Source organism: Ochotona princeps, chromosome 16 (genome assembly GCF_030435755.1).
Source record: "Ochotona princeps isolate mOchPri1 chromosome 16, mOchPri1.hap1, whole genome shotgun sequence".
Lineage (NCBI taxonomy): Eukaryota > Metazoa > Chordata > Mammalia > Lagomorpha > Ochotonidae > Ochotona > Ochotona princeps.
In genome coordinates, this window is record NC_080847.1 from 15571523 (window position 1) to 15712775 (window position 141253).

At 52.6% G+C, this 141253-nt stretch overlaps 2 protein-coding genes across 2 annotated transcripts; both read right to left on the reverse strand.

Annotated features, from left to right (window-relative positions):
* Nucleotides 1-871: 871 nt before the first annotated feature.
* BEAN1 (brain expressed associated with NEDD4 1) lies at nucleotides 872-44298 on the reverse strand. Its single transcript, XM_058674838.1, has 6 exons — nucleotides 44192-44298; nucleotides 40437-40552; nucleotides 33027-33662; nucleotides 7568-7813; nucleotides 4010-4160; nucleotides 872-2764 (listed from the first exon to the last, which is right to left on the reverse strand). Exons 1-6 carry the CDS (start codon nucleotides 44296-44298, stop codon nucleotides 2437-2439), a joined length of 1584 nt encoding a protein of 527 aa, XP_058530821.1. The 3' UTR covers nucleotides 872-2436.
* Nucleotides 44299-44883: 585 nt separating this feature from the next.
* Nucleotides 44884-62670, reverse strand: CDH5 (cadherin 5). Its single transcript, XM_004584142.2, has 11 exons — nucleotides 62450-62670; nucleotides 56714-57002; nucleotides 56077-56193; nucleotides 55126-55290; nucleotides 54385-54572; nucleotides 53011-53261; nucleotides 49271-49413; nucleotides 48082-48206; nucleotides 47706-47814; nucleotides 46528-46773; nucleotides 44884-45499 (listed from the first exon to the last, which is right to left on the reverse strand). Exons 1-11 carry the CDS (start codon nucleotides 62654-62656, stop codon nucleotides 44982-44984), a joined length of 2358 nt encoding a protein of 785 aa, XP_004584199.2. The 5' UTR covers nucleotides 62657-62670; the 3' UTR covers nucleotides 44884-44981.
* Between the last annotated feature and the right edge of the window lie 78583 nt (nucleotides 62671-141253).

Sequence of the window (141253 nt, forward strand, 5' to 3'; positions counted from 1 at the left end):
GAGAATGATTCTTTAAGATCCAGAGGGGGGCATGGGCCCAAGGCTGTTTCCAGAGGGAGGGAGGAAGTGGGGGCAGAGAGAGAGAGATGCTGGAGTGGGGCAGGTTTAGTCCTGAACATGAGACGTGGATGGGTTGAACCCCTCAAATGGAAGACAAGCCCAGAATCAAAGTGACAATTGCCTGTAGAGGCTCAGGGATTGTTTACTAGGAGCAGTGGCAGCAGGGAACCAGCAGGTGGCAGTGTGGGCCGGTGGCACCTCCAGCTGGGACTGGAACTCAGGCTGGGAGCCCTGGAAGGAGCTGTGGTCCCTATCTCTGGGTATCCTTAACGTGGCTGCACCCTCCGTCAGGATCACTCCCATGACAGGACACTTGTGTGTGGGGGGTCCCGGATGATGCTGGTGGGCCCCTAGTGGGAGGGGAGCTAGCAGAGGAAGGGAACTGGGCTGTGTCTGCCACAAGATTTACCTCCAAAGCCAGTACCTTACAGATGGCACAGAATGGAAAAAAAATTGTGCAGAAGGGGTACCATTTTGATCTCATTGCAATCCTCCCCTATTCCCTTTCCCAACAGCCAATGCTATTGTGGTGCTAAAAGCCTGTGCCATTAGAGGGCAGTGTGCAGTCCCCATGCTCCCGGCATCGGTGGCCCTAAGCAGGGACATTCACACCAGCCAAGCCCTAGGGATGGGAGCTATGTTTGGGTGAGGTTAGACAAGCCAAGAACTCCTACGGGTCACCGCAACAGTGACAAGGCTCCAGAAGAAAAGGGTGGCAGGCGGCCAGCTGGGGACATATTTTCAACTGGTTACTGTGAAGTTTCAGATCTGCATGAATCCCAGGGCTGGTGTTTAAAGTGTTACTCCTGGCTATGTTTTGTTGATAGGATATATTTATTTTGAACACAGAAAAGATACATCGTTGCTTATTCAGCGCCTCAGCCAGCAACAAGAGAAGCAGTTTGGCTCTGTCTCTGGCACCCATCAGGAGGAGGCAGGGATCTTTATCTTTCTCTCCCCTCCCCTGCCCTCTCCTCCAGCACGCTCAGCAGTTGCAGATGCGTCTTCAGAGCTGCCTTGTCCCAGGGGCGCATGTTAAAGGCGTTAAGCACAGCAGGCAGGCACTTCTGCCTAGGAAACAGCACACCGCACAGGTGCACGGAACTTGTAAACAAGGTCCCTCCCCGCCCCCAGGTGGAGTCAGGGGCTCCGGGAGGCCAGTGGGTGAGTTCCTTTCCACTCTGCACTGGAACTCAAGCTCTGGACTGAAAGTCAAGTTCAGGGCTGCCACCTTTGCTGCCCCTCTGCTTTGGAAAGGGATTTAAAGAAGTGTCTTAGCCCTTCACTAGAGAAGTTGAGGTGTGGGGAAGAGGATGAGCAGAGGGCAGGTGACAAGTGGGGGTGGCAGAGCAACTGGGCCCCTTGACTGGCCGAGTCTTCTTCAGGAACCACCTGTTGCCCACGTGGCTTCAGATGGAAGTCACTGGGCTTCCCAGGAGGTGACCTGTTGGCGTTCCCTGTTGCAGCCGCCATCAGCTGCAACTGCTTCTGAGGTGGCACAGTGGCCTTTAGGGGGCCCAGGTCACTCTCTGCAAGAACTGCGTAAGGGCAAGGCCAAAAGTGGGGGACTCCCAGTCCCCAGCCACCTGCTGCCAGCCAGGGAAACAGCACCAGCTCTTTGAGGTCAGGCCACAGTGGCTAAGCGGGCACGTGCTGGGTGAGGGGGGCCACATCTCTGCCTTGGAGCAGCGACCTGGCAGAGTTATAAATGAGACCCCCTGGGGGCAGGGCCATGGCCTCATCTGTTCTGTAGACCTCTGTGTCAGGCAGGGGTCAGCATCCTGGTGGGAACATAGCCCCATCCTTTCACACCCACCACCAACCCATGCAGGGCCCTGCACAGCTGGGAGCCAAGAGCTCCACTAGCAGCACCAGATGGAAGGGCCTGTGTCAGTGGGGGCTCAGTGGGCTGCGAGGGTCGCCAGGCCCCTCAGCCTCATAAGTGGCAGGGTGGTGGTGTTGTGGCTCTTCTGCCCTGGAGGTGAGAGACAGGCACAACACATAGCCCGACCTCATTGGGATCCTGGTGTCGGGGGCTGACCTGGGGTGGCCAAGAAGTTTCCAGAGGTGGAATCAGGATATTGGCACAGCCTGCTGGGCATGGCAGGGGCAAACAGGCCTGGGGAGATGGCCAAAAAAGACCCTTTCCAACTTGGCGCCCCTTTCCCCCCAGTGCCATTCACAGAGGCACTCCTAGCCTGGGCAAAGGATACCTGTGCAGGTAGGTTTATCTGCACACGAGACTTCCGTGTCTAGATTGTGTGCACATGGGGTGTGTCAGTGTCTGTACCTGGGTGGGTGAGTTGTATGCTTGTGTGTGCCTGCAGGGTACGGCTCAGCCCAGAGGGACCAGCAGGAGCTGGTCAGCTGGGTCACTCACACGATCCTCTCTGGGCCCTGGCTGGGGTCGGGTGAGCTCTGAGAACTTCTTGGCCCTGGTCCTGGTCCCGGCAGCGGCAGCAGGCTGGATGGAGGACCAGCCCCACACACAGCCTCGTATGGGGGCAGCATGTCCATGGAGGTGGTATGGAGACCACTCCGCTCCTCGGGCCTGTGCACCTGCTGGGGTTGGCTGGGATCCTGGCCACTGCTGGCATCCAGGGCGCTGTCCAGTGTGGGGCAGGAGCCGGTCAGCGAGTAGGGCGGTGGTGCATCTGTGGGGACGTACAGCTCTGTGGCCCCCGGCCCCACACACTCTTCGTAGCTACAAGAGAAGGAGCTCCTTCAGGGCCCTGTGTAAGCCAGGCCCTAGGGATGGGTGAGGAGGTCTCTCCTGAGGGCTGGAGGACCTGACCATGACCATAACCATGACTCCTGACCCACTAGCCAGTGTCTGTTTCAGTGGCTGTAGCTGAGACCATGATGCCCTGGGCTCCCCCACACTCCTGTCACCTATGAGGCTTGGTGGTCAAGTGTGTCTGACCTGCCTTTTCCTGCCTAGCCTGGCCAGACTCTGAGCCCAGACATCCTGGGCAGAGTGTTGAACCTTGCCAGACCCAACTTGGGCCCGGCTCAGGGAGAACTCTGCCCCCAGGGTCTCCAGACTCATTCCACATGCGCATGGATGCAGCTCAGCAGCTGCCCACGTGGTCAGTCCACACTGGGTGGAGGCATCCTCCTTGGGCCCAGGTTTTTCTTGTCTAGGGCATAACTCCCCACTCCTGCCCCCCAAATGGCTGGAAGCACTGCGCTCCAGGGCCAGGGGAGGCATCATGTCCCCAGATACCCACAGTGTCTTCCGCCTGCCCTGGACAGCCCAGCACAGAGGAGTTGCTCATACCTGGTTCACAGACAAAGCAGCAGAGACCCTGAGAGGGGCAGTGGTGTAGCCGGGGTCAGGGCTAAATCCCCCGGAAGCCAGGAAGAGTAAGGAGAGGAGAGGTGGAGCCAGCTTAGAGCAGCACAGTTGGTTTGCTCCCCCACTGCTGGGCCTTTGCTCATGCCACCCCTCTGCCTGCGGCCCCCTCCTCCACAGCCCCAAGGCCCAGCTCCATCCCGGCGTCCAGTCATTGCTGAAGGCCAGGTTCCCATACTAGTCTGCTCTCACTGCTCCCTCCCCAGCCCAGACTGGCACCTTCTCTCCTTCAGTCTTGAGACTGGAATGATGCTGGGGGGAGGAGCCCCCGTGTGTTCAGAGCTGAGCATGTACCTGCATGTTCCACGCTGCTGTTGTCGCCCTTTGATGTGGCAGCTGCTGCTGTGACTGGGGCAGCCATAGGCATGGTGAGACTAAGGAATTCACTTAAGATTGTGCAAGCAGGAATCTCCAGGTGCCGGCCTCTGGGCTCGTCCTCTCTGTTCCCCATCTGCTGAGCCTTACCTTACCATGATGGGACCAGCTGGTTCCAGGGGAGGGTGTGCAGGGACAGCATGCCCACTGAGCAAGTGTGGGGAGGGGTGTCTGTCCAGAACCCTGTCCTCCGTACCCCTCCCTGCCACAGCTCCTTACCCGGGTGGGGAATCTGGGTACAGCTCCCTGAGCACTGTGGCATCCGCGTCCCCATCAGAGCTGACATCCAAGGGCGGGGGCCAGTCCTCGACGGGGCTGCAGGCGTAGCGCATCCTGCGGCTTGAGCGGCTGTATGCGTGTTCTTCTGACACTGCGGGAGACACACCCTCAGCTTGGACCTTAGGCTGCAGCTGATGGACGGTCCCTATGGGTCCACCTGAGATCTCCAGGGGCCCGAGCACAGCGGCTCACCTTCCCTCACAGACAGTCCCAGGAAGTGAGTTGGGCACAGGTCCCAGAGAAAGCCGGGAGAGCTGTCCTGACTGGGGCAGGGCGGGGGCAAGCAGGTGGGAGCCCAGGGACAGGCCTGTTCTGAGCAGTGATCCAAGCTTAAAGCTTGTACTAGGGCTGAGGGTGCACCTAGGCTGACAGGTGGAAGGTCAGAGAGGGCTCCCCAAAGGAGGGTCTTTCAGAGCTGTCTTGAGTTCAGCCAGTGGGGAGATGGGCAGGAGGGAAGGCAGGGACCGAACAGTTTGAGCCATGGAGGGAGAGCAGAAAAGTGTGGCCTGCAGGGGGCGCTGTGAGCTGTGGCATTGGCCTGGGGCATAAAGTGAGGGGAAAGAGAAAGATTGGGAACTAAGCCTGCAGGGTCTCTGGTCTCCAGGAACAGGCACCTCCTCCAACCCCTACTCCAAGCACACACAACTAAGGTGGGCATGGTGACCCCCCTGGCCACTGCATTCTTCTCTGCATCACAGACTAAGCAGTCCTGCAGCTAAGAAGGGCAGCTAGTGTGCAGGTCCAGCATGCCTGGCCCCAGAATCTTATCTTAGACCTTGGAAATTGCTGGAGCACTGCGCTCTGCTGGTGTTCAGAGAGGCTGAGGGCCTTCCTGGAGAACACACAGTAAGCAGTAAGGGCTGAAGGCCCGCTGGGGGTCTTGGCTCCTCATTTTCTGAACTCCACCACCCAGGGTGTCACCCTAGAGATGGTTTCTGCCTTCCGCAGTCTCTGTTTCTCATGCCTGCTTCAACAGCGAAGGGAAAAATCTGAATACAAAACTGCTAGGACTGCATAGGGACACCTGGGGCTCTTGGGAGAAGAGTCTTCCTAATCAGCACATGGCCAGTGGCTGTGTCCAGAGGGCAGGGTCATGGCCTGACTCCTCGTTTTGCCTGTATGTGTAAGGTTCTCTATGATGCACACACTATGTTTTTCAATAGGAAAAAAAGTCTGTAACATGGGTGGTAAAGAAAAGGCGCTGAAATGGGATTTATGTCAGCTCGGGGCACTGCATGCAAGAGGCTGATTGTGGAAGGATCCCAGGAAGAAAGCACGGACGGGCAGAGGTTGAAAACGGAAGCTGCTGCAGGTCCCCTGGGCTCCCGTGCCCAGCCAGTCCCTGCAGGTGCATCGGGGAGGGGGGTGGTGGCTGTCACCTGGATCCTGGCAGGGGTAGGAGAGGGGTAGGCAGACTCAGGGCTGTTTCCCAGGCTTGTGTGGGGACGGCCAGAGTTGCCCTCTCCTCTCTGCCAGCCTTCTCTTTGGCCTCCCAAATCTGAACCTGTCAGGGAGGCTGAGGCTGCTTGCCTGGCTTGGATCCCACTCCAGACATGACCAAGTTCACTGCCAGCCTGCTGCTGGGCAGAGCTGCGCCCTGTGTAAATGCCACAGGTCTCTGCCTTAGCCCCTAGACTCTCCCACCTCCCAGGTCTGCGCAGACACTAGCAATCCAGCCCGCTTGCCACCCTGTGGGAATGACCTATCCCTATCCCTCACCTGACCCAGACCAAGAAATGCCTGAGGTCACAGTTATGGTCACTGTCCTTGGCAGGAGGAGGAGGGACCTGCCCTGTGAGTACCTGCTGAGCTCCTCCCCAAGGCTCTGCAGCACCTGAGGGTGGGGGGGACGCAGCCCTCTCCCTGCCCTGAGACTGGCTCAGTCCTGAAGTCACCAGGGAAGCCACTTGCTATAGAAGCTTTCTAGTCCAGGCGCTGGGGCGGCCTGTGCAGGTTTTGGGGGTGCCAGGCAGGCAGAGGACACAGCTGGGTCTGGAGAAGCAGCCAGGAGCAGGCTTTCTGTTAACATATGGGGGGGTGGCCTCCTCAGCTGGGTACTGGGCTGCTCTGCCCTTCGTGGTGGCTCCCTGTGGTAAGTCTCTGCTTTGAGATTGAGGCTCAGAGAGGTTGGGCAGCCCTACTGAGGTTGAACAGTGAGAAGTGGGCGATGAGGCTGCAATGGCCCTCCCGAGTGGGCAGTGCCCCCTGCCGTGGGTGCACACAGGGTGATGTTCATGGGGCTGTAGGCTACAGCTGGCCGGTAGAGGAGCCAGAACAGAGTGGGTACAGTGAGGGGGCTCGGGACCAAGGCTGGGGCTCCGTGTGCACAAGGCAGAGGAGTTTCCTGAAGTCTGAGGAGGCCCAGCTGGAGGGGTGGACGGGAGCCCGGGAGCCAGGGCAGGGCGTCTGGGAGGAGGCAGGGCTCCCCATCCCCAGAGGCCCCGGCTTGCTGGTGCTCTGCACTCCGGCACTGCCCTGCATCTTCCACTGCCCAAGGCTGGAGGGAGGGGTGAGAACAGCAGTGCTTCCAGGCTCCCTGCTGAGACCCAGGAAGGAGCCAAGGCCACAGCTGGGAGCAGAGATGGAGTGGGGAGGAAGGCACCGCACCTAGGTGTCCTCATGCCAACTCCCCTCCCCTGCAGGGCACAGGGCTGCGCAGAGTCAGAGCCCAGACTCAGGCCTGGCCCTCAGGCATCCCCAGCTAAGGAGGGGCTGCCCACATACCACTTCTGTGCCCCACAGCCCAGGCTGGCCTCTCCCTGCTCTCAGCTTGAGAACTCCGGCAGCCCCTGCCCTCTGTGCCTCGTCCCAGGTTCAGGCTTGGGCCCTTCTTTGTGGCTCCTTATAAGCCCTGTCACCTAGTGCAGCAGTATCCTTAAGATCCAGAAGTCTGTCTGCTGCCCTCTCATCGGTGGGCAGAGTCTGCGTTCTCCCTCCTGCACCCCCAAAGCTTGTCATCATTCTGATTTGGCACCAGGGACAAGGTCTAAGCTTTCACTAACCCACTCGCCCATCCATCCCTCTTTCCATGCATCCTCCCACCGACCCATCCATCCCTCCACTCTCCCCACTATCTCTCCTTCCCTCTCGCCATCCCTCCTCCCTTCACCCTCCCTCTATCCTTCTCTCCACCCCTCCATTTATTCCTCCCTATATTCCTCCTTCCTTCCCTCCACTAATCCCTCCCTCCCTCCTCTCCATCCATCTTTCCCTCCAGGCACCAACTGGACCAGTGATTGGTCAGGGCTGGAGAGCAGTGACATTCACTCTTCCTCAGCCTTTAGCTTCTCTCTGAGGTCCCTCTCCTTTTGGCAGGCACAGGGGTTGGGGGGCTCCTAGGGTATGGAGAACATTCATTGTGGTGGGCATCTGGGAGCTCTTCCCGATGCTCCAAGACCTCTGTGATGCCTTCCCTGAGCACTACCTCCCCAGTGTGTCCTGGATAGCAGTCACCGTTGGGCAGGATGCAGGTGCAGGGTTCCCGAGGGGGCAGCTCACCGTAGCCGTGCTCATACTCCTGGTGTCGGTGCCGGCGGTGGTGATGATGGTGGCGGTGGCGGTGCCGCTGCAGCCGGGCCTGCCTGTCCCTGCGGATACTGCCCACGATGATGGTGATGCAGGAGAGGATGATGACCACGCCAATGACGGCGCTGGCTACCAGCACGGGGGACACGAGCAGGTGGCTGTGCTCCGAGCTCTCTGAGAAGGTGGGGTAGAAGTAGCTGGTGCGGTTGTATCGTGCTACTGCAGACAGAGAGAGGGGAGCCTGCGCTGGGCCCGGGCTTCTGCATGCCTCCCTCCTCCCCCATGTGGTACTAATCCCTGAATCCATGGTAGGCTCTGCCTTGGCTGCCCCTACCATGGAAGAGGGGGCCGTGCTCACCCACTGCCTGCAGGAGCCCCTGGCGCTGGGGGCTGCCCAGCCTACCTCTCCTCCAAAGCTCCCCTCTCTGGACTAGGCACTCAGCAAACTCACAGGGCAGGAGGAAGGGAACTTGGAGGGCTGTGAATTTGTCCAGCAAATAGTAGCAGAGCTGCAGCCTGGATGCCAAGACTCTTGGGGATAGGCAGGGACTCTACTGCCCCAAGACAATGGGTAGAAGGTCAATGTGATGTTACCAAGGCCTCTGGGAGGGCGAGGGACTCCTGGGGGCCAGTCACTGATTCAGACAGGTCAGGGGGTTGGAGCCAATCAAGGAAGGCTTCCTGGAGGTGTTCTTGCAAGGCAAGAAGGAAGGGGGAGACATCCCATGCCGGACAGAGGAACACAGAGTTGGAGGGGTCTTGAAAGAAGGGGCATGGTGTAGTAGAGCAAAGGGAGGTGCAGGAACTGCAGGGTGGACAGCTGTGTCCCTGAACACCCCGGGAACTGTGGAGACTTTATCTGCTCTCACAGATAAGATGACTGGGTCTGGGGGTCAGAGCAAGCCAGGGGTAGAGACGCCAGTCTTGTTAGTGAGTGCCACACCACACAGCTGGGAATGCGGTTTCCCCTTCAATGAATGGGTGGACTGAGGCTTAGCACTGTTGTGTGTCAGACCTGGAGCCAACCAGGTTACTCTGGAAAAGCCAGGCTGGGACCCAGGACTGCCAGGTCTGCCCTCCAGACACATGGCTCACTCTCTTGCACCCCATACCCCAGGTACAAGCCTGTCCTCAGGCTGCCAGCCCAATTCTGGGCAGCAGAAGGACCTCCTCCTGGCTTTGGCTGGCCATGCCTGGTGTCTGAATGCTGGGGAAACGCTGGGGGTAAATTCTGGAATTCCCTGAAGGCCCAGCACAGGCCAGAACCTTCTTCATAACCCCACTGTGTGGGGCTGCAGGCTGAAAGCTCACTTTGCTCTTGGAGCTGTGTTCATCCAGTTCTCCCCATTATGGGTGAGGATACCGGAGTCCTAAGATATTTAGTGACTCACCTGCAGTCAGTGTACATCCTAGCCAAGCCCACTCTAGGCCATACAGAGCTGAATGAAGAGCTCTGTAGTGTATAGTAGTAACAGCACAAGAGGGAAGAGCAATCCAGTTCAATAGGAATAGCCAGAGTGGCTTGATTCTCACTGGGATGAAGTTAGTATAAATGTGAAGTTGATTCTGAGAAGATACATATGATAAACCTTAGGACAACCACTAAAGATGTAATCAAAAAACATCTAGTGAAAGATGAATTGAATTAAAATATGATTCTAGAAAATACTCAAAACAAAAAGGAGAAATGGAGAATCCCCCTCCTCCCACTGTGAGACAAAAGGCAAAATGACAGAGGCAAGTCTGACTCCATTGATGTAATGTTAAATATGAACAGACTCAACAACAACAGCAACAAAAGGCAGAAACTCAGGCTGGGTGAGAAATAAGACCCAGTTCCACACCATTTGTCAGAGACTCACTGGAGAATCAAAAGACAAGGAAGGATTGAGAAAAGATACACCTTGTAAATGGCAATCCTGAGAAAGCTGGAGGAATTTTAATAATGTCAGACAAAAATAGCCTTTAAAAGCGTAAAACGTTATCAGAGATGATTTTTTAATGATAAAACTAGAGGGACATATCATGACAAAAGGGCAATCTATCAGGAAGTTATAACAATGGTAGACACTTAGGTACTTAGCAACAAAGTCTCAAAATACATGACACAATGGATAATTGATGAAGGGGAGACAGATAGTTCAACAAAAACAGGTGGAGCCTTGAACACTGCACTCCCAACAACGTATAGAAAAACAAAGCAGAAGACCAACAAGAAATCTATGCCTTGAACAACACTAACACACATTAGACCTAGCAGGTGTCCACAGAGCATGTCAGCAGAATAGACCTCCTCAAGCACACATGGAATGTCTTCCCCATAGATTTAAGAAGACTGAAATGAAACAAAGTGTGTCCTCCAATCACAATGAATGCAGAAATAAATAGCAGAAATTAACTTTTGAAATTCACAAATAAGTGGAAATAATATACTCATAGATAAAGTAGGAATCAAAGGGAAAAATAATGAAATCACTATGCCCATACCATGTGAGATACTGCCAAAGCAACATTTAGGGGGAAAGTTATAGCCGTAAATGTCTATGTAAAAAAAAAAAAAAAAAAAAAACCCAAAAAACAAAAAAAGAAAAATGGGGACCAATTCTTTATTGAACATATATGCAAAACAAAAACAATAAAATACTAGCTCCTTGAAGCCAGCCCTATGTAAAAAAGGATTCTAAACTATGATCAGGTGAGATTTATTCCAGGGGTGAGAGAGTTGTTTGACATTTAAAAACTAATCAATGTAATACACCGCATCAATAGACTAGAAGACAAAAACCACAGTGCCATAACAGATATTGAAAAAGCATTTGACAAAACTAAACACTCCATGGTAAAAAAAAAAAAAACACTCAAAAATCAGGAACAGGAGTGAATTTCCTCAGTCTGATAAGGAACACCTATGAAAAACTCACTGACAGCATCATGCTTAATAATAAGAGACTGAAACCATTCTCCTAAGATCAGGTATAAGACGAGACTGTCCACGCTTTCATTCACAATTATGCTGGAGATTCTAGCCAGGGAAATTGGTCAGAAAATGAAATCAAAGCCATTCAGATTGGAAAATTGTATTCCATAATCAGAAGGAAAATTGTATTTACAGATGACATGATTTTAAAAAAAAATCTGAAGGATTTCATGGAAAAGAAAACCACTATAGAATAGGGGCCAGGTGTTGTAGCACAGCTGGTAAAACCAACTGCTTGTAACACCAGCATCCCATAAGGATATCCATTCCTGTCCCAGTTGATCCCCTCCCAATCTGGTGCCCTGCTAATGGCCTGGGAAAGGCAATGGAAGACAGTTCAAGTACTTGGGCCTCTGCACCCACATGGGAGGCCTGGCTCCTGGCTTCAGATCTGCTCAGCTCTGGCCACTGTGGTTATTTGGGGAGTGAACAAATACATGGTAAACCTTTCTTTCTCTCTCCTTTTCTCTGTAAATCTGCCTTTCAAGTAAAAATAAATAGCTTTTTTAAAAAAAAAGCATAAAGATGTGTGGTGGTGAGGTGACTGGATACTCCGGCACCAAAAAAAAAAAAAAAAAAAAAAAAAAAGTTGGGACCTGTGCAATGGCTCAACAGCTAAAATCCTCACCTTGCATGCGCCAGAATCCCTTATGTGTGCCAGTTCATGTCCTGGCTACTCCACTTCCCATCCAGCTCCCTGCTTGTGGCCTGGGAAAGCAGTCGAGGACGGCCCAAAGCCTTGGGACCCTGCACCGCATGGGAGACTCAGAATAATCTCCTGGCTCTTGATCAGCTCAGCTCCAGCCACTGTGGCCATTTGGGGGAGTGAACCAGGGGATGAAAGATCTTTCTCTGTTTTTCCTTATCTCTGTAGATCTGATCTGCCTTTTCAATAAAAATAAAATCTTTCAGGCCTGGTGTGGTAGCCTAGCGGCTAAAGTCCTCATCTTGCATGTGGGATCCCACATGGTGCCGATTTGTATCCCAGTGGGCCCTGCGTAGGAGACCCAGTAAACGCTCCTGGCACCTGGCTTCAGATGGGCTCAGCTCCGGCCATTGCGTCCACCTGGGGAGTGAATTAGTGGGCAGAAGCTCTTCCTTTCTGTCCCTCCTTTGTATATCTGACTTTCCAATAAAAAAAAAAATGAGAAAAAGCTTAAAAAAAGTCAGATTTTCTGTTCATGGTAACACAGCTCCGCTGTTGCCACCTTTTCCCTGTGTCCAGGGGTTCTCCTGGTACCCCTGTGTTGACTGCCTGACCCTGTCTTTTCCTGTAATCTGCTCTCTGTGCACCCTGTCTAATGATTCTCCGTCATCCCGAATGTGTCTGCACGCTATGCTGTCACCTTGATTCCATCTTTCTAATAACAATCTTTAAAAAAAAAAAAAGAAAGAATAAAATCTTTCAAAAGAAAAAAATCAGGTTGGGTTCCCCATCTCATACCAATAGTGAAAGTAACGGAAGGAATCAGAGAACTAAATCTATGATGTAAATTAATCACACAATTCTTAGGTGAGAGGCAAGGGAGTAGGTCTTCGTGGCCTTGGATCTTGCACATGATGCTCAGACATGACACAAAAGCATGAGAAGCACAGAGATGAACAGGTGAGTGTGGAAACAATCGTGTGCATCAGAAGACACCATAAAAAAATGAAAAAGCAATCTAGAGAATAGGAAAATCCCCTTTGAATCAAGTACAAATAACTCACATCGAAATTATGTAAAGCACTATAACAAGTCCATAATGAAACAATAAAAAAAATGGGCAAGAGAGTTGAATAGATGTTTCTGCTAAGAAGATACAATTGGCTAATAAGCACATAAAAAACTTGAAATCGTTAACTAGCAGAGAAATGTGAATCAAAATCAAAGGCAATGAGAGACCATTTCACACCAGGATGACTAGAATCAAAAAGACAAAGACTGAGAGCTGAAAGGAAAAAGCAAAGTTCTTCACACACTGCTCAGGCAAGGCCAACTGGAGCAGCTGCTTTGGAAACAGAGTCTGGCAGTTTGCAAGTGGTTAAGCATCATTACTGTCTGCACAGCAAATGCATTCCTAGCTGTAAACCCAAGAAAAATGGAAAGCAGGGCCAGCATTGTGACTCAGAGGGTTAAGCCAGCACTTGGGATGCCAACATCCCATGTCAGAATGCCAGTTTGCGTCTTGGCTGCTCTTCTGATCCAGCTGCCTGCTCCTGCCACCCGTGTGGGAGACCCGGAAAGAGCTCCTGGCTCCTGGCTCCTGACTCCATCCTCGCCCGTCATGGCTGCTGCAGCTATGTGAGGAGTGAGCCAGTGTGTAAAGAGATCTTTATCTGTCTCTCCCCGTTTAACATTCTTTCAAATACAAGTATCTTAAAAAAATACATCCACATAAACATGTGTTCATTAATATTCTGAAGAGTATTATTCATCATAACCTCTCAAAGTGCCTGATACCCAGTTGCCTCTCCTCCTCCTCCAGTTCTTTCCTTACCCATCACCTCCTTGTGGAGGCCACCCTGATTGAACCTATGCCATTGTGTCATATCACTTCACGTGCCTTCCTCAAATAGAACGCCTCACATTCACGGAACATCCTGCTTATTTATTTGTTTGCTTATGTTTTGTCTCTGGATACCCTGCCCAGCTCATTAGAGTATTTTCTCCTTGAACACAGATGTGCCATCTGCCCTGACTTAATCACTGTTTAAGCTGCCGCACTTAGCCAAGAATCAGGGGCACATAGTAGACACTCAGTAAATAGTTGTAGTACAATTGAGTGAAAAGCAATGGGCTTAGGTGGCTGTGTCTAACTGTATATTAGGCTAGAATGTCAATTTCTTGGCTTTTGACTGCTTATGACAGCTTGAGTTTCAGATGAAGAGCTGACTTGTTTATTCCCTTGGCTGTCATTACTGTAGGCTGAAGTTTTCCATTATCCTAGGTGTGCGCATGTGTGTGTATGCAGGTGTAATTCCATGGGGTCACCTTGGAGATACCCTCCCCCCAACTGCCTCAGCAGCAGATGCGAGCCTTGCACCAGGCTGGTTGCCAGCCGGGCAGGTGGTGGCACTACCCACACCTGTAGGTATAGCCAGTTGGCATGGGCACCCACCTGCAGGGGCATCTGCGAAATTAATCTCCCAGTCACCAGGATGGGCAAGGGTGGCCAATGCTTTAAATGATGAGGGAAATGCTTCCAATTTCCAAGTCCAAGGCCTAATCTCAGTCATGTGACTGGTAAGAATGAACGCGGTGGCCATCCTGCTTCTCGTCCCCATCCTCCTGCCCCAGTGTGGGTAAGGACAGAGAGTGAAGCCCACTTTGGCTCTTCCCCACACCCTCCTCCCAAACTGTTCCTATAAAGGTACCCATTGTCAAGTAGAAGTTATAATGAAGCTCTTCCTCACGTGGCCTCCCCACACACCAGCAGGAACACTTCCTCCTCGTGGACACCTGCTGTGCGTGCTCTATGACCTGATTTAATCCTCCTAGTGGCCTCAGATGAGACACCCCCGCAACATGAACAGAGAAGCAAACAGCCTCAGAGAGCTTGAATGACTTCGTCCTGGTCACACAGGCCACTGGACCAGTTGGAAGCACCACGGTCTCGCAAATACAGTGACATTCAGCACAGCAGGTACTGTGCACTGGGAACACAGTGCCTGGTTCTTCTGGGCTACAGTGGATGCAATCAGAGCAACCATAACTAAGGGTCCTTATCTGCAGCTGACTCGTGTTGATAAAACACCAAGACTGCAGAGACCAGAGCTGGAGCATCTCAGGGCATGATGGCCTTGCTGGGCAGGTTATATAGAGAAGAGTGCAAACCCAGGGATGGGGTGGGGGACCATCTCCAGATATGCCCTGCAAAAGTTCTAGACTGCAGTGTGGGGTCCCCTGGGGAGACTTCCCAGAAGACAAGTGATGTGTTGATAAGAGACCTCTCAGCTACTGGGCCCTTGCTATGCATCCAATGGGCTCTACCTGCTCGAAGCACATGATGAGCCTATTTAATCTTCAAAGAAGTCCTGGAAGGGAAGCACTGCCTTTCTCCCCATTTCCCAGAGGCATGGAGCCAGGAATTAAATCCAGGCTGTTCTTTACTGTACAAGGCCAAACACATGGTTGGCCTCTGATGATAGTGCTCAATGCCCCAGAAAGCCCTTGCAGAGCCCCCCACCCACCAACCCTGTGTCCTCCCCATTTTGCAGGTGCAGTCCTAAGGCTCCCTGTGGGGCTAGGCTAGATCCTGGGTCCCAGCTGGGCCTGGCAGAAGGCTGCCTCAAGGCTTCTGTTAGTCTCAAATGACTTGCCCTGAGGATGCACCTGCACTCACACTTACTTCCTATCTGTGCAGATGCCACAGTCACCCCCCCCTCCACCCCTGGATGAGGACACGGAGCCTTGGGGAGCCTGAAGTCATGTGTTCAAGTCTGCTAGCTCATTTTGAGGCACTTTGGGGATTTGTACCCAGACTTGCCTGATGATTCATCCAACAAAGGCATGGAGCAGGGGCTGGGAAGAAGGGGCTGGGGGATAGGGGCAGGAAAATGGATCTATTTCCTGTTCTCATCCTCACTGTGTGACCCTGGGTCCATGTCTAGACTCACTGGACCACTGGCTGGCTGGCTGGCTGAAGAGGCTTTGATTCTTGAACTATTTTCCTTCCTGAGCGGATGAAGGGTTCTGGGGTGAGTTGGGTGTGAGAGGAAGGTGTGGGAACTAAGAGATCAGGCCTGAGTTGGGGCTGACTCTGCTCTGGGAGGTGCTGAGGGACAGGCAGGGAAATGGAGGCAGCCATGGCTACCTACTGAGTTCCTGCTGAGGGTGGCGGATGGGCAGGGATGTGCTCTTGGCGGCCCAAAGCCATCTGAGCCACAGTGACAAAGGGAAGGCAGGCGGTGCTGAGTCTGCACCTTCTGCAGCCGCTGCCGCTGCTTCCCAGGAGATGCTGTGGAGAGGGAGAAGGGGCCCCAGCACATGGACCTCACTGATGGTTTCTGTCACAAAAATTCCAGAGACATTTGTCACAAGCCCACTGCCCTGGCAAGTATGACCTCGGCAGGGCACTTCTGAGTCCCGCCCTCCCCTACTCTTTCTGGGTGACCTCAGCCATTGGCTGGCTCTCAGCCTCTGGCCACTGGGGAACTGACAGCAGGCTGCGAGCAGTCAGGGACATCTCAGAGAGAGGCTGTGTCTTGAAGAGTGTGGGAGGGAGTGAGGGGCACAGTCAGGAACACGGAGGGGTGGGGGCCCAGTGGAACTCAGGGAAATGGGTTGTTTTGGGATGCCACCTCGACTGTTGCTGGCTGGTGGGGACATGAGCTTCTGGGCAAGGGATTCAGAGTTCTTCCTTCAGTGCAGACACATCTCCATGCAGTAGTAGATTGCCATGCTGGGACATGTACATGGTTGTTAGTGGCAATAGGGGAAGGACGTTTATGGTAGAAAGGAGAAAAGCAACGTGGTCACCCATTGATTCACCAGCCCCCCACCAATTTGCTCAACCCCAAATCATTCACCCTTTTGGGGATTTTCCTATCTATGCTTCTACTCAACATTCGCTCAGTCATCCATCCACACATCCTCATCAATCCATCTCCCATCTCTCCATCCCCCACTCATCCATTACTCATGCATGCATCCACTCACCTCCCATTCCCACCCACCTCCCACCTACCCATCCATCCATTTACCCACCCACCAACACCAAGTGATTCCTAGACAAGTGCTAGCCACTGAGAAATCAGATAAGAATTGGATTAAAATGAGCCCTTTAAACTGTGGACAGCAAAGGATCCCACCCAGGCCCTTAATCATCCCATAAATATAAACGAGAGTAATTTCTTTCACTATGAAGATTCATCCTGATACTTAAACTCACTAACGTTAACTCATCCATGCCTCTGGGTGGCCACATCCCCTGAGCTCAATGCCTTGTCATAGTCCACTCAGGTTTCACTCTGGCTTGAAGCAGGATTTATGTGTTGGCTAGAAAACCCAGGGAGGCCATTTCACAGACCATGCTATTCCCACTTTTGCAGAAGTGGTAAACTGGCTGACATCACACACCTGAGTCAAGGTCAAATGAGGCAGTTCAACTGAATGAAGCCACACCAAGCTTTCCCTTTCCTGGCAGAATCATCCCTGGCCTTGATCCACCAATTTTCTCTTCTCTCATTGCTACACAGAGTTGGCCCCTGGGACAGGGGAAGGACTTGGGAGGGGGTTGTGGAGAGACAGAGAGAAATCCAGCCTACCTGCTGGTTCCCTCCTCAAATGCCTGCCACAGCCAAAGGCTGGAAACTGTCCAGCCTCTCGCTGGGTTGCAGGGCCCAAACTTAGCGAGCCAGCACCACTGCTTCCCAGGGTCTGCACGGGCAGGAGGTCAGCCTGGGAACCAGACACTCCCATATGGAGCATGGCATCTTAACCCCTCTTGCCAGAACCCAGATGTTTATGATGCCAGCAAAGTCGCTGTTCAGGAGGCAATGGAACTGGGTAGAGAAGTTGGAAGGCTGGGGCCTGGCCCACCCATCATGGTGAGACTCAAGGTCATGGGCCATATTTACTGTGACATGAACAGGAGTGCCTGAATAATGGGTAGGTAAAACATCAATTTCATGAAGGCTGCAAATTACACTCTGCTATGGGAGAGAATATTTGTAGAGGATTGTATGAACACCGATGTCAGCTATCCATTCTACACAGTAGAGGTTTTAGTTCCCAGAGCTAAGTGGACCAGCCCAGAGCTGTGTTCTTGGGTTACAGTGGCTTAGCCTCCTTCCCTGGAACTGTCTTCCTGAAGTAGTACTCTGGTGGGGGCTGAAAGAACAGCTTAGGCAAAAGCGTGTTTCCCCGGGGGGTTGTCCACTGTACTCTCAGAACACAGGTGAAGTTCCACATGAGACATGGCTCCCAGACATAAGGGCTGTGAAGAGCCCGGCTTTCCTACTGGCCCCACTTTAGACCAACACACGCTTGCTGCCTTTTTGCTTTGGCCCCTAGGGAGCCTGCAGACAACGTTGGCAGCTCAACTTCAAGCTTCTCTTGGCTCTTTTGCTAGTTAGCACCATTCAGCCCAGCCAATCCACAGACTCCCTATATGAGTCCTGAAGTCGGGAGGAGAAACCCGACTTCAGAGACTGCCTAGGTCGGTCACCGATACAGCTGCCACTGCTGAAGCTGAGAACACCCATCCTGATTTGGGGTTGTTTCCTGCATTGCTCCCAGAAGCTAGAAAGAGAAAGAGGGGAGAGAGAGGAGAAAGAAAGAGGAGAGGAAAGGAGAGAGAGAGAAATATCTTCCACTTGTCAGGCCGAAGCCAGGGGCCCAGAATTCAATGTGGATCTCCTACGTGGCTGGCAGGATCTCAACTACTTGAGCCACCACCTGCTGCTTTTAGCAAGTGTGCGTCACCTGGAAGCTGGATTGGAAGCATTGCCAGGAATGGCCCACCCAGGTACTTTGATATGGGACATGGCTGCCACCGCTAGGCCAAATGGCTGCTCCAAACCTGAAATCTCAACAATATGCCACAAACAGAGATCTATATGTCAAAAACTAAACAATAAAGCTCGAGAAGGAAGACAACAGAGGACAGGGTCATGACCTTGAGCGCAGAAATGACTGCAGGAAGAGACCTTGGGGTGAAGGGGTTCAGGCTGTGAACTGGCCCAAGGATTAAGACACGAATAGGGTCAAGGCCATGATCAAATCCAGCAAGAGATTTCTGGAACAGGACTTTATGAACATATCTCCCTGGGTCCCAGAGAATGTTTCTGGCAAAGGTCTGAACAATCTCCATCAAGTTCACGACCAATGTCATTGTGAATAAAGCTATGGCTCTCAGACACTTTTATACCCAAGTCAACTCAGCTTTGCATCCCACTTCCCGTGATATTTTGTTGAAACATGCTCGGATTTCTCAGTATAAATGCCTGGATGCTGGTGAATAGACCCCAGCACGCACAGTGGTCCTTCCTCCCATGTTTATGGAATCATCCATTTTTTTCATGATTAGCTTTTTCCTCTAATTGGCTTGTTCTTTGCTGAATTCACAGGAGAGGCAGTTGCGCCATCCGTCCTAGCAGCATAGAGTCTAATCTGTCTTGTGATGATGCAGGGAGCCGAATGCTGAAATCTAGGACTTGCTATTCAACGGGGCCACTGAAATGGGGCCTTGCTCAAATAAACGAGAAGCGAAAAGCCCCTTCCGATCCCCGGTCTGTTCGGACGGTACAGGTCTTAGCAGCAGCTGACGGGAAACAGGCACTGTTTACTCGGGCTACCTTTAACCATGAGTCGCATTCCCTGGGCCTTTGCTATCCCTCCTTACATCTGTCTCCGCACTTGTGTCACTTGACCACTTCCCACCTTGCACAGATTTTTGCAATGCAAGTATAGTTCTTGGTGATTGGATAAAATTCAGGAGCAGAGCCTTGTTCTGTTTTTATTAATATGCTTTCTTTTTGCTTTCCGCTCTAAGTAGAAGCCAATGTTAAGTAAAGGAAGCTTGCACCTGCACCTCACCTTTGTTCTACATACATTTCTTCAACCACTCTCCCCTTCCGCCCCCCCCAATCCCTGTGTGGCTCTGAAGTAAGGCCGTCTGTGTAGCTGAGCTTTTCCATTTGCACACTGACAAACAAATTCCCCCAGCACGGTGTGCTGAGATTGAGCAAAAAATTGCTTTCAGGAATGACAGGCCTGTGTTTGTCAAGCCAAATGCTGAATTTGTGGTAGTCAGACTGTTTGGCTCAGTGTTTTTATTTAACACTCAGCATAAATTTATATTTGAAAAGGATTTCAAGCACACTCCACAGGTTTCTGAATAGACAGACTTGGTCTAAATGACACACTGCCCAGGAATCTGGTAGTCATGTTGTTGTAGAGAATTGGATTTTCCGCTTGGCAGACATGCCAGCACCCTCGCTTGGCAGGTGTAACTGATCGCCCCCTCCCTCCTGGAAGTAATGTGCCAGTGATGCCACTGGGTGGCTCTTCTCACTGTTAACGGCCTGCTGGTGACATGCTGCATGCCCACGACAGCCACGTGTACTGTCCTGCTCCTTAAACTACTGGGAGCACTGTGGAATTCTCAAGCATCAGAGGTGCTTCCACATCTTGAAAAAAAACAAAATAGGAGATCTCTGAAAATGCTCAACTTACTTTACAAGCCATTCGTTAAGTTGCGTTTAACCTAAAACTTGAAATCTCAATAGTAAGAGGGAACCTCCGCTATCCAACTTAAAGTGTGTTCAAAGTGGCTTTCACACTTATATATGGTTATTCTTCAAGCTGCAGCAGTCTAATCTGGCCCTAGGAGCCCTGGGGGTACTGTGAGCTGTATGATTTTACTTTCTGTCAACTGTGAGGTTAAACGTGCATAGAATAAATAATTGTACAAGAATCCACTCTCCAGACTGTCCATTTATCCCAAGAGGCAATTAGGAGAGTCCCAACGCAGTTCACAGAAAAGATTTTTGCAATGATATATCGAACAGAGAATTCACATTTACAATGTATAAAGAACTCCTAGAAGTCAGTTATAAAAGAAGCCAACAGAAAAAACAGGCAAGGGGGAGGGCACTTAGCACTATGGTTAAGATGCAGTTTGGACGTCCATATCCCACGCTGGAGGGTCTGGGTTTGAGTCTCGGCTTCATTTCTGATCCCAGCCACCTGCTGATGTGTGCACCCTGGGAGCCAGCAGGTGGTAGCTCAGTTACCTTGGTCCTTGTCACTCACATGACAGACCTGGATGGAGTTTCTGCTTCTCACCTGGAGCCTGGCCCAGTCTCTGGCTGTTGTGATCATGTGGGGGAGTAGACAGAAGACCTCTGTCTGTTTTTCAAGTAAATAACTAAAAATGGGCAAAAGACTTGAACAGTCGATTCACAAGAGGACTTCTAAGGTGTTAAACTACTTAGCAAAAAACTCAACTGAAAAACACAATTTATAATTTCTGCTGCCTACTAGAATGATGAAAACGAAAACTTCAGGCATCACCCAGGGCTGGTTCAAGAACCGTCATGCATTGCAGTAGATGCACAATTGGCGCACATGTGTTTGAGGACTGTTTTGCTCTAGTGATTCATGCCTAATTCTAGTGATTACAGGATTACCCTGCAATCCAGAGATGCCACTCCCAGAGGGGGGCATTTTCCAACAGAAAGGTATCTATCTGTTAGCCAGCTGCTACAGCTGTATTTCCCCTGGAAATGGTCATTAGCCACATGCAGCTACTGAAATCCAACTGAATTAAAATGATTTTAAATGAAAAATTAAGTTACACTGGTCACACTCCAAGGGCTTGAAAGCGGCATATGGCTAGTGGCCATGATACTGGATGGTAAAGACAGGGAACAGCTTCAGTGTCACACACTTCTTCTGGACCACAGTGGGCCAGAATGTTCACAGCAGCACAGGCCATTCATCGCTCAAGACAGAAGAGTATGCGAATGCCCACTAAAGCAGACTAGATAAGCTCCTGGTGGTCCATCTGCACCTAGAGCATTACGTAGTGAGGAGAATACCCGATCTACAGGTGATGCTTGGGAACACGGTAGAATACTGCCACATGAAGTAGGCCAAAGGAGTCAGGCACCGAAGAGAACAGACCACATAATTCCCTGCAAAATGAACACAGTGGTGGAACTGCTTCCAGTGATGCTGTCAAATAAGGGTGGTGATGAGAGGGGCACGCAAGGAGAATGTTGGGGTGCAGGTCATCAGGTGTTCCTTGACGTGAGTTTGTGGAAATGTATTGAGCTGGACACTTCTGCATGTTGGACTGCATGGTGTATGAGTAAATCTGCCTTCAAAGAAGGAGGAAGGGAGAGAGTGATGGAGGGAGGAAGGGTGAAGCAGAGAGAAGGAAGCAGGCGGACTTCATGTGTCCCATCTGTCAAGGTGATGGTTTATGACATACATTCTCATCACCGTGTGCTTCCAGTTACCAAAGGCATAACAAGTGTTTCATGATGAAACCTCTGTACTCACTCCCTGGTTTGGCTATTTCTTCTTAAAAAGTACATTCCCCTGAGACTCTCCCCAGGCAAGGATATCCCCAGTTCTCGCTCCAGAAGGGCAGAGATGCTCCCGGGGTCTGGGGTCTGTCTGCTACCTTGTACAAGAGTCTGAAGGGGCCTGGCTGCATTTACCCTTGCCCCTTAGAGAAATAGCCAGGGCCAATCATGGCTTTACTCTCAAGGGAGGCCTGTGCTGTCCCTGGGTCCTAGCAGGCTCCTTCCCGGGGCATCTGCTCATTTTTGCACAAAATGAGCCCTTCGTGGGTGTCTAGGGGTGAAGTGTCAGCTACTCCCACGCTGCTTGGCACAGCCTAGGCTCCTCTCTGCACTCAGTTTCCACACCTGGGGTTTAAAGCTGCGGGGGTCGTGGAGGATTTCTTACAAATATTCTGCAAGGTGGGAGGGCCTGCCTGCTGGACTTAGCCCAGCCCCGTGGGGGAGGTGGAGTCTGGACAGGCTGGTCCCTGACCTGCCTCCTGAGAAGGGCTTGACTGACACCCAGTGTGCCAGACAGCACCCCGCACTGGGAGAGGAGACAGCCAGCTCATCCCCCACCACAGCAGTCCTGGAGACCCCGCGGGAGGCTGACTCGGGGAGGAAAGCACACGGGCTCCAGCTGTTCTCAAACTTGGTCTTCCAGCTCCCACTGCTGCTACTGCATGAGGCCCCATCTGTTCCCTCTCCCCTAAGGCCCACCCTGGGCCCCATTCCTGGGGCACACAGGTGCCATGCAGGGGTTGAAAGGGCCCTGGGGTAGGGGCAGAGGAAAACTCTGGAATGGTTTTCCCTAGCAAGACTGGGGTTGTGGAGGGAGGTGACATCGAGACGTGGAGTCAGTGTGAGGTCAAGGGTACAGGGGAACATCCCTTAGGAGTTGGCACACAGAATCAACTAGAGGGACCAGCACAGGAGCTCAACAGGCTAATCTTCCACCTTACAGTGTCAGCATCCCATTTGAATGCCAGTTAAGCCCCTTTGCTCTACTTCCTGATCTAGCTCCCTGTTTATGACCTGGGAGAGCAGCAGAGACTGGTTCAAATCCTTGGTTCTCTGCACCAGCATGGGAGACTCTTCTGGGAGATTCTTCTGAATCTCCTGGCTCATGGCTTTGGATCAGCTCAGCTCTGGCCATTGCAGCCATGTGGGGAGTGAACCAATGGATGGAAGACCTCTCTCTCTAGCTCGTTTATTTCTCTGTAAATTTTCACTTTCAAGTAAAAAAAAAAAAAAAACAAAAAACCAAAAAATATTGGAAAAAGAAACCTAGAGACAAGTCTGAGCAGCAGATTCCAGCACCCAAAGGGAGGGCATGGTGTCAGGGTGCCCTGGGCCAGGACCAGAGGTTCTGCTTTGGAATCCTGCTTGCTTCTGGCGGTGCGTCCCTGGCCATGTGCCTGCCCTCCAGGGTCCCTCTGTCTTCTTTTTTTTTTTTTAAAGATTTTATTATTATTGGAAAGCCGGATATACAGAGAGGAGGAAAGACAGAGAGGAAGATCTTCCATCCGATGTTTCACTCCCCAAGTGAGCCGCAACGGGCCGGTACGTGCCAATCCGATGCCAGGAACCAGGAACCTCCTCCGGGTCTCCCACACGGGTGCAGGGTCCCAATGCATTGGGCCATCCCCGATTGCTTTCCCAGGCCACAAGCAGGGAGCCGGATGGGAAGTGGAGCTGCCGGGATTAGAACCGGCGCCCACATGGGATCCTGGGGCGTTCAAAGCGAGGACTTTAGCCACTAGGCCACACCGCCGGGCCCCCCCGTCTTCTCTTGAAGCATGTAGCTGCTCTCTTCTACAGCCTTACCCCAACCCTCTGGGCATAGTGCCAGGGGCAGGCAGGTGCTGGATGTCAAACCTAGGGTAGCTCAAGGCACAGAAAAGGTAGTATCCTCATTACCTCCTACTCCCCTCATGTATTTGGCCTTGGGATGCTGTGGGCAACAACCCTGGGAACCAGGCTTCCCTTGGCAAGACTTCCATACCCAGAAGTCATCTGCCTGCCATGGCCCGAGGCTCCAGCATGGAACATCCCTCAGTTCCCACAGTCCTGCACTCTCTCGCTGGGCAACCTCACCCAGCTTCCCAGCATTGAGTCACAGACATGCTCTGACAGACCCTAAATTTACAACTGCAGCTCCAGGCTGGCCTCTGCTGGCCCTGCATCTGTGCCCTGCTGTGAGGCATCAGACACAACAAGTCAAACCTTAAATCCTGACTCACCAATATCAGAGTTCAGCCAACAGCAGACAGAGTTTTGGTGCACAGGCTAACGACCACTGAGTTGTGCCTGATGCGTTTATGGTATGAGGTTGTATCTAGGCTCAGTGGGGAAGAGTGCTGCAATTGACTAGTGATGCCTGCCGTGGGCACAGAAACAATGCAATGTGGACTGTGCCCCATCATCGGTCCTTCTTGCCCCCAAGTCCTTCCTCCTATTGGCTCAGTCTCTGCAAAGGTAACTGATTGCAATGAGCAGGGCAGGAAAGATTAGCACCTGGGGCTGAACCCCAAATTTCACCTCCCAAAGTCCCCATTTTCCACTCTCCATTACTGAAGACCTGGGAAATGCTGAGCTGTGTAGGAGGGAGGTGGACGAAAGGACAGGACTCTGCCTGTAGCTCACAAGGTGGTGCTGTGATTGTCGTCCTCGTGGAGCAGCAAATCAAGGCTTCTGGCAGGTGTTTGCTCCCGGCCAACTAAAACAGCTGCTGTCAATGCTGCCCCTGATAACTCTGGTACAGCTACAGATAACTTGGCTCATGTGAGAATTTGATTTTAGGCAGCATCTTGTCCCACACCTGAACCACCCATCAGGACCCTTGTCTAGACCTTGGGGAGTTCTTTGGCCAAATATCCTAGCACCACCGTCTGTAATTCCAGTTCTAGGCTCTGCCCCACCCAGGCCCCAAGAGAGCTCATGAGTGAGACAGCGTGTGGTAGAGGCTTCAGAGAGACTTACAGGGGCAGGGGAGCTTGAAGGACATGTAATCCTTGGAGCCAAACAGCGGAGCCAGCCTGCCCACCACACAGCTCTGATTCCTGCAGGTAAAGCCCCTCCACTTCAAACAAGCAGATGAGGGGGTGCCCACGTGCCCTGAGCTGCTGCCCACTGGAGGTGAGGATGGCGAAGTAGAGAGTGGGTACCCAGCCAGGGCAAGGACTGTGGGCCCTCAGACCTGCAGAATGAGGTGTGTAGGCTAGGATGTGGGGCCCAGTGGCAGGTGGTAGGGGGACATGGCTCCAAGACAGGGCACTGAGTGGGGATTAGAGGACTCATGGGGCCAAAAGAGCCAGTCAGCCATCCTGGATCACTTCAATGGACCCTTGCATCCCAAACCTCTGAGAATGGCTGGGGCTGGAATGTCCCCATTTCACAGAAAGGAAAACTGAGACCCAGAGAGGGTGAGCTAGTTCTGAAAGCACGTTCATCAATACCTCACTCATTAGTCTGGTCACTCCAACAACTCTAAGGGGACTTTTCTCATTCTCACTTCACAAATAAGAAAGCTGAGGCTGAGAGAGGTTAGGGAGTTGTCCAAAGTCATAGAGCTTTCAACTACAGTGCAGGCCTGTTTGACGCCAAAGCACAATGTTGCCACTTGGCCTTTTGGCCAAGATCAAGTGGGTTCCAGTTGCCGGGTCCACAAAGAGAAAACATCTCTGCCCTTCCTGTGAACTTGGGAGATATCTGGGTGCCTTGCCAAGTTCCCTGAACCTCTATTTACAAGGAGGAACCTTTTCATTTTCTAAAAGGAACCTGATTGGTTCAGTCTTTCCCACATGGACCCTGGTAACATGAGGCTGTGGGAGTGGAGTGGGGTTGCGGAGAGGGGGAAAACAAGGCTTTCCTATCTTAGGGAGCAGCAAGGATGACTGCTGGGCACCACACTGTGCCTATGGTTGGCTGGGCAGGGACCGCCGCTCACAGTGCAGCAGCAGGTGGGCGGAGGGCCCGGCCTGGCCAGATCAGGGGCCGGCAGCTCCCTGGCCCCGGGGTGGATGGGACACTTTCCATGGCAGGTGCAGAGGAGGACCTCCCCTGCAGTAAAGCATCATTTCCCTCTAAGTGGGGTCCCATGTTTGGACAGAGACCATGGACCAAGCAAACATCAATGAGTGACAAGTTTCTACGGAACAGGTGAATTCTCCCTGCCTGCCACTTCCTGCAGTCACTTTGGGCCAGACATTTGTTCTCTTTGCATTTCAGCATTCTTAGCAGCAAAGAGAGAGAAGCACCTTTAGCCTGTGTCAGGGATATAAGGTCTCACAGGTAGCCCTGGCCTGGGGAGAGTGACCTGGAGAGTCCCTCTCTCCAGCGACACTGCCCCTCCTTCCCTGGTATGAAGTCCCTCCTCTCTCCCCCTCCCCAACACATACATCCACTCCTGGTCTCCATAGTAACTGATGGATGAATTCTGACCTGTGGATGTGAGGGTGGGAGATGATCTCTCCCAGGCCTGCTAGGGAGGGCTGCTTGGGGAACAGTGATTTCATACTAGCAAATTTCAGAAACATCTTGGGGCCTGCCATGCACACATTCTCAAAATACATGTGTGCATGTCCCTGCATTGGTGTTGGTGGGGGTGTTGGCATGTCTTGTGTCTTGTGTCTTGTGTGTACATGTGTGTGCCTAGGGTGCCAGCCTCTCCAGAGAGATCTTCCTTATAGGGAAAGTGGATCCTGCCCCTTCCTTCCTGTACCCCTTTTGTCACTCTGCAGTGCCTCCATGAATCTGTGATGAAAGCTGTGGCTCCCCTGGGGGCCCAGGGAGGAGGCCTCCTGCGACAGGGGCGCAGAAGCACCTGCATGACACATGGTTTGCCACGGTGAGCCTGGGAGTTTGCTGGAGGTTGCTGAGGGGCTTGTGTTTTGGCATCAGTCATGCTTCTCTATGCAGAGGCCACCTGGGTACTCAGGCCACACATGTGGGTGTGCCTGGGCTGTCACCAACATTTCTGCCACAGGTCCTTTGGCTCTGTAGATAAGAACACTGTGGCTCAGGGTGAGGGTTGGATCAAGGTCACAGAGAAGAGGCAGGGGATGCGCTGTGTGAGAGGGCCTCCCTCTGTCATCCAGCACCCCTCCACAATTGCCAGGGACACCCTGTGCAGACCTGCTGGCCTGCTTCCTGGACATGCAGCTGCTTCCTCCCAGCTGGCGAGCTCCCATTGAGCTGTCAATGCCCTAATCACAAATCCTCCCCAGCGAGGTCCTCCCTGGCTGCTGCAGACAGTACGGCACTCTGGCTGCTTCTGCAGCACGGGACAGGCTATGGTCCAAACCTCTCCCAACTCGGGGGGCTTGTGGGAGCCTGGAGTGCGGTGTGGGTTCTGCAGACCTGTGCAGGGGTGGGACTGAGGAGTACACTGGGCACGTCGGAGCCCTGCAGCAAGCTGGCCTCAGCCTGACGCGAGACATGGGACATGATGGTAAGGGCGAGGAGGCCCATGGAAGAAGCTGAGCTTCTCCGAGACACTTGTCACCCTTGGTGACAACCAGGCCGACCAGCCAGGTTCCCTGAATCATGTGGCAAACTCAGCATTGCCCAGCACCCCTATATCCCTCACCAAGCACCCCAAGTGTGTCCTGGGGACCTCACCATAGACTGAAGAGGTCTCTGAATCCCTTCCCCTCACATCATCACAATCTGTTCAGCCCTCAGCAGATGTTCTGCTTGCATGCAGCTTCGCTGGGACCAGCAACACTTGGATGGAAGTCACCCCCATATGCGCAAGGTATCCTTGCTCGTGACCGCAGCTACTGCCAGGACACAGTGGATGAGGTCCAGCACAAATGGGCCCAGGCTGTGGTTTGCTGGGAGTCAGGGCACTCCAGCTGTGGGGCCCTGGAGTGCTCACCCCTCCCAAGGTCACTTGTGCCCAGCCTGCCTCTCTGAGTCCAGCATCTGCTGGTAACTCAACCTTCCTGCCAGTGACTCCCCTCCCATCTGGACTGGCTGGCTGGGAACCTGAGGGTAGTTGGTGGCACTCCAGGCTTGAATGCCCAAGGTAGCTCACTGCCCTTCATGGCTACTCTGTGTCCCGTGGGGCTGTGCAGAGCAGCATGGCTCCACACAGCCCAGCTAACAATGCCAGGGGATGCAGGGCCTAGGACCTCTTGTAGGTACAGAAGGACCCAGGAGTAGTCAGCTTCGCCTTGAAGCATGGCAGACTGGGAGGAGCTGTGGGAGTGGCTAGCCTTGTGAATGATGCCAGGTGGCATTCCCTGGGGCATGCAGCTCCTGCTCCACTGTTGTCACTTGCTGCCAGCTCACCGGATCCTCCACAAAGACCCATTCTACAGACGACAACTCTGAGACTTAGGGTTTGGAGACAGGGAGTGATGTGGTCAGTGTGTGCATTTTTAGGATGCTCTCCCTAGGCTCGGCATGGCGGCAACAGGCAGTGGGGCCTGGGAACCAGTGTGTCAGAGGTGATGGGGTCCAGAGGGACAGCACTGATGCTGTAAAAGTGGGGGTTGGGGTGGGGAAAGGCTGTGCTTACTGGGCCAGGTGTCCCTGGTAGGCCAGATCTGGGATACAGGGAAGATGGCAATGAACCTGACCATGAAACACCTGAGCTCACAGAGTTTCCTGCCAGAGCTGCGCATATGGGGTGTGCAGTGGGGACTTCACATTCAGCCAGGGCACTGCGGAAGGCCTTGGGCGAGGGGGTGACAGGTCAGCAGGGACCAGAGCTAGCCAGGTGGGCAGATCCCCGAGGAAGAGAATTCTAGCAGAGGCAGCAGAGAGAGCCAAGGACCTGTGGCATACTGGGCAGGTTTGGGGGGAGAGCTGGATCAGATGCAGAGGGTGAGGGTGACTTCCTGTGTCTGCCTTGGTGACTTGGAGATGGGAAGAGAGTCAACTTCAGTTTAGACAGGCCAAACAATTACAACGCCCTTGGCACCTGCCTCAGTGCCTGGCACACAGGATGTCATCTCACCAGGGCACCACAGACTATTGGGTGTGCAGAGCCAGAAAGAAGGCACAAATGCCAGGTCCTTCAGGGGGCTGCACCCAGCTGGCAAGAGCCATACCAGCCTCCCTGAGGCCCAGGCTAGGTCCAGGAGTGACAACAAGCTCTTGTCCTGTTACAGGAACAATTACTGAGGCTGGAACTTGGCTGGGGACTTGCTTCCAAATGCCCTGTGATGGAACGGAGGGACGAAGGAACTCAGCTGTGGTGGAGGAAGAGAGAAACAGCAGCAAAGCAAGGGGCACGAGGTGCTTAGGTTTGTAAGCCGGTGATTCGGCTCTGCTGTTAGCAAAGGCCTCCTGCATGTCAGACAGCCTGGGCCAGTAGGTCTGCTGATTCTGCATAGCCTGTGGCCACCTGCGGCTCTCTTGGGCACGGCAGGGCAGTTCAGGAGCAAGCCAGGGCTCCATGGTGCTTCAATTCGCCAGGAACAGCCCTCTCTGGAATCAGCAGCATCCTCTCCCCAACTCCCCTGCAGAAGGCTGGATTTCCTGGCTGTATGAATGAGCCATCTGCATAACACCTGCCACAGGTCATGACTAGGGGTGTAGTGAGGCCCGAGTGAGGGTTCAGCAAATGCCAGAGGAGACACACATGAGCGCTGCACCCCAGTCATGGAGAACAGGCTGCGCAACGATGGTATCCACTTAGAGTGGACTATGGGCCAGCTGTGAAACCCCACACTTAGAGAAGTCTAACAACATGCCTTTGCTATAATACAAAGAAGAAAAATCCCAAACCATTAAAACAATAGCCAGGTTACAGAACTGTGCCTAATAGCACAATCTGTGCTTTGTAAAAGGAAAAAAAAAATTCCCACAGGATGTATTCATATCTAGCAGGAGATTAGGAGGAAAACAGAATGTTTAGCTACTGTGTATCATGGATGGTGGGGGAGATTAACAAGTTTTGTGTCCTTCATGTTGTTTTTAACAAGTTTACCAAATTTTCTACAATGAACACATATCGCTTTTATAATTTGAAAATGAAATCACTACAATGAAGATATGCAAAACACCTTTGGTGCCAGCAAAAATAAAGTGATTAGGTGACTAAGTCAGTGATATTTAACTCACTGAAAGTTTTTAAAGCTAATTTTATTGCCTTCTGAAAAAAAAATTTAAAAAACAAACATTTCTTTGCACTTTCTGACAGGAAACTTCATTAAAGTCCTAGACAAATAATCTCCATTGTCCTTGACCCTCATAATCATTCCTGGTGCTGGAGCAAGCTGGATCTGCCTAACGTTTGAGGAAACGGTTTCTGCGTGAACCTTAAGGTTTTATTTTCAGTCAATTGCTACACCCCTGGCCATGATAATCCTGGATCTCACATTTGTTTTTATTTTATTTTATTTATTTTTTAAGATTTATTTTATTTTTATTACAAAGTCAGATGTACTGAGAGGAGGAGAGACAGAGAGGAAGTGGAGCTGCCGGGATTAGAACTAGCGGCCACATGGGATCAAGGCGAGGACCTTAGCCACTAGGCCACACTGCCGAGTCCTGGATCTCACATTTGTAAAAACACTTCACAACATTGCAGAGCGCAGGAAATGCTAGACATCATTCTAAGTCCCGGGGATGGGAGAGCAACAAATAGAATGGCCAAACATCCCCACATGTGGGAAGCTTGCTTCTATGGGTGACAACAGACCAGGTGTAGAAGCCGTGTGGGCAGTGAGCACGGCACAGCAGCCTGCAGAGGGCTGGGCCACGAGCAAGAAGGGCTGCTCTTTGAATCAGCCTGATAAAATTCAGCTGGATGATTGGACAGACTGAAGGCACTTTTAACAGCCCTGCCCCTTGCTGACCACCAGCACTCGTGTTCTTTCCTGAGACATAATATGTCACCCGAGTAACATGGGGCCATCAATTCTACCAACACATCTCCAACCCCCATGAGTGACAGTGATGTAGGAGCTGGTCTGCCCCTTGCGGAGTTCCGTGGGCCTCACCCCTGGGAACCTCAGTGCAGTCACTCTTACAACGGGGACATCGGATGGCACAGCTGGCCGATGGCTGACCGGGAGCTGCCAGCGGGATTCAGAGAGAGAACGCTCATGTGTGTGATGTGTGTTCATGAAACCCAGACACAACAGGGCCATGGCAGAGGCCCCTGGCTCCTGCCTTCTGGGTCCCACAACTGTCTGTGAGGCACGTTAACTGTTAGTCCTGTGTTTGAGCATAAACAAAGGCTTTGAAAGGTAAAAAACCATCTTGCAAAGGCAGGGATCTGCTCAGGACCACCTGCAGTCACCCAGGCATCCTATTCCGCCCCCAACTGCGACCCTCCTCTGTCCTCACTTCCCACCCAAAGTGCCAACAACCCTTGGGAGGCCAACAACTTCCTGCCCTGCACCCTATGCACGTAGCAGGGGCAAGAGGCAAGAACTGCCCCCACACCCTGGCTCCAGGCCCAACATCTGCTGACAGCAACTCCCAAGGGCCGTGCCCACATCGCAGGGTATTCCCTCTGGGCTGCTGTAGGCATGCAATGTGACCTGGTAGACACAAAGCTGGTCATCCTTGACGCATTCCTTTGGGAAGATGTGGGACTGGGATTACCTGATGTAGGACCGTGACACACTGATGGGTCACTGGGGCTTCCTCCCACTACAGAGTGAGAGCAAGAGGAACAGCAGGCGCTGCAAGAGGCAGCCCATTCTGCTGCCTCACTAGCTCCCCTTGGAGCCACATGACCATGGTTCCCCCTTGGAAACTACTCACCCATGCCCTTTGGTGCTAAGCTGGGCCACAGGTAGACAGGGACCAACACGAGCGCCCACAAGCTGGACTTTGCTTTCCTCCCACCAGTGCTCCTGTTGCCCACACCTTCCCTGCCATCCCAAGGATTGCACATGCTCCCCAGACACTGGGCCATGCTCCACTCTGTAGTCTTCCTCTCCCAGGCAGTCACAAGCTCCAAGCCCTCCTCCCAAACATTATCACTTCAGATGCCTCCTGGCTTGTAACTTGCATGAGCAAGTCCCGGTCAACCAGGACTCCAGGCTGGGATCCTCGTGGCTGCTGTCCCTGCAGCCTGCCTGAACCCCTCAGCACTGGCACATCCAGTCCAACAGTGACAGCAAGACATCCTGGCAATGCCCTTAAAGCCCAGACAGGAGCAAGGTGTGTGGGTTCCCTTATACAGATCCAGAATAGTGTGTGGGGTAATCCTGCTGGGGCCCCAAGGCTCCCCCCCCCAACTCCCTGCCTGGCACCAGGAGGCCAAATGTCCCTGATCCACAGGCAGAGGAGTCCAGCCTGGAGGGAGAAGGTGTGAGATAGGCAGCTTGGCAGGGGTTGGGCCTCAAAAGGGAGTGAGTGTGACTTTGGAATTCAATGTAGCCAGCCGCCCTGGGTGAGTCGCAGATATCCTTGGGGGTTGGAGTGGGGGCAGTGTGACCCCTCACTACTTCAGAGGAAGTCACTCTGCCCCTAGCATCTGTTGGTGCTGGACACCTAACACAAGACCACCTGTTGCCAACCACAGTTGAGGACACCCAAGGACAGATGCTTGTAGATCAAGACCGAGTCCCTGGAACCCTCGCCTTTCACATCGTCACTCGTGCCCTCAGCTTCCCAGTCTGGCCACTTAATGCTGGAGTGGGGGGGGGGGTGGAAATGGGAGGGGCGGCCTCCAGGCCGGTCAGCTAGGCTCCAGGTTGAGAGGAAGGGTCGGGCCGCGCGGGTCGGCCGCGGTGGAGCGCGCACTGCTCGGCTTCGGCCTGGCAGAGGGACTGCCGCTCGGCGCGCGCGGGCAACAGCCCTCCGCCACCTTCTCGGTGGGACTCCGCCTCAGGCTCCTGATAAAGTCGGCCCCAAAGCGGGAGAAGGCGCACTGGGGATGCTCCCGCTCCCACTCCCACCTTGGGCGCTACGAAGCGGACGCAGCGGCCATGGAAGCCGGGATGCGGCCCGCGAGAGCCGCCCGTCGGAGGTCAAACTTCCTGACTTAGGGGTTCAGAACCCCAAACTTCGCCTTGCCACCCCCGGCCCTTGCCTCTCCTACTCCAGCCATAAGCGCGCTCTGGGCTCCCTTCCTGGCTGGGACACTCCAGGGTCCCCCAAACCTAGGGCGGGAAGACGGTCTCGAATCTCCCACCCTCTCCCCCACCCCACCGCTGGATGGATGAATGCGCGTCGGAGCCGCGAAGCCGGCAGGGGCAGCTCCCGTTCTCCGAGGCCCAGGTGCAGGCTCTGGGGCAGTGTCTACCCCGCCGGGTCCCGGTGGACCTCCTGGCAGGGGTGGGAGCAGGAACAGGGCCGGGGGTCCGTCAGGAGTCCCGGGATCCCGCTTCACTCCAAGCGCGCTGCGGTGCCGCTCGGGACCGCGCATCCACCCGCCGCGCCGCGCGCCGCCCCCGACTGTGCGACAGCCGCTGCCGCCGCTGAGCGCGGGGAAGGCAGCCGGCCCCCCTCCCCAGTGCTGCCCCCGGCCCCCACACCCCTTACTCGGCTGGGCTGCCGCGCTCCGCTCCGTGCGCCGCAGTGCCGGCTCCAGCTTCGGCCCCCGCTGCGGCCCCCGCTTCGGCTCCGGCTCCGGCTCCGGCTCCAGCTCCAGGTCCGGGTCCCGCTCGGATGCCGCCGCGCTCGCGCTCGAGCTCGGGCGTCGCGGGGGGCGCGCCGCTCCGCCTCGGCCTGCTCGGCGCGCAGGGGCGGGGCGGGGCGGAGAGGCGAGGCGAGGCGGGGCCGAGCGCACCGGCCGCCCGCGAGCCCGGGACCAAGCGGCGGCGGTGGAGGTTTTCCGGGCACCCGGGCCCGGCCCGACCCTGCCCTGCGGCAGCCCTGCCCGGGCGCCTGTTGTCCCCGAGCCACTGCTCACGCCACCGTCACCAGGCTCGGGCTCCCTCGGCGGCGGCGGTGGCCGTTTGGCTCCTGGGTTCAGCGCTGCTGCGCCACGGCTGGGGTCATCGGCGAACCCGGGGCCGCGGGCGAGGGGGAGGGTCGAGCCGCGCCCCTCTGCGCACAGCCAGCCTGACACCCACACGGCGGCAGGCGGGGCGGGCAGGCGGTGAGCTACAGCCCGCGCCAGCCAGCCAGCCAGACAGGAGCGGGGAGGACAGACAGGCGTGTACAGAGAGCGACACACTGACAGACGGGGACAGGGAAGGGCTGCCACCCAGACACATGTTAAGAAGGATGGGCACACACTCGGTGTCAGGAAGGGGCAGTTAGACGGTCGGACGCACTTGGGCAGGGGACCCCTGGCCAGGGCAGAAACCCAAGGCAAAGTGGAGACCGGACGGCAGGTAGAGGGCAGGTACTGCATACCCAGGGCCACTGGCAGGGACTCCCGTGCCCAGTTGCTGGCAGGTAAGTTCTGGGGCACTAGGGTTTCAAATGGGCCCTGGAGCAACCAGCAAGCTTGCTTTCATCACCCTGTGTGGCCCCAGTCTGCGCCTTCAGCCTCCTTTCCTGGGGACAGTGCAGGCAGGTGTTTGTGTGGGGGGAGGGGTTGCTGCAGGAGGTGTGCACCTGGTCAGTTTGATGCATGGCTTGATGACACATCCTGTGGCCAACCCACTCCTAACCCCAATTTATTGATGAGGACAGTGGGATTTAAAGAGGTGAAGGGGACTGGCAGGTCAAACTTGCACCTGCCTGGGAAGAACTTGAAAACAAAGCATGGCAGGAAAAGCTGAAAGTGTGGATGGGTAAGCTCGGGGAAGGAGAGGGACAGGGAGGATGGTGTGGGAGGGCAGTGACCGGGTCACGGACGCTGCAGGGTGTGTCTTCCAGGAGCCACAGCCTGTTAGGAGGTTAGAGCTCATGCCCAGTGGTCACAGAACAGGCTACTTCCTGGGTCAGACCTGTGTGCCAAGAAAGGGCGCTCAATCTGGTCTGCTGTGCTTCTTGCATGGAGCTTCAAGTTCAGTGGAGATTTCGCTGGCTGGACGGGGTAAAGTGAGATGTTCCAGGAGAGGGAATAGCTAGTGTGTACAGTGAGGGCGGAGCATTGAGAGGCCACAGTGAACCCAGGGCTGTAGGTGGTTTGGGATATTGGGAGTGAAGCTGAGTGTGAATTAGTGGTGTGTGATAAGCAACATGTGGAAAGCTGGGTCATCAAAGCCTTGAGTGACAGGATGAAGGCCTTGGCAGCCGTGGGAGGGCTTGAGGAGGGATGGTGTGGTCAGGTTGTGCTGTCCTGTGGATGACCGGAGGGGACATGTGTGTACAGAAGGGCTCAGTGGTGGGCTAGCCTCTGCAGAAGACTCGGGCCAGCCCGGAGATCAGGATCCAAAATCACTTCTCACCCCACAATGCAGCCACACTGAAGCTTGTGGGTGAGGAGGATTTAGGTTTCTTGCTTGCTGGTGTAGCACACACTGTGAGAACTGTAGTCACAGGTGGCTTCTCTCTCGCTTCAGGGCTGCCAAAGACTTTTGCCTCCTGCTTCTGTCCACCTTGGGCACCAGGGCTTCCTCGGCAGTTTCATGTCCCACTTTCTGCCTCTGCAGTTTATAACCTCAGAACCGTTTCATTTCCTTTAGTCGTGCCAATGATGTTGCCTCTGGTTTCCGTGGAATCTCCATCTGGTTGTTCTCCAAGGGTCTGTGGTAGTTTCAGTCCACATGGATCTGCTACAGGGGGTCAGATAGGGGCTCAGCACCCAAGAGTTTTGCAGCAGTGAGAAGATAGATGTCCACTAATGTATGCATGCGGAAACAGCTCAGGTGGTAGAGTTAGAAGGGCTTGGGCTCAAGTCTTTGCCAGTCTCTGGATAGGTGATCTTGGGCAAGTCATATTCTTCTCATCAGCCTCAGTAACTTACCTAAGCAATGGGAAAATAATATTTACCTATTGTACATTAGTTATTCTTTTAGAATAAATGAATATTTATGTGAAAGGATGAGTTATGAGTGGAAGAGAGAGAATGAGATGAATGAGAATGAACTATTTGCTAGTTCACTACCCAAATGACTACAGCAGCTATGGATAGGCCAGGCAGGAGCCAGGGCCGTCTTCCATGGGGGTTCAGAGGCCCAAAGTGCTTGAGCTGTCCTTTGCTACTTTCCCCAGGCCCATTAACTGAGAACTGACTTGGAAGTGAGAGAGCTGGGACTTGAACTCTGGCCCATATAGGGTGCCTAAGTTGCAGGTGGTGGCTTTACTCACTGTGCCACAATGCTGGTCCTGGTTAGGGTTTTTTTTTTTTTTTTTTGGTAGTAACCCACTTGAACCATTTTAATCAACAAAAGAGGGTTTGCTAGAACCCATGTGTTGGCTTTTTGAGGACTTAAATGAGAAAAGGAGAAACATTCAGGAACCCAGGCCAAGCTCTTCTCTCTGCTTCTCTGCTCGGCCACTTCATTTCTCTTCCTGTCAACCCTCTGCTTCCATTTATTCCACAGAAAAATCCCCACTAGGAAGTCAGTGCATAGAATTTTGCTTCTAGTTCTAAGTAGCAGTATCTGGCTATCTGCAGTCATAATTCCAAATTCTCAAGGCAGGACAAAATTGGCAGAGCTGCACTGGCTGTCCACCCCTGGCCCAACCAACTGTGATCAAGGGGGTGGGGCCATTCTGCACAAACATGGCAGCTGGCACACGTGTATGGCTGAGCAGAGAGTAGCTCTTAAAGGCAGTGGAGCTTGGAAGTGCCTTGTATGTCACCTTCCAGGTTTGTTATGAAGATTAAATACTGTAATGATGTGGGTGTTGGCATAGTGCTTGGGATATACTAAGGGCCCAGTACTCTTCAATGGTAGTTGTTGTTTTCCATTCACTCATTATCATGTTTAATGAGCACTTATAGAGGTCCTGGTTAGTACTGGCTACTGTGCTAATTATTGAGGATGAAGGAATTGAAAAATGAGAAATAAACATCAATTAATCTCACATGGTCATTACTGGGATTAACTGAAAGAGTATAGTCAAAGTGTGCAATTGACACACTGTACATTTGCCATCAATGTTGCCTCCAAATGCTGAATATCTACTTATTACAAGAGCAAAAGAAAAAACATATAACTTTCTTTTTAAAAACATTTATTTATTTTTATTGGAAAGAGATTTTACAGAGAGGAGAGACAAAAAGAAATGTCTTCTATTTGCTGGTTCACTCCACAAATTACTGCAGCAGCTGGAGCTGAGCTGATCCCAAGTCAGGAGATTCTTCCAGGTCTCCCATGTGAGTGCAGGGTTCCAAGGCTTTGGGCCATCTCTCACTGCTTTCCCAGGGTACAAACAGGGAGCTGAATGAGAAGTGGAGCAGCTGGGACATGAACCAGCATTCTGGGATCCTGGCAATAGGAGGTGAAGGATTAGCCCGTTGAGCCATCACACTGGGCCCCTTACAACTGTTCTATTTGCTTTTGCTCCCCACCGCCAGCCCACAGGACTAAGGCATCTCTGGTTATAAAAATAGACCCCAGTGTTCAAAAATCATGTCAGCTGCCAGATGGACAGTTTCAGATGCTGCCAGGAGTCTCATTGAAAAGTTGAGAGAATTCACGTTGGCATGTCATGAAGCCAAGCACTTAAGCGCTGATAAACAGAGGTAGCACCAAAGCACATATCCACCTGCCACCTGCAATTGCTTTTGCATTGTCCTGTCCAGGGAAGAAGGGATCTGCTCATTGCAGGAGAGGGAATGGTGGCAGAGTCATGTGATGGCAACATTACAGCAATGAGCTTGTACTTTTACAACTGCGGGCAATGACACACATGACTCGCAAACACAGGTGGCCCGAGGGGAGCCAGAGGGCCACATGATTGCGAGCACACTATTCGCAGAAGCAGGAAAAGCAGGTCTCGGAGCTGGAGGTCCTGGCTGTGCTGAACCCTGGGGTGATGACATGGGGACTGCATGGAGGCTGCAAGGCTGTTGCTTGTTTGGGGTGCTGGGGGCACAGTTGCATGGTCTTTGTGCTAACATTTTAGTTTGTTAAAGGATGTCCCATTTTCATGTATTATCCACCCAAGTCAACAGCATCAACAACTGGAAGATGCAATAGAAGAAACAGATACTTTCTACAGTCTGTGAAAGAGGTTTTTCTCCAGTTTCACTTCTTCTTAATGAGTTTTTTGAAATTTCACATTATTGTCATTGTTGAGTTTTGTGACTGGCAACAGATGATGCTTCCCTTTGTGGTGACTCCCACATAAAGTCAGTTTTGGGGGTGGGGATGGGGAGAGGTCAACCCAGGGCCAAGTGCAGGAATTGTGTCTGTTGGTGCCATCCTAGGCTTGCTGTTGTTTCCTATTTTTTCTTTAGTTTCAACTCACTGCCTTGTTTTAAGAGGTTGTTACACCGATGTTTCTTTTGTCCTCATGTGCTCCCTGAGGTTTAAAGAAGTGGAGATGCTCTTTATTCATTAGAGGAAACATTATACCATGTGTGTGTTTTTGAGTAGCTTTGGTTCTTTCTAGAAGATGATGCATGAATAAACTAAACTGCAGAAGCCAGCCATAGAACGTGTGTGTGTGTGTCTATGTGGTGTTTCCACTGTTCATTTCAGAGGACAGAGGGGCAGGAGGCTGACCAGGTGTGTAGTGGGTACATGGTACCCTTGTGAAGCCTTGACTGGCAGGGGGCATAGGGAAGGGAGCAACTAGGGGACCCCAGAACCTTTTTTTTTTAAAAGATTTTTATTATTATTGGAAAGCCAGGATATACAGAGAGGAGGAGAGACAGAGAGGAAGATCTTCCATCCAATGTTTCACTCCCCAAGTGAGCTGCAACGGGCCAATGCGCGCCGATCCGGTGCCGGGAACCAGGAACCTCTTCCGGGTCTCCCACGCGGGTGCAGGGTCCCAAAGCTTTGGGCTGTCCTCGACTGCTTTCCCAGGCCACAAGCAGAGAGCCGGATGGGAAGTGGAGCTGCCGGGATTAGAACCGGCGCCCATATGGGATCCCGGGGCGTTCAAGGCGAGGACTTAAGCCGCTAGGCCACGCCGCCAGGCCCAGACCCCAGAACCTTGCTTTGTCAAAGTTCCAGAAACTGCAGGGTGCTCAAGGGAGCTGGTAGAAGGCAGAGTGTTGGGTTTCAAGCCTCCTTCTGCCATTTACCCCCACCCCATGTCCCAGGGCCAACCTTGTCTTTCAGGACCTCGGTCCCACAGTAGGGTCTGTTCGGGGGCAACCCTTAGGGCTCGAGTCTCTTCAGCATCTTCAGTCTGTGGCCCACACTGGAAGGATCAGTTGGAGGTCGCCCCTACTCCTTGTGCCCTGGTCCTCCCTCTAGAGAGCCTAGTGACTTTCAGATCTGGAGATGGCCCCCACATTGCTTATACACTCCACCCCCAACTGGGAGGAATGAGGAATCCCAGAACGCAACACTAAAGCCAGGGTGGGGCTTGGCTTGCCCCTGTGTCCGCCCTTGGGAGAACTCGCCTGTGTCTGTTGGTACTGAGCTGAGTGGGATGAACTTAAAAAGCTTCTGGGAGAAGTCGTGCCCAGGAAAAGTTAGCTGTGCTGTTGTGAGCCACCCCCTACCTCACCCTAAGCAGCCGTGCTTGGTACTTGGGGAAAGTCTGGGTAACCATTCAGGGCAGTGGGGAGTGATGGCTTCAGCTCTGTGGGGAAGAAGCGGTTACCTCGGCCTCCTGGATCATTTGTTTCCCAACTGGGTACAAGGGCTCCAACACTTGGGCCGTCACCTGCTGCCTTTTCCAGATGCATCAGCAGGGAGCTGGATTGGAAGCAGAGCAGCTGGGATTTGAACTTGTGCCCCAATGGGATGTGGGGGTTGCACCTTAACTATTTCTTAACTGACTGTGCTACATGCTTGTCTCTTAAGGAGCTAATGTGGTCCCTGTTCACTTCTGGGTTCTATTCCTACTCAGCACTTCCTTTAGCCACCTGTAGTATCCAAACACCCCTTTGGTGGCTTCGCCAATCTTGTCTCCCCAGCTGGACAGATCTTTCATCCAGGATCCTGTAACACACCGTGTGTGCTTTTCAGTTCCTTGCTGCCCTGTTGGGGGAGACTTCAGTGGGGAGGACCTGAGTGTTGTCTGATGCTCTGTCCTCATCTTGGGGCTGCGCATAACCAGATTCACAGAGGAACTCAGAAAGATACCAGTGACTGTGCTGGGCTGTCTGGGTTTGGAGGCTCATCTGTCCTGGCATCCAGCGGCTTCGAACTGCCTAATGCTTGTCCTCTGGCTCTCCCTGCTGCTTCCCAAGATGTCATGCCTAGCTTTTCTCTTCCTTCCGACTAAGCCTCCTAGGCTCTATGGAAGAGCTGTAGGTTTCTTGAGAACAATATCCCTGATTGCTAATTAAAGAAGCCACATTCATGGGCCATTCAGCAAAACTAGGTTTTGTGGAAAAGACTTCATTCATACCAGGATCTCGCTGGCTGCATAGAAGTCCTTAACAGTTTTTAAGATAATTTTGAACTTGGAGGAAAAAAAAAAAAAAAAACTGTATAGAGAGTGGCTGTATAGGAAGTGGCTCCCCCTAATGTTAGCAACTGAAGTAACCACAACACAATGGTTAACAGGAAGTTCACACTGGAACAATGTTACAGTGGGAGAACCAGGAGATTGACACTGCTATAATGTTATTGGCCCCGGGGCTGGCTCTGTTCAACTAGAAGACAATCTTCTCTGGTTCCCTGAATCCAAAGGTAGAAGTTACTTTGCTTTCTTTGATGTGAAGATTCACTTCCTGCCCAGAGTCCTCACCTGAAATGTAACCCCCTATGCTCAGCATTAAAACTTCCTGTGTAACATTAAACCTCCCCCTACAGCAACCAATACCCTGGCGTGTCCCAGGTTAACACAGCTTCCTACACCCTGCACTAGAAAAACACAATGCAGAGTCCTGTGGGGATCCCTAGGTCTTACTGCACACACAGATTTCCTGAAAGCCTCTATCTGGGCTGAGAAACAGGCCCCAGCTGCTTCCCTCACAGCTGTGAAAAAGAAAGTTGTCAGTGGTCTGAGTGTGGAAGGTGCCTCCGAGGCCCATGCAGCCGTAAACGTGGTGTCTTCCGCCCCATGGATTGTGGTGGTTCGAGTCTCGAAAGCTGCGGGAGAGGTGGGGCTCAAGAACGCTGGAGGCTCTGAGGTGTGACCAGGGTCAGAGAGCCGGGAAGGTAAGGAATCCCCCACAACAACATTTCTGGGTTCAAGGACCATGACTTCACAAGCAATGTAACTAATTTAAAAGTTGTTTATTTTATTAAAAAAACAAAACCTTTTGATCCTAAGTAATAGTTGGGGATGGAATTGACCTAGAGTTGGTGTTTTTCAGTTACAAGAAAGTGTTTACAGATGAAACTGAAGTTTTTTCTTACTTTCAAGTTAATACATGCTGATCATGGGAAACACAGAATACAGAAGAAAAAGGATAATCCCATAGCCCAGAGATGGTGATATTCTTGCAGGAGGGGGGAATGGATAAGCCACGGATTGAGTTCTGCTTTCTTGCTCAGCCTTGAGTTCAGCCCCAGGTCCCCTTGGCACAAGGTGACTTGGATGGTGATCTGCCATCCACCTGGCTTTGTTTACCCCAGCTGGCTGTTAGGTTGTTTTGGTTCCTTTGGTCTGTTAGCAGATACACCTGTGTGCGCCTCACAGGCCAGTCCTTAGGGTAGGATTGCTGGATTGGTGTGGTTCCCACCTGGAGCACATAGGCCTGACCGTTAAGGATCTAGGATAAGCGAGGCACCTGGGATCTGGGCCCTCAGGAAGGTGGGCCCAGCATCATCTGGAGGGCAGAGAAGGTCTGGGTTTGGGGTTGAGGTTGGGGTGGCACCTGAGGCAGAAAGCCCCAGCACAGGCCATGTGGGGATGCATCACAGCCCTCTGAAGTCCCAGGATCTGCCCATTGTGCCTACTGCCCTGGTGGGTCAGGCTCTCCCTATTTCATCGGAACCTGGTGCAAAGGAGTGGAATGGGAACCAGCCTGGCTGCTTGGCCTGGCCCATGGCCACCTCTCTGACCTAAGTTCTTGATCAAGGTGCGGGACCCCCAGAACCCCAGGACGAGTTGAAGGACAGCACTGGCGCCCCAGCCCCGATCGGGCATCTCTTGATCCAGCGCGCCCCCTAGTGTTCGTGTTCAGCCACCCCCCCCCCCCCCCCCCCCCCCCCGTAACAGGCTCTGCAGTGTTTTTGCATCTTGGCATGGTGTGGGCCCTCAGGTGTGGGCCACCTGAGTTCCCTTCTTCTGGGCCTCCCCTTGGTCGTCTGTGAAATAAGAAGGGCCTCAAAGGTTTGGCCTGGAGGGGGGCAGTAAGGGCTCCCAGCCTCTCTCTTGCCCACTTGGGTGAAGCAAGCCGGTAGAGATTCTGGAGATTCTGGAGTCACTGGGTTTGGGTCCCACCTTTGTGTCCACTGAAGCTTCCAGATTCAGAGGCAGATCCTGGGCCTTTAGGAGGATCATCACTCCCCCACCTGGTCATGCGGGAGCCAGAGAGGGCAGGTGGAGCTGAGAGCCAAACCCCACTGGAGGGAGGGAGCGACAGGGAGTTCCTCATTGGAGGTGCCTGTGACCTGGGGTAGGATCTAGTGGACAGAGCACATGGGCAGCTGTGGATTTGGGAAACAGGAGCCTCAGGCAGGTGGAGTTGCTGAGCTTAAAATCCCGCCTGAGGAGGTGACAGCAGGAGTGGCAGAGCCTATAGAACTCCTCTCTTGCACGCACACAGTCCTGGCAGAAGTGATCAAAACCAAGTGTTTCCATTTTGGGATTTTGAAACTAATCAAAAATGTGCAACAATCTGGTTTGAGGGCCAAGTCCATGAACACAAGTGAGTTTTTGGTAGTGATGTGAACTTGGTGACAGTTTAACTTGTCCCAGCCCCACCCTCCTTGCCCCAGACCTGTGGTCGCCTTGTATCTCAATAGCTGATTCCCAGATAGACCCCCCTCCCCTTGAAGGCTGTGTTGACCTGGCCTGGAGTTCTCTGGCTCCAGCCTTTTCCCCTGGGGCTGGGGAGTGTTGGTTGAAAACAATCAGCAGCAACTGTCTGACATTGAAGATGACATCTGGGGCAAGCCAGAAGCTGGCCCCACATTTTACTTTTTTTTTTTTTTAGATTTATTTTTATTACAAAGTCAGATATACAGAGAGAGGAGGAGAGATAGAGAGGAAGATCTTCCGCCCGATGATTCACTCCCCAAGTGAGCTGCAACGGGTCGGTGCGCGCCGATCTGATGCCGGGAACCAGGAACCTCTTCCGGGTCTCCCACGTAGGTGCAGTGTCCCAAATCTTTGGGCCGTCCTTGACTGCTTTCCCAGGCCACAAGCAGGGAGCTGGATGGGAAGTGGAGCTGCCGGGATTAGAACCGGCGCCCACATGGGATCCCGGGGCGTTCAAGGCGAGGACTTAAGCCGCTAGGCCACGCCGCCGGGCCCCACATTTTACTTTTTATCCCCAAATTTTAAAAGGAAAAGTTGGAGTATAAGCTGTCTATAGCACGCTTTGGAAAGCTCTGGCATATTCCCGGGAATCTAGATGCCTACACACACATAGAGTGGCTTCCAAACTTTGCTGGAAATTTTGCATTATCTTTTAATTCCTCTTTCCTCATGAACTGCTTGGGGCTCCTTCAGTGTGCTGGGCTGTGCCCCTGCCCAGAGAAAACCCTGGCTTCTTATTGGCAAAATGCAAACAATGTTGCAGCCTCTAGTCCCAGCAGCCCTGACTTGCTTTGTAGAGTTGGAGTGTGTGGGGGGGGGCATGCTCTGGGCCTGGGTGAAGGCTCTGGGTGGGGAGGCATTTTCTTCTGCTTCAATCTCTATGGTGGCTGCCAGTGCCTTTTTCCTTTGGATTCCTTTGATGCTAGTGGTGAGGTGCGTGTGTCTGTGTGTGTGCTTTGAGATGCAGGTGTATGACTGCATGCATTGCATACATGTGTGTTTCATATATGCACATTCAGCTCCAGAACTGTAAGAATCCAAGATTTCAAAAATGTATTTAGGTATAAAAAAATACAGTACGTCTTATGCACCAGTGTGGCCAACAGATACAGTCAGTCCCTGTAGGGCATCTATTATAATGATAGGAAGCAAAAGGTTACAGCACTTGTTCCTCCCACTAAAAATCCTGAATTGTTAACCTAAATAACAACATCATGCAAGCAGTCTTATTCTATACGTTTGTGAGAGCTAGAAACTCGTGAGTACTATTAGTAAAAAATAATAATAACAAAAAAGTTATTGATTAAAACAAGTTGGAGATATCTACAACCCCCTGGAGAGCAAGGGCCTGCGCCAGGGTCAGTCCACAAAGAAGGAAGAGCAGAAGTCAGCCCTTTGCTGCCTTCTCTGGGCTTGATGGTATCAGGCTGGCAGTAGGATGTTCCTTACATGGGTGACAGTGGGAGACACGCAGGTGCCATGGAGCTGGGGTAGGGCCTTGCCTTCTGCAAGGGTAGGCTTGAGGGGTTGGTTCCCTGAGATGTGGCCACCCCAAGATGTAAAGGCAAGTGGCATGACTATGTCACCTAGTCACATTTAGCATTGTGTATGGAGGTGGGGGGGGAGCATTGGCCTGCTGTGCTCAAGGCTACATGGCAGCAGGGGTGAGGTGAGGGTGGGAGGCAGGGAGGGGATGGACTTAGTTCTAAGAGAAGGCAGGGACAGGGAGAGGCGAGACAAAGGGTGAAGTCAGAGCCAGGTAGGAGAAACCAGGAGCGACCTCTTCAAAGACACCTCACACACGCCCAGGCTGAGCTGGAGGGGTGTGGATGAGTGTGAAGTCGGGTCTCAGCTTCTCCATGCCCCTCTGGCCATGCTGGGCGTAGAGGTGCCCCCCTTTGCCCATGATCTATCACATGTGGTCACCACTATCTCTCCAGGATGAATTCACAGTTGCTTCAGGTTCCACAAGCCGCTTCCTTGTATCTGGCTGAATGGGTGGATGCTCAGAACAGCGCAGGGACTGGGACAGCCGGTCTGTGAGAACATATCAGGACCCAAGCGAGGAGCTGCCACGTAGTGCCTTCCTTGTTCTTGACAGGCGTGGGAGAGGCTTAGCAGGGGTGGGTGTGACAGGGTTCTGTGAGTGGGGGAGACAGGTGGATGCATAGGAGCAGTGCCCCTTGGAGCTCTGCCGAAGTGGCTCAACCCCTTGGATCTTTCCAAGGGTCCTGCTATCCATCCCCCTGCCTCCAGGCAGACAGGAGCCAGGAACTCAGCAACTGAACACAAGCTACTTTACTCTGCAGCTTTGCAGAGCCTTAGTTCTGTGTTCCATGTGTGTGCGCACACACGTGTGTTCATGTGAGGGCCATGTGGGCTGTCCCAGCCCAGACAGGACAGTAGGCTGGCTACAGCTGAAGCACATTCCTGAGACCTGGACTGTGCTACTAGGAGATGGTCAGGTTTCTGGTGCCCCTCCCCTCCGGGGTTTTGGGAGGGTGCCAGGCTGGGGAGTCAGGGTTACTCTTGAAGGACCCGCGAGGCTTAAGAGTCCGATCGGCCTGGGTGGTGCCCCTTCCCTGCCTCCTAATACCACTGTTCCTCCGGGGGATCTGAGTATAGCTCAGCCAGCATTTTGAACCTGGGGCCCCAGTCATTGAGGAAGTCGTAGTCGACGTCGGAGTCCGACGAGCCGGTGCCCAGGGAGCTGAGGGACTCGGCGATGGACTCGGAGCCCTCGTAGCCGTAGATGTGCAGCGTGTCGTAGGGTGGTCCGCCACCATCCTGGTCCGCTTCGTCCTTCTTCACTTCGATCATGGCGGCCATCTCGCCGGGCCCGCCGCTGTGTGCCCCCAGCAGATGGCGCGGTGGCTTCTGCACCTGTGCGTACTGGGAGGGTCGCGCATCCAGCGCTGTGCGCGGGGGCTTGGCGCCACCATGGCGCACCGAGTTGAGCACCGACACGTCATAGCTGGTGGTGTCCATCTCTCCGCCGCCCTCCTCATCGTAGGTGACCAGCTGCTCGTGGATCTCAGGCACGTTCTTGCCGTGGGCGCGCGCCTGCTTCCGCAGCCGCCGCCTCAGGATGATGAGCAGGGTGATCACTGCCGGAGGTCAGCGGGGGCGACAGACAGGGTCAGCTGAGGACATCTGGCAGGGCCCATGCCCTCCCTGTGGAATAGAGCCCTCTGCCTCCCACACCTACCCCCGGAACACTCTGTCTCTTGGCTGGGCCATGGATTCAGGTGGGGGAGGGGGCCTCTTCAAGTTCACCCTCCCCTCAGCTCTCCTTTTCTCCCTGCTCTAAAAACTGTGGTACGTTTTTTGGGAGCCATCTCCCAAAGGCCAGCAGACCAGAGGTAGGGGCATCTCCCAGGAGCTCCCTATGTGTGCTGTTGCCTCCCCTGGGCCTGGGGGATCTGACCACTGCGGGCCTCCCCTGTAGGGACAGCCTTTGTCCCGTCTCCTCAGGGGGCAGTGTGCAATCTACCCTCTGGGAGCAGTGGGTGGGTGGGGGCAGGTTATTCTTTGGGTGGGGAATGCTGCCCCGTGGCTTCTCCCTGCCTCCTGGCTCCCTGGATGGGATGAAGCTCTGGCCACTTCAGGTACCAGCTTCCTGCCGCGGTGTACTGTGGGAGGCAGCAGGTGGTGGCTTAAATACTTGGGGCCTTGCACCCACACAGGAGACTCAGACTGAGTTGGCAGTTCCTGGCTTCAGCCTGACCCGGCTCCAGCTATTGTAGACATTTGGAGAGTAAACCAGTGGATGAGATCTAAGGCTTTCTTATAGAATTCCAGGCAAAATTTTAAAGAAGGCAAAAGAAAAAATAATCCCTGCAAAATCTATAGGAGAAGCTTGAAAACTGGGTACCTTGTAGGTAAAGTCTGATGGACCTAGAAATGACACTACAGAAGCTTCAAGGTGAAGGTCAAATACTGGTTATTTGGAAGTGGCGTTGGTCACCCCCACACCATCCCTGGCCCATGCCTAGCCTGACACACCCAGGTTGGCAGAGCCCCTGGCCCTGTGTCCGAGTCTCTGAGGCCCAGGGCTGGAGGCATGGACCTAGATCCCTGGCCTTATGACTGTCTCCTCCCTGCCTTGCCCCACCCCCACATCCTGGACACTGACCTGTGATGGTGAGGATGCACAGGAAGATGGCTACCAGCGCCTGGATGCTGACGCCCGTCTGGCCAGCCGCCTCCTCACAGAATGTGAACTCGCCGTACTCATTGCACTTGCACACAGTCACCGCCAGAGTGCTGGTGCCCGTGAGGCTTGGCCTCCCGTTGTCCGAGATGACCACCGGCAGGAAGTGAACCTTGGCTTGCTCACGGTCAAACTGCCCATACTTGACAGTGACATTGGCTGTGTTATCTGAAAACACCAAAGCTGCAGAGTCAGATCTGCGGGATGTTTCTTCTGTCTCGCACACAGAGGAACCTGCCTTCTCTGGGAAGCCTACCATGCCTTCGCCAGCCCACATGCTGCCTGGGCCACTTCTCTGCCCCAGGATTCAACTGTTCAGCAGAGATAGGCTCACACTTCCACCTTTTGAAAGGCTACATGGGCTATTTCAACATGGGATCCCTATAGCCCATGGTGTTGCCAATCAGGGACAGGCAGTGGGAAACTCTGATTCCACCCAAGGAGCCCCCTCTCCATTTCTCAGAGGAAGTTGCAGAGTCCACAGACACCTGTGTGTGCTTCACCTGGAATGTGGCTAACTGAGTCATTATTCTAGTAAGCACATATCTGTCGGAAGCTCTGATTGGCTGCTACTGACATTGAAGGATTGTGTGATTGCTGGAGCCCATGTGCCATGCTGTGCTGTGGGTAGTGGACCAGGTCCTGTTCAGGGGGCCACCTGGTGGTCAGCTAGGAGCTACTGAAGTGAAGCCCTCTGCCTCTTCCGGGCTCATGATTTCCCATTGCCAGCTTTGATCCTAGAAGGCACTTGAAGGTCTTTGTGAAGCGCTATGGAGACATGGTCCCTTGTGGCCAGAGCTGGCTGCCCGCATGCCCACCTGTCTGCTGCACCCCTCACTGACCTGCACTTCCCACTAGGGGAGTGGCAGGCCACAGGGACCTGGTTTGGTCAGAGTGGGGGGCATTGTGATTTTTCTACCAAGCAAATCAAGGGTATGATGTATGTGGTGTGGGAGCTATGCAAAATGTTTTGTCACTTGCCAGTCTGAGAGGCAGCCTGCCCTGGCTGGGTGGGCTGGTCCTTGGTCCCAGGCACTCGTAGGCATAGCCTCCCCCTCTGGCCCTGCTGCTGCTGGCTGGCCAATCATTTTTCTGCTCACCATAGTTATCCGTGAGGGTGAAGTTGCTGTCTTGGGTGCTCAGGGCGAATTTGAATTTGACATTTTGTGGTGTTATATCCTTGTCGATTGCGGAGATCTGCACCACCAGCTAGAGTGGAAAATAGGGCATGGTCAGTGGTGGTGATGGGGTGGCCTGGGATTCAGCCATGGTGATTTTGGGCTTACACCTGACTGTGGCTGCCCCTCACCACAGCATAAACCTAAAGCAGCCTTCATAAAGTCACTAGCAGTGTTTGAACCCCAGATTCTCTCCACGGATCCCAGTCCCTCCAGCATTCTCTCTGAGCCCCAGTCCCGTCCCCCCACCCCCGGGAGTGCTACCTCCCTTTCCCACCCCAGCCTCAGTCTTGCTCACCTTGCCTGGGGCTGTGTTCTCACATACTTTGGGCTCATAGGGCTGGGCAAACTCAGGGGCATTATCATTCTCGTCCAGAACCTCAACATGCACCCGCACGATGGACTCTTTGCCTGTGGGGTTCCCTGTAGGATAAAGGACTCGTTACCTGCTCTGGGTTCTGCTGATGCTGGCCCTGGCAGCTGGAAGGTATGGGGGTGGGTGGTCCCAGAGGGGAAGAGGGTGCTGTTGCCTCTCCAGAAAAGAGGCTGAAGACAGTGTTAGGTAGGAGAGGAGTGAGGAAGAGGAGGCAGCCAATCTCATGCGAAAGGAAGTATGAGCAAGTCCGTGAGAAGTCTATCTGATGCAAAAAGCCCATGAATTTCAAAACTGCTTTACATCAAACAAACTTGTCCTTGAATGCCATTTTCTAGGAACTTATGGAGGTAGCCTTGTCTTACTTGTAAGAATCAAAAAGGTGAACAACCTAAGAGCATTTGGAAGGGCTTGAACTCAATGAATACTAAATTGTCATAATTCATTAAGCAAATGGATGTGAGTTATGAAGGTGAGGTCATCATGTAGTAATAACTCCATAGTGGTTGAATTATTTAAGGCAGACCCCACCCTCTCTCTGGACCTCTATGACTCCCCAGTGCAATGGCAACACCAATCTCCTGCTAGGGTTTTCTCGTGCAGTCAGAGGATGCAGAACCTCAGCCCTTGCCCTTCCCTCTGCCAGGAGCTCCACAGTTTCTGCAGAAGCTGCTGCTGACATTGGACTCTGTGCACGTACTACTGCAGTAACAGCCCTCCAAGGAGCATCTCCCAGCCACCCACCATCAGAAGATCCATGGGGGGTGAAATGAACATTTCCCGGCCCCTTCCTTGAGCCAGCACTTCCAGGGAGGAGGTGTCTGAGGTGCTGTCTGCTCTGGGCACAGAGCAGCACAGAGCTCAGGGAGCTTCTGCTCTGGTCTGGGGATGGGGCCTGAGATTCTAAGCCTCCAGTAAGGACCCAGATGATGCAGGTGTGGTGGTCCAAGCACCACACCTGGGCACGGAAACTCCATTGTATCCCAGCTGTGTGGGGGCATTGACAGGTGCTTGCTACCTTTCTAGAGACCCCAAAAGACTGATGATGCCAGCTTAGAAAGGAAGAAGGCAGAGGAGCAGAGCCCGGGGTTCCACGGCAGGCAGACCCACTCACCGCGAGAATCCAGTTCTTTGGCCTCCACAGTCAGGTTATACCAGGGATGAGTTTCTCGGTCTAATTCTTTCTCGTTGTAGATGTTCCCCTGCTTGGTGATTCGGAAGAACTGGCCCTTGTCACTGGTCCTGCGGATGGAGTATCTGCGGGAGAGAGGGTTTCATGGCTTGTTGCTGGTCTGCTAAGTACCAGCCGCTCATCATGGCAGACAGGTCCTCTGCACCCTGCCTCCTCTTCTCATTGCTTGTTGCCTTCTGGGCCCCTTAGCATAGAGCAGACTCAAACGCCAGCATACAGGGACCAGGGAGCAAGGTGAGGTCTTTGATCTTGGCAATGCTGCTATGCTGGGACTGGAGGGGGAACCTGAGATGCTATCAGTGACACCCATAGCTGTGCAGGTGACCCTGTAACCAACTGCACCACACTAGGGCTTGATTTTTGTGGTGAATAAAAGGATATGGTGGGTGCCAGTGGTATGGGCACCTGTTCACTGGGAAAAAGCAGCAGAAGATGGGCTCCTGTTGTCCATGTAGGGGACCTGGATGAAGGTCCTGGCTTCAGCCTGGAACATCTCTCTCTGACTTTCAAAATAAATAAATATGTATTTCAAAAGAAATGGATGTTGTGGGCAAGAACCAGGAAGAAATAAAATGAGCTGGAAGGGATAAGAAGTAGTTACAAAGAAATCTGTGGAGTAAACATTTGCAAAGTTATTCCAGAAATCAAAGATGAAAGCATGAAAAATACTTGACATATATGTATGAAAAATAGCTAATAGAGATTGAAGAAATGTTCAGAACAAAGAGAAAAGATACAAAAATGAAATGGAAGAATACTTTCTTGAACTGACAACAACCTGGGTCTATAGTTAAAAAGATACCAATTATTAGGCATATATATTTGAAAGACTTAATTATTTATCTGAAAGAGAGAGAGAGGAAGAGATAGAGTGAGAGTATTCATCTGCTGGTTAATTCCCCAAATAGTTGCAACAGCTGGGGCTGGGCCACTATGAAGCCAGGACCCAGGAGCTTATTTCCGGGTATCTCACATGGATACAGGTATTTAAACACCTGAGCCACCCTCTGCTACATTGCCAGGACATTAGCAAGGAGGTGGATTGAAAATGGAGCAGCCTGAACTTGAACCTGTGCCCAGATGGGATGCCAATGTTGCAGGTGGCAGCTTTACCAGCTATACCACAGTGCTAGCCCCCAGGCATATTTTTTTTTAAGACAATTTTTAGGTGGGGCAAGACTATGTGAAGAAAGTGAAAAGAACCCAGGCAGAAAAAAAAAATTCCCCACGAAGAATGAGAAACTGGATTTGCTTGAGATATGTCCATGCACTTCCATGCTGGAACATGGTGCTAGCCATTTAGAGGACAGGCGGCTATCCTCTGATGACTATTAAAATCTGAGGCAAGGAACTCAGCTCTGTCAGCGCATGAGCGCTCAGATGGGTATCTCCCACAAAGGTGGGGCCTTCCTGGAAAACTGGTTTTGAAAATTTACTCCATCTAACAAATGTCTCAATATAAAGTAAAAACATGATATGGAAAGAATGGAAATAAAACCGTTAATTTCTCTATCATACATAGAAAACCAGTGGGGTGTGGGTATGTATGTGTGTGTGTGTTGTCCAGAAAAACATTGAAATTTTACAGACAGAAAGACTACTTATTGATAGAAATGATGAAAATGGATGTAGTTCATAAAATATCTAGGAGGAAAAAAAGTTAAAAAAATTATAAAGCAAATATGGGGGAAGGGAAAAAACCTATTAAGTTAAATGGGGAAATGTGAAACTAGATAAAGGAACTAAGATCAAACATATCGTTTATTATGAAAAATGTAAACTGCAGGACATCCCGGCTTAGATTAAAAAGCAAAGACAAATATGTTCTGTTCTCAAGAGACAACTCAATGCCAAATGACCTAGAAAAGTTAAAAGTAAAGGTTGGAAAATTTATATCAGGCACACATGGATAACGTGGAAACAGGACTGGCACACTTAGCAGGAGGCAGCGTGCAACTGAAAGCAAAATGTTTAAGCAGGACAAATTGGGTGATTTTGTATAGATAAAAGGCATAAGCCATCATGAAGGTAAAATCGTTATAAAGCTTTGTTAGCTGAATATAAAAATTAGGATGCATAAAGGAAAAACAGATATTCTAGGAAAAGTGTGGACACAAACACAATCGTTTTATTTCAGAGAACTAGCAAAAGCAAAACCAACAAATCCCCACCATTTGTAAAGTAAAAGATGAAGTGAATCTTCTAAATAAAAAGCAAGAATCATCTTTACAAACTATTTAGTGAGAGGGACCTGTTTTCCTTTAAGAAGGAGGTCTAACCAGTTTAGGAAATAAGCGTGGGAAACTTAGCTCTTCCAAAGGTGATCCATAAATATAGTACTCATCAGAGCTATTTTTCCCCCTAAATGTTGGCTAAAATAATTTTGTTTCTAAAAACTTTTTATTTATGTGTTATACCTATTTGAATGGCAGACAGAGTGATAGCTGTCCTATGCAGATGTCCTTTATTTAGAGTCAAGCTGCTACACTACAGCAGAGTGCCACGGAACAGAAGAGGCAATTCAGAAGTAGGCTGGGTACGTGCATGAAGTTGGTCTACAAAACAAAGGCAGGAAGATGATGACTTGGTTAATAAGCCCATCCCAGCACAAATGGCTACCCATCTGGAAAGCAGTAAAACTGGAGGGGATTCCTACTAGCCAGTAATCTGGCACTGAGAGAGTGGGAGCTAAAACTGTACCTTGTGCTATAGAACAGAGGGTAAGCTCAAGACACAAGAGCAAGTGCTGTGGTTTGAATGCATCCCAGCTTGTGTTGTCAAGCATAGCCAAATGTTTTTGGAGGTGGGGCTTTTGGGAAGTAGTTAGAACTGATGAAGGTCATGAGGGTGAGGCTTGTGTGATGGCGTCAGTACATCACCATGCTTTGCCCTTGCCAGGTCATGACCCACGGAGGCCCTCCCAAGCTGCCATCCTGGCACTGACACCATGGTCCGGAACCATGAGCTAACAAGACCTCAATGCTTTCTAAATTACTCAGCCTGTGGCATTCAGTTAACAGGAATTGGCAATGGAATCAGACCCTAAGTGCTGACGAATGGGCATGGCTTGATGCCTGCCAAAACTGAAAGCAATCCAACACCTCAAAGATCAGCAAGAGCAAATGCAGCATAAAGCGCCTCTACTTTCATATGATCATGAAGAAAAGTAGAGGAGGACCCCATTATGCTAACACTGCCAACTACCTGGAAACATGGTCATCAGGGTCTTCTTTTTAGGTGTTTGTATTGCATCTCTGTGCCAACTGAATGTGCCTGACTTTTGTGACTTGGGGAAGACCCACATTGGGCACATTTTTAGTGAAGGGGTTTCAGGTATGTCATCTGATGGGTTCCACTCTGGAATACTGGGGTCCTTGATCCAACACAAACCCTCAAAGTGAGACAGAGAGCCGGCATCTGCAGATGGCTGGGACAAAACAGGATATAATCCCAGGAGTGCAAGGATAGATTACAGAGAGAGCTTAGGGGCCTGGTCCTGCCTCTACTATGTTCTCTGTGGGTGCTGGGAGAGGCCATTTTCCCACTCTGGGTCCTGGTCTCAGCCCCACAGGTGCAAGAACATCAATTCAAGGGTAGTGGTAGTTATTGTTGTGGTCACCACCACCACCACCACCGTCAACACATCACCGACCATCTCTTACCCAATGTTGCGCTGGGGCCTGTCAGGGTCCATGGCCAATACAGAACCAACCAGAGGTTTCTTCTGGTTCTCCTGCAGCATGAAGTGGTAGAAGGGCTGCTGGAAGACAGGAGGCTCATCCACGTCCGTGATGTTGATGATGACTTGGGCTTTGTTTTTGCTTGAGATGCCACTCAGGTACCGGAGGTTGATGGTGGGGTCTGTGGCCTCGATGGTGAAACGATATTGTCGGATGAGTTCATAGTCCAGGGGCTGCATAAAGGAAGAGGATGAGAGGTACCTGCTCTGAGTCGAGTGTGTCACTACAGCCTTGCAAGGTAGGACCAGGACAGCAGCCGCCTTACAGATAGGGAGTCTGTAGCCTGTACACATTGCATTTCCAAGGTTACCAAGAGACTCTCCCCTACTGTCCCCATCACATCTCAGTGGCTTTATGGCCACATGCTCAACCATGGCTCTCTACCTGGCCTGGGCCAAGCATTGAGGATGTACAATGCGACGGCTCTGGTCCTGCTCACCAGGGAGTCATAAATGCATGGCTCTGTCTGTGGGTCCCGATGGACATGCTTTTCCTTTCTGTTTTTGCTTGACCTGCTTTGTCAGCTCTGTCTGCCTCACAAACACTTGCTCATCCTTCAAGAAGCTGACTGAAGGTAATCAGACACCTCTCAGTAGCCTTACCAATACAGGTGCTTGCTCCCTGCCTGACCATGCACCTGTCTGCCCCTATTTCAGTGACTCCCAAGGGTCTGACTGCCTCCCCTTGGTGTCTCCAGGCCCCAGCGTGGAGCCAGGCTGAAGAACTCAGGCCCAAGACGTCTTAGTTCTATGCTCCTAACTGAACCTCCCCTTCTCCCACCAGACTCTGGTCTGTCTGTTCTGTCAGCAGCTGGCACTGCCCATGCCCACTTGAATCTCCTGTCACTCACTGTTCCCTTATATGCTGGTGACATTTCCTGGCTGGGACCAGGGAGCTAAAACTGCCCCCAGGAACAGCCCTTAGTCAACACTGTAGGAGCAGGTGCACAAATTCCTCAGCTCCCTGACCCTGACCTCTGGCTGTTCCATGTTCCCTGCTATTGCTAGATATCCACTGTGGGACTGGGCACCAACTTCACCCCTGCTCAGAGCCCAATAGGCACTTCCTTCTCTTCACCCAGTCTTGCTCCTGGGACTTCCTGGCATCATCTCCCAAATAAGTGAGTTACACCCAAACCTTTGCCTCAGGGCTGGCTTCTATTGTATTTGGGGGCACAGCATTCATGTGCACGAGCAGCTCTGAACTGACTCAGACCATTGTCCTTTGGTGGCCTCTGGGCAGGTCCTGTGGGTGCCAGGATCCCTGAACTCCATGTCTGATGCCCTGGCCACAAACCTTCATGAGCTTGATGATGCCTTCATTGCGAGTGGGGTCGGCCTCGATGGTGAAGGTGTCCCTGTATTCGCCCTGCACGATGCTGTACTTGGTCATCCGGTTCTGGGGCTCATCCGGGTCATCGACAGACAGAGAGCCCACGGGACTGCCCACACGGACATCTTCAGGCACAGTAAAGGTGTACTTGGCTGATGCAAAGAGGACACCCCAGAGGGCATTAAATTAGTGAGACAGACAAGGCAATTGCCCATTCATGCTATCCTAATGTATTTTGACCTAGAAAATGGACATGCTAAAATAAATGATAGTATGGTAAGAATATCCCTGGGATTATATGTCCCAAATCAGAGAGTCTTTTTCTTTGACTGTCCGCCCTTCCACCTCCCACCCACCCATCTACTCATCCATCCATTCCCTCCAGTTATCTGCCCCTCCTTCCTTACCTTCTTCTTTCCAACAAGCAGCTATTGAGCACCTCCTGTGTGCCAGACACTTTGCTAGGGGACTTGTCAATTCTCAAGATGGACAAGTCCTGTCTTCCAGAGTTTACATGACATACAACTAGGCCACCTCAAGAGAACTGGCCTGTTTTTGGGGTGGCTGACCCCCCATATGACACCCTCAGCACTGGAAGTGAGCCCATTTCTACATCTGACTCTCCTTCACTCCATCCCATCATGGGAAAGGCTGTGTCTGCGCCACCCACTACTGCCCTCCTGGGGTCCTGGGAGAGAGGCTCACCCTGGCTGAAGATAGGGAAGTTGTCATTGACATCCTGTAGGTTGATCAGCACGGTGGCCGTTCCCGACTCGCCCCGGAGGCCCTGGCCATCCCGTGCCTCCACCACGACCTCATACTTGGCCTGTGTCTCTCGATCCAAGTTTTTGGTTGTTGTATAAATGAGTCCTGGAAAAGAGTCCTGTGTCATCTGGGGTGGGAGTGGCTTTGGGGAAATGCTGATGCCTGAGTCTGACCCAGAGATAATCTAGGGAACCCCTCATTCCAGAGCTGAGAACCTGCAGCCTCTGACCCTCCATGCCCTGCCCTGAAAGGCCACAGCATGGGCCAGAAACCCCTGGGACATGATGCTGGGAGAGATCCTGAGGCTTCAGCCAGGTCCAGAGTAAGGGATTGCTGGGATGGATTAGCGATGCCTGCCTTGGTGCAGTATTGGACAATGTCTTTGACAATCACTCCAGCCTGACCCATGGGACTTGTCTGGCTACCAGGCTTCAGTCCTTATAGTTTTTTGATAAGTCACACACTATTTTCTCTTTGCATATTACCTAACTGTCAGTGCTGGCATACAGGAGGCATAAATCACGCCCATTCTGCCGGTAGGCAAACTAAGGCTTGCAGAGGCAAGTTGGCTTCTTCAAGGGCTCTAGAGGGAATGGGCTTGGAAACCAGACTTGCCTGAACCCATGCTCAGAGCTGCTAGCTGTTGTCTCTCGCTCTTTCCTTGGGGTACAGACAGGGTCCTGCTTTTGTTTCCGGATCCATGTTTGTAAGTCCATGTCTTGGGCCCCTGTCTTGCCTTTGCGCTGGCAATACATCCCCATGGGACAGTGTAGTGCTGTGGCTGGTGACACCTGGCAGCCTGGGTTCCCCCAGCACCTGAACCTGATGTGGCTGCCTCCCTCCCCTCTTCCCTCCATGTTGGTCCTTCCCAGAGGGGTTAGTTCCACAGACCAGAATTGTCGATGCCGAAGTACTCATCCCCCTTCAGCACTTGGTACAGGACAGAGGCGTGGTCTGCCACGGTGGGGTCATCCGCATCCACTGCTGTCACACGGGTGACCGAGGTCCCTGCCGAGAAAGGATCCTAAGGCGGCTGCTGCCTTGTGACTGTGGCCCTGGCTCGGGATCCTAGACTATGGGGGTAGGGGTAGAAGGGAAACTTTCTCATAGCACCTCCCCACAGGGGGAGGACTGAGGCAGGAGCTGGAACCTCCTGGTGACACAGGTCTCTGGGCCCTGGTCCCTCCTGGCCTCTGGAGATAACTGGCTCCTGGGGTAGCAGGCATGGCATTCTTGTGCAAGAGCTGTGCTCTTGATGTGCCAGTCCTGGGAGTCAGAGACAGTGGATGGAGTTTGTTCCCAAGAATAACGAGTGTGTGTGTCATGGTCAGGGCTTATTTAGCCACAGTCATTAGGGTGGAGGCTCAGTTCACGATTAGGACCAGGGATCAGTCTATGACAAGCTCAGTTTGTGGGAGTTAGGGTTTGCTTCACCTTATATAAGGTGGCAACACACACCATAGTCCTGAGGCCACAGACTCCTGAGCTGAGGCCGTGGAGTGCTGGCATGAGAGGGCAACACACATACCCACAGCTGACATCTCGGGCACGGAGGCATTGAACAGCCGGCGTGAGAACACAGGCCAGTTGTCATTCACATCGTCGACCTTGATGGTGAAGCTGGAAGGAGACTCCAGGTCCTTGTTGGTGTCCTTGTCCACGATGAGGGCCACGAGGTGGTACTCAGAGACCTTCTCCCGGTCCAGCCTCTCAAAGGCAGACACAGTCCCTGATTCTGAGTCGACCTGGAAGACCTTGCCCACGGAATCCCCTTGGAGCACGTATTTGGCCTTCTTGCTGTTCACGCTTGACTTGATCTGGGGGAAGAAGAGGAAGTGGGAGCTGGATGTGGGAAGTGATGGCTGTGTGTGCGTGCATGTGTGTGTGCCCATGAGGGTGCATGTGCCTGTGTGTGCATGTACGCTGGCATGCCTGTGTGCATGTGACAATGTGTAGGTGCCTGCTTGTGTGTGGTGCTGGCTGGAGATCCTTTTTTTTTTCTTTTTGAGCAGCCAAAAAAGTCATGGTTTATTATATCTGAAGAAACTTCATAATTCAAACACAGCCAAACTGTACATTTTACAATCACATTCTATTTGTAAACAGTTAAAAGCCACTGACTTCTTTTGCATGTTAGGACACAGACAGAATCAAGGCAATGAAATGATGGCAAATTGTGTACTGTTAAAATTTTTACCCTTGTTTAGTCTCTCTTCTTTGACTAAGCAAGCATTATAATACCATTTGTGGGCGAAAAAAAAAGGGGGCGGGAGGGAAATTTAAAAATGGTGTAACTCGTTAGTTTTGCAACAACATTTAAAATTTTCTTTGTACAACAAACAACTCTGTAAGCCCAATACCTTGGTTACAGTATGCATAGTTACTGATTTCGGCTTTAAGGAACAACAGTTAGACAGGAACACAGTCACGAGAGAGTAGAAACAGAGAGCCACTTGATGGGGTTACAAAAATGATCATCTACCGATTATTAGCAAGCCATCATCACTCACTAATAAAAAGACAGCATCGGAAAACAGAATGTCAAACTCCTGGCTGGAGATCCTAAAAGTGACACTGACTTTATTTTTTAAAGTGACTTTATTTTTTAAAGACTTCAGAGGTTAGTGTTGTACATTGCTGTCTGTGATACCAGCACCCCATTTGGGTGCTAGTTCAGGTCATGTTTGCTCCATTTCTGATTCAGCTCCTCATGAGTGTGCCTGGGAAAGCAGCAGAGGATGGTCCAAGGCTGTGGACCCCTGGCACCCATGTGGGAAACCCAGCAGAAGCTCATGACTTCAGACTGGCCCAACTGTTGATGTTGCAGCCATTTGGTGAGCGAACCAGTAGATTGACAATCTCTTCTCATCTGTCTATTCCTCTCTCTAACACTGACTTTCTAATAAATAAGTAAACATTTTTTTTTAAATTGAATGTTTATTTAAGAGAGAGAAAGAGAGAGAGAGAATGCATGTGCGAGAGAGAATGCACACACATATGCTTCCATCTATTGTCACGTCCTCAGTACCCTCTGGAAGCTCTGTTCAGGTCTCCCATGTGGGTGGCAGGAACTCAGGTAACTGGAGCCATTGTGTCTGCCTCCCATGGTCTGTACTAGCAAGAAGCTGGAGTTGGCAGCCAGAGCTGAATAGTGAACCAGGGGACCAGGATGTGGGACGTGGGTGGCCTGTCATCTTAACTATTAGGCCAAGTGTCCACCTCACATGCTGAGACTTCAGCAAGAATTTCTGACTGATCACCTGTGAACCGTTCACAGTCAGCTCACTGCGAGCTCCACCTGGGTGCAGCTCATGTGCTTAGAACAGTGCCTACCACCTCGCAGGTTCTTAGAAAACTTTTCTTTGGATGGCAGAATATACTTGGTACCATTGAAAAGTGAATGTTTGCCTGTTGAATGTCTTAACCTTTTTGGCTTACAGTTACCTCCTCTGAAAAAGGAAGTAGTGCTGCTTCCATTGTAACACCACTCTAATTGAGCAAACAGCACTTCCAGGAAGGAACTCCCAGACACACAGGCCTCTTCCTGTTTCAGGCACAACTGGGCACTTTGTCCTGGTGTGCTGCAGCTGGCTTGCGTCAGCTTGGTTTCTGAGAGCACCAACTTAAATTTCCAGGAGTATTTGTGAGGTGGTTATTAAACACATCCATTATCCAACATTAAATTCTATAAATTCAGTATGCAGAAAATATCTTTAAAACAAAGGTATGAGCTACTTAGCACCTAATACTTCCCAGGTGCCTTACTGTGTTATTGGGGCAATGCACAAATCCTGTGTCTGTAAAAGGGAACGACAAATAAATGCAACCTTCTGTACTTGATCCACTCCAGTAGAAGGGAGCCACCTGGAAGCTTTGCTTGACTCTGGATCTTCGATCTTTGCTACACCACCAAACCAGTTTTCTGGGATAATACTTCCTATGAGAGTCCCTGATGAATAACAGTACAGAGGAAATAAAGAGAAGTAACCTGCATAGAACAGGGCTCTCAATCAAAAGTCACCAGGTGGAGGTGTTAGGAGTTAGAACTGCTGAACATTCCCTTTAGAGATTCTGATCAACAGAAGCTAACAGGAATATGAGACAACAGTATTTCATGTCCACACAGTGGTGATCTCCAAGAAGGGTACAATGCCCAGGCAATAGGAATCCAGTTAGAAGAACTGCTTGGGATGCCCATGTCCCATCTATGAGTGCCTGGATTTGAGCTTGTGACCCCAGCTTCCAGCTGATGTGCACAGTGGGAGCCAGTGGCAATGGCTCAAGCACTCGGTTCCTGCCATCCTCCTCACAAGCAAGACCTGGATTGGGTCCTGGGCTCCTGGGAATCTGGGAAGTGAGTCAGCAGAAGGGAACTCCCTGTCTGTGATTGCTCTTGCCATTCTGCTTTTCAAATAAGTAAAATAAATAAAAATAGAGAAAGAGCGGGAGTGAGGACAGGAAGTGGGGCCCCTCCCCTCCTTGGGGCTCAGCCGCTGGCAGCAGGAGATGCCCTGGAGCGGGGACTGTGGTGTGCAGGAGGCTGGGCCCCTGAGGATATCCCAGGGCTGGGGCGGGGATCTCTGATGAACAGCTGGACAGCAGGTTCTGTAACCTGTGGGGGCACTGGGGACTAGGGAGAAGAGACAGCCTGCAGGGACCCTGTGGGTGTTGCTTAGGGCCAGGATTAGAGCCCAACTTTCAAACTCTGTCTTGAGGGAGGAGGAGATGGAGTGGAGTGGGATATGCCTCAGGGGCTGAGGGCAGAGATGATGAAGGGCGTGTGTCGGCTTTCTGTCTGCTTTACAGGGGTTGTGCTTCCGGTTTTGTGCAGATATGTACCTATCCCTCCAAGCGTCCTTAAATTGTCTTCCTGTTTCAGAACAGTGTAAGATGGACAGAAATATGGGGCTGCTGGGGAGGAGTTCTCATCCCCTGCTGCCCTCACCCCTAGGTGGGCCTCTCAGGCTCGCTGAGCCATTGCTATAAGCAATGGATTGGTACTGATTCGTCATGCTCTAAGCCCTTAGCCAGGCAGATTTCCTTAGTCTTTACCTACTGTTCTTGGCTTCCAGGATCCCACTTAGTCATTGTGTTCCTTTAAGCTCCTTTTGGCTGTGACAGTTTCCTGGACTTCCATTGTTCTTGTCTGGGGAGTGTTAGTGGGGAGTCTGTAGGGAGTTTGGTAGGATGTCCCACTACTGGAGGGGAGGGGAGCTGTATGCTTCAGGTCACTCATCCCTCTCTGACATCCCTGTGTTTGGACACAAGTCCTGAGTAGCACATGTGAGGCCGAGCCATATTTGGGGATGCAGAAGGGTGTGCAGGGTGTGATCCCATTGTCTGATGCTGGGGTCTATAAACAAAGTCTCTAGACCATGACCTTGATAAGCAGGGACTTCCTGCCATCAGATTCCAGCCTGGGGAGCTGAGGGGTGATGCTTGCAGCCTGTCCCTGCCCGAGCTGGGGACAGCCTGTGGCTCACCTGTCCCCTGGTCCCCTGCTTTGTCTGTGGACAGATGACGTAGGCCTGACGCATGCTTGGCTGCCTGAAATCCTCGGGCAAGCCTTCCGAGGGCGGCGGCACCCGTTTCCCTCTGAGTCACCCCACACACTTCCCTTGGGGTCGGCCATTCTCTTCAAGGCTGACTCAGGGCACATGTATCCCACTGGGAGGGACACAGGTGGGTGGACGTCATTCTCATGTGACATGGGGCTTGCATTTGTGACAGCAGTCAGGAACTCCAGTGTCTGCCCCTCCACCATGCAGCTATTGCTGGGAGCAAGAAGTGCTGGCTGTGGCCAGGGCTGGCCCTTCTCCATGGGTGTTCACAGGCCTGGTGACCCCAGAGCTCCCCTAGCATGGCTGCTGGTGTGGTTCTTTTGCTAATGCTGCCCCCTGTTGTCAATGAGTAAGCCATTCCTACAAAGAGTCTGAAAACTTTTGACTGTGGGCCTTAGGGGTCTTTGCCAGAATTGTTCACTGCTGCCATGGTGACTGGATCCCAATAAAACTTTATTTATAAAACCAAGCAGTGGGCCAAGTAAGTCCTACAGGTAGAAGCTTATGGGGGGGGGGGGTCCTTTCCTTGACTGCCACCTCTAAGGGTGGGGACCCTGCTGCTGTCTTTTCAGTCCCCAGCTCTGGGCTTGGATCGGCCCCACCTTTTCCAGCACATGATCTTGGTCTGTTTTCAGGCTGATGTTTAGATTCCCAGAAGCTGACATAGTGGGATTATAATGCACTCAGAAACTTTTTTCCTTGTAGAAAATTCTCAAAATACCAAGCCCTCTGCTGGTAATCATGCATGAAACTCTGCCTTCAGGGCTAGTCCTTTGAAGTAGGGTAGATGGTCCTGACCTCCATGACAGTTTGACATGATGAGACTGTTGAGTATCACTCAGGTTCATTCTAGACTCTCAGAAGAGGGGTTTGTGATGGACATGTATTCTTGGAGGATGAAGTGGCAGGTCAGAACTCCAGGCACTGCTCTGAAGTTGGGTCAGGTACTTCCTTGTGGATATTGGGGAGTTTGGAGGAGCTCTGTGGGGTCACGGGGAACCAAAGAAGGGAAGTTTGAGAGAAAGGAGCCTAGAGGCTTAGACCAGGGTTGGCAAACTGTGGCCTAGATGGCTAACTCTACCCCCAGAGCAGCTTTATGGAAGGTGTTCTGGACTTTTCCTGGTCTCTTAGATGGGAAAATGTAAGGGCTATGCCTTGAGCCTTGAACCCACAAGGCAAGTCCATCTGGACAGATATCTCGTCCACAGACCAAGGGCTGGGGAAAAAGGAACTATAGTGTTCGCCACCATTACAGTGGCCACCACTGGCATCACCTCCACCACCATTACACCATCTCACCTTCGCCTTTTCCACTTACACCTCCTTATTACCACCATCACCACCTTCTCTATCCTCACCCCTTATTATCACCATCATGACACCACCTTGGCATCCTCACTCCCTTATCACTACCATCTACCATCACTCCCTTCTCCATTTCCACCCCATCAACATTCCTCCTTCACTACCAATATCATCACCACCTCAGTCACTACCACCATCCGAACTACCACCACAATGATCGTTGCTACTTTCTTCATCACCGCCACCATTACTGCCGACAGCCACCGCCACTACCATCACTGTTGTTATCACCATCATCACTGCCTCTATTGCTACCCCCTTCAGGAGCATCATCTTCCTCCCACAGGTGCCACTACTTGTGTCACCATCTTTTGGTCATCCCAGGGGCTGTGTCTTACCTTGCCCACATAATGGGGCAGGGAGGCGTTTTGCTCTTCTTGGATGTGCATCTGGTTCCAAATCCAGGCTCTTTTCTGGCGCCGGTGACTGAGCAGCAGGCTGGGGGTGTCCAGTTGTGCAGGGTCAGCACCTGTCATGGCCGCAGCCACCGTCAGCAGGCTCAGGCATGCGCCCAATGCGCTAAGCAGCATCATAAGCCACTGCATCTTCCCAGGAGGGGTGAATCTGCAGAGAGAGGAGGGCTTCCATGAGGCAGGGTGGCCCCTGAGCAAGGGGCTAGGCCATCTCTGTGGGAACTGAGCTGCCTCTGGCTGGGTGTGCTTCCATCCTTCTCTCTGCTGACAGCAGCAGGATCAGGCTTTGGGCCCGCCCCCAAGGAGCTCCCAGTCTGGGACAGGGGAGGACAGACCCAACTACAGTTCCATGTGGACTAGGATGCATGCAAAGGCAGGGGATGTGGGAACCTGCAGGCAGGAATGCCGGGAAGCGCTGGAGGAGGGGGCGGCCAGGGGACTGTTCCTGATAACAGTGCTCAGGTCCTCCTGCAGGGGACACTTAGGGTATCCTCTGATACCTTGCAAATGAGGAAACTGAGGCACAGAGAGACAAAGTTCGCACTGGAGCAAGTCATGGTGGCTGAGAGCAGAAGTGTGGTGTTGGACCTCCACTGCTATCCTGCACCTGAATCTTCCTAGCACTGTTGCCTTGGTCATGGGTTAACTTTGAGGACCAGGCCCTCACCCCAGAACTCATGGGGACAGAGTGGTCAGCCTAGATGCCGTCCCCAAAGCAAGATGGTGGTGTGTGTTTGTTAGGGGGCAGGGTGTGGGTATTGTTGAGAGAAACGACTTCATTGTGCCAGGGATCCCTGAAAAATCCATGAAAGCACACATTGAGAGCTGCTCATGTGTTTCAGAATGTTTTTGTGCCAAAAGAAACTAATTTTTGTAATCCTGTTCTCCCCCATAAGCTTTCTGAAACACCCCCGTCCCCTGCAGGGCCAGTGTACAGCAGTGGGTGGGGCCTCTTATTCACGCGTCTTGAACGGCCAGATGCCCCAGGCAGCCACAAGTGGCCTCTCTGGCTCCTGGGCCTTGGGTCCCCTGTCACTGGGGTTTGGTCCAGCTTCCCAGGGCCAGGAGTGACACAAAGTGTTGTGGCACAGCCCTGGAAAGCTGGGATGCCCAAAGCTGTTACATGCTGTTACACACACTCAGGTACATCTTACAGGGCTGTGCCAAACCACAGCTTGTTTGTTTGTTTGTTTGTTTATTTATTTATTTATATTGGAAAGGCAGATTTTACAGATAGGAGAGACAGAAAGATCTTCCATCTGCTGGTTCATTCCCCAAGTGACTACAATGGCTGGAGCCAACCAGAAGCCAAGAGCTTCTTCTAGGTCTCCCATGTGGATGCAAGGTCCCAAGGTTTTAGGCCATCTTTCATTGCCTTCCCAGGCAACAAGCAGGGAACTGGATGGGAAGTGGAGCAGCAGGGATACCAACTGGTGCTTATATGGGATACCAGTGCATGCAATGTGATGATTTTAATCACTAAGCCATTGTGCTGGGTTCAAGTGATTTGTCTCAGTACCCACCTGCAGGGTGAAGCCACACTCCCAAGAGTTGGGGGAGGAAGAAAATACACACAAAGGTCACCCCCCTTCCCTGCCCTGTATCTGCATAGCTCCCAGTTGAAAGCAGGACTTGAGTAACTTGACTGATAAGCTTGCCAAGTTCAGGGCTTATCACCAAGCCAAGCCCTAAAGTCTTGAACCCCAAGGAATTAAACCTGAATGAGAATGCGATGACTTGAGAGAGAGGAACAAGCCTGGAGCCAGGACACTAATGCTAAGCGATTAGCACAGTTACAAAGCACTGGATGGAGACACGCTGCTCTGGGGACTTTTTAGGGGCAGGACCTGGGAGGCTGCACAGGTGGCACACTCCGGAAGGCCAACATGGGCACCTGGAGATCTAGGTCTGCCTTTGCCTTGAATCCTGAGACCAGAGTGGGTGAAGGCCATGACCTTGACAGTCACTAAGGTCCCTCAGTCCTGAGCTCAGATGGCCACCTGCTCTGGGTCCCTGTTGTTATTGACCTGCAAACCCCTAGATGGAACAGGTGTAGGCAGGAGGGACCTACAGCCATCCCTTTGTGCAGGTGGGAGGGGCAGAAGGCAGGAGGTCAGTGGGAGCAGGAACCAGTACTCATGGCCTGGAGAGAAACGGAGACGCAGTGGGTGCTGGGTGGACTGAACCCCTCCTTTCGGTGCCCCTGTGTCACCCAGAGGGAGAGGCGGACTCTGTGGCTCCCAGGGTTTCAAAACTCTGCTGATATTTCCAGGGCAGCTGGCGCCAAGTTGGCCTTGCTGGGGACCACGGGTGTCTGCTCAGGACTGGCTGACCTTAGCATCCTAGTACCCTCCCTCCAGCCCAGGAGGAAGCAGATGCCCTGGGCAGGGGTTGGGGAGGGGGAGGGCGCCAGAAGGCAGGTGCCACGCATGTCTTGGGAAAGAGCCCGGGGGTCCTCACATACAAAGGAGGCTTTCCTGGAAGGGGCCAGGTGCCCTCAGAGGAAGGTGGTGGTCAAAGGCTTGGAGGTGGGGTAGGGGTGGGTGGCTGGGAGGCTGGCAGGCCTCCAGGAAGCAGGTCCTGACTCAGGGGAGGCAGTGGCAGCTATGACCCCTGCCCCAGCCCTGCTGGGCCCAGGCCCCTGGGCTCATTTCCTTCTCTTCGGGGAAAGGAACTGCAAGTCGTAGTTCCGCCTCCATCAAGTGACTTGGGAGCAGAAAAGTAAGACAAAAGGAAGTGAAATCAAGAAACGGGATGGAGGGATGGTGGGCAGGTGGAGGGTGGGAGTGGGTCTTGGGTCTCTGGACGTAACAGGGCGAAAGCCCAAGCACAAAGCTGAGCCGTACTGAGCACCTACTATATGCTAGACTATTCTAGCTGCAGTGAATTAGACAGGCTGGCCCTTGGAGTGTGAAGGCTGCTGCAGGAATAACAGAAAGACAAGTCAACATGAGCTGCTGATGGCAGATGGTCAGGGCCTCCCAATAGTGGACAGCATGCAGAGGGAGGGGTGGCTGGACCCAGGCTGAAAAAACCGCTACAGCCCCTCTGCGAATGCTGGGTGCCCCAGAACGCAGGGAGATGCAAAGGCCCCGAGGTAGAGCAACCTGAGGACATCTCCAGGAAGTCACAAAGCCACAAGTTAACAACCCAAACACTGCACCTGAGCTGCTTCCACACCCACAACTGAGCTGGTGGGACTTCTAATCATATGCTCCCGATCCAGTGCAGAGCACACATATTTGAGGGACCGCAGGAAGTAGAGAGCTCCAGGGCTGTTCAAGTGGAGCCAGGCATGTTGGGAGCTTGAGTGAGTCCCCCAACTGTAATTTCTGCACCCACACCAACCACCCGGTGGGGGCTGTCCCACCCGTCTCTTCCACTTGCTTCTTGCCCTCTTGCCTCAGCCTGTGTCATCCATCTTCAAGGTCCATATTCAGGCCGTGGTGTGACCCAAGGCCCTGTACTTTGCCTTTTTTGGACATCAGTGTTACTATCTGCACAACGGGTCAGCAAGGTGTTTCCCCAACCCTCCCCACCCACTTAGGGCTATTTTCAAGCTGGAATCAAATGGTCCCCTTGTTCCCTTGTCCCCAAGCCAGGACCTGACACGTGCATGGGACTTGGAGGCCTTTCAAATTTCAGGTTTTTCAAACTACAGATGCTCAACTGGCAAAGTCCCTGCAAATATTCCCAAATCCAAGAGAGCAGAAAAGCTGACATATCTGGTTTTGAGTTTTTGGGATTGGGGTGGGATGGGGCGGTGGGACTTGTGTTCACAGTTGTCAGCCATCCCCTTGAGTATATGGGAAAATGGACTTGGCTCAGAGAAGCTGAGAGAGACACCCGGGTGACAGAGCAGCGAGACAGAACCGGGATTTGAACTTGGGCCACCTCTGACCCCAAAAGTGGGTGTTCTTTACCACCTTTCTGGGTCTGTGGTGACATGCTATGTAACATCAGGGGCTGCTGTCCCTGCCCAGCTGCCCTGAAAGCTATGCCACTTCCTTGTCCCTCGCTGCCTGGGAGGTAGGAATCTTTATTCCCACTGCACAGATACAGACCCTTCTCTGTGCCCCTGGTCAACCTGGGAAGCTCTGGGATATCTCAGAGACAGAGATCGAGTGTGTGGCCCAAGTGCCCCTGGGTCTGAGCCTGGAGTTGGGGCAGGGACTAGGGAGTGGAAGGTCGGGACCTTGGATGCTGCTGGGATCCAGGCCTGCACCTGCAATGGCTCAGAGTCCAGACACCTAGGCCACCTGGAACCTGGGCACCTTGGCAGGGCTGTAAGACCATGCTGCCCAGAGCCTGCATGCATGGTCACAGGGTGAGCTCCCACGGCTCCATCCTTCTCCTCAGTTCCCTGCCTGGGTCTCCAGGTGCTTGGTGGCGCCTCCAGGTGCAACTCCTGCTTTATTTCACCCTGGACAGCACCCCGACCTCTTTGGGCTTATTTCCACACTTCTGGCTTCCCCCACTGCTATTCTCTGTGGCAGCACATGGGGGCACCTGGCACCACCCCATGGAACTCCCCATCTAGCCACTCGGGGTTCTGTGGGTGCCAGACAAACATGGGTGGAACACCTACCATGCTCCAGGTGCTGCACACCCTAGGGCAGCAGAGTCAGGCTGCCCTTTTGAGGGGAGAGGAACCTGAGTCAGGGGATTTAAGAACTGTTTCCCACTGAGATGCGCACTTGGCTGTGGCACATAGGCAGCCTGGGAGAGCCCAGAGGATGGCTAGGCGGTGGTGGCCCCAGGCCACTGACCTCTTACTCTGCCTCATGAGTACATCAGCCAACGTCCCCTCTCATCTCTTTCTCACTATGGCCCCTTCTGTCTTTGGGCTTGGCCTTGAGGGGCTGCAAGGTGGGCTCAGTGCTGTCAATGATGGGCTCCACAGATGGGCAAGGAACACAGTGGTAGTGGAAGAGGAAGGAGGGGGTGGGGCTGCCACTGCTCCTTGTGGGGTCCCCGGAGCCCCAACTAAATAGATGCCAGGGGATCAGGATACAGCCTGGAGCCCCCTGGAAGGGTCCTGACCTTGATTAGGGTAGACCCCTGCCCCTCCACTTGTCCTGAGTCCTACTGCAGCCTTGGATTCCAGGCCCAAGGGTGGGGGGATGAGCATGGGTTATTGAACAGGTTGGGAGAGCCTGGGGAGTGGGGAAGAGGGAGGCTCCAGGTTGGGACACACCTGGGTCAAAAGATGTCCACACTCCTGCCTACCCATGCCAGCTCCCATCCTGCATACTGGCACCCAGGGCCAGTTCTGGCAGCCAAGCCTGATCCGGGGAAAGCTGTGAGGGAGGACGGGTCCTCTGTCCTAGCCGGGCCTCCCGCAGGCTCTGGATTGCAGCCCAGAGGCTGAGGTCAGGGAGGAGGGGCAGGGTAATGCGAGGCATGCCTGCTGGGGGTGGAGTGGAGTGGGGGAGGCCCTGCAGCCGCCCCCCCCTCGCTGTGTGGCCCTAGGCAGCTCTCCCCATTGCCCTCCCACTTGCACCCCAAGTCTCAGCCTAGACTGGGGTAGGGCCCAGCGATTTCCAGTCTTCTCCTGGGATCCCTGCGTCACCACGGCATCTGGCAGCTATAGGCATGGGGAGGGTGAGGCCCAGGGAGTCTTGGGCTGGGAAGAGGCCAGCTCTGTGTGTCTCTGTAGGATCTTAGACCTGTCCTCCTCCCCCTCGGGCTCTGCAAACACAACCAGCCTTTTCCCCCACTCCTGCAGGATAACATCCACCTCCCGGGCCAGCCTTCGAAGCTACAGTTCTCCTCTCCTCCCTCCCCCATGGGGAGAACTAGAAGTTTCTGGAATGCCCAACACTCCCCCTCACCAGCAGGCTTTTTGCACAGCCTGTTCTCCCTGCCTGTGTGAAAACTTAACTCTGTTCCAGCCCCCGGGAACACCTCCTCCATGAGGGTTTCCTTTTTGTCACCTGTCCACCTGCAGCACAGCCTCTGTCTAGGCCGGGTCTGAGTCTCCACTCCACTCCACACCCAGGAACATGCACACAAGCATGGCCCCAGATGCGACGTGTACAAGTCCCTATGCCTGCCCATCAACCTGGCTTAGTCTCCAGTTCCAACCTTGCCATTGGTTCCCTCCCCATGCGTGGGACTTGAAAACCAAATCTGCATGCTTGTAGACGGCAGCTAGCTGGAAGGATCTGAGCAGGTGCCTCTCAAGAGGGTAGGGCTGTCATACAGAACTCACAAGTTGTCATTCTCTCCCATACCTGTGGCAGGCATCACTAATCAACCACAGTGTTCCTTCCTCTGAACTTGAGCTCAACCCGATTCTCACTATAGTCCTTGATTTGGAGGCAGCCCAACTCACCAGACCTAGTTTATGATTTGAAACAAATTTGTACAGGGAGTGCTGGACCCCTGGCCATGTCGCCTGTGCCCAGAACTCCTAAAGGGACCAGCTCCCAGCTTCGGGGGGGGGATCACTGGTCCCACAGGGGACCCCCAGCCTCCACTGGGCTTCCTTTGGCCCTGGATGGCTGAAGATGGGTTGGCACTGACTGGGGGCTACAGCGGGAGCCCCACGTATCTGCCCAGCTGCTGTGAGCCCTGTGGCCCCGGCCAGCATCTTTCTCTCTGAGCCTCAATGCTGGCATCGCAGTGAAGGCAGTAAGACAGAGGTTATGAGGTGTGAGGCCCAGTGCTCAGCATGGGCTCTGTGAATGTGCAAGCACTGGATATGTTGTACTCCTTCCCTCCCCCAACCAGCCTGGTGGCTGGGATTTCCACCGGTCCAATCACACCTGACTTCATTTCCTGGCTCCACCCTGGGCCCCACCTCCTGCTCCCCTCTGTCCCTTTCCAGAAGGAAATCTCATTCACTGTCCGCCTGGCCCATCCCTGAGCCCTGCTTCTTTCTTCTTCCAGTACCCAAGTCAGCCAGGGTCTGACTCTTAGCCCCATGGCCTGGAGGTCCGTGGACGAGTTTAGGGAATTCCCTTGCCCTAGCAAGATGAGAAGACCCAGCCCCAGGTTGCAGAGAGGCTGTCCAAAGCCTCCCAGTATCTAGAGTGCTGTTCTTCCTCCAGGAAACCTGTGATTTCTCCACCCAATACCAGCTTGGATCTGCGTCATGATGGCAGTGAGCTTCATTACGGAGTGCCCTGTGGGCTGTGGGGTTGGGAGGGTCTGGTCTCACTCATGTCCTGCCACCTGTACTTGCCACCCAGTCTCTCTCAGTTCATCCAGAGAGCCCACCCATCAAATTGGAATGTTTGCAGTGGTGATATTGGAAGTGGGTCTACATAGGCAAGGCATCCAGCATGTCTCCTGGGACAGTGACTGCTGTGTCCAGTGCGTGTCCCCAAGGCGGCCATGGAGCCATGAGTCATCCAACTTTGGAAGAAAATAAGCGTGGTCCTCTCTGGCTTCCTGCCCTCATGTCCGGCCCTTGTTTAGCTGCACAATGGTTCAGGTTGAGCCTTGGAGGGGGCAGCTTAACCCCTTCAAGGCCAGCAGGCAGCTCCCTTATTCTGGCTGGAAGTAGCTGGGCTCCCTGGGGAGGGTTGCTAGGAGCCCCAGAGGCCCCTTGCGGGGTGGGGATGGGGTGTCACAAGCTGTCCTCCAGGCTGTGGGCAGCAAGCAGGTGGCTGGATTGAGAGCAGACTTGCTGCCCACCCTCCTAAGGATGAGCAGGGCTCGAGGACCTGAAGTCCACTACCCGCGCTGAGGACCCCCTGTGCCCCACCTACCTGCCAGGTCCTCCAAGCTGCCTGAATGTCCCTGTCTCCCCATAAAGCCCTTTGCCTTCAGCCTGAATCCTTGCCTTCCCACCATCCTTAGCAGAACTACACAGGGCGAGGCTATGACACAGTGCCTGGCATGGACAGGCACCCAGGAGGGTTTGCCTTCTGGCTTGTACCTGTTTCTGCCACCTGCTGGGTGTGGACCCCCCTCGCCAACAGAGCAGGCCATGTCCAGGGGTCCAAATCTGTGCCAGGTTTTGATCTGGCCTGGGGCAACATTTTTTAAGGGTCCCACCCCCAACTCTCTCTCCCAGTTCACACCCTCCCTGGCAACATGAAGCATACACATGATCTCCATGAACTGATGAAGGAAGACGGCTCGCTGCACTTCGCACAAGACAGACCCAACATGCAGAGAAACAAGCTTTGGCTTTGTAGGGTACCAAATCCCAGTTGGAATCCCATTGAACCCCGGCCTCCAGCCATCACATGACTTTCCCAGACCTCAGCTGCCTCCACTGAGAAAGGAAGAACGAACGAAATTTGCAGGGCTGCTGATGGAAACTCAGGATCCCCAGGGTCTGAGAGCCACCTGTGTGTGTGTGTGTGGTGTGTGTGGCCCTTTGAGACAGCACATTGCCAAAGCACTGCTGTCCCCATTGTGGAGCTAGGCTGACCAAGGGGTGGGGAGAGGAAAGCTCAAGAGCTGAGCCTCAATTTACCAGTTCTGAAAGTAGAGTGCCACTGGCTGACAGATACAGTCCAAGGCTCACCCCTAAGTCCCAATCCAACCTTTTGGGGCAGGGACTGTGGGTACAAGTTTGGGACAGTGTCAGCTCTCGACCCATCTGTCTCCTCCCACCACAAGAGGGGCACCAGGGGAAGCCAAGGCCTGGGGCCAGGTCTCTGCCATCTGGCTGGGCGGTGGCTCACACAGGATCTTGCCCTCTTTATGGCGTTGACAGAAGTCAGGGTATGCAGCCCCTCAGTTGGGGGCAGTGGGTCTGCTGTTCTCCCTCATCCCAGGGATGCCAGAATGGGGCAGTAGCCCCATTGTTGGCTGCCCCTCGCCCAGACATACCCTGAGCGGGGAAGAAAGCCCATTTGCCCTCTGCTGGCGAGGGGGTGGGGAGTTGCTCTCCCAGGACCCCCTTTAGGGAGGGGACTGCCAGGGACCCCTGTCTTAAGGATTGGGGTGATGGGTGCGGGGTTTGGAGTGTGCGAGCTCCACTCACCGTGTCGTGGGCCCAGGGAGTCTCTGTCCAGGCAGGCTGCCGTCCAGGGCTGAGCGAGGTTGCAGCTGCGTGCAGCTTGGCCGAACAGCAGCCTCTCACTCCGAGCCACACCCGGCGGCCAGGGAGGCCGGCCGCCGCCCCTTCAGGTTTTCCAGCTGGCCCTGGCCCACTTCCCCCCGGGATGGCTTCCTGTTATTGTTCCTTTGTAAGGGCCGGGCTGGCTGCCGATAGGGCAAGGCCCCACGGTGGGCGGCCTGGCTGCTCTGTCCCCATGGAGCCCTTAACCCTGGACCCAAGCAGGGCCCTCAGCTCTAACCCCCCTCCCACCACTCCCCACAACTGCAGGCCCCTGCCCTGGGATGCTGAGCCCAGCCCTGCTCTGGACCTGGCTGTGGGGATCTTGAGCCTATACCTGGACTCCTGGGAACCCCAGTGGCAGGTGTCATACTCCCATTTCACAGCCCGGGAAGCTGAGGCTCAGTGAGTAGAAAGGGCTTGTCCATCCTGTGGTGGTGGAGTGAGCTCAGCCTGGCCCTAGAGCATCTGTGACGTGAGCCTTAGAGGAGGCCTTATGGGTCCCAAGGGAGGGGGATGAGCAGTTGGTGGTCAGCTCCTGTTCGGTGGGTGCCTGTGGGGACCACTTGTGTTTAAGACTATTGAGTGGAATCCAGGCACCTGGATCTGCTCCTGATGTTGATCAAGGGCCCATGGGAGTCTCTGGGCCTCAGTTTCTTAATCTGTAAGATGAGGACCACCCAGCTCTTGAGATAAACAAGAGGGGTGTGAAGGACAGAGAGCTGGGACCTGGGCCTGAGCCGGCTGGACCAAGGGGTTGGGAGAGGGAGGGGTTGAGAGCCAGCTTTGGGGAGAGTCAGACCACCACTGCACCCCTTCTCCCCAGCCTGGCTCATTTGGAATATTCCAGGTCCTGGACCTTCAATTCCCCCACGGGTGAGTGGTCGGGAAGTCCCAACTGCCCCCATTACACAGTGCGGGCAAGTATGAACCCTCAAGAAGTCAGTGAGTGAGGCGGGGAAGCGGGGGAGCCACGTCTGGGGATGGATGGGAGGAGTGGAGATTTCTCCATCTTGGGCAGAATGACCTTAGATGCAGGGGAGGGTCAGGTTGGTCCTGTGTGCGCACACAGGGTACGGCCTGTTCCCGGAGGCCCAGTGCTTCTGGCAGGCCCCTGGGGCTGTTGGAGGCGGTGAGCTTATGAAGATTTTTGTGGATCTGTGGGCAGGACGCCCAGGGAGAAAAGGGACATGGTCAGCTGGGTCAGCCTGGGGTGGGGGGATGTGACGTGATGGCTGGATTTGGGAGATGGAGGTGGCTGACGACTTGGACCAGAGCAGGACAGATGGAAAGGAGATGAGAGCCACTGGAGGGCTGGTGAAGTCAGGGGCCATCCGAGCTCCTTCCCCACAGCACACGCAGAAGACAGAGGGTGCCAGATGGGGCTGGGGCAAAAGGAGTGACCTGCTGGGTGACCAGTCCTGGGGCGGGGCTCAGAGTGGGTCCAGCCAGGTCACTTGCTGCTTGTGGAACAACCAAACAACAGCTCAGCGATTCCTCCTACAGCGGGATTAACTCTGCCCTCTCCTGCCTGCAGCGTGCAGCCCAGCCAGGCCAATGCTTTGGTCCCCGTGGGGTCCGTCTCCCTGGATCTACATGTCCCTTGCCAGGACCTGCCGGCCTGGCCATCACTTCCTGCTGGGGCTCCGAGTCATGTCCTAGCGCTGTCTGCCAATTCCCTTTGTGTGCTTGGCCCGTGAGGAAGTTGACTCTACCCTGAGAACCGCTGTTTCTGTCATGTATAAACAAAGGGGTGGCAGCGGGGCACGTGCTGGAGGGCCCCCTGGGGGTGGGGGTCACCAGTACCACGGTGTTCGGAATGGGAGGAGGGGTGCAAGAAGTTCTGACTATGAAAGGGACCCCCAGACCCTTGTGGGTTCTCATGCCCCCTTTCTGCCAAGCCCCTGCCCCAACTCCTCTGCAAGCTACAGCGGGACCAGGAGGGCAGGAAGTGCCAATGTGAGGCCGCTGTGGGCTGGCAGGAAACAGGACCGTCTGGGGGGCCAGATTAGCAGCCAGAGGAGGAAGCACGAATGGTGGCCAGGGGGTGCGACAATGGGGTCCAGGTCCAGGACACCCACCCAGCCCTGGGCAGGAGGGAGGCGATGAGGAGAAGCTCTGCTTAGAAGGGTGCAAGCCTGGGGTCTGAGTGGGCTTTCTCCCCCTACTTGTGCACTGGGTGCTCAGCTGGCCTTTGGCAGGGGCACCCAGGAGGCCGTGGGAATAACAACCCCATGGGAACAGCTGGTTTCTCGGAACAGTCTTTCCTAGAGGGTGGCCCTTGGGCCATCTGCTTAAGACCCATCCCACACCATATAAGAAAAGAAGAAGAGGAGGAGGAAGTGGAGGAGGAAATGGAGGAGAAGTAGAAAAGAAATACAGATTCCTGGGCCGCATGGAGTGAGAAGGGCTATACAACATCCTATACAACATCCACTTGTGTGAGCTTGCAAACCATAGCCTCTGCAAGGCAGGGGGGTGGGGGCAGGGGTGGGGTGAGGTAGGCTCCTCATTTGCCACTTGGGGTGACGCTGAGACAGGTCCTGCTGTGGACCCATTGTACAGACTGGAAATGGAGGCTCTCCGAGATCTCAGAGCCTGTGGGTGCCAAGATAGAGCTGCTGAACCATAGACTGCAAAGCGGAGCCCACTCTGGCCTCCCCCACTTTTCTGCCCTGAGCTGGGCTGTGCCTGGCACCCTGCAGGCTCTGCTTTGTCCACAGGGTGTAGGATACCCAATGAGGGTCCACAGTGTGGCTTCGCCGGAGTCTTTGCTGGGACAGGACAGCCAGCTGCCTGGCTTCCGAGGTGTTGGGTCCTGCACCTGGGCTCTCAGTTTCCCAGGTCACTCCCCACAACTCACCTGCTTCTGCCCTTGCCTTGCCGTGTGACTTCTGGTCTCGCTTGGAGGTCTGGAGCCCCTTGGTGCGTGGCCAGCATCATTACCACCTTCTTTCTTCCTTACGGCTTTTCGCTGGGTGTGAGTGAATACCACATGTGCGTGCTTATTTTTAATTAACAATGTATTTATTTCTTTAATAGAGAAAGAGAGGGAGAGAAACTAAGAGAGAGAGAGAATGGGAGAAAGAGAGGGAGGGAGAGAGAGGGAGAAAGCTTGTTCCCTCTTGCCACCCTGTCCCCAACACTCACCCTGGCCACTGCTGGGTGAAGGCAAAGCTGAGTGATGATGGACTTGATCTGGTTCTCTGTCTCACACAGCAGCCCTTGCGTTCGATCCACCTCTCCTGCTTGCCCTGGAGTCTGTGTCTCAGTCTCCAGACCAGATGCCTGGCCCTATATGTGGGCCAGCAGAACAGAATAATATGCAGGGTCCCCCACGAGAATGCAGTGTTGACTTGGTGGAGCTGTCTGTGACTCCTTGGTGTGCTGGAGAAAGCTTCTTTCCTTCCTTCGTTCTCCGATGATGGTTCTGGTGGCAGGTGGCTGGGGCAAGGTGACTCCTTCCTCTCCCAGCGAGGATTGTGGATTCCCAGGCTGCCCACAGTGGGAGAAGGAAGAGAGGGCCTGAGACCGGGGTCTTGGTGAATCAGCCTGTCCGTTGTGGATGGAGAACAAACCTTTAGCCCAGTGGACAGGGGGAAAAATGGACCAGAGTCAGCCTCGGGCAGTGTGGAGGGGCTTGGATGAGCAGGGAGGAGGGGCCAGGAAGGGGTCTTGCCTGCAGCTGTTGGTTCTTCAATGGACAGGGATGTGATGTGAGCCACAATCCCTGTTGAGAGATTCCCTGAACAGGTTTTGAGCAGGACTCTGGAGTGCCCAGATCTGATGTCAGGGTGGGTGTGGAATAGCAGAGGGATGAATGTGTGGATGTAGCCAGCTACCCTGGTGTGTTGAGGCAGACATGAGGCAGGGGCTGGATGGGGAATGTATTCTGTGGAATGGTTTGGTGCACAGCGTGTTCCAGGAGGGCTTGGACCAGGTACCCCAGCCCCACTCCAAGCCTCCCGGGGTGGGGAGCCAGTCAAGGACAAGAGGCTGTCCCTCGGCGAGCTGGGGGACAGAGAGGGGCAAAGGAGAGCCCTGCCATCCCTGTGCCAAACCCTGAGAGGGGGCCTAGAGCAGCGAGGAGCCAGTGTGGCTGCCCCATTCCTTCCAGGCTCAGGTGGCTGCCCAGCCATACCCACCACTCCAGATCCCATCCTGGGTTGAGCAGCTCCAACTTCCAGTCCTGGAACCCTTGTCTGACATCCTGGGGTGCTCTGTCCTTCCTCTCCCCAGTCAGACCCAACCCTCCCAGCCCTTCATATCTCTGCTCTCAAAAGCACCTCGCCCCTGGAGAAGCTTCTGCCACACCCTGTCCTTGTACCCCGCTGGCTGTACTCTGTTGGTTCGACTTCAAACCCTGTTTAGTTCTCCCCCCATTTTCCCCTTGTGGGTGGGAATGGGGGGATGATTCCTCACAACAGTCCCAGGGTGTATAAACTCAATCTGTAATAGTTTCATTTCCCGGGGAGGGAGCGGAGGCGCAGAGAGGCTGAGTAACCTGCCCCAGGTCACACAGCAGAGCTGGGACTCCAACCCTTGCCTTCATGCTTCCTGTTCAACGTCAGCTGTAAGGTGTTATCCTCGAGAGCCTATCATTGTTTGCTAACATTGCATTTCACTTGTTTTTTGAAAAAACAAACAAACAAAGAAACAAACAAAAAACTATAATGGTTTCCAGTCTTTGGCTAGCCCTGAGCTGGGGCCTGCCCTTGCAGGTTGGGGACAAGATGTACGCTGCTGGGAGTACCCAGAGGAAGTCGCCTAGGGGATCCCAAGCTACTCCCCAAGAGCTCAGCAAATACACCGTGTGGAAGGTCAAGATCAAAGGCACATGGCCTGGATGAAAAGACTTCCCATAGGGGAAGCAGCGAGGTGTTGGGGCAGGCTCCGGCAGGGGTCGAGGTTAGCTGGCCCTGGGCCTTTCAGGTGGCACCGAGGAGCTTGAGCTGGGTATGCTCCAGGACCTCATGCCCCACAGGGGCCCAGGGATCCTTGGATCGTGGGAGGAGTTCTTGGCTGCCTGCTGTCCTGGGGCACCTCCTGGGCTGGGGTTATTGGCTGCAGCAGGGCCAGGGAGAGAGGCCCTGGGGTTGCTGGAGCTGCATGTGGAAGAGAGGAAGTGGTAGCCCCTCCATGACCAGGAAGGGATCTCACAGGCAGGGCTGGAGAACAATGCCGCCTCCAGGGGAGGAGGTGGGGGGAGGCAGGTGGGAGCACTTTCCCAGATGTCTCTCACTTTCCTCTGCGACACCCAAGCAAGGAAGGGAGGATGAAGTGGGGAACCGGCAGGTGTCTGGGCTCAGGGCGGTGCCTGTGGGTATGCGCTGGGTGTTAGGAACTGGCTGATGCTGAGGCAACTACACAGCCTGGGGTGCCTCAACTTTCCCGTCTATAGAAAGGAGGTGATGTTGCAGTCATGGGCTTGATGAGATCCCGTGTGGCCTGAAGGAGTAGGGTCAAGTTTTCCTCAGGACGGCAACAAGAAGTGACAGTTATGCTTGAAACGCACTGTGCAGAGCGGGAAGACAGGAGCTCGGGGCCTCAAGCCCACGGAGCTGCTGATTGCCTGGAACGTGGACAAACCTCACGTGTGACCCAACAGGTTAAGTAAAACAAAGGAGAGGATGCATGGGAAACGCATAGCACAACTTCTGGTATGCAGTAGGGGCGCCATAGTTTGTCATGACAGTCATGATGCCTCAGAGAGGCTAACAGTGGGTGGATGTGCCCGGGAGTCGGGGCCATGGTGTGCGTGGGAGCACAGGCATGGTGTGGGCGGGCATGGCATGGGCAGGTGGGTGACTGCCTGCTATTGTGGGAGTACTCACATCCCCAAGTGAGGCATCCACATGCTGTGTGCCATGTTCGTGGGGCATGAGTGGGCTGTGGGGTGCAGCTGGGCCCTGGAAGGCCTCTGAGTCTTCCCCTCAGCCACACCCTGCTGCACCCTGTCTCCTGCAGAGGACCGGAGAGGGCAAGGGCTCATGTGGAGGCAGCCCAGCAAGCTGAGTGGTGGGGTGGCGGAGCAAGCTGGAACCAAGGGCCTTGCCTCCTTGCCTGCCTGGAGGGGCCTTGCCTGCGTCAGGCAGACCTTGCCCGGCGGACAGACGGAAGGCAGGACTTCCTGTCTCCAGGCCCGGCATTCCTCCGCCAAAACGTCCAGGAGAACAATGGGTGGGAGTTTTTGCCATCTGCGGGGTCAGGAAGGTGGGTCAGGGACTGGTCCCTCCCACCTCTTGATGGGACAAACAGATGTGGCTGCAGAGTGGGCTGCAGGCCTGGGAAGATCGCCTTCCCCGGGGGCCCTTCTCTGGGCCATCTGTAGGCTCCTGTCCTCAGGGCCTGGGGCAGGTCTTCTGGGCAAAGTCCAGCGGGCGTGGGAGTCCATGCTGGTCCTGGGGAGGCCCTCAGAAGGCCACGGCCAGGAGACGCCCCAGCGGCAGGGCCAGGTGTGGCTGATTCCTCCCTCCCTCCGGCTGGTGGTCTTGGGCATTACCAGTCTGTGCCGCGTGCTGGGAACCCACAGGGAAACTATGTGCAGCTGGAAGAACAGCCCTCGCAGCCTCTGAGCTAATGTCCTCCTCGCCCTGGGGCTTTCCCAGCTGACGTGCACACGCTGAGCAGCCTGGGTCACCAGGGCACAAGGGCACCTGCCTCTGTGGGTCTCAGTCTGCCTGTTTGGGAAATGGGGGTGGCCTGTCTGGTTTGGCCGGTCCAAAGGGTCATGTGAGTGCCTTGTATTTCCCTCAGCTGCCGTGGAGAGCCCAGAGTGGTGAGAACATGGCCCCGGTGGGAACACGGGCAGGTGGGGGCTGGTTCTGCACCCCTCCCCTGCTCTGGGAGTCTGGCTGCCTTCACACTTCCCCCACCTCTGTCTGGGCCTTCCTTTCTCCCCCTTTTGAGCACACTCACCTCTCAGGCCGATTGTGCTTTTCTTTCGACAAGCACAGGACACAGTGGTCTTTGGAGTGTGGAGGCCCTGGGACATGCAGGGCCATGGCCAGGGGGGTGGGTCCGGCCAGAGAGTTCCTTGACTTAGTTCTGGGCATGGCAGGGGTAGGAAGTTAAATAGGGGTGGCTTACCCCTCTCCACCCCGTGGACCAGCCCTGTCCTGGGATCCCCACTCTGGCCTCTCTGCCTCTCACTCCATGTCCCTGGGAGTCTGGGCACCTGCCGTTTGTGTATTGGCTGGGATGTGAGGACCGCCATCTCTCACTTCCCACTGTCTGCTGCCCACGGCTCCCAGCTCCAGCCATACAGGAGGGGGGGATATCCCTATGAGTGCCCAGCTGTGTGGGCCACGGGGCCCTTGCTTGTGCTCTCCTCAGCACTGGGAAGTCACTTCCCTGGAGCCCCGACTCCCCCACTGCAAGACTTCTAGCTTCTCCATCGCCCTGGAATTCAATCCAAATATCTTCTCTGTAACACACATCAACAATAAATACCACAGCAGACATTTGCTTGTTTTCACATGTTTCTCATTTATTATTTATTTTCATTTAATTTAAAGGCAGAAAAATGTACATTCAGAGACAGGCAGACAGGAACAGAGACGCACAGAGAGCAAGCTCGCAGCTGCTGACTCACTCCCCAGAGGCCGGCAAGAGCTGGGACTGGGCCAGGCTGAAAGCTGGAGCCTGCAACTCAGCCCATGGGGACCAGCACCTGCTGCCTCCTCCGCCTAAGTGGTGTGCAGTGTGCGGATGGACCACTCGATATTGATGTGGATGGACGGCAGACACTTCGGCTGTTAGGGGTAGGGTGCCTGCAGGCGTGTGAGTACAGGTGTTCATGTGAACGCTGTTCTAATTCTCTTGGGGGTCTACACCTAAGGAGAGGGTCTCTGAGTCATGTGGTGACGGCAAAGAGCTGTCAGATAGTTTTCTGAAATAGCTGTATTATTAGCACTGTGAGAGGGTCATGTCTCCCGTGGCTTCCTGGGCACGCGGGATCTCATCTTTCAGATCAGATTGTGCGTGTGGGGGTGCAGGGGAGTCTCCCTGTATTCTTGATGGGATTTTTTGGGAAAGATTTGTTTTTTTGTTTTTTATTTGTGAGACAAGAGTCACATAGAGAAGGGGAGGCAGACAGAAAGATCTTCCATCTGCTGGTTCACTCCCCAAGTGGCCACGATGGCTGGAGCTGAGCGGGTCCAAAGCCAGGAGCCAGGAGCTTCTACCAGGTCTCCATGCGGGTACAGGGGCCCAAGGTTTTGGGTCATCCTCCTCTGCTTTCCCAGGCCACAAGCAAGGAGCTGGATGGGAAGTGGAGCAGCTAAGGCTGGACCGGCACCCCATGGGATCCCGGTGCTTGCCAGTGCTTGTGGGGGAGGATTAGTTAATTGAACCTTGTGCCAGACCCCCGCCCCACAGTTCACAGGATGTTTCCTCCCATTCTGTATGTATTGCCTTTTATTCTCTTGATCAGTGAAGTCCAATTTATCTATTTTTTAAAAACTATTTTGCTCTTGGCATTGTATGGGAAAAGAAAATCTTTTTCTTCTCCTGTTAGGCTCCTGGATGAGCTCTGTAGAACACAAGACAGAATCACAAGAAGAAATGAAGACCGGAAGAAACAGGGAGAGCTGTGTGTTCTGACACTGGTGGGATGTGGGAAGATCAGGCAGGACCAATGGCATGTGTTCGCTGGTTGTAACTTGGGGGGCTCTGCAAGGGCTGCCTGCTCGACCTCTTGGCTCTGCATGGTCCCAGGAGGTGAGGCATTCCTTTCCCTGGAGCACAGGCAGGAAAGTCCTAGAATGAGGGCCTTAGAAAGTTCTAGAATGGTTCTGCAGGGCAGAGAAAGGTCAGAGAGTGACCTGGGAGTAGTGATTTGCTGGTAGCCTGCCCTGCGCACTTCATCCGTGTCAGACCTGCAGGTGCCATGGTCAGCCCGAGAGAAGTGCCCCTCCACTTCCCCTCTTCCTATGTCTGAAGTGGGAGCTGTCTCATGAGCGTGGGCCCCTCACTAGTGCAGTCTGCACTTGGCCTGGGCAGTTGGTGCTAGAGTGAACTTGAAGTGCAGGAGACTTTGCAGTGGTTAGGAAAATTATTGCACGGCTTCCTCTGGGCTGGGTGAGGCTGGGGGTCTTCTGTGCAATCTGCCCCCCTCTCTCTCTAAGGCAGAGGTGCTCCGAGAATGGCGGCAACATGCGCGGAGTGCCTGGCTAACTTCTACCCTTCTCCCCCTGCCTCCCAGAGACTTGGGCAATCAGAAACTTTGGGTGAAATCTGGCAGTATTCAAGGGACTGGAGACCCTGACTTCCTGGGTCTGGCTGGGGCTGGACCACACCAGCACTGAAAGCTCCTTGGGGCACTCCGTGGGACTCCCTGGCTCTCTGCTTCGGTACCTAACAGCTCTGGTTGCTGAAAGCTCATGTCCAGATCGTGTTGTCACTGTGAAAAGAGGCAAGTCCTAACTCCCTGCCATCTCACTGCCCGTCCTTCCTCTCCTTTCTGGTTTTTCACCTAATATAGAATGCTGGTAAGTCCCGGAGCTGCTCTCCTGGGGAAAAGAAATGATTCCCGATGCTGCCATCTAGTGGTCATTGTTGAGAACTGACGGGATCTTACGGACACAGCTGGGTGACTTTCCAGGGGACTTGGACAGCGGAAAGATGGCACAAATGTTCACTGTAGCTCCGGCGGATGCTTGTGGGATGCTCAGTTCCACTTCTTCAAAGGCATTTCTCCTTGGATAAGGCAAGAGGAGTAATGGCTGCTTTACGTTTAGGAGTTGTTGATAAGTCACTCATGGAGTTGAGAGGGCTGTGTGAGATTCTGGGACCAGGTGGGGTTGAGGGAGGTGGAGAAGGATGGGACGTTAGAGTCCTCCAAGTAGCAGGACTGGGCCCATCCTCAGAGGCCGCCAGGTCTGTTTATTTAATAAGCTGTGTTTAGTTTCAGGTGGGAAGAGGAGAGGAGAGGAGATCTCCCATTACCTGGTTCACTTTCCAAATGCCTGCAACAGCTGGAAAGCCAATCTGGGGTCCCACATGAGTGGCAGGCACTGACCACTTGAGCCATTGCTTGCTGCCTCCTAGGGCGCACATCAATAGGAAACTGGATCAGAAGTCGAAGTTGGGAGTAGGGGACGGTGACACAGCAAGCTAACCCTCTGTCTGCAGTGCTGGCATCCCATATGGGCATTGATTCATGTTCAGGCGGCAACATGTCTTCTCCTCTCCCCACCTCCTCCTCCTCTTCCTCCTTTGTTTTCCTCCTCGTCTCCTTCCTCCTCCTCTGCTTCTTTAAAGATCTATTTTACTTTCACTTGCAAGACAGATCCACAGAAAGAAAAAGAGACAGAAAGATCCTCTGTGTACTGGTTCACTCCCCTAAGTGGCTACAGTGCTTGGAGCTGAGCTGATCTTAAACCAGGAGCCAGGAGCTTCTTCTGGGTCTCCCACATGGGTGCAGGGTCCCAAGGCTTTGGGCCGTCCTTGACTGCTTTCCCAGATCATGAGCAGGGAGCTGGATGGGAAGTGGGGCTGCGGGGATACAAACTGGCCTCCATATGGGATCCTGGCACACATAAGGCAAAGACTTTAGTCACTAGGCTACTGCACCAGGCTCCTTCTTAATTATTTAAAAGAAATTATTTATCTATTTGGCTGTAATGATCAGGACTGGGTCAGGCTGAAGCCAGGAGCCAGAAGCTTCGTCCAGGTCTCCCACATGGGTGCAGGGACCCAAGCACTTGGGCCGTCTTCCACTGCTTTCCCAGGCACATTAAACAGGGAGCTGGATCAGAAGTGGAAGAGCCAGGACTTAAACCAGTACTCACATGGGATGCTGGCGTTACAGGCGGTGGGTTAGTCCACTGCACCATGACAGGCTGTGCATCTTCAGACTGGACTGCGTGCTGGACCATTGGTCAGGAATCCAGGTCAGTCACAAAGTTCCTTTGAAAAAGCTGGTTCTGCTTTAAGACAGTTGATTTTGTGAGTTTCAGAAACTCAACAATTTACTCTGGGGGGAACCCTCCATGGCCACTGGATCCAGGAGAATGTCCGGTATTTAAAGGAAGATCTGCCCAAGTTAGCTGTATCCCTGCCTGACGTTGCTGAGACTCAACCTTTTTCCCCAAATATTTATTTTTGTTCAATCTGAAAGGCAGACAGAAAAAGACAGCTAACCAGCCAGCCAGCTAGGAACCTTTATTTTCTGAATCAGCCAGGGCTGGCCCAGGCTGAAGCCAGGAGCTTGGAGCTCCGCCTGAGTCTCTCTCACAGGGGACAGGGCCTCAAGCACTTGACCCGTGATCACCTGCTGCCTCCAAGGATGTGCCTGAACAGGGAGCCGAATCAGAGCAGACTAGCCGGACTCAAACCAGGAGCTCTGATAAAGGAGCTGCCCCAGGCAGTGAATTCAGTAATGCCTCATATCAACAGTGGGCCAGGCCCTGTGCCTTGTTCTGCCCACAGGAGCACCTCAGTGATCTGTCTTCCTCCTGCCTCATCTCCTTTGGCCTTGACTGTGCTGCCTTGGGAGCGAGGAGCCTGCAAGGGGCTGCTGTGGCCTGCCAAGTCTGTTGCCAGGCAGCATCCTTCTAGCACGCCTCAGAATTCTGCTCTGGGCCTTCGGACTCAACTCCATTTCACCTTAAATAAAATCAATCCTCGCAGCTGGGCTGTTGCTGCGACATTGATTTGGCATAAATTTCGAGATCGTCTGGCTAATAAATAAAAGGAAAGGCTGTGAGCATTAGCGAAGATCATCTGCCTGGGCTTTGGGGCTTGGAGCCGGGGCTGGGGGTGTGGAAGGCAGGTGGGAGTGGTGCTGTTGCCTGGCTGCCTCATCTGCCCCAGCTCCCAGCTCCAGGCCCTGGTCCGTTGCGGGCTTGGCAGAAGGCCCATAGAGCCAGGCGGGACTGTCAGATGCATGGTGGATTTGGGGAAGTGGGGGAGGGGCTGGAGGTCTTCCTGTAACCCTTGGCAGCCTGGCAGAGCAAGGGGAGGCCTGCCCCTCTTCAGACTTTGGCATACCTTCCAGACCCTAAGCTGTGTGATCATGGGCTCCATGTTTTGGTTTCCTGGCTCGGAAAACGGGGACCCCCACTGGGGGTGAGAGGTAGGGGTCAGCACAAGGCAGCTATGGCCACTGCATGGTGAAGATCTGGGGTGGCTGTCTGCCAGTCCACCCGGGAGGTGCACTGTCAGCTGTAGGGGTGGCTGCTCCAAGGTGGGCATGGCCCGGGACAGGTGTACTGTCTGGGACTCTGTCCTTACTTCTCAGACCCTTCCTCATCATGCATGTGTTCTGCTTCCAGTCCTGGCAGATCCATGGTCACCTTCCCAGGTGACTCTTAAGTCCTTTGAATTTCACCCTGATTCCCTGCCAGGGAGTTCAGGGCCCCTTCCTGTGCCTTCCCCAGCACTATTGGCCTCTTTGGACTTTCATGTGGTAGGGGCAGCCTGCCCCCATCCTGAAGGGGGTGCTCTGTCTTGGCTATGCATTACCCGTGGAACACCTGGCTTACAGAAACCTCTTACAAATCACTCGGACTGCACCTGCTTACTCGTGGGTGATAAGGAAGAGATGAACGTGAGTTTGAAAAGTAATTCATTTCTCCCAGGGTGATTTCTGTCTGTGGTCCTAAATGTCAGGGATAAATGAGTCTGTTTTATGAAGAGTCAGCGATTTGGCTCCGAGCCACCTGCCGTGATCCCAGAGCCCCTGGAGCCCACCTGTCCTGCTCCTTCAGGGTCCTGCCACCACTGCCTTCCTGCTTGGGCAGCCACCTTAGAACATGTGTTCTGGCTCAGCTCCTGCCCTCACCCCTCCCCACCAGACTGAGCAGCGCTGTACCCGTGGGTGAGTATGGCATTGGTGCTCCAGGACCCTGACCACAGCCATGAATGGAGCTACTGGGTTCTGCTTGCTCTCCCTTCAGCTTTGGATTGGGCGTGATTGCCTTAACTAGGAACAGGTTTTTTTTTCCCTTAAGTGCTGAGGGTGTCCCGAGATGAAACTCGTAGTTCAATCTCAGGACTTGCAGCTTTCTCCTCCTGCCCCAGGAGAGGCCAGGAGGCACTGGGGAGAGGGTTCTGGCCTGTGCTGTGACCTAACAGCACAGCCACAGCAGGTCTCCGGTGGGGTTGGGGGAGTAAATGGAGGAATGGGGTGTGTGGGAGACTGGGAGTTTCTCCTGGCTGGGGTGGAGTCCTGCCCAACCTCATATGGTTCTTCTTCTTCTTTTTTAAGATTTATTTATTCTTATTGGAAAGGCAGATTTACACAGAGGAGGAGAGACCGACAGAAATATCTTCCTTCTGCTGGTTCACGCCCCAAGTGGCTGCAACAGCCAGAGCTGAACTGATCTGAAGCCAAGAGCTTCTTCCATGTCTCCCATGCACGTGCAGGGTTCCTATACTGCTTTCCCAGGCCACAAGCAGGGAGCTGGATGGGAAGCGGGGCTGCCGGGACATGAACTGGTGCCCATATGGGATCCTGGTACATGCAAGGTGAGGAGTTTAGCTGTTAGGCTACTGAGCTGGGCCCATGATTCTTTTTTTTTTTAATATTTATTTGAAAGTTACACACACACACACACACACACACACACACACGGAGAGGGAGGGAGAGAGAGAGAATGAATCTTCCATCTGCTGGTTCACTCCCCAAATGGTTGCAATAGACAGCTATGGGCCAGGCTGAATCTAGGAGCCAGAAACTCTTGCCAGACCTCCCGTGAGGGTGGCAGGAGTCCCAGTACCTGGGCTGCCTTCTGCTGCATTCATGGGCGTGTTAGTGGGAAAGAGAACTGGAAGCGGAACAGTTGGTACTTGAACTGGTGATCTAATGTGCGAATCAGGTATTGCAAACCTCAGCTTGACCTGCTGTGCCACAGTGCTGCCCGTTCCCTCACTGATGGGCCTTTTACACTGAAATTTAGCATATATTTTCATGTTGAAATTTGGCTTAAATTTCAGTTCAGATGCTCCTATTTCATTGAAAGTACTTGATTTCATAAAATAAAACTTTAGTTAAGGGATAATAAAATAAGACCTTTAGTGCTCAGTTTTGCTGGCTACTTCCTGAGTGCCTGTTTGCTGCTCCTGGCCACTGTCCCATGCTGCACAACCCGTGCTGGTCCCCCGAGGACTGCCCTGGCATCCATCCTGCAGGGGTGGCCTCAGAGACGCTCAGCAGGATACTACTGCTTTGCAGAACCGATGATGACTTGTGGGGCGTGGGGGAAGGCTGCCAGGGATATTATGGGATGTTTAACAGCCTCTGAGGCCACTCTCTTGTGTACCCCCAACTGGTAGCCATTAAAAATGCCACAAATATTGAAAACCATCTGCTAAGAGGCAAGAATCACCTCTATTGGAAAAGAACTGGCTTGCACAGTTTAATTTTGGGTTATCCATTCCAGCTAATCCACAATGGTCCACGCTCTGCAGATCTGGACTCTTCACGCTGTCAGATGTAGGGCAGCGTGCGGCCTGACTCAGGGCTGCCCTACATGGCCAACACACATGCTCACATGGAATTCCTGACGCTGCTGTCTTTAGAGTGATCTATGCCGGAAGTCACGGGTCAGACCTCCAGGAACCAGAGCTACAGATTTGTTGTGTGTGACTTGCACTGTAAAAACTGTGTGTAAGAGGTCTGCCATTCAAGTTGGCCTGCAGGGCTCTGGCCTCCTGAGACGCCGTCATTCCCATCCAGCAGTCGTGGGTTGGAGCTGAGAGCCGGTCACCTCCCCTAGCAGGGCCCTGTGCTGTCTGCACTGGCTGTTCCCTCTGTGTCCTCCCTGTTCCTACACTTGAGCCCTCCAGGCATTTGTGCCTGTGACCCTGGATCTGCACTTGACCTGCACACGGTCAGCCTGGTTGGTTTGGGGGAGTGACGTCAAGGAGGTCTGCATGTTAGAACCTCTTATTCAGCTTTTGAAGATGACAGCTCCTCAGGCCCATCTCAGACTTTCTAAACAAAAGTGAGGGGCGAGGTGGGGGACACATGTGCATTTAGAAATTTGTTCATAGTTGAGCCTAGGGCAACACTGATAGCAGTTTTTTTATCTAGATGGGCCCACTCCTGCTAGATTATCCCCAGAAGGCCTAGCTCTCAGGGTTGAGGGGCGGTCATCTTGGTCCCCAGCCTGGCTTTAGCATTGCTCATAGGCTCTTGGCATCATTGCCCAGCAAGGTGGTCTCTGAATTTGGACACTACTTCATTGATCCACAGAACTTCCGAAGCCATAGCTGGTGGATTGCATTGGGTCTCCTGCCCAGTTCCGGCTGTGGCCACACAGTCCATGTGCTTTGGGGACCATGAAGGCAGAGGCTGACGTAGATCTCCATTGTGATGGGAATACAGCTCCTTCAGGGCTCAGGTGCCAGGCCCTCAGCTGCTGAGCTGGCCAGTTTGCAGCTGTGTCCCTCACTGGACACTTCCCTCAACACCCAAGGAACCTTTGTGTTTCTTCTTCTAGAAGCAAGGCTGAACAGCCGCTGATACTGGAAGACATCAAGGCGTGGCTCCTTGCCTGAACTTGGGGCCATCTCATTTCCTATAGCATTGGGTGAGGCCACCTGTGTTGTGGGTCAGCTTTGTCTCTCCTTCCTCCCTTGCCTATAGGTACTCCTCCAGGAAGTCTCCTCTGTCAATCTGCTGTGGGGCAACCATCCCTCATGGAATCTGCTTCCAGAGGGTGCACTCCAAGACACCCGTCTCCTTGGCAGTTCTTTGCTAAGATCTGGCATCTTTTCAGCACCAAGAATATCATCGTAGAACATCTGGGTCCTTTTAGGGCTGACAATTCCACACACACACACACACAAAAAAAGATGGGTTCTCCAGCTGTGGCATGTGGTGGAGTGTCTGTTGCTTACTGAGTGAGTCTCAGGGGGAATTTGGATACTGTTGTAGCCACCTCGGATGTTGACATAAAACAAGGGGAGGCTGTGAGGGGCACATTGCACTTAAATCATCAGACCAGATCCAAACACGTGTACACCGCAGCTGCTGAGGGGGAAGCCGCTCCAGCTCCCCGCTCCGCTCCCTCTCGGGGCCCTTCTGTCTTTTCCAAGCCACTGATTGTCTTCCGTCTTTCTGCAAAGTGCAGGTTTCAGACCTCCTGGTTGACCAGCCCAAACTAGACAGGTGTGACTTGTGACTTTATCCCCAGCCCCCCTGCAGGTCTCTTATTTTCCAAATAAAACTCAGCTTCTCTGGCCCAGGCCAGCCACGGTCAAGCTGAGTCCCCAACCTCCTCTCACATGAGTTCTCAAACACTCCAACCTCTGATCAAGACGAGTCACCAAAGCTTTTGTTCTCGAACATTCCGTGCTTCTCTGTGTCCAGGGATCAATGGGTGTACTGTTTCCTATTCTTAGAAACCCCAGGCTCCTGTGTGTTTGAGAGATTCTGTGTGTCAAGCCTGCTCCTCCGTACCCCACTGAGATCCCATGGCCTCCCAAAGTCAGATAGAACCCCAATTCTCATGCCTGGAGGTCTGCGGTGATGGGGGGGAATGAAGCCCATGTTTGGCTCAGAGCCGTGGTAAGACTCATGGAGCACACTGCAGGTTCTTTCGGTGCTTGACTGGGGGTGGGCCCATATTCTGATGGAGAGGGGCCTTTCTTACTCAAACTGTGCTTTTTCTAAAAAGATTTATTTATTTTATTACAAAGTCAGATATACAGAGAGGAGGAGAGACAGAGAGGAAGCGCAACAGCCGGGAACCACGCGGGTGCAGGGTCCCAAAACTTTGGGCATTCCTCGACTGCTTTCCCAGGCCACAAGCAGGGAGCTGGATGGGAAGTGGAGCTGCTGGGATTAGAACCAGTGACCGTATGGGATCCCGGCGTGTTCGTGTTCAAAGAGAGGACTTTAGCTGCTAGGCCACGCCGCCAGGCCCCAAGCTGTGCTTTTGAAGTTTCAAGTGTAAAGCTTATATCCGGCCCCAGGCCCCTTGGCTGTGGGTTGAGCACTCCTTCTGCTCTGTGCTCAATGCTGCTCTTCTACTTTTCTCAGGTGTTCTTGTGGGGAATTGTCCTGCTGTCTGGGAATCACCTGGGGAGCTCAAATTTGACCAGAAATTGGAAACTCCAGGAAGAAAGGTGTATGTCCACCACCAAGCTTTGCCAGAGCTCTCTGGTGGGGGAAGCCCTATTGTCACTCTTAGTCTCTTGCCCTGGGAGTGGGTGGGATTAGGGTACCCTGGCTGGGGGTGTGCAGTGGGGTGACATGTCCTCCACCCCATTCAAACACCATCCCCAAAGCTTTTATGTCAGACAAATTTGGATCCACATGCCGCTCACTCGCCAAGGTGTAGAAGAATACTTTCCTTGTAATAAGCACGGGAATAGTGCTTATGGTATGCCAGAAATAGTTATTTGTTTGTTTAGAAGGCAGAGTTACAGAAACAGAAGCAGAGACAGAGAGATCTTCCATCTGCTAGTTCATTCCCCAGATGACAGTAGCGCTGGGGCTTCCCTGACCAGGAGCCTGGAACTCTATCAGGGTCTCCTGTGTGGGTAGAAAGAGACCAAGCACTTGGGCCAGCCTCTGTTGCTTTCCCAGGTGTAGAAACAGGGAGCTGGATCAAAAGTGGAGCAGTGGGACTCAAGCCAGCTGATACATAGGCTGTCAACATTGCACGGAACGGCTTTACTTGCTGTGACGTGATGCTGGCCACCAGGAATGTTTCTAATAGTTGTTAAGTGTTGTACTTCCGGGGCAGGCAGGCTCTGAGTCAGCCCTGTGTGTTGGTGAGGGAGGGGAGGTATCTGAGCATCCGCAGCTCAGGGAGGCAGGAAGGGATAACAAGTGGGACTGGGCAGAGGCAAGAGCTGAGCCGTGCTGCAGGCCTAAGCCAAGGCTCAGCCTGCCCCATGGACATGGCTATAGTTGGACAGTCCTGACCTGGGACAAAGAGACCAGGCCTGTGCCCCACGAGCTGGGGAAGGAAGGCACCTTCTTCCAGGGTGGGCGGCCCAGTGCAGTCTCCACCCCCACCCCAAAGATGATCTCATTTAATTCTCACCATGGGCCTACAAAACTGGTACCATTCCTGTGTGTGTCATGAAGCAGGAAGATGGGGCTTGGCCATGTTAGCATGCTGCCTGAAGTCACATGGCTGGGGCTGGTGAGACCTGTGCCCTCTGAACCAACCTTTGTTTTCCTTGGGTTGCCACCAGACCCTTGCAGGGGTCTACAGAAAGGAGGTCTGAGAGCGCTTGTCAGGGGTTCCCTAGAATAAAAATCTCTGAACACTTTAAGACCATTCTGGATTAAAATTAAGTCAAAAGGCTTCAAGCCTCAACAGCAGGTGCCTGGAGGGGCCTCAGGCACCTCTGAGAAGGCTCGCCCCTGGAGGAACCATTAACCTTTATTTAGTTGGAAGAAGTGTAGCAAATATTTACATAGCCATTTCTAGGAAGTGCACATGTAATCTGTGTTTATTCTGTATCTTGTCACGGTAAAGTTGATCTTCCTCCAAGTGTATTTCCTCTGAGGACAGGGAACTGTCCCGGAATATTGAAAGGTTTATTTTAATAGTTCCAAGGACTGTAGACTGGTACATCAGAGACTGTGAATATTGGTTATAGGAAAACGCAAATTTATTGCAATGCTTGTAGGAAAAAAACTGTGCTTTTTCACTTAGAGTTGTAAACCATGTTTCCAGCGAGATTGGCTCTGCTCACCAGCGCCGCGAAAATGAGCCCAGTCGGGCCTCCTTCTAATGAGCCCGACCCCCGTGAAAGGCTGGCCCAGTTCTCAACCAGGGACTCAAATGAAGCGTCCCAGTTTTGAACCAGGGACTCAACACAACGTGTGGAGTCTTGACTCATGGCAAAAAATGCTAGGGTGGTGACAAGTCGACCCTCTAGGATTGGAGTCTTTCTGAGCACCTGCTGCCCAGATGTGAGCCACAGGTGCCAAGGCCAATTCCAGGGTCTTTACCTGGAATTCCATTGAGGCATTTGATCTGGGTTGCTGCTGCTGATTCTGGTGGCAGTTATGGGTTGAACTGTGTCTCCACCTTCCCAAAAGATAGGTTGGGATCCTAAGTCAGGGAGACTGGGTGTCTCCAGGGTAACCAAATTAAAGTGCTATCACAAGGATGGGTCCTTCTCCATTGTAAATGATGTCCAGAGACAGGCATGCATAGAAGGAAGATGATATGAGGACACACAGAGAGAAGACGGGTGTTGGGGCTCCCTGGAGACCTGTGACAGACCTTGCCCTCCCAGTCGTGGGAGGAGCCAGCTGGGGTCACCTTGTCCTCACCTCTGGCCTCTAGTACCACCAGTGTCATCAGCTGCTATTTGGGGGACTCTGTTATGACAACCCTAACAAACTTAGGGGTCTTTCCCCAGCTCTTCTCTGTTCAGTGTTTTAAATCCCAACAAAGTCATCCCTTTTCAAACTCCCTGCACAGCCCTGGAGGCACACAAACCCCGCCCCAAACCCTGCCTCTGTGGTACCACCTCCTAGCCAGTAGCCCTGTACCTGCTAATGGGAGTGCCTGCCAATCTGCTTTCCCTTAGCCTTTGACTTCTGTAGGCCACAAGCCCTTCTTGCCTTTTGGTGTCCCTGGAGGCAGTCATGCAGCATAGCCTGGCAGAGGTTATTCAGATCCTCACCCCTGTCCCTGACCTTGACCCTGGATGCAGAGACAGGCCACTCTAGCCAGCATCAGCCACCACAGAGGGGTGCACAGGCAATAGCCCACCTGTCGGACCTAGGATTGATTTTCCGTTGTATGTTTTCTTGGTCTTTCTTGAGGATCATTTGAAAAATGGAAATTGGCATCAGGTTGATGATCACAAATCTGGAAAGTGAGAAAAAAGGGACTTATTTTCCTCCAGTGAGCCAGGAAAAATGCTTTCAATCTAAGTGGTGGGTGCAAATGTGGAGCTGGGGATTGTGAGTGAGCGCTCTGCGTGTGTGTGAATCTGTGAATCCCAGTCTGTGGCTTTCAGACTGTGGAAAGGAAAGCCTGTACCCAATAGGTGTGTGTGTTTGTGTGTATTGCTATGAATGCGGTCAGAAACCACAGAGCACAGGGCTGTGCATGCATGTTTGTAGGTGCATGCATGTGTGTGAGTTTGCATGGGTGGTGACGTTAGCAGGCAAGGGATGAGCTGGAGTAGAGCCGACATGGCTCCAGGGGACACGCACTGAGGTGGTGAACACCCAGCTACTGCCAAATGCTGCCATGTTACTGCGTACCAGGCTCAGGTGTAGAGGCCGCTGTGGAAGCTTCCTTAGCTCCCTCAGTGAGTTGCCAGCCCCGGGCTGAACCTCGCTGATTCCAGCAAGAGCTCAGAAGCACAGTGCCCCGGCCAAGGGCCTGGTTGTAAAGATCCTTCCGTTCTGCATACCCCATTCCTTGAAGCTGGTACCCAGCCCTGCCCACAACAGCCAATTCCTGCCAGAGGCCCAGGCCACACTCAGCTGTCCCCTGAGAGCGGCTGTTAGCTCTGTCCTCACTTGGTGCCTCCGGTAATCAGCTTCCAGTCTGATGAGCCAAGGCGTGCGCCGAGTGCAGCTGTTGGAGCCACTCTCTGTTTGCAGCGCTTATGGGAGGGACAGCCCAGGAAAGCAGCCCGTGCTGGGATGGTGCTCATTGGAGGGGACTTGGCTTTCCTCCCTGGCTTGTTGCATCTTCATTTTGGATTTGTGGCTCTTGCTTTTGTCCAGATGAGACAGGGGGCTGTGGGCTTTCCGCAGTCCTGCGTGGGGGTGGGCATAATGGGAGTGGGTCCCCGACACTGTATTTGCCGCGTGGAGCCTTGGGCCAGGGTTGAAATCTGAGGGTTTTCTGTGCAGCAGGGGCTTGTTCTGGAAGCTTCTCTGGGAGCAGAGAGACAGTAGATGTCTCCTACACCTGGGGTACAGATGTGGGGGGATGGGCAGGGCATTTGTGGCTTTGGGGTCCCACATTGGCCTTGGTGGGGTCCCCATCAGTGTCACTCCCACTGTCCCCAGCTCTCCTGACAGCTGTCTCCTCAGCTCCCTCTGGCTTCTGCTGGGGCCAGGAAGTGTGGAGATTGGATGTGAAGGGTCCATGGGCCGGAGCAGATTGTGTCACTCAGGAGGGGGACAGGCCCACGGGGTCACCGTCTCTCGGCTGCTCGGCTGCCACGCACTACGGACTGATTGGGCTTGACATGTTCATTTGCTGCCTGTTAAAAATCCATTTTCTGGGCCTGAGCAGGCGCCAGGGGGGTGGGGTGGAGGGCCGCACCGCGGACCAGCTGCCGCAGCCGCTTAGCATACAGCATAAATATTAGTCTCTCCCTGAAAGAGGCGCAATTGCAATTGTCTTTGGCCCAGGGATGTGACCGGGCTGCTTGCCCACATTCCATCTGGGCCCTGCCTGGCTCAGCTGACCCTTCCAGAATGCTGGGGGGCTGGGCGTGGGTGATCTGAGTCCAGCTGGGAGTTAGCTCCCTAGTGGCCCCATTGGGGCAACACTGCAGCCCTAGGCAGAAGTGAGAGTGTACGGGGGAGGGGAAGCACTGAGTCTGTCACTTTACCTCCCATTGTCAGTGTCTTAATCTGCAGGTTTTGGAGACTCCACCAGGCCTTCCTTCTAACCGGGCTCCTTGGAGGTGGAGGTGAGGGCCAAGGCATTCTAGCCTGGCTCAGAGTGTAGTGCGCCAGCTGCCTACCCTCCTTGCCCTCTTCCTGCTCTGGGAATCAGCAAACCCGGGAGGGAGGCCTGACAGCATTAGCTGCACCGTCCACACTGTGCTGGGCTCAGTGCTGGGTCCAGAGGTTGCAGCTGCAGGCAGGCCTGGCAAGGCCCCTGGGGGATACACACACACACACACACACACACACACACACACACACTCCTAACTGCCATCATTTCTCTCATAAGCCATCAGTGAATCCCCAAAAGGCCCCTTGGGTGGAGGCCTGGGCCTGTGACCCTCAAGTCCTGGGCCCTCCCTGCTGCAGTGCCCAATGTAGCTGCATCATCTGGGAGCTGGGCCAGGGCCCCTGTGCAATCTTGCCCTCTGCTGTCTGGCTGCTGGCCCTGGTGACCCATTAGAGGCTTCACCTTGGGGCTCCCCAGCCCTCCAAGTGAATACAACCTGGGGAGCCCATTCATATACTAATTCCCAGGCATGACCTCAGCCCCTAGCGGGATTCGGCAGGGCTGGGGTAGGGCCTTGGGATCTGCATTTTGAGGGGTACCATGGGTGGCTTGGGAGGTGTGTAGCACATGCCTGGGAATCCCAGCTTAGACAGCCCAGCTTAGACAGCCCACTCCTAACTCCCAAAATGCCACCGTCTAAACTGGAGAGGCAGTAGGCTTGGGGAGCCCTGGAGGGCCTGTCCCATCTCAGCTCTGAGCAAGGCATGCGTGAGACCAGGGAAGAAGCGACCAGATGCCCAGCATCCCCATGGAGCTTCCTGTGTCTCTCAGCACACAGGGCATCGTCCCCATGAGCCGGGGTGGGGCGAATGTGATGCTGCCGGCCCCGGATCAGGTTTGGGGGAGTCGACAGGCTTCTGGGTCGGCTTCCTCTAATGGGAAAGGAAGATAAGTCTCACTGAGGCAGAAGGCTGGTGCCAAGGGTGGAAGGAGGTGGGTAAATCCTGGGAGTGGAGAGGTTCAGCTTGTGTTTGTTGTTAACTCTGCATACTCTCCTGGGCCTCCCTGGTCTGCAGCTCTCCTGGAAGATGGGGCCCTGAGTGCTGGCTCGTCAGCACGGATGGCGCATGTTGATGTAATAACCCTGCTCACCATACATCCACCACGGCCCTCCTGCAGGTGGAGAGCATCCAGGCAGCGTGATTGGGCTGGGAGAAGAGCCCCTACCCCTGTGTGCTGCTTCCTTCACCCAGATGCTATCTTTATTTTTCTAGGTGCAGAAACTCACCTCTTAGATGAGTTCTCACCTCTTGCTTCTGCCTGAGCCAGCTCCTCTGGGTTGGCTACCGGCTTCAGAGATGACAGGAATGCACCCTGGTCTGTGCCTGGGGGGTGGTTCCACCAGGGGACACATGAGGTGGGCCCTCGCCTCCTCTGCTGCTGGCTGACATTGGAGCTGCTCCCCGACTCCAGGGCTCTTCCTGGCCACTTGCTGGGAATGGCTGCAGACTGCACCTGCAACTGTAGAGTTGGAGAGGGAGAACACACACAGCTTGTTTTTTAAAACAGTTTTTATTTATTTGAAAAGACCTCCCATCTGCTGGCTCATTCCCCAAATGCCTACAACAGTCCAGTCTGGATCAGACTGAAGCCAGAAGAAGCCTGGAACTCAAGCCAGGTCTCCTATGGGGGTGATGGGACCCAAGCCCTTAATCCATCACTGCTGCCTCCCAAGGTGTATGTTAGCAGGAAGCTGGAACTGGGAGCACAGCTGGGACTCGAACTTGGGCCCTCAGATGTGAGACCCAAGGGGCGTCTGAACTGTTGCACCAAATGCTACCCTCATTCATAGCTTTTGTGATCAGTGGTGGGGTGGGTATAACATGTACTTACCCTCAGGACAGAGGTCTTGTGGCTTCCATCATGAGAGTATCATGGTCTCTCTTCTTAACCCATGTCCTCTCCCTAAGCAGCAAACCCTTGCTGAGTCTCCGTGCGGACCCAGCCAGACACCTGTCTGGATAATCAACCCATCTGTGTTCCTGGAGACTGGGCCGGAGGCACCATCCTCAACACCTGCTCCCAACGGGGGCTACAGAGCCCCTTAGAAGATACATTTGGCACCATGCAAGCCTGAGACTTTGGGAGTAAGGCGTCCTCATGTTCATACCATAAATCTGCTACTAACCAGCTCTGTGACTGCAGGCACATCTGCCCATTCCAAGCCCGAGTTTCCTGGCTTGGGACATGATGCTAACGATGGCTTTACTGTCGCTGGGACTCCAGGGCATGCTGGTTGGAAGTTCACAGGCACTCCATGGGAAGGAGCCCGTGTGGTTATCCTTGGCGTCATGGCAGCCCACATTTTAGTATTTTTTTCATGGTGGCTCGCTGCTGCTCCCTCCAGCTGCCGCTGGCTGTGCTGGGATCACAGGGGACGTGAGCTGGCTTGGAAAAATAAAATAATTAGCTTGTCAGGTGCAGGCTGTGATGGCCCCCCTGTTGGGTGTTCACAAATTAATGAGTGTCATTTGTGAAGAGGAGGCCCTTGCATGGGCTTGACGGGGCCAGGTCAGGCCCGTGGTGTCTGACCTGGCCCTCCAACCCCTGCCCCCGTCCCCCTGGGCTCTGAGCCCTGCTAGCATCAGCAGGAGGGGGTACAAATGGGGAGGGTCTCAGTCACTTGCCATGGACTTGGGGAGGCCACAGAGAGCAAGCATACTCACCCCCAAGCTGCTAATGGGTGGTCTGCATTTCCTCACACATGCCTCAGTTTCCCCACCCGTCTGAGTTCCTGGCCTGGCTCTCCCGGGCTTCGTGAGAGCTGGGCTGTGTATGCTCCAGGCTGAGAACTCCCATGCTGGGTCTCCCAGTACTGCCTACCTGTCTTCCTTGTGCAGCCTCCCGTAGCTTGGGAGTTCTATCTGCTCAAAAATGACAGCATCAGGGCTTCCGTGCTCCTGGGGGCAGGGAGCTGCCTGGTGGACTCCCCGGCCTTCCTTCTTGCTTCTGTCTGTGCTGCCCCGTTGGGCCATCCCACTCCACTTGCTCTGCTGCGGGGTCACAGACAAAGATGTTTTGTTCCATTAACATTCATTGTGTGCTTTCCCCATCTCAGGTTGCTGAGCCGGCTGCTCCCCACGCAGTGGCTGTCTCACTTTCTAGCTGTGATGTATCCTGGTCAGAGATGTTTTCATACCCATTTTACAGATGATGAACTGGTGTCTCAACTACTGGCCTGGGACACAACTCTCGTGAGGGGCTTGAACCCAAATGACCCCACTATCTAACTTTTTATTTTTGTTTTTCTCCTAAATGAGGGGTAAACAGAACAGAACAAAGCCCTAGATCTCCAGCGTTCTGCTCAGTGGATGTCGAGAAACATACCTATTCCTCCACAAATCCTCCCAGCAAGACAAGACTCCTCCTGCGTCCTTCCCTCCTCTCCTCCATCCATGTCAACCCCCACCCCCTCTCACGTAGGCATCCCTGCTCTGACGTCTATCATCGACGCATAAACTTTGTTCCTGGGTTTTGTAGGAATGTGATTTGTACATCTCTATTGATCAAATATATTGTTTCTTTCACTGTGATACTTCTGAGATTTATCCAAACCGTGGCATGTATCAGCAGTTCTTTACTTCTGCTGTTGAATATTACACGGTGTGGACAGGTAGCACACCACAGCTTGTTTATCCCATGTCTTGCTGATGAGTATAGGGGAGGTCCACCTGTAATGAATAAAGCTTCTGTTGGAACGAGCCAGGGGCGAGGCTGGTCTGGGGCGTGAGAGAGGGGAGATGGTGGGAAAGCAGAGAGGGCCTGGTGGCATCCAAATGAACGTCACTGCAGCCTGGTGCTCAGGGTAAGCCCCTTCCCCTCTCTGAGCCACAGCCTCCTTGTCCTCCTGCAGGGACAGCAGTTGCTCCAATGCCAACACGCGTGCCTGGGGAGCAGGTGGCCTGCGATCAGACTTCATGGCAGCAGCATGCTGGGACACGTACCCAGAGTCAGCCCCTGGAGCTTTGTACCCTGCGAGGCATCTGGGAAGCAGCTCAGCCACTGGGCGCTTGGCCAAGTGCAAGATGCAGAGGGGGGAGCTCTTTGCTCAGAGAACCTTCCATCCCCAGCAGTAACGGGGGTGTCAGGACTGACTCCCCACTGCTCCAGCTATGTGCACTTCACCCTCAGGTGGGTTGCCCAGGCTGTGCACAGCGACGGCTCCCCAGTAAGCTGTTTTCCAGGCCAGGCAATCCGCACCACTGCCGGGGAGATGTCCCCAGCCCTGAACCAGGCCAGTGAGCTCCAGAGGCTGCACCCGTGTGACTCCCTAAGTCTGGAGCCGGTGACAATGGGACCAATCAGGGCTTAGTCCCGATCCTGATCCTGTCTTCACCTGCTGGGCTGCCGGAGGTCCAGGCTGCTGAATTGTAAGTGCCAAGATTGCCAGACAAACACTGTTATTACTGCAAACCAGAAAACTTTTCTTTCACCTTCAAGGGAAAAAAGAGTCAGAAAATGCTAAGTGCCTTAATAAGCAGGCACCACAATAGCTGTTAGAAGTGGGAAGCTTGGCAGGTGGGTGGGGGAGCTTTGAGGGGCACTTTTCAAGCCACAGCATGGTGGTGGTGGTGCTGTTCGTTTCCGGTTCTAAGGTGATATTGAAAACATGGGTTACCAAAGTCTCTTGTGGGGACAAGAAAACCAGCATCAACATCCAGATTCTGAACTATTGAAACTTCTACAGCCTCCCAGGGCGCTGCTCGGATCGTGCTGGGGGCTGTCGCAGGCTTCACCCAGCTCCAGGATGAGGCTGGGCCCAGGTGGTCCTGGCTGGCCGCCTCAATGTTCACCTTCCTCCACCTTGGTTCCCTTTCAGAGCTCCTCCCGGCCCACGGCTCTGCCCCCGATGGCCACTAGGGGGAGTCAAGGTTCATGGTAAAGATCCCCTCTCCCTTAGCTAGTCCGCCAGCAACCAGCCATTGTCTCCATCCGCAGAGACAGGCTTGCGGTGGGGACTCATCGGTCAGAGACTGCACAGAGTTTTTAAGAAGCCCGGATCTCTGAACTGTATGTAAGCCCCTTCCTCATCCGGGAACTCCCACTTCTTACGTATGTAAAGTGGAGTTACATTATGGGTGTACTTCAACATGACCCAGCCCAGCTGTGGGTCCTGGGCCTGTGGGAGCCTGCCCTAGGAGGGCTCTGGGGAACCTGGGTGTGTCCGTGCACGGAGAAGCCAAAAGCCAGGCTCTGTGGTGTCCTTCTCTCCACCCCCCGCCCCAGCCCACCTGATTGTAATGAAGCTTCTATTTCCTGATGTGCAGTGGGGCCTGACACCCCGATTATCCGCATGCCTATGCGTAGTGTCACACGGTTTCCCCATGTGGAGGCCACACCCCAGCCCGCAGGGCTGCTGGCCCAGGTCTGCCCTGGGTTGCCGGGAGCCAGGCTCCCCCTGATTCAGGGCTTCTGCTGGTGAGCACTCCTTGTGTACAGCTCCAAGGCTTGAGTCCTTGCACGTGACTGCCGCGCAGCCCACTGGGTTGAGCTGTGTCAGGAGCAAAGGCTTGAGAGGCAGCCCGCAGTCCCTCGCAGGGCAGAATTGAGTACCTGTGTTGGGGCACAGCGACTTGCCATGCCACGTTCCCTGTGGTGAGTGCCCATGTGAATCCTGGCTGCTCCACTTCCCATCCAGCTCCCTGCTAATGTGCCTGGGAAAGCAGAAGATGGCCTATGTGCTTGGGTCCCATCTCCAGGTGGGAGATGCAGATAGAATTCCAGGCTCCTGGCTTCAGCCCCATCCAGCTAAGGCTGTTTTGTTGTAGCCACTTAGGGAGTGAACCAGCAGATAGAAAATCTCTCTCTCTGCCTTTTAAAAGATAAAACATCTTAACAAAAATTTGAACAAGGATTAGAATATGGCGCACTTGTTTCCAAGGCCTGGGACCCACCTGGGCTCCAATCCTGCCCTGGACTCCAGGGAAGCTGAAGTGCGGAGGGAGTGGCAAGGCTTGCCCGGGTGGGGTCAGGATGGAAGGAAGTGCTGAGTGCAGCCAGGGCCACGCTTGCAGGGGCGTGTGCGGCTGCCAGGAGTCGGCCACCACTCACCTCTGCCGCCGGCATGCTGTCCCTCCCACGCATCCGTGCTGAACACTTGTTTGTTTTGGTTTGCTGTATTCCCCAGAGTATTTGAGGTGACCTACAAGAAAGCATTCAATAAAGTCATCATAAAATATAAATAAGAACAACTCACGGAGACTCTGGTCACCGCACCAGGCTGGCCCACGCCCCAGGGCCTGGCTGTCTTCTGTTTCCTGGCCTGTGACATGCTCTCAGTGGAAGTACACCTGGCTTGGTGGCCTCTGCTGTTGGAATGGTTCTGGGGTTGCCCCCAGGCGCCGTGTGTGTGTGTGTGTGTGTGTGTGTGTGTGTGCGCCCAGTGGCTTCTGAGTCGGTGTGGCGGGTCTGAACAGTGGGTCAACCAGCCCTCCTCTTTCCTGTTGCAGCCGTCTTTGTGTCCTGGGGGGGTGGCCCTGCCCACTTGCCAGATCTCGGCTGGCTTCCCCTGGGAACTGGGAGACTTTGGTAAAACACAAGCAGCAGCCCAGCACCTGTGGGGGCACCAGGAAGTCCTTGTGGGTGGCAGGGCCCTCAGGTTCTGGGGGACCAGTGACCCTTCTTGAGGCTGGAACTGCCATCTGTGACCCAGCAAGTCATCCTTCCCACAGGTAATCAACGGCTGCTGGGGCTGCCCATCATCCACTGCTGGCACTTTGTCACATGCCTGCCCAAGGCACCTCACTGCGCTGCTGACCGCTTTCTGCTGGCTATGATCTGACAGTCAGCCGCATCCACCCCCTGCTTCTCTCCTTGTGGTCCATCCAAAGCTTTTGTCCCACTCACGTAATCCATGTTCCCTTCTCTCCATTCCTGACTCCCATTCCTGCTCAGCCCAGGCTTCGCCTCCTCCAGGATGCCCTGATGGGTCCCTGAGTTGCCCTAGCTCAGTGCTTTTCACACTGGACTCTGGCTGGCTCCCTGACACATGGCAGCCTGGGAGCCAGGGGCAGGCCAGTCCTGCTCCCTCTGGGATCCCTGGCAGTGCCCAGCTCTCGGCTGTTGCTCACTTAGCATTTCCTCAGAATGAATGAGGCAGTGAATCCATGCAGGCCTTTGACCTCCCCAGTCCTGTGTGCACCCTTAACCCCGGCTGGGCTCCCCGCATGCACTCCCTGCTACTTTGGGGGGCCTGGCAACCAGGTTCTTCAGCTCAGCTTCCCTTCAGAGTTTTTGGCTTTGCTCTCCCACCTCCTGGTGCACAAAAACACTCCACTAACTTCCATCTGCGAGCCCACCCACCTGGTTTCTGCTGCTGGAGACCCTTGGCTGCTTCCCCAGGAGCACTTTTAATCTCCCAGGGCGCAGGCATTTCAGAAACTGCAGGCTTTCCCAGCCGCTGGAGAGCTCTGAGCTGCTGCCGCTTTGATGTCACTGTTAGCTGCTCTGTGGGGGACAGGCCAGCTGACTTAGGTTTCCTGGGGCCTCAGGATAGGGGAGGCGGGACCCCCTTCCCCCTAGGTGTAGAGGCTGAGCCACCCCTCCCCCCCAGCCAGCCCCTCCGCTATGGCTCGCTGCTGGACGAGGAGGAGTCTGCCGTCTGTCACCTATTCCCCCTGGGTACTGGCGCTCTTTCCTGGCTGCACCTGTTACTAGAACTTATCCTGGACTCTTCCCAGAGTGAAACCTGTCCCCTAGAGCTCAGGACTGACTGATGGGACAGGGGACAGCTATGAAGGCCTAGGCCTCTCTCCCTCACCCCTTTTAATTTTAGGGCCCATCCTAGCTCTAGAGTCCCTCCCCCCAGGCCTGGGGTGCCCGGAAGCCTGTCTCACCGCTCTGTGCAGTTAGCTATGCCCAGTGCCGTTGTCCTCACCCCTCACTTCCGGGGGAGGAGGTCTCTCCTGGGATCCCAGGCAAGCAGCATCCAGGAAATCTATCCTGTGTGGCGAAGAAGAAGTTATGCAGGCTGTGCTGTGGGCCTCTGGATACCCTGGACATCAGTGATGTGACTACCCAGCCAGTCTTCAAAGCCAAAGATGCAAGGGTAGCCACGGAGACATGAGGTGGCCAGCGTGCATTTTGGCTGGCATGGCCCTTACAGGTAACCCTGCCCCAGGCTGCGGGCAGCCCTCCACCTGGCTGTGGGAGCAAAAGTGGCGCTGGCCTCCATGTCCCTTCCCACCCCAGGACCCCCAGTTTCTGCCAGGTGATGCGTGTCACCGCTCTCACCGACGGCTCATTCTTCTCACTTAGCAAATCTCAATTTGAAGTAATTGCTTAAATCAAAGTTATTAATTGGATCCAGAATACCCTTCAGAGTTGAAGCTCGCTTTGATTGTCTTTGTCGTTATTAAAACTGGGAGGCAGCTGTCTGCTGGGCGGTGGTTTTCCCTCAGAGCCGCCTGTTTGCGGTAAGGGCCAGTCTAGAACTTGGGGCACCTTCTGCATCTGCCCCCCGTCTCACTCTTGGGGACCTTCCTCTCCTATCTTCAGGGACTTTTATATGACCGCAGCCCTGGCGGTGGCCAGACACTCAGGGAACACTCCATAGGTGAGTGCATAGTTCCTTCTGGCCAGTTACACATTGGATTCAGAACACACAGATGAGCATCAGGTTAGAAGCAATGACCCTGAGAGTCATGGACCCGTGGGTCCTGTCTGCCCCAGAGCACACGACCGCAGCACCCCAGCACCTGGGACAAGATTTGGGGTACAGCGGCTAAATCTCAGGTCCCATTCTCTCTCTAGTGCCCTGTCTTCCCAGTGGAATCTGGTGTGCCAGGCCCTGAAAAGCAGGTCTTTCACATCTGTTCATGGACCCACAGGAGATCATAGCAGCTCCGTGTGCATTTTGGCTTCCACACATGGCAATGTGCTATTCCCATCATTCCACAACTTGCTTTATTTCACTCCATGGTGTGAGTTTGAGATCAGTGTGTAAACTGGTAATTCTAGCTCATTTCTTTGAAGTGCTGTGTTGTATGTTAAAAAAAAAAAAACAGCTCATCCCACTAGCAGGCATATGGGTTGCCTCTGATTTCCCCTGGCTGTGGGAGACACAGCTCTAAGCATTGTGGATCTGACTTTATGCATGCATTGGCAGGGGTCTCCAGGGGGTGGCTTTCCAGGACAGGTGACGATCCTGGAGGCCCCAGAAGGCAAGCCTGGCCCCATGAGCTTATTCCAAGCTTGGGGTCCCCAGTTTCCTCCATGGCCCAAAGCAGGTCATATGACTGCCCCCCCAAACCCCCAGCAAGGCTTCAGCATCGGTGGGAGCCATCTCTTAGGAGCTGGGACCAATGGTTGAGTCTACGCAGGGATGCTACTGTTAGTCCATTTTCGAGAGGGGGACAGAAGACAGAGGTGGCACAGCCAGGGTGGGTTGAGCCAGGGTTTGCTCTTGGTGTCCCTGCCTCCTTAGAAACTTCCTGGCTTTTTCTATAATATCCTGAGGGCCACGCCTTGAGGGTGGGTGGGGTGGCATGGCAGTTTAAGCCACTGCTCAAATGGGAGTGCCTGGGTTCAAGTCCCAGTGCCTCCATTTCCAGTCTGGCATTCCTGCTAACGCATCTCCTGGGAGGCAATAAGTGATGGCTCAAGGACACGGGCCAACTATGTGGGAGACTTGAGGGAGTTCTGGGCTCCTGACTTGAGCCTGGCCCAGCCCTGGCTGTTTGGTGTATTCTCTTCCACAAAACAGGCACCAGGTCCTCTCTCCAGAGTGTGTGGTTGGAGGGAAGGCTCTTAGGGGATGCTGTAGGTCCCCCAGATCCATGTGCCACCACCCCATATCTGGTCCCCTGACTCTGTCTCATGGGACATGGGAAAATTTTGAAAAGAGCAAGCCTCATGTTTGCGACAAGCCTCACCAAGGCAGAACGGTTCATTTTACAGAGGTCTGCCTCTGAGATATTATTTTCTTAGTTAAGAAACAATCCCAGCAAGCGCCAGAAGCCACCCAGTTATCACTGGTGAGTCTTAGAAGGACCTGTTTGCAGGCCTTGGAGCTTCAAAGACCCAGATGAGAAGGGGATTGGAGGGGACCCCGGTGTGGCTTTGGGGAAGCGATGGTGATGATGTTAGCTGCTGGAGTGGGGGGGCTGGAAGCAAGCCACTGGGGTGGGGTGGGCTTGGGGGCGTGGCACTCCTGGCACCAGCTGGACACACCCTGCATCCCGGCAGGGTCTCCCCCTGTAGGTGATGTCAGAGGCCGATTGAATGGACAAATTCTTGTTTCAAAACACTACGGAGTTGTCCCGAGGAAGATGTTTCTGTTCAACACGAGTCTGGGGAAATAGATCTTGTTTATTAAAACGCATAAAGCCTCTGAATTACCGGAATCAGCCTGGAAGCGAGGGGGAAATTTCATTTTATTTATTAAAGGAAGCAGGTTTTTCTACCTGTTTCTTGGCTTCAGGGCCAGACAGCCTGAAGAATGACTGAGTCCCTGGAGGTGGGAATGCGGAGGAGGGGGTGGGCGGAGGAGGAGGAAACTGAGGCTCCCCGCCCACAGCCCTGGTCACTGCAGCCCCCAAGAGCTCTGCTGGAGGGGACTCTTGTCCAGGCCTGGCGCTTGGTAGGTGCATAGTCACTTTTTAATTTTATTTATTTATCTATTGATTGATTGATTCTTATGGACTCTCCCCTGTAAACCAGCAGGTCTCAATCCCACGCTTGCCAGAAAGTTCTGTGACCCCATTGCTGGGAATCACCCAGAATTCATCCCTCACCAACACTAACACTGGTCTTATCCATGGGTGTCCCTGGGTAGCAATTACATATCCTAAACACCCCAGAGCTTGCCGCCACACAGAGCCTAGGACTTTTGGCAGTGACCATGACCCAAGTCCCCAGCATTGGGTCCAGCCTGGCTGGGGCACCCCTCACAGCTGCCACACTGCAGGGAGCTGCTTTTACCCCAACCCCACAACCAAACCCTGCCCAAACTCCTCCTCCAGCAGGATGTTAGCGGCAGGGCGGAGCCAGGGCCTAATCCAGTTCCAGTGCTTACTCTGGGGGAAGAGATCGCTCCGGCCTGGAAAAAGCCTAGGACTCGGTCATGCCTTTCGGCAGTGATTTTGGCCTGAGTCCGTCACTATTTTATTTTTAAAAAACAATTTATTTATTCATTTGAATGACAGTTAAGAGAGAAGAAAGAGAAGAGAGATGGAGGGAGATGTTTTTCTTCTGCTGGTTCACTTCACTGCTGGTTCTTGTTCTGGCTGCTCCACATCCAATCCGGCTCTCTGTTACTGTACCTGTAACAGAGGTCCAGCCCTAATGGTTGCAGCTATTTGAGGAAGATCTCCCTCCTCTCTCTAATTCTGCCTTTCAGATAAACTAAACTAAAACCTTACAGCATCTTGTCTGTGCTGCTAGGAGGATGGCAGGTTTCCTGCATGGCCTTGACCCCAACAGTGCTCTGCTGCTGCAACCCAACGTAGAAGAGGCCGTCCTGCTTCCCAGGGAAGGGTCCTCTTTTCTATCCTATTGTTTCATTTCTTTCTTTCTTTCTTTCTTTCTTTCTTTCTTTCTTTCTTTCTTTCTTTCTTTCTTTCTTTCTTTCTTTCTTTCTTTCTTTCTTTCTTTCTTTCTTTCTTTCTTTCTTTTTTTAAGTATTGCCCAGTTTCTCTAACTCATATCCAGATAAGGTAGGGAGACATTTCATTGTCAGATCAGACAAAAGGAGAGGCGAAATAGACCAGTTTGATTGATCTGTACTTATTGATATCAAGTATCTACTTATATAAAGGCCTGTTTTGAGGGCCTGACATAATGGCTCAATTGGCTAATCCTCCCCTTGCAAGCACTGGGATACCATTTGGGTGCTAGTTCGTACCCCGGCTGCTCCACTTCCCTTCCAGATCCCTGCCCGTGTCCTGGGAAAGCGAGCAGGACAGCCTGAAGCCTTGGGATCCTGAGCCTGTGTGGGAGACCTGGAAGAATCTCCTGGCTCCTGGCTTTGGATCAGGTCAGCTCTGGCCGTTGTGGCCACTTGGGGAGTGAACCAGCATATGGAAGATCTTCCTGTCTCTCCTCTTCGTAAATCTGCATTTCCAATGAAAATGAATAAGTCTTCAAAGAAAAAGCCTTTTAATCTCAGCTGAAAAGTCATCATTCTTGGCCTCCACCTAGGGAGCCCATAATGCAGGCCGTTTCACCTCCTGTCCATTTGGCATCCATGTCCGGAGATAACTGCCCTCCCCTGCCTTCCTGGGCCCTCACTGCACAGTGCTCAGGGTTGGCACCTTTGAGTCCAGTCTCCCTCCAGGTGCTGCCTTGCCCACAGTTCAGTTCCTGCCCAGGGAAAAGCCAGCAGGGCATTGAGATGAAGTGACAAAGCTGTGATGGAGGGGACCTGGAGGGAGGTCAGAAGGAGCATCCTTGCGTGGCTTCTGGGGCTTGGATGGATCAGTGGAGGAATGGCCTGAGCAGGAAGCAGCCTGGAAGCCTCCATGTCCAACAAGGAGGACTACAGCCCGGGCTGGCTTGCCTTCTTCCTGCCGGCTCCCCTCCCTGGCCCTCCGGCTGCTGCCTCTGCTGTGTGCTGTGAGGGGAGCCAGGCTATTCCTGTTGGGTGACCAACTTTGCTTATGAAGAACAAGACAGAAAAGAGAGATGGAAGTGGGGGTGGGGGCAGGGCGAAGGGAGAATCTACAGGACATGGCCAGCTGGGGAGTGTCAGGTCACCAGGGAGACATCTGAGAGTTCTGAGCAGCTGTGGAGTTGGAGATAAGTGGGAAGTGAATAGGAAAGAGTTTTGGAAACATGAGTGCGAGTGTATGAGTGTGTGTCCATCACGTAGGGTCTTTTGGGGGGGTGGGTAAGGGTTGGAGTTCCTTTTGAGTCCATCTGGCTAGAAGCGCTGCGGTTGCTTGTGCGTGACACAGGAGGCCACAGCCCAAATCACGCTGGAGCTAGGAGCTCGTCCTTCAGGAGCTGCGGGGGCTCAGCCTGGCCATGGTAAGACTCAGGCCGACACTGAACGGAGTCCACATGTGTGGCACTGAGCGCCCCGCAGATACAGCATCCGCCCTTCCTCCCCTTGCACCTGCTGCTGGGACTCCCCAGGGAGGCTGACAGAACCCCCAAGACTATCTTCATGCTTCTTCATTCTTGTCTCTTTTTCCTCTGACTCGATGTCTTCAACTGAAGTCTCTTCAGATTTACTGGCTTTCTTCTGCCCCCATCAAGCCTGCTGTGGAATAACCCCAGTGGATTTTTGGATACAGTCACTGTATGTATCATTCAGCTCCAGAATTTCTGTTTGGTTCCTTCTTTTAGCTTTCTCTCCTCCCTCCGTCTCTCCTTCCTTCCTCTCTCCTCCTCTCTTTCCTTCCATCTTTCCCTCCCTCCCTCTCTTCCTTCTTTCCTGTCCTCCTTTTATACAGAACAGCAACAACAACAAAATTGTATTAACACCAATGCCGCTGCTTGAGAAATAACACATTTACAAAGTGGAGGAGACGGGGGTGGGGGGGGAACTTCCGGCACCGAGCTGGAATTCTGGACAAACAGGAACCTTTAAAGGCCAATGGTACAATTGTTCACAAAACCTAGATCTTAACCTACAGGGCTTCCACTTGACAATTTTCATGAACAGTTCTTACAATAAGAAGTTCAAATAACCTTTCCCTTGTTGAGTTAAATAAAAAACAGAACAAGTGGGCAAAATTTCTCTAAGTAGATGAGGTTGTAAGGAATCTTTTTGTGCTTTTATATACATTTTAATGTCTACATTTTAAACTTTTTAAAGGTTATCTTAACTTTTGACCTTTAGAAACAACTATTACAATGAATTTTCTTGAATTATAGATTACAGTAGCTTTGTAAACAATCAAGAAGCAAAAGATGGCCAAGTCCTTGGACCCCTGTACTCATGTGGGAAACCTAGAAGTTCCTGGCTCCTGGCTTCAGATTGGCTCAGCTCTCACCATTTTGGCTATTTGGGGCGTGAACCAGTGACGGAAGACTTCTATCTCTCCCCCTTTTCTGTAAGGAGCCTTTCAAAGGAAAAATAAGTTAATCTTTTGTTTGTTTTGAAGGGAAGCAAGAGCGGGTCCAGAGCTGTCACTGGAATTTCCACAGCACAGATGGGTGGTAGAGGGTGGGTGTGATGGGCTAGCGTGGGATTGGAAGAGGACCTGAGGGAGTTTGGGGGGCCCTGTGCTGTAGCGGGGTGGCAGGGGCCCCTAGTTGGCGGGTACCCAGCCCTGGTGACTTAGGGAAGGGGGAAGATACCGGCTTGGTGGTTGTTCGGTGTGTGCTCTATACTGACTGGTCTGTGTGTCACAGGTGCACCTGCAGGGGTGCCCGTGCATCGCTGGGGGAGCCTGGAGGTGAGGGTTCCAGGCTCTGGTCCTGCCTGTTCCACTGTCCCAGGGGGAACATCTCTCCTGATTCACTGGAACTTCAGCAGGGCCCCCTCGCCTGCAGCATCAACACCCCCATCAGACTTATTCATTCTCTCACTTCTTCCTTGTGCCATTTCCCTCACCTCCTGCTAGCTGGGAATCTCTGTTGCAGTCCCCACACCCACTCTTAACTAAGGCTATGCCTTCTGGAGCTCTAAGCACCCCCACTAAGCACCGGACTCTCTGCTGCCTTGGAATTGAACCCCAGGCTCTGCGGAGCTGCGGCTCCAGAAAACCCTAGTGCGGCAGGGTGCGGGTTCCACTAAGTGAGCGCCCAAGGTCAGTCTGCACGTCCTCCCTCCATCCCCACTTCCCCACTCCCGTCGCCCGGGCTTCGGAATCCTGAAAAGGGGACCACACTGCAGTTCGGATGCCAAGCTGGGCAAGAAGGACGAGGATTTTCACCAAGAGCGTCCTCGTTTGGGGAGGCGGGGATAGCAGCAGATACCCTGCTGTCCCTCCTCCACCGTGAAGAGAGCGCGGTCAGTCGGTCTGCTGCGCTAAGGGGGTGGCTTCGGGAATGGGAGCAGCCCCGTGCTGAGCAGACAGTGGCGACCTTGGGTCCCAGGAAGGGCGCGGAGACGCGAGACTCCCGGAGGCCGCCAGAGTGCGCTGTGGCCACGTGGCCGCCCGTCCGCCCGCCTGTCAGCCTGGTCGGCTCTCCCCGGCCGGTGTCCTGTGGCCGCGCCCCTGCGAACCGAGACCTGCTTGCGGGGCACCCACGGCGGGCGGTGCTGCGTGGGGAGCCCCGGGGCCTGAGCCTCCTGTGGGGACCAGGTCGGGCGCCACCTCCCTCTGGCCCTCCGTTTGTGTCTCCAGCATCCTCTGCCCAGCCCCATGCTTCTGTGCTCACTGGACCTTCAGCGTCCCACTCCGCTCAATCCCTGCTTCTTCATCCTTCTCAGCTCTCCCCACCCCGCGTCTTTTCCTCCTGCTTCCGCCTGCCTTGCATCTCGTCCTCCCTTCCCTCTGGCCTTTAGCCCAGGACCTTTCGTTTGGGTCTGGGTCTGTTCTCTCCAGAGGAGACTTGCTCCTGAGCGCACCTCTCTACCCCATCACCTTGGCCTTGGTGGGCCCAAACTTGGGGCGCCTGCTCCTGTTCCCACCCCAAAGCCTGTGTCTTCTCCAGGGTCCCATCTAACCCGGCCACAACCTAGAGGGGACAAAGTCTTAGGGCTTCCTGAGGGCCACCGTCCTGCTGGCATCAGAGTCTGGGTAGATTTTCAAAGTGCACAGTTGGAACCTGCTGCAGACTGATGTAGGTGCACTGTCTCCAAGGGGGTCCCTGAATCTAAACACACATGTACCCCGGGAGAGCGCTGTGGCTGGAAGCTCTTTATGGCGCCCATGGAAGGGCAGGAACCCCCGAGATGGGAGTGGAGTGTGCCCTGAGGTGTTAGGCTAAAACAGGTCTGCTTGTTTGTAACCAGATCTAAATTAGGGGCCTGGCAAGTGCTGGAGGAGGGACCAGAGGGAACTATGGAAAGTTCTAGAGCACAGTAAACCGACAGGGTCAAGTAGCCTGAGCCCTGGGTGAGGAGTCTAGGTAAACCGGAGAGACCTGGGTCCGTGTGGAGTGTGGGATGAGCAGGTACACAGATGAGCAGGTGCCTGCATTTTATCTAAGATTAGTAATATTGTTATCAGAAAGGCAGAGTTAGAGGGAGAGAGAGGTCTAAAATCTGCTGATTCACTCTCCAAATGGCTGCCACAGCTGGGGCTGAGTCAAGCTGAAGCCAGGAGCCTGGAACTCCACTAGGGTCTCCCACATGGGTGCAGTGGTTCACACACTTGGGCCATCTCCTGCTGCTCTGCCAGGCACATTAGCAGAGAACTGGATCAGAAGTGGAGCCACCGGGATGTGAACCAGTGCCGATGTGGGATGCCAGCAGCGTAACCTGCAGAGCCCCGTGCCCTGCTGCTTTGTGGGAGGCACGGCTCCTCCCCAGTCTTCCTGGAGTCCTCCTGAGGCACCTGGAGGCGTCACACTTCCAGGAAACTGAAATAAATCTCTTCTCGGACCAGGGGCCTGCACACCCTTCCCGTTGGAGGCAGGTCTGAACACTGAGTCCTGAGGTGCGACTCCCTGTCCCTGACCCTGCTCTCCCACTTCCTCTTCCCAGAGGCAGCAATTAACAAGAGCTTCCTGCCTGTCTTTCTAGATACTCTGTGTGGAGAGAAAAACATGTATGTCCATATGTCTCCTTTGGAAAATAGATCACATTATACAAGCTGTTCCACACCTTGCTTTTGACTTAAAAATAAACTTCAGAAAATGTATCTTAGAGAGAGTTTGCCATCACTATCTGAGGCGGTCTGTCTGTCGCCTGGGGTGGAGTGGGAGGGATCATGTGCCTGGGACTGCCAGAGGTTGAGCCTGACCTTGTACTGGCTGCTGGTGATCCTGGGCAAACTCCGCCACCAATCCATGCTTGGGTGTCCTCCTTTTACACCTGAGGACACTGACCTGGATTCTGAGTCAGTGAGCCCGCGGAGAATCGAGGACATGACCTTGTACTCACGCAGGACTTGGGATGCAGAACATGCTTGATAAACCTGGTTATTAGGCTTACTCCTTTAGTGTTTCATGATAACAAATGAAACTTGGAAGGCCCCGTGCCATAGTGATGTCATGAAAAGGAAGCCCCGCCCCACCCCATCCTGCTTTTGTTCCTGTGTGTCCTGGAACAAGTGGTTTTTCCAACTATGGGGCCTGCTCCCCAACCTACCTGTGTAGTAGGGTGGTGTGGGTGCAATGATCCTAACCATTGGCAACGTTGTTGGGGGCCAGATGAGACCCTGGATGCAAAGGCACCTGGAGCGGTGCCCCACGTGTGACAAAGACGATGGAGTCATTGGCCCCTGTGTGATCTCACTGGGGTCTCCAAGAACCCTGCGCAGCCTTTCTTCCCACTTAATCCATCCCTTCCCTGGGGCTGGATCTGCTCTGTATGCCCCATGCTTATCTGTGATGTGACTGCTTTGTTATTCCCATTTTGTAGACCAAGCAGCTGAGCCTCAGAGGTGTGAAGTAACTTGGGTGAGGCCACACGGCTAATCCAAGGCCGTGACTTACAGGTCTGGCTCAGGACCAGAAGGGCGCACCTGTGTACCTGCTGTGGTTCAGGAGGGGCCGGTCCTGTGCCCTGCTGTTCCCCATGCTGTTTATTCTGTGTCCCCCTCTTCTTGTCTCTTCTTTCCCTCTCTTCTTTTGCCTGTTTTTTTTTTTTTTTTCGGAGGGGAAGGTTAGGGAGCACTTCTTCTTTCCACTACTTTGTTTCTAATTCTCTTTACTATTCTAGCCCAGACTCTGTCTTAGAGCCTGGTAGCTGCCTGCCCTGTAAGGCCACAGACAGACATGTAGGAGCTGCTCCAGGCTGACAAAACCCTGCCCTGCAGGGCAGTGTGTGTGTGTGTGTGTGTGTGTGTATTATGCATCCATGGCCTGCCTGTGTGTTTTATGTGCCATGGTGCATGGTCTCTGTGGGTATTGCGTATGCATGTGGATAATGAGTCCTGACCTCCCTCAGCCCAGGACCTGCCTGCACACGCAACTGGTGTGACCTTTGGCTCTAGAGCTATCCCCTGCCTGCCCTAGATGTGGCTGCCCAGCTTGGCTCTGGCCTCCCAGCCATTTGCCTGCTGGACTGCACCCCTGGAGCTGGAGGGAGCCGGAGGGAGCTGGGCTCAGTCCCTATTTTCCCTCCTGGCTCTCTTCTTTAGCTGTGCGTGCTTGTTGGGCTTATCTGGGAACTGGCTGGCTAGCATCCACTGAGCAGGAAGGGTGTGTGTGGGGAGCCGGGAGACAAGGTATGTTGGCAGGGACAGCACCCGTGCCTGGCCGCAGGGATCAGCCATCGCTGCCACAGTCCATGCCTGGCTGCCACGTGGACGCACACCCCCACTGTCTTCCAGGACATCTCAGTCATTGAACTGAAGAAAGACTTCCTGTGCGGTCAGACCCAGCTAGCAAATCTGCCACAGCTCCTGGGTTGCCCGGGAACACATGCCTGTCTCTCCAGAGCATTTCCTGCTGTGGTTTGTGAGGAATGTGTGCTGGGAGTGGGTGGCTCCCCACCCAGTCCCCCAAACTCTCCAGCCCCAGTTGCTGGGGGCACATCTGGATGTCATTGTCAGCACTGGCAGGGTGGGGGTGGAGAGGGGACCCTACTGGCTCTGGGCTGGCCTGAGACACCTACTCAGAACTGAGAAGGAAGGCCAAGGAGAAGGAAGATAAAAGGAATATGGGTTGGGTGGTGGTGGAGACAGCCCTGCCGGCAATAGCTCTTGGTTTGCAAGAAACTTCCAGGTTTTCCCAACCAAGCGGCAGATCCGAAGGGGACAGCTGGAGTTGAGGCCGTGTCTAAATCCAGCTGACCTGCCTTTGTCACACGCCGGTTCTGCTTCTAAACGCATCAAAGGAGCGTCAGGCCTGCACAGGGGCCTAAAAATACACACAGAAAGCCGCCCGGGTTTCGCTCGCCGCTGCTCGGATGCTGTGTTCTCACGACTTAGAGATTTCCTGCCAGTCCACATCTCTCGCTCTGACTGCACGCAATAGCTGGGCTTACGGGACAGGGCCCCGAGGCTAGAGGCACTGAGGGCCAGGACAGGGGTGCGGGAGAGCAGGGCCGGGCCAGGGGAATCGCAGAGCCCAGCGGGTTGTTCTGTGGTCACAGAGGGCAGGTGGCAGAAGCATCCAGGAGCCACACTGCAAGGACAATGCATAGCCCGGGCTGTGTCCCACCTGCCTGGGGTGGCCGCAGTTAGGTATTAGTGCAGGGAGTGTTACAGAGGGAGGCACAGGGTCAGAGGGCAGGGCTGGCTCGCCCTTGCCTGTCTTGTGGTGAGCATGGCAGCGACAAAACTGCTTGTTGCTTGCAGGGTGTCTGCTGTCCTCTCATCCCATCCTGCAGCTTTCAGGCGGGCACTGCTGCCAGCTTCCCTGTGCAGAGGAGAAACACAAGGCTTGGGCAGGTGAATCTCCTGCCTGAGCTCTGCCCTCTCGTGCCTTCTAGTGCAGCAGAGTTAACTCGGAGCTGCCCTGCTTGGGGGCAGTTGTGTGTCTGCCCAGGCAAAATTAGAGTGCACAATGTCTGCAGAGCAGGTGGATTAACCAGCACCCCCTGCTGGCTGGCCTGGCTAGGCCCCTCCAGAGGCTGGCAGGGGCTCCAAGAGAGCTGGCTGTGGTTCCTTGCTAGGTTCAAGATGGGAAAGAGAGAGGCAAATCAGTCAGAGCTTGTGTGCTCCATGACCTGTCACTTCCCTCTGCTGGGACGGGGCCTGGGGACTGCCTGACCTGGTCCTGCGGTGGAGGTTTGGGGATGTCAAACCCTTAGCAGAAGCATGGGAAAAGAACTGGGGCTGACATTTCCAACCCTAGCACATCAACCTTCATGAGATGCTGGTTCTGACAACTGTTTGTGCCAGACACCGAAGGCAGAAGCTGGGAGTGTGTGCAGGGTAGCCATGTCTGCCCGTTCAGACCCTTCTTCACTTTGCTCTATGTCCAGGAGTCTCAGGAATCCTTTGCCCTCTGACCTCTGCTTTAGTTTGGCCAGGATGGGGGGAGGCAGCAGCAGTATGTGTGTTGAGGGGGGCAGACATCTCATCCCTGTCCCTCCCTAGGAGCTGGGATGCACAGTGGTTCTCTCTAGGGCTCAGCACCCTATCCTGCCTTGAGGCCTGGGAATAGTAAATGCTCCAGCAGGTAGCATTTCTGGGTGCCTCCGTTCTCCCCTGCCGGTCTGCCAGGAACCTTCTATAAACTGTTCTGGAGCAGGTGGCACTGTCAGCTCCAGAGTGTATGAACTTGGCTTTCAGAGGCTAGGCTAGGCTGTGCTTTTACTTTGCATCTGGTTGCCTCAATTTCCAGGTGGGGGTGGGGAAAGCTGAGAAAGAGAGAGAGACAGAGAGAGATTGAATCTTCTATACATTGGTTTACTCTGCACATGGCTGCAATGACCAAGTCTGGGCCAGGCTGAAGGATCCAAGAACTCCATCTGAGTCTCCCCCCCTGGGTGGCAGAGGCCCAGGTACTTGGCATCCTCTGTTTCCTTCCCAGAGATCTCAGCAGGCAGTGGGGTTGGAAGCAGAGCAACCAGGACTTGAACTGGCATTCTGATACATGTGATGTCTGCATTGCAGGTGGCAGCTTAGCTGGCTGTGCCACAAGGCTGGGCCCCTTTCACTTTGCTTTTACTTAGTTCAAGCCTGCAGGGAGACCCCTCCATTCTGCACGGGCAATCTGTGCTACTCACTCAATTCAAATGGGAACCTCATCCAGAAACACTGTCACAGACACGTCTGGAATCCTGTTCAACTAAATATCTGGGCATCCTGAGGTCTGGCCAGGTCATGTAGGATTAACCATCACATTGAGACAGCCAGCTCTCTGCGTTCATTCCAGCCAAGTGAGTTCTGATTTGCTGGTTGGACCCAAACTGATATAAGGATGGAAGAAAATTTGGTTTTGACTTTGGCACTTACCTTTGGTTGACTCAGCAGTCAAGTGCCTAGTTCAATAGCAAAAATAAGTAAGAATAGAGCTGGTGCCTTGGTGAGGCAAGCTAATTAACCTGCGGCACTGACGACCATGTGGGTGCTGGTTCATGTCCTGGCTGCTCCACTTCCCATCCAGCTCCCAGTTTATGGCCTAGGAAAGCAGTGGGGGATGGCCCAAGTTATTAGGACCCTGCACCCGTGTGTGAAATTGGCTCCTGGCTCATGGCTTCAGATTAACTCAGCTCTGGCTTTGGAAGCCATACCTCTCTCTCTGCAAAATATGCCTTTCAAATAAAAGTAAATAAATCTTTAAATAAATCTCTAAAATAAGAATGTGAGAATGTGTATCTTTTGGATACATAGCTAATATCTAAATATCTACTTTCAAACACATGTAAGCATTCTGGACGTACCATCGAGTGAGATTATTTTTGGTTTACATATAAGAATTTTATCAACTGCTGGCAACATGAACTATTTAAATAGTGAAATCCTGCAATAATTAATTTTGATTGTGAGAGCTAATTTTATTTATTAAATCTCCTTAAATATCTTCAATTGACAAATAAATAAGGAGCCAGAGTGACAGCTAATATAAATATTGAGAGCACTAGTAGGGTAGGAAGAACATGATTTTCCTTCTGGGCCAAGCAATGTTTATAAAATTTAAATAATAATGCCAAATAAAATAATGGAAATTAGATTATATCACAATGATAAAATTTTTGTGGCAGCTGCATTTATAACTTTAAACAAAATAAACATTAATAACTTCATTTAACTTTTTAATCGTGTAATTCTACCTAGGTCATGAGGAATTTTCTTGGTATACCTTGAGAGCATGAATTGGGAATGGAATGTCACCTTGGCTACCTCAAAATAGGAGGAAGAAATCCCAGAGTTAGGTGCACAGCCTGATGTGTCTGACCTAGATGTGGAGGGAGACTACACAGCTAAGAGCAAGGCGAGGCAGGTGCTGCAGGGCATACATCATCTAGCTTCACTGCCTACCTTGGCTGAGAGGCAGTGTTGATTATCACACGTCTAAGCTACAAGACCAAGGGCTGCCAACTCCCGGAAGGCCTGGGCAATTATGGCCCCTGCCCTGAGACTCCGAATGTTCACAGTGGGCCGACTAGCACCCACGATCAAACTCTAATGACGAGGAAACTTTAACAGAACATGCTGGATTTCCCATCGCCTGAGCCCCAGCTGTGCCCCACTGTTTCCTCAAAACCTGGAAACATTCTTCAAGAGAGAATCCCCCTCTGCCCCTTCCGGATGTGGAATGGCCTAGAAGCAGCTTCCCAGTCCCTTCACCTGAGCAGCTGGCAGCAGCTGGGAGAGATGTCAAGGTCCTGAGGCGTGGGCTGCTGTTTCTCAAATATGTTGTGACGTCTATTTATGAGATGACTTCATCTCGTGTTTTTGAGGTACCAACAATCTTTCTATACAACCCCTTTCCCCCCTTGTCTAATCTATCTTCACCCACAAGAAGCCCCTCTCTGCCCACCCCCCCATCTTGCAAAAAGAGAAGTTGGGGATCACATAGACCTAGGCATTTGTCCCATGCCACCTGGCTGATAGATGGCAGAACTCGGACTGAACTGTTTGCCAGCTGACTGCAAAAAACGCATCCACTGACCCCTCCCCCGCCGGTTGCCCACTTCTGAAATGATCCAGATCAAGCAGTCAAGCTTGCACAGTTTACTGATGGAGGAAGAGAGAAGCAGCTGGAGGTTCAAGGTCTCCACCCAGAAGGTCATTGGCACCGCTGGCTTAATTTCAAGTCTCAGCCTGGGCGTGCGGACCTCCGCCAAGTGCAGGGTCATGCTATCTGCTTGGCCTGTCCGTGTCCCTGGCAGCCCATGCATGGGATCTGCAGCCACTGAAGAGATTTCAGAGAGCTCCCCACAAGGGAAAGAGGCACAGAAAAGCAATCCATTTGGTGCCAGTTGGAGAGGAAAATGCTGATTGCTTTTTAATTTACCTTGTGAAATAGCTGCTGCTGGGAGAGGGCTGTGGCCACCATGTCACGGGCTGAGAGCCAGGTCCTCTGGCCCCGGACAGTTCCCCTGGACCACGCCGGGCTTTGGAGAATGCTGCTTGCATGTCTCTTGCCGAGGCCATTTTTGCAAAACTTCTTCAGCCTTGTGGCCCACACTCGGGAGCGGCTCTTGGCTTCAAACCATTTTAATTACTCAGTGAACCGGTAGCAGGGGAGACAAGGTTGGGCTGAGAGGTCTGGAGCTTGGCTGTGCTGAGCTGGCCCGGATGCAGGGCTGTCTCCTGCTACCCTCTGCTCTGATGTGCACATCTGTCTGGCACAAGCTCCAGGGTAGTGCTGTCTAATAGAGATGTGGTATGTGCCCCGTAAGAAACTGGGAATACTTTCATAGCCACATCAGAGGATAACAGGTAATGGATGGAATGAGCAGTAACAATATATTTATTTTTCTTCATAGTGCCACCCTTTGGCATGTTTGAGGATCAGTTCCATGAAGCCTGTGGAAACCAATGTCCAAGGATGCTCAGGACCCTTAAGCCAAATGGGGATGGTGTTTGCATGTATTTGTATTCCTCTGCATACTTTCAGCCATGTCTAGCTTATTCTTAATACTTTATTACAATATGTGGGTGATGTAATGGTGTTCTGTATTGCTTAGGGGGAAAAAAAGGCAGTGCCTGGTCAGTTACAGATGCAGCTCCCTGCTTCCATCCTGCCCCATGAGTATCTTCATTCAAGATGAGTTCACCGAGGGATGACTGCACATTCAGAACCCTAGCACTTCAAGGTGCCGTCAGCATAAGAGCGATTAACGGGTGTTTTGTATTCTTCAGAAGGTGCAGACGCAGCGTGTGTTCCATATCCAGACACGGCAGCTGAATTTGGCTGTCTCTGGAGCCCAGCAGCCACAGGTAGTTTGGATTCTCTGCATAGCTCACAGTTCTTGTCATCACCTTCTGCTCAGTGGCCTTCAGCGGCCACTCACTGCCCAGCCTGTCATTGGAGCCAGCCATGTAGTGCATGTGTTTCTCAGACACTAAGGGTTTTTACAAGGTCTGTAAAGGGACGCTCACACACCCACCATGTCTTGATCTTGGGTTCCCCGTGGTATGTTAATTGTGTTTTCCATCACCCTACCTCTGTGGGACGCCTGAATGCCTTGGGGAGTGTGCAGGGCGATCATTGGTGGTTAGTGATCAATACATCTCAGTGAAGCTGATGTTTTTCACTCCATTTTACAGAGAAGCAAAGGTTCAGAATGATGGAGCTTGGAACTACTGGATTACAACTTCTCTTATTGGGATGTGCTGAGCCCAGGCACATTCTTGGTTCGCAGAAAACACAGAGTCCCTGGATGGAGTTGCCAGCAGCCACATAGCTTGTGTGCTGGGTGACACAAAGACAGGTAAAAGTGGCTGGGGGCGGGGCTGGGGTTGCCCACTGACTGGGGTGCCCTTGTTGGTCACTGGGATGTGTTGCTGGCTCAGGCCTGGGAGGGTTCACAGAGGCCTCTGGGACAGCGAGGGTACGAATTGGAAGGCCTGTGTCTGTGAGTAAGGAATGCCAGCGAGTCAGCTCTCCTGCCCCCACGGAGGCTAGGTGTTGGCACGCTGCCTTTGGGATTTCCCCCGCCCTGCGCTTTGTGTGATGCGTCATCCACACTCGTTTACTGCCTGCGAGCGCGGTGCTTCTCCCCAGTGCAGACAGCACAATAAAAACCAAGATGAGCAGCTAATAAAATGTCAGAAGAAAATGTCAATTAGTATTATAAAACATACAGACACACACACACACACACCACAAAACCTGACATTCGTGTACATCTTCCCAATGAATTCCTGCTAATTAGTCAAATAAAAATGCAGGTCTCCCACTTGAGTGTGTGTGTGTTTGCTTCCAAACATTGTAATTACAGCCCTAGCTTTGGCACCTTCCCGGATCCAGAACTTCCACACTCAGGCTTTGGCTAAGAGAAAGTGAGCCGTAGGGTTGGTGCCTGAACCTCCTAACTGTGTAGGCTTTCAGGGGAACATGCAGCGGAACAGGCCATGTCTTGCTCTGCCCTCACTCAAGCACCCGCAGTGACTCCCTGGGGTGTGCTGGTGTCGGTAGCAGCTCCACTCTGTTCAGTGAAAGGGAACCAGGCACGGACTCTGATTCCTTGAGCCCACCCCCTTGACCTTGAGCTCATCCCCAGCCTCTGCTTCCTCTTTAACGAAAGGAGGCACGCCTAGCTGCCCCAGCCCCTGGAAACACCGACTCCCACCACGAGCTCCCGACTCCTTCCATCTCTCCAGTTTACCCACAGTGCTGTCTCCCTGAACCAAAAGCTCGAACTTCAGCTTCTGCTTGGTTTATATCTATTTCTTCCACTTTGGGACATGCTAAATTATGTATACTTGCAGTGTGTGTGTGTGTGTGTGTGTGTGTGTGTGTGTGTATGAGACAGACTATTTCAAGAAGTTTGTGCCAAGTGGAATTAGAAAATAAATTTATTTTGATGCCAGGCGCTGTGAACAGCATGCCTGTGAGAGGTCTTCAAAATGTTCATGGAGAATTGCGTAGCATGAAAGCACTGCTTGGATTTAAAACAGCGTTTGCACCCAAAGGAATATGTCTTAAATCTATTTTTCTATGAGTGCTCAGAAATCCCCTCATGTCACTCTGCTATGACTAATAAATGTTGGCAATATAGGTTAACCATGTTTCTTGAAATAAGTTTTTTTTTTTAAGCTTCATTGTTAACAAAATAGAGACAGCTAGTTTAAAACACAAGGACTATGTACAGTAAAAAACCAGAGTTGGAGACTGGGCTTCCAGCCCTTCATCCCTGATTTTGCCAAGTGTCTGGCCTGGGTCACACTTGCTGTTCCCAGCTCCTGAAGTGGGGCTAATTCAGATTGTGTGGGCTGTTTTTCAGGCTGGTTATTGTGGACTTGGGAGGGACAATGCAGGTGAAGACCCCCTGCAGGGGAAGTCCCCTACCTAGTAAAGAGGGAGAGATACGGTGCCTTGCAGTAGGAGTTGCCATTTATTTCATGGCCTGAGCATGATTGCTGAAGGGTGGCAAGGTCATGTTCTAGGCTACACAGCTGGCCTGTGCTGGGATCCCGTCCTGAGCCTGAGCCTGAAGCCAGGGCTTTTCCTGCTCTATCCAGGTCTTTGCTGCTGGAGTCCGCCTGTCAGAGCTCCATGCCTGCAGATCAGCTTGACAATTTTCCTGGTTCTTGTTGCGGCCCAGGATAGATCTGCTCATTTAAGGTGCCATTGACCTTATCTAATAAAAGGAATCAGGATCCAAGGAGTCTATTTAATTCATTGTTAAAGATCATTTCCTGTTATTATCTTCCCTGTAGCAAAATTAGCTGTTAACTCTCCTGTTAACACAACCCAGCCAGTATTACTAGGAAATTAGGGGGGAAAAAAAATCAGTTCAATGATATGTGAGTTGAGCCCAGGGAATTCCCCATCGTTGGCGCATGTTAATATTAAAGCCTCAGAAGTTGAGGAAATATTCTGTTAAGTGGAAAGAAAGTTGCAGAAAATTTTACTTTCAAAAGTCAAGTAAAAAGTTCTTTTTTTTTCCAATTCAAATTAATTTTTGTCTCAGGGCAAGGAAAAGAAAATTAAAAATCACACTCTACCGCCTGCTCCTGGGCTCCAGTCCCCCCTGGGTTCTATTCCTCTTGGCTGGAGTTTTGGGTTTCTGTGGCCCAGCTTAGGCTTTGGAGGACACTTTGCTTCAGGGCCTTCTACTCCAGGGAATGCCTATCTGTGGCAGGGTGTAGTAGCCTGCCTGACCTTCTAGATCCTTCTCTTCCTCCTGGATGGCTATTGGGATTGAGAAGGGGGAACCAGGACTGTGCCTCTGAGCACACAGGGGAGGCTTGTGTTGAGTGATGTGCAGTGGGGCTGACCCCTGGACACAGGGCTGCTGACTGCCCCTGTCTCAATCAGCTGCAGCTGTGAGAGGGCTGGCGGGAAGCTGGGCGCACTGGGGAAGAGGCAAGGGCAGTGAACACTGCATCCTGGGGAGAAGACAAATGCCTTAGAGGCAGGTTGCTGCCCTGTCTGCAGCCCGATGGGGCCAGACCTGGGTGCAGTCACATGTTAGGACCACACTGTTGCCTGGTGCAGCTAAGAAGCCACTGGGAGTACCAGATCCATGTGGCCTCAAGAAAATCCTAAAGCTGCTTTAAACTTTACTTCACGTGGAAGACGCCAAGACATTGGCCAACAGCTAGGGTTGTGTGAGGGCTAGGGTGGATCACGTGTCAGGAACTGCCCTTGGGAAGTCACTCTTGGCTGCTGACAACACTACAGGGCTCATGGCACATTGGTCAGAGGCGTGTAGGTTCTTGCTGCTCAGTAATCTCTTAACAAAGAGTAATTGCAGAAGGTCCACACAGCTGGGGACCTTGGGAGTGCTGCGTGGGTCATCAGTTTCTTCCAGGCTGTACTTAGTTTCTCGGTTTTAATATTACTGGTAATTCAACTCCCATACTCTTAGATACCATCTCCCCTCTATTGCCAGGGGCAAATAGGGACAACTGGTCATCCTTGCTAATCTTCTGCACCCAGGACTGTATGGGTCAAAGTTACAGGTCTAGAGGGTCCAGGACTTTTCTCACAGAGACCCCCCACTTTCCAGGCAAACAGAGAAGCCAGCTGCCCTTCCACCTGAGCAGGACTCACGTGCCACCTGGCAACGCAGTCTAGAGGGAGAAAGTTTCCTTGGGTTCTTTCACCTGTTGGCATCTGACTTACAATTGTTCTCTGCTAACTCCATTATCTTTAATTTGCAAGAATGCAGCCAACAGGAAGCCTCTGGATATTTTCTCTTTAATGAAACACAATTTGATTACAAATCAGCAGAGTTCCCTGGTGCACTGCCTTTTCTTGGAGGATCTCAGCCTGCCACGGTCCCTGCAGCACAAATCCAGGCTTTTGGGGGATTCTGGTGGCAACTGCTGGTATTCTTTACTGGGCTGCTGCAGGTTTTGCGTTCATGCCAGCTGCTGAAAGCACTTTCCCTTATCACCTTCCAGATAATGGGTACTTCTGGCAGGTCCCTGGACAAGGTACGCCAGGAATATTTTCCATGTTTGCTGACGAAATTTTGGTTTGGCATGTCAGAGTTGTTTTTTAATTGCACCTGCCAAAGACACCATCGTGGCCAGTGTCCATAGACAAGATGTGGGGCTGGGGTGATTGAATCATGGAGAGGTCAAAGGTGAGAGTCCTAAGCCCCAGTGACAAAAACGTGTTTATGGGGACCCTAGGAAGCAGTACTCCTCCAAACAGGGCTGTTTCACTAACTGGGGAATGCTGGGGAATGGAATTACCATGGGATGGGATGACACCGAGGATTAGGAGTTTGTTAACAAGTAGAAATGGGGTAGGATGAGCCCACGGGTAAGTCTGGGTCTTCCTTTATCAGCTGTAGGTCTTGGAGGGAAGTTATTTGGTTTCTCTGAATCCCAGTTTCTTTAGCTGTAGGATGGGAGTGATTGCAGCACCAATTCCTCAGGATTGTCCCAGGAATGGACACATAGTAGGTGCAAGAGTCAAGCACAGTTCTTGACACAGTGTGAGTTCTGGAATCTAGCATGGATAATGGGCCTCAGGTTAGGCAGCATAGTGGTACAAACTCTGCCAACAGGAGCCCCTATGCCACCTTCCAGAGGGCAAAGGGCTTTGCTTATTTTTATTATTGCCAATTCTTTAAATTTACTTAATAGGCAGACAGAAATACAGGCAAAGAGATGGACAAGACAGAGCAGCTTCCAACCAGTAGTGTCATTCCCAAATGCTGGCAATTTGGCCAGACTGAAGCTGGGAGCCAGGGTCGCAGCCTAAGCTGCACTTGTGAATGGCAGGCACCCATTGATTTCAGTCACCACCTACTGCCTCCCAGGGTCTGCACTAGCAGGAGAATGAAGTCAGGAGTCATAGCTGGGACTTGAACCTAGGTCCTGGAGATGGGATGAAAGTGCCTTCAGTAGTTTATTAAAAAACTAGACGACCTGCTGATCTCTGTGAAAATGATTTTTTTGTTGTTGGAAGCATCCAAGTCAAGACAGAATTGCATAAACACGGCTACTGAAATTTTGCTTCTATTTGACAATGCAGACATGAGGAAGTGTCTATCAAGGTAGGGGACTGGGAGATTCAAGAACACGAGATTTGTATTCAGTATGAGCCTTGTGTCCTCTGGGCCAGAGACTGGGGCTCCCCTCTTTCCTGCACACGTGTAGAGCTTGTTTGTGCAAACTCCCCTGCAGCTCCTGGCATCTTTTCTCTCTGCTGTGGCCCCCACATACAGCTGGGCTGTTCGTGGCTTCTCTTTGCAGTTGTTCACAGTGTCACAGCCCAGCTCCTTTAGCCTGCCAGTGTTGCCCATTCTGGGGCTGAGGATCTTCCTTTTTGCCTTCCTTTTTTTCTGAAACCTCTCCACAGTCAGCTTTCTGCGGGGTGTGTGTCTGCAGGGTTAGATCTCAGCCTTTCTTTTCCTGTCCCTCCCATACTGCTTGCTGAACACAGAGAGGCTGAGCTCAGAGGGGCAGGGAGAGAAGAGCTATTTGCAAGGAGGTGTGCTTGATGGTGAAAGGTAGCCATTTGCGGGGGACTTGCATTCAGTTCTGCTAAGGGCCTTGGGTAAGGCACCTCACAGTCTGAGACTCAGTTTCCCCTGTGAGAAAGGAAGACGCTGAGAGAATTGAACCATCCAGTCTACTTCAGATTCTATAGAAGTCCCAAGGTCTTTCCCGGGTCTGGGTACCCCCGCAGGTGCTTTCTGATGCACTACCTTTCATCCTGAAAGGAGTGCTTTGAAGATGGCCTCATTTTCCAAACAGGGTAGTTCAGAGAGGTTAATGAACTTCCCAGGGACAATAAGTATAATGTCACAGGGAAAATCCAGATGTGTCTAATTACAGAACCCACCTTGTTAGCCCTGCATCCTCTCAAAGAGAAGAGGCTGCAAGGACATTTCTACTCTTCAGCTTCCCTTGGGCATGCAACGTGCCCTATGTCCTCAAGAACTTTTCTCTCAAAAAATTTTCCAGATGACAAGGGATGCAGTCTGTCTTCAGTGTTTGGCAACTTCACACAATAACCTTAATAGTCTCTTGGCCTCCCCACCATCCAGAGCTGGCACTTGAAATATGTGTGGTCACTGGGAGTTCTTGCTTTAAAATTTTAATGGAAGACCCTTACCCCCATCTGTCTTTATGGCTGGTGCCCTGTCCCTGGCTTCTTGGTGGTTGCCCTGCTGAGCTTGGAAGCCCCTCCCAGCCCAGTTGCCCAGCTCATCCTACAGTCGGAGGGGCTGGCTCCCCACTTCCCGGCTGCAAGCCCCGACTCTATTAGCACAGCCAATAGGCTCCACTGGGGCTTTCAAACTCATTGGCAATTTGAATGTCAGTCGCTGGGAATATCAAGCTTAATATTTGATGACATTACAAAGTCAACCTGTTCGCTTTTCAACCCAGACAGAATTAAAAAGCAGAGTTGTTCCAGAAGACTCCCTGTAGAAAGCAGGAGACAGTTGGTCTGGGAGCTGCAGGGGGCTAGTGGGGAGCACTGGGCAGGGAGTTGGTCAAGCTGGGCTCTGTCCACTGTTGACCTTGGGAAAAATCCCAAGCTCTCATTTCTTCCTGTATTCAGAAGTGATCTCTCAGACTGTGAATATTCTGATTGGGGAACACTGCTCTCTTAAACACAAGATCAGTTTGGTGTGGGTAGGGGTAAAGGAGAAGAGGGGGAGAGGTGGGGAATATCCCATGCAAACTTCAGGATTGCCCAGGGCCTTTTGAGAGGTGATGGTGATAAAGTGGAGGGCTGCGGGTCAAGAAAGCAAGTGGTGCCATAGAGACAGGGTGAAGAAGACTTGGGACAGAGATCAGCCCCGTCCATAGGAGTTATGGAAGGCTCAGAGTGTTTAGTCTCTGGGGGAGCAGGAGGGCAGGTTGGGTATCAGGATGGGAAAGAGTCAGGCTTCCATGTCTGTGTCTCTGGTTTAACACTCAGCAGAAACCCTGAGTTCAGTTTACCAGATTCACACCTGTCCTGTTTCTTCTTCACTTGACCTACATGGTGGTGTACATGAAGATCACACAATCTGCCCTTGTGGGTGCTGGGGCTTATCTTATGTCGGGCACTGAACCCAATGCCTGTGCACAAATGCCCATCCTTACTACGGCACATGCAGTTGGTACCACTCTTGCCTCCATGGTATAAGTAAAGGAACTGAGGCTTGAGGGGCCCAAAAGCTTTCCCAAGACCCACACCCGGTAATGGGAAGCCCTGTAATTCACTCCAGGCTAACTCTGCCCCCCAGCATGTTGTACCAACAGGTTTCTAATTCTCCTTCCCATAAGTCATATCCAGCAGGTCCAGCCCTCCTCCCAAATCTGTCTTTGAATGTGTTTTTAGGAGGGATTTTCTTTTTCTTTTTAAAGGATTTATTTATTTCATTTGAATGGCAGAGCTACACACAGAGAAAGAGATCATCTAACTGCTGGCTCCTGGCTAGATCACTCCATAAGACTGGGCTAGGTCAACACCAGAACTCAGGAACAAGGAGCCACGTGGGTGGCAGGGGCCCAGGAGGCCTGCCAATTCTCTGGAAAGCTGCGCACCAATATGATTCTTTTTATTTAATTCTCAAGAATAACGGTGGATCATGTTGGAAATGCAGCATCTTCTGATAAGGAGGAGCTGGAGGAACACCCTGGACTCCCTCTCTACCCCTTGTAGCAACAGGGAGCCCTATTCAGGCAAGTGAGTTATGTTGCTCCCAGAGTTTGAAATCCAGTGAGGGCTGATCTTGGCTGTGATGCTAAAGGACTGTCCATACACTGGGGGGCGCTCTCCCAAGTCTTCTGACATGGGATGAAGCGTCAGCTTCCAGCTGTCCCAGTTATTTATCCACAACCAGAGGACCAGCTTGACAGAACTCGCTGTGTGTGTGAGTGCTGTGTCTCTATAGTACAAGGGTCGCCCATGACTCCATGGGTTGGGTTGAGAACTGGTGCTCACTCCCCGCCCCCTCCCCGCGGCCCCGCTGGGGTTCAGTGGACGCATCTGTGTGCAGGAGGGGTATAGATGAGCACAAACAGGAAATGAACAGAAGCACTTTGGGCAGGTTCACACTCTGGGGGACCCGCAAAGCCAACAGGCGTGTCTGAACACTTGCACAAGCTGTCTCTCCTCCTTCCCCAGAGCGGCTCCTGAGAGAAGACCAACGTGTTGTGTCTTCTAACTCGAGGTTTCCCTGGCTCCATGACATTATTATCAGATTCAACTTATCTGGGAAACCATGAACTGACATGGAAGATATCCATCTGCCCCAGTCGTAGGGGGACTTTCAGAAATAGACATGACCTAGGCAAGCAAAGGGGTGTCGGCGTGACACCCCATAGAAAGCTCAATTCTTCACTCTCAGAAGTGTCATCATGGTCTTTGTATGCCGCAGAGGTAATTAGCAGGGCACCTTAGCCCATGGCTTGCTTTGAGTATTTTTCTAGTGAATGCTTTCTGGCCTGGCTCAGTCCCTTTAACATTACATACTGAAGAAATCATGAGAGCTGTTTCCCTTAAAGGATGATAGGAAAACTCAAAAAACAGAACGTAATAATACATTTAATACATGGACCAAGCTAAAGACACCGGAAACAACATGAAAGGGAAGATGTTCAACTGGAAAGAGAACGCTACGTGCTGTCCTAGAGGAAGGACTCCCACAAGTCACTAAGAGAAGCAAAGGAGGGGCCGGCACTGTGACACGGCACATAACGTCACTTCCTGTGACGTCAATCTCCCGTGTGGTCACCAGTTTGGGTCCCAGTTGCTCTACCTCTGCTGCCCCTCCCTGCGATGAGTCTGGGAAAAGCAGCGCAGGATGACCCAGGTGCTTTAGCTCCTGCCTCCCACGTGGGAGACCAGATTGACGATCCTGACTCTTGGCTTTGTCCTGGCTCAGGACTGACCACCGAGGCCATCGGGGAGTGAACCAGTGGCTGGAGAGGATCTCTCTCTCTCTCTCTCTCCCTCTCTGTGTAACTCTGTCTTTCAAAATAAATAAATAAATGCAACTTTAAAAAAAATAGGCAAAAGATACGAATAGAATCCATGGAAGAGAAGTAAAATTATGTCCCCATCGTCTGAAAAGCTGCTTGAGCTCCCTAACAAGAAAGGAAACTTACAACTCCAGGGGAGATAATCTTTCTCAGGTTGGCAAGGAGCCTCAGGTTTGAAACATGCCAACCGGCTATGCCAAGACCGTGGGATGTGTGTGTGGATGTGGGAGTGCGATATTGGTGGTGGTAGTGTAAATTGTTATAGCATTTATGAGGGCGGCATTTGGCAAGCTCTTTCTTACTTGTGAATCAAAATTGGGCCTGTGAAATCCACAAGTGACAAGGTTTCTCCACAGACATGAAGTTTCCCAAATAGTATTTCAGGGAACAAGCTCTTTTCATACCTGCTTAAAGAGGCTCTCAACAAAGTAGCTTGACAAAATTGGATGGGCGTGGCCTAGGAAATAGTTGGGTGGTACCAGGAAGCCAGGGACACCATTGAAGTCGCCTTATGTGAGGGTCGCTGCCGCTTCTTGGAGACAGAACCCCCCACTCCTCCAGGCTTCGTTTGTTGCTCTTGAAAATGCTTTTCCACCAGGAGCATAAATGCCAGAGTTGTGACAATGACTCAAGCCCACAGATGCCGCCTGAGGACAGACGTGGCTCTGTGCAGCATGGGGCCAGGGAGATGGCAAGCCCTTCTCTTTCCCAGAACCTCCCTGGTGTGCGGGGGGCTGCGGGAGAGGCGCCTGGCAACGTTCATTAGGAGAGGTACCACGTTGGGAGACAGTCTGTTCTCAGACACCTGGGACACACTTCCAGCCGGGAGGTGGGGAGCTGGTGGGTGGGGCCTGACTTCTGCGCTCCCTCCGCACTCTCTGGCAGCGCCTGCTCAGCATGTATGTGTGTGGGAAGATCTATCTCGGGGGTGCATCTTTGTTTCAAGGTGAAGCAGGGGCCCTCCCTGGCTGTTGTCCCTCCAACCCCCCACCCAGGGAGCAGGATGACTGCTAATTACCTCTGCAGATGGACACAAGCTCCACAGGGCCAGCAATGTTCTCCCGGGGCTGGCTGCTGAGGCAGACTGGCAGGTCTGGCTGGGGTCCCCTGGACCAGCCTTGCCTGCTGCCCTGGTTCATTTGTGGGGCAAGGGGCTTAAGATTTTTCTGAGTCCCTTGCCCCAAGCCACTGTCCACTCGTCTGACTTGCATTTGTTCACCAGGGAGGGTGGTGACTTCCACCTAGGACAATGGCCCTGAACCTTGACCACCATCTGGGAAAGCTTAAAAATCAAACAGCCATCATGTTGGGATGCCACCCGCATAGACTGGTTCCATCAGGATGTCTGTGCAGCTCCAGCTCTGGTGATCTGATCTATAGCCATATTGTGGTTATGGGATGGGCATTTTTAATTCAGTTTTTAAAATTTTTATTTTTATTATTTTTTAAAGGCAGATTTACAGAGAGAAGGAGAGACACCTTCCATCTACTGGCTCACTTCTCAAATGGCCACAATGGGCAGAGCTGAGCCAATCTGAAGCCAAGAACCAGGAGTTTCTTTCTGGGTCTCCCACACGGGCACAGGGTCCCAAGGTTTTGGGCCATCCTTTACTGCTTTCCCAGGCTACAAGCAGGGAGCTAAATGGGAAGTGGAGCAGCCGGGACTTGAACCAGCACTCATATGGGATCCTGGCACTTGCCAATTGAGCTATTGTGCCAGACCCTATGGGATGACCATTTTTTTAGGGATACTTTTAGAATGAGTGGGATTTGATGCCCATTGCTTTGGGGCAGAATGCATAAGCTGGGACCTGTAGCCTGGGGTGCACATTCATCCTTTTTTAAAACCTGACAGCTGAGACACCTGAGAACTGTCACTGGGAGTGTGTGGTCACTGTGCTTTTTGTGTGGGCACAACCATGGGCCCGTTCACACCACTGCAGACAATTCCAGGCATCGGCTGGAAATCTGGTATTGGGTCTACTTCCAATGGTCCTCCTTTATGCCTTCTTATAGCCAGCCCCCTGTCCCCTGTGGAGAAGTGAGGAGCCATCTTTGGCCCAGCAGCCCTGGGGGCATTGGCCACCTTAAGCTGCTGCAGGGGTCACCTTCCCTGCAGGGCAGTGGGCCCACCTGTGGCATCTGGGGCAAAGGTGGGCAGACAGCACTAGATTTGGGCTCATGTGGAGTCTCAGTTTGCTCATCAGGTTGTACTCCCAGCCATCCCAGGCATTGGTAGGGATCACATGAGCCCTCTCCCAGCTCTCCCCAGAAGGACCCGCACAGCTGGGCAGCAGAGCACTGACCTGTCACTCCCTGTGGGAAACATGCCTCTTCCCAGGCATCTGTATGCTCGGCTAAATAGCATGTTCTCAAAATGTGACAACCTCTAAGTGCTCTCTAAAATGAGAGGTGGTGAGGTTGGAGCCATGGGGTAGTGGGCTATGTCTCTGCCTGTAGCATCGACATCCCGTATGGGCACTGGTTGGTGTGCTGCTCCACTTCTGATCTAGGACTCTGCTAATGGTCCAGGAAAGCACTGGAGACTGGCTGAAGGCCTTGGCCCATGTGGAAGAAGCTTCTGCCCCCTGGCTTCAGATTGGTTCAGTTACAGCTATTGCAGCCATTTGGAGAGTGAGTAAGTGGATGGAAATTCTCTATTTTTTGTCCCTCCTTCTCTCTGTAAATTCATCTTCTTATATTATTCATATAAATAATAATAATAATAATAAATCTTTAAAAAAGGAGAGATGGTCATGTCTACAGCTTTGAGGAAGACATGGGCGATTTTCTTCACACTCACACAATGCATTGAGTAAATGAGGTTAGGGGCTGAGAGTATAAGAGGTTACAGTAAGCTACCACTTGTGACTCTGGCGTCCCATATGAGTGCCAACTTGAGTCATGGCTGCTTCACTTCCCATCCAGCTCCCTGCTAATGCACCTAGGAAAATAGCAGAAGATGGTCCAATCATGGGAGTGAGGAAAGAAGGCCTTGTGTTTGGGAAAGAGAAGCCACTTGGAGCAGGGCTGAGCTGAGGCGGGAAAGCAGCTGGGGGTCAGCTGGGGGTCCCCAGGCCCCAGGTGCTCCAGCTACAGTAGAGTGGGCCAGAGTGTCGCTTTTGCTGCTGCCTTGCTCACTCAGGATGCAAGGCTACAGCAAGGCCCCCCAGCCTCGTCTCTTCCAATTAGGCTAGAAAGTCAGAATGGCTTCATCTCTGTTGTTTTGCCAGCTGCCTCCTCTCCGAGGGCCCCTCCTGCTGCTTCCGTCTTGCTAGATTACCCAGAAACGACGATGGCTTTTGCTCAACGACAAGGCTCCCAGAACGTTCTCTGTGCCACTCCACAGTGACGCCAGTGCGTTTTATTCTGTAGGACATTTTCCCATCTTTCGCTAATTGCTTTATAGAGAAGCTCACACTTGTTACAAAGGCCATATTTGGAAATGCATCCTGTGTAGTTGTTTCTTTGGGAAAAACTGGCTGTATTGAGATCACGATGCTGTTTGTTGCAAACTGCATTTTGTTAGCATTTCACCTGTGGTTTGGTGACAGACTCAAGCTGGCAAGGAAAACCGTTGAAAAGGGGTTCTGTGTTGATTAATTTGTTTTTTCTTCTCATGCTTCTGACACTTATGAGATATTTAAATTGCTTTTTTTTTCCAACCATTTTGTGCAAAACCAGTCTGAGTGAGAGAGAGTTGTGTGGGCAGAATTGGGGTGTTTTAATGATGCGTTGGTGGGAGTCCAGTAGGAAATTCATAGAATCAAATGTGCTTGGAATTGGAAGGACTGCAGTAGTCAAGAGGTGCGATGTCTTGGTTAATGGACATTGGGGACAGGCTGCTGACATCCTGGCATACGGTAGATTGCCTTCTGCTTGTATCCCTCAAGTGACAGGGAACTCAGTCCTTTCACACCAATCTAAGTTGCTGCTTGTGGTGCATGGTGAATGATGTCACAGAGAAACACACCACAGGCCCTGATTATTTTCACTGGAGTGTTAGGCTATGTTGGAACATTCTTAAGCTGTGGCATCCAGGATGGTACTGAGTGGTCTAGAGACACCAAATTGGGCACATAGGCATGTGGCCCACTCCAAAGCCACCTGACAGCATTTAGGAGGTTCCTTGAAGTTGGCCTGAAGTGACAGATGTGCAAATAACCAAGAGTCGAGGCTTCAGGAGCAAGAAGGAGTCATCTGGAGCAGGGACTGTCTCAAGAACAATTTAATGGCATAATGGATTAAGTCCCTGCCTGCAATGCCAGCATTCCATACAGGTGCTGGTTCAGATCCTAGTCAGGTATAAAAGGTTTTCCTGTGCACACAACCTACTCCTAAACACTGCAAAAGCTGGGAAATGATGCACCCAAGATGACATGAGCAGGAAGGGGCTTGGCAACCGGAAAGGCTGTCGTGGGGTTACTCCATCCTGTAAAGCAGGTGTGTTGTCCCTGCCCACCCTTGGTCCAGCCCCTGGCCTGTGGAGGATGGGAATGCTTGAGAATCTGAACGTGGCCACACAGCCACTTGATTTCCTCTTGGGCTCCCTTGGAACCCTTTTACTAATGGCTGGATTCCCTATTGGGAGTCACCAGAAACCAATGTAGCACCTGGTCCCACCGTGGCCTGCTCTGTGCCTGGTGAACCCCCTGCTCTTGCCCATCTTGTCCCCACCCTGGATCCAAAGCTGCGAAGGGCTGAAATAATTCCTCTTTTGCATCAGAAAGCCGTTTGACTAGTTTCTCTGTGGGGTAGTCTCTGCCCATGCTGTGATCCCCTCCCCTGCCGCAGCAGGCATAGCACAGCTGGCAGGCAGAAGCTTGATGAACTGGAGACCCAGTGTGCTCCCCCCAGCAGCGCCCAGAGAGATGGTGAGAGCTAAGCTGGTGCTACAGAGATGGCCAGGGAGACCAGCTTTTCTCACATTCGCTCTTTACATGTCTTTGGGAGAGCAGTGCAGAAGCACCCCCCCGCCCCCTGCGGTGGGAGCTGCAGGTACTGACATGCCATGGCTGATGGCACAGGGACCCCCCCCCCCTGCTGTGCCTCTGCACCTGCCACACTTCCAACTCAATTTCCCCCTTGACTCCCTGGGAATCTGTGACATCCTTAGTGAACATTTATGACTCTGTCTGCCTGTCCTGACTTGCGTCTTGATTCGGGCCTTAGCTGGTGAACTTGAATGAGCAGCTTCAGCTGTCTGAGCCTTGGTCTCCACTTCTCCTGGGGGACACCAACCTGCCTTTTGGAGCACGTGTCCATCAGAGATCTCTGTGCTCCTTCTCCCTTGTCTTGGAACACTTTTCCATACTTTATTCTCACCTGTGGAGACAGGGCAGGATTTTAGTTTTAGCCTGCATTTGTTGTCATGCCTAGTCTGGGATTTGGGATTTTGAAAGAAACAGGGCACTATAAGGAGACCTCAAATGCTCCAAGACCAGGTGAGTTAGCTGCCAGGTGAAGAGAGGACTGGGAGTAAGGAGGCAGGGTCAGGCTATGTTCCCACCTGCTTGAGTTGGATGATGATGGACCAACCCGTGTTGTCTCAAAACAATGAAATTTCCATCTCAGCACTGGGTCCACTTGGCCAAGGTGTCCTGTTGCTTCCATTTTACAGTTGAGAGCATGAGACCTGCAAGAGGCTGGGCTGGAGGCCAGGCTCTGTGTTCACTGAGTAAGTTCTGCTACCCCACAGCTGTACATCATGCTCATTTTAACACAGATATTTGGCAAGTGAATGTGGGAGAAGAAAAGAAAATGTACATGGAGGCTGAGACGGAGACTGTCAGTCTGGGCTGTTTGGGTTCAATGCAGAGCCGTAAGCGATGGTTCCAAGAGAGCAGTAGTGGTCAAGACCTTCACCTCAGAGGGTAGGGGGGTTCAGCCTGGCCCACGACCCACGAAGAGGGAACCACAAATCTGGAGGGGATGATCCTTCTCTAAATATATGTTTTAAGGAATATTTGTGATGATTGTGTATAATTTTCAAGGTTAATGGCGCCTTGATTCACAATAATGAAAGTCTCGTTTATCTACATATTAGTGTCCTGAAGCTAGCTTCATTTACATAATCGTAAATTGCATTTCAACTGTCCTCAGCAGCTCGCTCCCTGTTTGATGAAAACGTAAACGGTAATTTTATTTGGACTCAATTGCATATATACTGCATTTATGCAGTGTCAGAGAATAACATTTTAATCTAACCGGCAAGTCGGGCTTATTACAACAAAATAAGTATATTGGCTAAAACCCCATGTCAGTTCCCCAGACATGTCTGAAGGCTGGCCCTATCACTGTGGTGACTGTTGTCCACTTGGTTTTCACTGTATTTGCTCGAAGCTGGGGAAGTCTGAGTTCAGGATGAAAGTGCTCTTAACATTGCAAGATGTCAGCAGCTGGAGGCCTCCAGGATTCCAAAATGGCAAAGCAGCAGTGGAGGTGGTGGTGGTGTGGGTGGTGGTGGTGGTGGTAATGATGGGAGTAGGGGTGGAGGTGATGGGGGTACTGGTGGGGGTGATGGGGTGGAGGTAGCAGTGTTGGGGGGTTCAGTGTGGGGGTGGGGTGGGAGTGATGGGATAGAGGTGGGGTGATGGGATAATGGTGGTGGAGGTGGTGATGGGGGTGGGGTGGTGGTAGAGGTGGTGATGGTGATAGTGGTGGTATGGTGGTAGTGATGGGGGCGATGGAGGTGAGACTGAGGGTGATAGGGTGGGGTGGAGGTAGTGGAGGTGATGCTGTGGTGTGGTGGTGGTGGAGGTGGTGTTGGAGGTGGAAGTGGTAGTGGTATGGTGGTACGGTGGAGGTGGTAGAGGTGGTATAGGGTGGTAGTGTGGTGGGGTGGAGGTAGTATGGTGGTGTGGTGGTGGTGGTATTGCGGAGGTGGTGATGTGGTGGAAGTGGTGGAGGTGGTGATCGTGGTAGTGGTGTAACAGATTCCAATGCTAACCAGTTAGGTTAAGATGGGAGGAGCTGGGTGACAAACACAGCAAAGGAGAAAGTGAAGACCCTCCCCCCCCCACCCGCCCAGCTCTGTGACCCTGCTGGGAATGTAGCCAGCTGGCTTAAGGCTCTCTCTGTAGGGAAGAAGGAGCAGCCCAACTTGTGTCTATTCAAACATGGAAGTTTCTGAGGGTAACTTCCCTTGGCAAGGAGACTTTCCCTCCTGTAAGTGCCAATAAGTCAGTGCATAGTGGGTGAGGGAATGGATGCCCCACAACCTTTTCCTGCTCACTTGTTGGCATCTACACCTGTGGCTGGGTAGGGACAGAGCCAGGGCATGAATCTAGAGCTTTGGTCTACTTCCTGATCTGTTCCACCCATACCCTACAGCCTTCTGGAAGGAAGAGGCCAGGGTAGGCTGGAGCTGAGACTACAGGTCCCAACAGAGTGAGTGACTGCAATAAGCCCCTGGGGTATGAACCTCAGTTTTCCCAAGGTTTGTGGAGGAGCTGGCAGTCTCTGTGCCTCACCCTGATTTCTCTGGCACAGGTGCACACACAGGCGCATACACAGGTGCATAAAACTCTCAGGCAGACAGCCTGGCCAGACTGGGAGCAGAACCTAGATCTCCCTATCTCTTGTCTCATGAACAAACAATTCCAGGCACAGCGCCAGGACTCAGATCCTGCCGGACAAGGGCAGCGAGAGTCTTCCCCGCCGGGGAAGGACTGGCCAGCCAGGAAGTATTCAAGAAAGGGTGACTATAGCAAACTTGTGATAGGTGACTCAAAACATCAGAGATTTATGGCTGTACAGACCTGGAGGCTATTCTCTGTTGAAAAATGCCTGTAAATAAACAACAGGAAGGCAAGTGTTCCACTTCACTTTTCATAAATCAAGAAGGAGCCACGGTTTTTCTCTGGTGATGAGGCAATGTCTGCTTCCCAGGAGATAAAGTCAGGAGCCTCGCATCCAAGCTTCAGGCCTACCAGTTTCTTGGGCAAGTTATTTGTTATTCCTGGGTCTCAGTTTTCCCATCTGTAAAATAGTCAAATAGGAGTTAGAATAGCTCTGAAAGCCCTACACATCCACGGGCCCCATTCTTTTTTTCACTTTATATAATGCAGCCAGGTCTTATATGTGATGTCTAGACAAGCACTTGGGGGCTCTTGGGGGTTTTCCCGGGGTTGGTCACCTCCTGAGGGTTTCTGACAGTGAGATATGCAGGTTACCTTCCTGAGACAAGATAGGTTCAAATGCTGTCTGATTCTCTAAGAAAAGCAACTCTCCTGGCTGCTAGAAAGTATCAAGGGGGGAGTCATGGAATTTCTTTTTCTTTTTTTTTTTAAGATTTATTTTTATTACAAAGTCAGATATACAGAGAAGAGGAGAGACAGAGAGGAAGATCCTCCGTCCGATGACTCACTCCCCAAGCGAGTTGCAACGGGCTGGTGCGCGCTGATCCGACGCCAGGAACCAGGAACCTCCTCCAGGTCTCCCACGCGGGTGCAGTGTCCCAATGCATTGGGCTGTCCTCAACTGCTTTTCCCAGGCCACAGGCAGGGAGCTGGATGGGAAGTGGAGCTGCCGGGACTAGAACCGGCGCCCATATGGGATCCCGGGGCGTCCGAGGCGAGGACTTCGGCCGCCAGGCCATGCCGCCGGGCCCAAGTCATGGAATTTCTTGATGAAACTGTAATCCTTCCTCATGTGTTTCCCTTGAATGCATAACACTTCCTCCCAGACAGTTCCTGTGGGTTTACTGAACAGGATGGAGCAGGTACGAAGCAGAATGGCGGCAGGCTAATGATTGCTGGAAAGATTACGCACAGATGGCAGCTCATGGTGGATAGCAGGAAGCTTGCAAATGCGTACTCAAGTTCTTCTTCCGCCAGGCACCGTGCTAGACACAAAACACACATGCCTTGAAAGGATTATCCCCATCACTGAGATCAAGTTCACGTTCAGAGAGGCTAAGCAATCAGAGCACAGTCATGCACAGTTGGGAGTTAGACCCAAGCTCCATGGTGAGGCATGGAGCAGGAAGACTGACATTCAAGCTGCAGGAAAAATTGCATTACCATTGATCTGCCATTGTGTGTTCCTGCACATGTCACTTGATCTCTGAGTCTGACTTTGCTCATCTCAAAAATGACATGATACCTGGGGTCCTAGGATTCTGGGGTCCTGGGGAGGGGAGCTGTTAGCAAAGCTTCAGACAGGTAGAAGGTATTCAGGGCCTGGCTGTGACACTGTGCTACCTGTTACAGCCCCCCCTCCCTCAAGATCTTTCTAACTTTCTCCCAACTCACCTCTTGCCCCACTCTGGGAAGGTAAGTCTGGCTTCCTGGTATTTTCCTGTGGGTTATTCGTGCCTGGGAGGAAGATTTTGCATCGCCTCCAGGGCCTGTTTCCTGCTTCCAGGCAGTGTGAAAAGCTCCTGTGTCTTTGGAGCACATGCCAACAGCTCCTGCTTGATTCTGTTCTTTCTTGATGACATTTCCTCCAGTCCTTTCAAGTCAGGGCATCTCTGTCCTGTGCTGGAATGGTCAGGGTGTCTGCTCAACTCAGTACTAGAGGCTCCTGCAGCTGATCACCCGCAGCCACCTGTCAGACCCTCTGCTTCCAACAAGTGATCTCCGTTCCCTCTGCTGAGGCTACTGACCTGAGTGCCCCACACCCCGCTTCTGCTATAGGAACCTGGCTTCTCGTTAATGACAGGTTACTGGTTACCAATTTCAAGCAATGGACTGCAGGGTGAGGCAGACATACTTCTCTGATGTTCTCCCTGGTGATGGGCAGATTGTAACCATCCTCGGAGCCCTAACCTAATCCTTCCTTACAGTGGCTAATTGGGTTGCTGCTACCTTTTAAATTGGCCACCCAGATAGCCTGAAATGGACAGGTTTTATTTCACCCTCGACCTATCTGAGGTTAGCCACAGAGTTTGCTGGAATGAATATGACTAAACATTTCCCATTGGAGAGCGTCCTCTGGTTCTGAGAACGCTGAGACAGAGCCACCAACTCTCAGACATATCCCAGTGAAACCGCAGGTTTCTGCACAAGGCAAGAAGGAATCTTCAGGCATTGAAGCCCAAAGAGCCAGTGACCTTAAAGGGAAATAAAGTTGGCTCACCATTAGATTCACTTTGCTTGAGAAAATGGAATCACGTATTTCATATACTCGGGAGAGAATGAATGAGCCAAGGAGTTTATGTCCAGCGCTACCAACGTTGAAACATACAAGGCAGTAAGCCTATGTGCACAAGTGAACTCTGGGAGCCTGGGGCCCTGGAAACTGCATCTATTGATTAAGCCTCTCCATGTATCATCTTCCCAAGAGATGCCAAGTTTTCCAATACCTTTTATTAGTCTATCTATTGAGAAGCCTCTTTCAAGTCACCCAATTACTGAATGTAACAGTGTGCTTGTACTAATACACTGAATTATCCCTATTTCCTGGCATGCCGGCAGGAGACGTGGGCGTCCCAAGCTGCTGGTTAACTTGCTATCCCACAACGCCTGCCCCACAGTTTTTTAAAATGTCTTTTATTACGTTTTCTTAGAAAGCACAAATATTTTCTCGCTAAATGTATGTTTTGAGATGTGTTATAATTGCTGTGGCTATTTTATATGTGGTTATGCTTTCTAATACATTTTCCCCCATTGCCTTTTACAACCAATTTTTGCTGTTATAACATTAAAGTAATCACATTTAAAAGGATTTACCCCAGAAGGCAAGAAGAGGGCAAGAGCAAGTGAGAGTGAGAGCACACAGCTCAAATGAGAGCGAGAGAGAGAGAGAGCGAGAGAGAGAGCACCTGCCTTCGTGTGGAGATCTTGAGGAGGAAACTGTAAAGGTGGGGATGCACCTGCAGGAAGTTAGCAGGTGATTTTCTCCTTTTCTCTCATGTTTTAGAGCTGGCGAAATGATATGGAGAATCTCATTCCAAGACACATTTTTGCCTTGCTTGAGCCTTGTACCTTGCCAAGTCAGCATGTCAGCTCACTTCAAGACCTTGCAGAACCTCCAAACACCTGTACAATTTGCCTCAAGGTGCCAAACGTTCCCTTCTCAAATTTCCTCCCCTCAGCTCAGACTTGGAGTGTTCATGATGCAGATACACCGAGGCTCTGAGATGAACTGGCCGTGACTGAGAACTGGGCTGTCTGCGACTCAGATTAGGGATCCTTGACCTCACTGGTGGTCTACTTTCAGTACCAGTGTTTACATGCATCTCACAAACTCAACACGTCATATCTGCAATGTCACTTCTCTTCATAAAACTTGTAAATACACTTTGTGGCAAGAGGGCTTAGGTATTTTCTAAACATTTGATATCATTTTAGGGTGAAAAATTTGCCGAGTATATAATCTATGCTGCTAATTGCCTAGAGAAGTTGGTGCAAAATTTACAATAAGTGGTCTGAGAAGGGGTTGGTGCTTGGGGGCAGCAGGTTCAATGCCGTCTGTAGCCCTGGCATCTCATATGACTGCTGATTTGAATCCTGGCTACTCTACTTCCCCTCCAGCTCTCTGTTAACGTCCCTGAGAAATCAGTGGTGCATGGGCCAAGTGCTGGATCTCCTAAACCCATGTGGGAGACCTAGAGGAAGCTCCAGGCTCCTGGCTTCACCCAGCCCTGGCTATTGTGGTCATTTGTGGGAAGAGAATTAGCAGATGGGACAATCTCTAACTCTGATTTTCAAATAATATAAGTAAATGTTTTAAAAAAGTGAAATGGTCTGACAAAAGCGTGAGTTGTAAGTGAACCCACAGTGCCCTGCAGTGTGTGGAACATCTCTGGCTTTGGAATAGCTTCAGCACCAGCAAGAAAAAAGTCACATCTAGAGCCTCCATCATTAGCATGGGGGCCTGGCTAACGAGTTGTACAATTTGCTTTAATGGGATGTCTGAGGAGTGACACACAGTTGTTTGTCAACTAAAAATATCTTGAAGACCTTTGAGCTAAACAAGGGAGACCTCTCTCTCGTACTGTCTCACCATCAGCACCCTGCCCTGGGCACACATAATTGCTGGAACCGATTTGGGAGGGCTGGACGTATTGATGCTGTCAGATTAATTTGCTCCATAAATCAACACGTGGACTTGACAGCCTTCTCCAGTCTTTATCACTGGGGGTTTATCCTTTGTGTTCTGAAGGAGCCTTTGCGTCAAAACCACTCAGAGTCACTAAGCAAATATTTAGGGAACACTGACTGTACTATGATATAGGATCCCAGACCTGATTTTTAAAGGAGTTTGTGGTCTAATGGGGAAATCAGTGGATAAGCAAAAGCTTGCAGCTTAGGGCCAGACTTAGGCATTGATGTAGAGTTGCCCCCAAGAGTCATGCATTTATTCAATCATTGAAGACTAACATGCTACAATAGAGACAAGGCTCCTGTAGCTACAAAGAAATAGGATGTGGTGAAATCTTTGGGGAGCTCTATCTTAGCAAGAAATAGACATATAAATAACACTTGTAACTCAAAGGACACTCCTTGCTGTCCCTGAGGACTTCAGGTTTCCAAGTTGACCAAGAAGATCTTTCCATCAAAGCCATGCTTCTGGGACAGAGGTGAGGATCCAGAGTTCCTGAAAGTTCCTTTCCAGAATTTATCAGCTTGAACTCTTATCCCACCAAAGTGGAATGAGAGGGAATCAGGATTGTTCATAGTCGAACACAGTTTGACATCATACAGTGGCCTCTCCTAGTAGGAGTCAACACAGACTCTCAGGTGATGGTGCTGACGCGTCAGAGCCCAGTTCACTGCAACTTAAAGGCTGGTCCATGGGCAGTTGTCTTTGCATTATATGGGAGCCAGCTGGAAATGTGGAGGCCCAGGCCCAAACCTAGATCAAGAGACACATAACATGCTTATTAACAATCTGTTCTTCCCCAGGCCCTGACATTCTATGCTGTCAAGTGAGGTGTGGATGGGTCCTTAGAGCACTTCAGCATGATCTCAAAGTTTCTGCTCTTTCCAAGACCCCGTTTACCTGGCTTCTGTGTTTGTTCCTAAACATGACGAGCAGTTTTGACCAGGTGTAGTGGCCAAGGCCTCCTAGAGGGCACATTGCTACTTTGTGTGTGTTGATAGTGCTTCTCAACTGAGCAGAATGAGGGTCCCAAGTTTGTAGGATTACCAAGAAACTCCTCATGGAGGTGTGGGATAGCTAAGCTGCTACCTGCACTGCTGGTATCCCATCTTGGAGTGCTGATTTAAATCCTGGCTGCTCCACTGCTGATCCAGATTCCTACTAATGCGCCTAGGAAAGCAGAGGAGGATGGTCCAAGTGCTTGGGTTCCTGACACCTGGGACACTCAGATGGACCCTGGGCTACTGAGTTCAGCCTGGGGCAGCTCCAGCCATTGTGGCCTTTTGGGGAGTAAACCAATGGATGAGTGATCTCTTTCTCTTGGTCACTTTGCCTGTTAAATAATAAAATAAAATTCTTCATGGTAAATACCAGAAAAATCTTTATCCTTGTAAGTTTTGAGATATTCTCTTATTCAAGAAAATTCTAATATTAATGAAAGAAAGCCTCCTGTATTTTGTCCAGGTGATTAATCGGACATTATTTGTGGGCATTTGAGGTATTTTCTACATTAAACACTAGGTGTCTTTACTTTTTCATCAGTGTATTTGTTCTATTTCATTAGTTCATTAATCCATTTGTTGTCCTGTACTGTTGAGACCTAAGCATTAAGACAGGGTCACAATCCTCAAGCAAGGTTGAGAAGAGGAGGGAAATAAAATAATTACAACCCAAATTAATATGTGATAAGTTACATCCTGCCTGTGTCATAAACTTTTCCAACTGCCCCAATTTTAAGCATTTTGTTCAGTACATACACTATATCATGTGAATCAATCCATGTTGTGTTTGAAACATATTGTCACCTGAGTTGTGCTTGAGTTATTGGCAAAGTGCGTGGTGATGGGGCTGGATAGAGAAGGGTGGTAACTCTGCTGGGGGTGGAGGCCAGGCATAGAAATGATGCCTGTCATTCATTCATTTGACAGGCACAGGGCTAGGAGAACTGGAGCATTCAGAATCAGGAATGGATAAGGTATCTTTAATTCCCACACTTGGTTAACCCTGGAAGATGCTATTAAGCGTATAATCATGAGCTGAGTGAACTAATTGCATTTATGACAGGTGTTTGGTGAAGCGGAGGATTCTGGGAGAGTCTGTGACCCAGCTGAAAGCATCAGAAAATTCACTCTGGAGGCTGTGAGTCAGGAACTGAAACTTGAAGAACAGAGCAGGGAGGAGCATTGCAGGTGGCAGGAACCGCATGTACAAAGGCCCAGGAGCCCAAAGGGAATTGGCGCATTCCTCCAAACGGAAGCTCAGAGTTGCAGAGATGCCTGGAGAATGTGGGCCACCTTGGATGTTGGGAGTATTTGTAAATGATGCATTTTCTCTCCATCTTGTGAATGGGATGAACGGATGAGTCAAGACAGCATGAAGCCTGACTCAAGAGCTCACTTCATAATTGTTTAAGCCCAAGGTTAACTTCAGTTTCCCCATTTGTCCCTTGGGCATTCCTGCTTGCCTCCCTGTCTGTTGCAAGGCACTGTGACTGGGAAAGTGCTCAGAATAGTAGGGGAAGACTCTACTGCATTGTTATGCAGTTTCCCACTCTTTTACCTTTGGGATACATCTGCGAGGTGAACCGAGGTAAGTGCATGTGTGCACTGTTTCCTCAGTGAGGCAGTGAGGGACGTGGATAATTAAAACGACTTAGGTTTTTCTTCTTAAGCACACAATAGCTTTTAGGGAAATGGCTGACTGTCGCCAGCTGCATGTAAATGCCCAACCGGAAGCTGCAGACAAAGAACTGATTATGACAGAGTGGCACCAGGCGGTTAGCAATGAGCTACCAGATGCTGTTAGCAAGTTGGAATAAAAGTGAAATTGGCGAGTTGCCTGGAGTGGCAACTCCTTCTGGCACCTGCAACTTGCTACAATCCAGTGGCCAGCACAAATGGCATGGGGTTTGCATAGGGTGAAGTTCATGGCTGGGGACAGGTCCATCTATGGATCCACCCATCTCAGATAGCGGATAGATGGGATCAAGTGGCTGCAGCAAATGAGCCAGTCT

What these genes read in the sequence shown, in the direction of transcription:
- BEAN1 (XM_058674838.1), bottom strand. Translation starts at nt 44,298, where the DNA reads ATGGGCAAAGGGGGGCACCTCTACGCCCAGCATGGCCAGAGGGGCATG. An exon ending in GAGCGCGGCAGCCCAGCCGA is followed by an intron (nt 7,814 to 33,026) that starts GTAAGGGGTGTG and finishes CTCTGTCTGCAG; the next exon opens with TAGCACGATACAACCGCACC. An exon ending in TACCCAGATTCCCCACCCGG is followed by an intron (nt 2,765 to 4,009) that starts GTAAGGAGCTGT and finishes CTTCTCTTGTAG; the next exon opens with CTACGAAGAGTGTGTGGGGC.
- CDH5 (XM_004584142.2), bottom strand. Translation starts at nt 62,656, where the DNA reads ATGCAGTGGCTTATGATGCTGCTTAGCGCATTGGGCGCATGCCTGAGC. An exon ending in AGGCCCCAGCGCAACATTGG is followed by an intron (nt 49,414 to 53,010) that starts GTAAGAGATGGT and finishes TCTCTCCCGCAG; the next exon opens with ATACTCCATCCGCAGGACCA. An exon ending in GTGCATCCTCACCATCACAG is followed by an intron (nt 45,500 to 46,527) that starts GTCAGTGTCCAG and finishes GACCTCCGGCAG; the next exon opens with TGATCACCCTGCTCATCATC.